Source organism: Pipistrellus kuhlii, unplaced genomic scaffold, assembly GCF_014108245.1.
Source record: "Pipistrellus kuhlii isolate mPipKuh1 unplaced genomic scaffold, mPipKuh1.p scaffold_m20_p_3, whole genome shotgun sequence".
In the NCBI taxonomy this organism is placed as follows: domain Eukaryota; kingdom Metazoa; phylum Chordata; class Mammalia; order Chiroptera; family Vespertilionidae; genus Pipistrellus; species Pipistrellus kuhlii.
In genome coordinates, this window is record NW_023425529.1 from 24,215,290 (window position 1) to 24,359,468 (window position 144,179).

The following is a 144,179-nucleotide window of genomic DNA, read 5'->3' on the forward strand; positions in this document are numbered from 1 at the left end:
CAGACTCTGGCTGCCCAGATATCCACCTGGACCATAGAAGGATAAAATAAAAAGATAATTTCTTCTTCTGCCTTTAGTCTTACCTCTTACAGAGCCAGAGGGGCCTGTGGATGAAAAAGGGATACTGTAATAAATAATAAATTCTTAATTTAAAAAAAATATATATTTTATTGATTTCAGAGAAGATGAGAGAGATAGAAACATCAATGATGAGAATCATTGATTGGCTGCCTTCTGTATGCCCCCTACTGGGGATCGAGCCCACATGCCAGGCATTTGTCCTTGACTAGAATCTAACCAAAGACCCTTGAGTCTACAGGCCGACATTCTTTTTTTAAAAAATATACTTTATTGATTTTTTTTACAGAGAGGAAGGGAGAGAGGTAGAGAGCTAGAAATGTAGATGAGAGAGAAACATCGACCAGCTGCCTCCTGCACACTCCCCACCAGAGATGTGCCTGCAACCAATGTACATGCCCCTGACTGGAATAGAACCTGGGACCTTTCAGTCCACAGACCGATGCTCTACCACTGAGCCAAACTGGCTTCGGCTACAGGCCGACATTCTATCCACTGAGCCAAACTGTGTGAGGCAATCATAAACTCTTTTTTAAAGAATATATTTTATTGATTTTTTTACAGAGAGGAAGGGAGAGAGAGGGAGTTAAAAACATCTAGAAGAGAGACACATGGATCAGTTGCCTCCTGCACACTCCCCATTGGGGATGTGCCCACAACCAAGGTACATTCCCCTGATCGGAATTGAACCTGGGACCTTTTAGTCCACAGGTCGACGCTCTATCCACTGAGCCAAACCGGTTTAGGGCCAAATCATAAATTCTTAACTGGGTAGGTCCTTATGTCCTATGACTTAATTTTTTTTAATCCTCACCCAAGGATATTTTTTCCATTGATTTTTTAGAGTGAGTGGAAGGGAGGGGCAGAGGAAGAGAGAGAAACATTGATGTGAGAGACATCTGTAGGCTGCCTTCTGCAGAAGCTTCGACCAGGGCCTAGCCCACAACTGAGATAAGTGCAGACTGCTCTATCCATGGAGCCAAATGTTTTAGTCAAAGGTTTATTTTTTTTTTTTTTTAATTTATTTTTTACAGAGAGGAAGGAAGAGGGATAGAGAGTTAGAAACATCCATCAGCTGCCTCCTGCACACACACACACACCCCACTGGGGATGTGCCCGCAACCAAGGTACATGCCCTTGGCTGGAATCGAACCTGGGATCTTTCAGTCCACAGGCCGATACTCTATCCACTGAGCCAAACCGGTTTCGGCAAAATGTTTATCTTAAGCAAGCCCTGTCCATTGTTTGTGTGCATCAAGGTCACACACTTTCCCCCCCCCAATATCATGGCATTATTTTACTTTTCAATTACAGTTGACATTCAATATTATCTTATATTCGTTTCAGGTATATATCTGTGGGCGAAAAGGGCCATGTGCTAACCTGACAAGTTCAGGGAAGGCCTGCTTGGCAGCATTTCAAATTCAGAGACTTAAAGTAACCACAAAGGATGGTCTGAAATTAAAACTTTTTAATTAAAAGCAGTTTATGGCAGGCAGTCAAGTCCTAAGCTAGTACCTCCCTTGACAAAAGTCCATCTTTACCTTAACTAAGCCCGTCTATTGTCTTTTGCATCTATGATAACATATCTTTGGAATGTCAGGGTGACTTCCCTTTTTCCAGACCTCTCAGGGAGCAGCCCATGCACCAGAGCAGAGCTACAAATCCTCTCATGTTATTTTTGTCCTATTCATTGTTTTTTTTTTTTTTTTTTAAACTTTATTGATTTTTACAGAGAGGAAGGGAGAAGGATAGAAAGCTAGAAACATCGATGAGAGAAACATTGATCAGCTGTCTCCTGCACATTCCCTATTGGGTTTGTGCCCACAACCAAGGTACATGCCCCTGACCGGAATCGAACCTGGTACCCTTCAGTCCACAAGTCGACGCTCTATCCACTGAGCCAAACCGGTTTCGGCTGTCCTATTATTCATTGTTGATGATTAACCATGCTGTATCCACCTATGCAAAAGATGCATCATTTTACTTTTTATCCAGTCCAGAGGTTTCCCACTTTGCTTTCTCCCGCCTTGCTAATCTATCACCAATGACTTGCATGTAACCCACTTACACATCTTTTTTCATTGTAATATATAAAATGAGGTGCAACCGAAGGACTTGTATACATGCATATAAGCACAACCAATGGATACAAAACTCTGGGAAGGGAGGGTATGTATGGGGGGGGGCAATGTTAAAATATGTACACAGGTAATAATTTAATAAAATAAATAAATAAATAAATAAATAAATAAATAAATAAAATGAGGTGCAAAGTTGCCATTCTCTGGAGAGTCATCTCAATGCGTTGAGAGTTTGCTTCCCAGCAATTGTCAACAGTTTGGCTCAAATAAATTCACAAAAATTCTTGACAGGTTAGGCCCTGTTGTTCAGTGGTTAAGCGTTGACCCAGAAGGTCATGGTTGAATTCCCGATCAATACACATGCCAGGGTTGTCAGCTCAATCCCTGGTGGTGGTGTGTGCGTGTGCGTGTGCGTGTGCATGTGCGTGTGTGTGTGTTTGTGTGTGTGTATAGGAGGCAGCAAACCAATTATTCTCTCTCATCATTTCATCATGTTTCTAACTTTCTCTCCCTCTCCTTCTTCTCTCTGAAATCAATAAAAACATATTTTAAAAAACTCTTTACAGGTTTGAATGTTTCATTTCATATCTATATCTATACATACATATATATATCTATATCTATACATATGTATATATATACATATACACATATACACACACACACACACTGAGTGGCCAGATTATTTTGATCTCTGAACGCATAATAATCTGGCCACTCACTGTACTTCTCTGGAGTACCTCATTTATTTGATATGAAAGCTACTATAAATCATGCACCTGATCAGTTTTCCCCTTTGTACTGGCTGATAGAAAGCTCAGGGCAAATAGGTGATTGATCTCCAGCAAAAGTCTAGAATTACTTTTGGTACCCATTTGAGATATAAATACACTGAGTGGCCAGATTATTATGCATTCAGAGATCATAATAATCTGGCCACTCAGTGTGTGTGTGTGTGTGTGTGTGTGTGTGTGTGTGTGTGTATGTATACACATTTTATATATAAAATGTACCATGTTAACAATTTTATTTTTTAAAATATATTTTTATTGATTTCAGAGAGGAAGGGAAAGGGAGAGAGAGAGATAGAAACATTAATGATGAGACAGAATCATTGATAGGCTGTCTCCTGCACGCCTCCTACTGGGGATCAAGCCTACACCCCAGGCATGTGCACTGACTGGGAATTGAACCGTGACTTCCTGGTTTATAGGTTGACGCTCAACCACTGAGCCATGACAGCTGGGTTGAATGTTTCTTATATTGACACAGCATAGTGGTTTGACAATTATATAATTTACAAAGTGATTCCCCCCAACAATTCTAGAACCTACCCGGCACCTTACCTAGTTATTACAATGTTATTGACTATATTTCCTATGCTGTACTTTACAGCCCTGGGGGAAGGTTAACACCTTGTCTTTTTAGTTTCCTGGAATCTGCTGGCTTGGATTTGAAAAACTCTACTTGACAAATGATCACGTGTGAGGGATCATAAGTCCCAGCTCTTCAGGCAGTGCACGTTCTGCACATGCCCAGGTCACTGCTGCCCTGCCTTTGCCCTCCACAGGGCTGCGTCTGTCCTCAGGAAGCGCCTTTTTGAAGTCACACACAGGTTTTCTATAGACTCTCCACAGACCTAGGAATCTTACATCTTGTGCCAAAGCTCAAGTCACCTATGTGCACTGTCATCAAGATTGCATGTTTCTTTTTCTTTCTTTCTTTTTTTTAAAGATTGCATGTTTCCATGATCAGTGTGGTTTAGTGGTTAGAGTGTTGGCTGTGCACCGAAAGGTCATGGTTCAGTTCCTGGTCAAGGGCACGTATCCGTATCGCAGTACCTGGGTTCCTGGTTCGATCCCCAGCCCTGGTCTGGATTTCTCTTTCTCTCTCTCTCTCCCTGTCCCTTCCTTCCTTCCACTCTCTAAAGATCAATGAAAAATCTCCTAGGGTGAAGATTAACAACAAAAGATAGCATGTTTTCATTTCCCAAGTTTTTATGATAAGGAATCTCAAACTGAGTGGGTTTTCGGGATGTGCTGAAATGGCACAGGTGAAGTGCCTGAGATTTTCAGGGAAAAGGGCAGAGACTGGGGTAAGTGAGAGAGATGCCTAGGACCAACATTTAGGGAAATGTCACTCTCACATGAACCAGAGAATGCTGCCTCCTTCTGTTTTCTGTTCCAGGCTTCTCACCTCACCCTCAATCTGGCCCTGCCCGTAAACATTGAATAGCTCAGGATATATGTGTGGATACAAAAGAGACGGTAGGAAAGTGGTTTGAAGCCAAGTCATAAAGAACCGTCAGAGTCATCCCTGAGAGTTTGTATGTGATATCATGGAGTTTCTCAAAGTGTGGTGTTGAAATCAGCTTTTTATTTTTATTTATTTTTTAACTTTAGATAGGACTTAACACCTGTGATATCACAATAAGATATGGAAAATGTCATTGCACTAAAGTAACAGTTATTAATATTGTCATCAGTATTAATTTCTAAAAGGATTAGAAAGGTCTTTTCTATATAGAGAATACATTAGCTTGGCTGAATCTTCTTCCTCTTTGCCTTCAGGAAAAGCATAAATAAGAATGCTGAAAATTTCTAGTAAAGCCATTGTGAGGTCTGGAATTTTCTTTAATATGTTGTAGCAAATACATTGTGAAGTTGTGTGTGTACCATTTGGATTAATCTATCCCCCAGATGCTGCCAGCATTTTAATCCAGAAGGGACAAGCCAGTAACAACTAAATGCAAGGCCAAATTCTTGTTGGGTCTGGTTTTTAAAAATTAACTGTGAAATCCACTTTGGGGACAAATGTGGAAATTTGAGCACAGGCTGAGCATTAGAGGATATTAGAGGATTACTAAGTGTGTACAGTGGTGCCTCACACAACGAACTTAATTCGTTCCAGGAGCAAGTTTGTTATGCGAAAAGTTCGTTATGTGAAACGCGTTTTCCCATAACAATACATGTTAAAAAAAATAATTCGTTCTGTAGCATAAAATATGCTAAGATGACATAAAAAAAGATAAATTTTTTGTTATTATTTTTATTTAGATACATCTAAAAACATATTTTTTAAAAAAAAACACACACATTTTTTTAATTTTAAGACAGACTAAGTAGAGTCTACCGAATCTTGCACATCTTCATCCATTTTCTGCTTTTTGGCCGATGGTTTCATGAAAAACCTGAAATCACCTTCCTGCTTTTTTTAGAAGCCATGATATAAAAAAAATATTGAGTTTAACTTAAAAGGACTACTGTCGTGATACGTGCGTGATTTAATTCGTAATGAAGAATGATTGCCGCGATACGTGCTTAAGTTAAGCGCAGTGACTAACGACTGCCTGCAGTGCCTGCGCGGAAGGATGCAATACATCGGCAGCGATCGTGGAAGCTCGGGCAAAGCGGTCGTGGAAGCTCGGGCGACTTCGTTATGTGAAACGAAGTTCGTTGTATGAATCATGAAATGAAGTTCATTGTGTGCAGTGTTCGCTGTGCGAGGCGTTCTTTATGCGAGGCACCACTGTAATGGTATTGTAATCATGGGGAAATGTACTTAGGTTGTGACAAGTGCATACTAAAGTATTTATGGGTGGCCTGACTGGCACAGTTCTGTGGTTGAGCATTGACCCATGAACCAGGAGGTTGATTCGCAGTTAGGCCACATATGTACCCGGGTTGTGGGCTCTGGGCTCATCTCCAGTGGTGGGCATGCAGGAGGCAGCCGATGGATGATTCTCTCATCATTGATGTTTCTATCTCTTTCTCTCTCTCCCTTCCTCTCTGAAATCAATAAGAATATGTTTAAAGTATTTAAGGATGAAAGGTGTCGAACTATCTAATATATGAGCAAATATGATCAAATATTAAGACATAAAGTCTTTGTGATGAGTGTATGGGTGTTCATTATACTATTGTACTATTTTTTCTTCATGTTTAAAATGTTCATAATGAAAGCTAAAGAAAGAAAACAAGAACACACAGTCCAGGAGTGGTGTTTTCTGACACTTAAGCCTTTACAAATGCTTCTGTTACCAGTATCTTGATCAACACTTAGACACTTTAATGTGCTTACTAAATGTGAGAAATGGGCTTTACTGGTAAAAAAAAAAAAAAAAAAAAAAAAAAAAAAAATGTGGCCTGTTTAACAACACAATGAATGCTAGAAATAAGTTTTTTTAAAAAAAATATATTTTATTGATTTTTCACAGAGAGGAAGAGAGAGGGATAGAGAGTTAGAAACATCGATGAGAGAGAATCATCGATCAGCTGCCTCTTGCACACCCTCCACCGGGGATGTGCCCGCAACCAAGGTATATGCCCTTGCCCGGAATCGAACCCGGGACCTTTCAGTCCGCAGGCCGACGCTCTATCCACTGAGCCAAACCAGTCCCGGCAGAAATAAGTTTTTTCCCCTAACAAAATGAAACATACAGAAGGTTTGTGATTATCTAAAAATATCCCAGAGACTGCCAGCTGTTGCATATGTGTGTAGGAATCCCCAGAGGCCCTTAGCAATGATGGCCTGGACTAAATCCTACAAGGGACCTCTGGCCAAGAACACTGGAAGCTCCTGGATGACTGACCCAATTCTCCCTCTAGATATGACCTTGGCTTTCAGTTAAAGTTAAATTTTTATTTTTGGCTACTTGTAGCTATCAAAAAGAACTAAAAGTTGTGCATATGGTACTCAAATTGGCTCAGGTTAGTTTGCAAGATAGGACTTACACACACTAGGTTCTCAATGTTTACATATTACTTCCATTCCCCAGTTTTACACTTTCTGTTGTAAATAATCTGATATATATGGTGTCTTCTTAGCTATCTTTTCAAAATAGCAATGTCCCACTACTCTCTTTCACTTACCGGACACTCCAGCTAAACTGATAATTCAATAGGGGGCTGGATCATCTAAACAATCCCCATACAATTTCCCTTTATTTGAAATGAAATATTGGACATAATGTAAACACTAATGAACACCATGATGTCCTTGAAGACACAGTCTGTTCATATTTCTCAGAAGTTGATGTCAAGGATGTATGCTTCATTTTCCTTGTTATTATATGTCTCTAGAAAAATCACATCGTGTTTTCCTTAAATCTCACACTCACAGTCCTTTTGACACCAGATGTGTGAACCAATTCTCCAACACCAGCTGAGTGTCTTACAGTTCAGTTCAGTTCTGACACAACCTATCTGGAATTAGAGTCAGATCCCACAAGGTAAGGGCTCAATCCCACAAGATTGTCCCTCCACTGCGCATGCCAATCATAGGAACTTCTAATCTATGGGCTGTAAACCAGAGTTCCCAAAACCCCTCATCAGGTTCAATAATTCACTAGAACAGCTCATAGAAAACAGAAGAATAATACTGGGTAGAGGTGTTAACCTATCTGGGAGCTTTCTAATCTCCATATTTATAGTTCTGGACTTTTACGGAGGCTTCATCACTTAGACCTGATCAATTATTTAATGACTCTTCAGCCCCTCTCTCCTCCCTGGAGGATGGGGGTGGGAGCAGAAAATTCCAAGCTTCTAATAATCATGGCTTGGCCCGGGACCGGTTTGGCTCAGTGGATAGAGCGTCGGCCTGCGGACTGGGAGGTCCTGGGTTCGATTCCAGGCAAGGGCACGTACCTGGTTGCGGGCACATCCCCAGTGGGGGGTGTGCAAGAGGCAGCTGATCAATGATTCTCTCTCATCGATGTTTCTGGCTCTCTATCCCACTCTTTTCCTCTCTGTGAATAAATCAATAAAATAAAAAATAAAAAATAAAAAGATTGCTGAATGTGAATTCTTAAAAAAAAAAATAAATAAATAAAATAATCATGGCTTGGTCTTTTGGCTCACCAGCCCCCATACTGAAGCTATCCAGGAGCCTACCCAGAGAGTCCCTTCCTTAAAACAAAAGATGCTTCTATCACTCAGGAAAATCCAAGTGATTTAGGAATTCTAAGGAACCAGGGTCAAAGACCATATAAAAAACAAAAGAAGTTCCTAGCATCTTTTTAAAAAAATATATTTTATTGCCAGGATCGGTTTGGCTCAATGGATAGAGCGTCGGCTTGGGGACTGAAGGGTCCCAGGTTCGATTCCAGTCAAGGGCATGTACTTTGGTTGCGGGCATATCCCCAGTAGGGGTTGTGCAGGAGGCAGCTGATCGATGACTCTCTCTCATCGATGTTTCTAACTCTGTATCTCTCTCCTTTCCTCTCTGTACAAAATCAATAAAATATATTAAAATATATATATATATTTTATTAATTTTTTCACAGAGAAGAAGGGAGAGGGATAGAGAGCTAGAAACATCGATGAGAGAGAAACATCGACCAGCTGCCTCCTGCACACCTCCCACTGGGGATGTGCCCGCAACCAATGCACATTCCCTAACCTGAATCGAACCTGGGACTGCTCAGTCCACAAAACGATGCTCCATCCACTGAGCCAAACCGGTTTCAGTTAGCATCTTTTTCCCCCCTTAAATATATTTCTATTGATTTCAGAGAGGAAGGGAGAAGGAGAGATAGAAACATCAGTGATGAGAGAGAATTATTTATAGACTGCCTCTTGCACATTCCACACTGGGGATTGAGCCCGAAACCCGGGCATGTGCCCCAACTGGGAATCTGATAGGTTGTCACTCAATTACTGATGTCAGCTGGGCCCTAGCATCTTTATTGCTTGGGAAATTATCAGGAACCAGGGATGAAAACCAAAATTTATATTTATTATATTATGATATCACAATAATATATGGAAAAACTTACCCTTCTGGAAACACCCTGATGGTGGAGCAATTCAGTATGCCTGTCACAGACTTCCACAGAAGGTCTGCAAGCATCTCCATCATCCCACCAAACGAGAGTGTAAAGGTCATGCAGCCTGGACAATGCCAATCAATTTTGGCATGAATTCCAGGCTAAGCTAGGACACTTATAATTCTATCCCCAAGTTATTTGGGGTAAGATTCAGAGAGTTTAGTCAGTTTCTTTAAGGCTGAAGATTTGAGCAAGAGCTGTATTCAAAATATTCAATGACTGGAATGGTATGGGCTCTGGCCATTCAGAATAATTGCAAAGCAAGTCACAGTACAAGGGGCCTGGAGGCACCTGATATGCCTTTAAAAATTTTTTAAAAAAAATATATATGTATTTATTGATTTCAGAGATAGAGAGAGAGACACAAACATCAATGATGAGAGAGATCATTGATTATCTGCCTCCTGCATACCCTTCACTGGGGATAGAACCTACAACCTTGGCATGTGCCCTGACCAGGAATCAAACCATGACCTCTTGGTTCATAGGTTGACACTCAACCACTGAGCCTCTCTGGCTGGGTCTGACATGCCTTCTGTTGTTCTGGTAGTTTCTAGATCATGGGGAGAACCAGCAGGACCAAAGGATTTGGTAACTTAGTTTTTTAAAATCTGTATGTGAAACTTGAGAGCTCTGGTCAGCCATACTCCCTGCCATATATGTATTGCATCTGTTATAAGTTACTTTAAAATACTTCCTTAAAAACCGTGTCATGTGCTTGTGTATAAATTAACTTTAATCTATACTCTCAGGAAGGTTAGTTATCATTACAGTTACCTATTAGGAATTCACACTCCAGGGGTGGTAGTTATAATTTGAAGTGCTCTAGTCAGAAATCCATGCTCCCCGGGTGGCTACTTAAGCATTTCAAAGATCTTCATTGAAATTTACACCAGGAGATCCATTAATTAGCATAAGGGATATTAGAAATACATTTTCATTAGTGAAATAAATGGTGTTCCAGATACATGGCTAGCTAAAAAGATTTCACAGCACTATCACTCTTGTGAAAAGAGGTCCAAGAATGCCTGACCAGAGTGTAAATTCTGTGAGAGAAGGGATTTTATTGGCTTTACTCATAACTATAGACCCAGTGCGAAGAACAGGGCCTGACACATCATAGACAGTAATATATCCTCTACATGACGGATAAGTTGCTGGAAAGCCCAGTAACCTCCTACTTCCTAGGCCTGTTTTATTTGATTCTGTGTTGTCCACCTCTCCCCATTACCTTCTGTTCCATCTACTGACAGACCGGACAGTTGGGCTGATTATGCTCTCAGAGTGAACCTCTCATACAAGATACCCGTAGGCATGCTTGAGGAGGAGGAGAGTGAGAATTTTCTGAAAAACGAGTAGGTTATACAACTTTCTGCTCACTTGCTAAAAAAAGTTTACATATTTGAAAAAGTTTGGACTCAGTTTTGTTTTCCTTGTAATCTACCATCTGATATTAATGTTGAAGGAAGGTATGCTTTTACCTAGTCTAATCAATGGATATTTCTGATATTTGCTAAAAGAATCTATCAGCTGGTGAAGGGCTAAATAGACTGAAGTCAATTTGCAATACATGGGAAAACTGTGAGAGGGAAACATAGGTTTTCCACGTTGATACCAGTATAAACTAAGGATCCTGTACATCAAGGAGGCTCAGTTTTCTCTGGCAATGTGATAGATGAATCGGAGAGCGATCAGGATCTGAATGGATGCTATTTACCAGGAAGATCTTAAAGAGCAAGAAGGCAGTTGGCTAAGAATATAGACTTGAAAAATAACATTAAAAAAACAGGGATATCAGGAAGAAAACATGAACAATCTAGATGAGTGTGGCATCACAGAAATAAGAGAGGACAAAACATAGCCAACCATGCAATGCAGAATTTGGTCTGAGACTTGCTTTTATTGTAATGTGATAGTAGGTTTGTAAAATTAAAACTGAGCGTCTTCTCCATTTGACAATTAATGATTTTATTGAAAATAATTGAAAAAATTATATCCAGGAGGGCTGGCTGTACTTTTGTAGTGAAGAGACAGTGTATGGGAAGTGAAAAAGTGGAAAAAACAAGTATAGTTCATATAGTTAGCAGGTTGGAGGAATATGGAATACATTTTTATTTATAAGGATGGAAAGAATTGATTATGTTCACGAACTGAAAAGGGGCCATTATACAGGGTGGGATAAAGACACAGAATAGGCCTTGCAATGCCGGGCTTCTTATCCCAGCATTAAGAAGGGTTCAGGAGGGTGGGGGAGAAGAAGAAGGGAAAAAAAAAAAGGCTGTGTGTAGATTAAGTAGGAGTCCAAAGACAAAAGGTAATTTTGAAAGGCATTAGGGGTCAGTGGAGCTTCAGCTAAAGGAGCTAAAGTTCCATTCTTAATTCTTAGTCCTTAGTTCCCCTTGTCTCAGGACCCCTGCTTTTTATTAACACAATTTGTCGTAAGGCAAGGTGGAGATAATACACTTCAAAGTGTAGGGTACAGAGGTATTGTCAGAATGGGGAATGGCCTATAGCTGTTCAGGTGTTTGGCCAACAGGAGGCAATAACATGTAGAGTAAGGTGCCCTGAGCTGTCTGGCAGTAAACCATCCTATTCAGGTTTGGCGGAGAGGATTTTTAGCAGTTCCAACAGGTAATTACATATGTGACTCAGCCCTTGTTGAGCCCCCAAATTTCATCAACCTTTTAATAAAACTCTTGTAATTATAATGTACTAGAAACTTCCGGCATGGCTCGAGTGAGCCTCAGCCTAGGAACAGGGAGGTCACAGTTCAGTTCCATTCCTGTTCAGGGCACATGCCTGGGTTGTGGGGTGTGCAGGAGGCATTGCAAAATGAGGTCATCTGGAGACCTAGGCTCCTTCTCTCTTGTGGCTCTGCCATCCTGTGATGTGATGTGATGCTGATATGCAGGCTCACCCTGGCCACCATGCTTGTACTGCTGCTGATGGACAGGGCACAGGAAGAATGAGAGAAATGAAGGCAAAACATTTCCTTAGGGCAGGGGTCGGCAACCTTTAAGACATAAAGAGCCACTTGGACCTGTTTTCGAAGGAAAAAAAACCACCTGGGAGCCACAAAACCATTGCAACATTTAAAACAAATATAACTCTGCATATATTGTTTCTTACCTTAATGCTATATACCGGATCGTGCAGAAAAAGGGTTTTTTCACTTAACAAAAAGAGCCGCATGTGGCTCCGGAGCCGCAGGTTGCCAACACCTGCCTTAGGGGGATGTGATCCCTTCTGCTTACAGGTCATTGTTCAGAACTTAGTCACATGGCCAAACCTAGCTATAAGTGATGCTGGGAGGACATATGCTCAGCAGATATATGGGAGTGAGAAGGGTGTAAGATTGACAGGTTCTGCAAAAAAAAAAAAACCAAAAAAAAAACCAAACCAAAACAAAACCCCAAACTAAACTAATAAAACTCTCACTTTATTTTTTAAAAAATATTTTTATTCATTTCAGAGAAGAAGGGAGAGGGAGAGAGAGAGATAGATACAACAATGATGAGAGAATTGTTGAATGGCTCCTCCTGCACGCCTCCTACAGGGGATTCAGTGCACAATCCAGGTATATGCCCTCATTAGGAATTGAACCTTGATCTCCCCATTCATAGGTCTCTGCACCACACCAGCGGGGTGAAACTCTCTCTCTTTAAAAAATAATTTGAGGTAATTTACCAACATGTATAAAGGACTACAAAGTTTATAAAAGCAAGTAATGAAATAAGGGAGGAAGGTAAGAGGAGGGCAAAAAGTGTATAGGTATGGTTAGTAGTTAAAAGAAAGATGGGTTCCCATTTCCTATTTTTGGATTAAAGTGAAGGTAATTGATCCAAACTGCTAATATTCATTTTAAAATATTTCACCCATAAATATTATGTTTAGATTCTTCCCTGACTTTTTAGAGATTTGATGAATAAAAAATATATATATATTAAAAAAATATATATATGTGTGTGTGTATATATATATATATATATATGTGTGTGTGTGTGTGTGTGTGTGTGTGTGTGTGTGTGTGTATATATATTTGCCCTAACCTGTTTGGCTCAGTGGATAGAGCGTTGGCCTGCAGACTCAAGGGTCCCAGGTTTGATTCCGATCAAGGGCATGTACCTTGGTTGCGGGCACATCCCCAGTAGGGGGTGTGCAGGAGACAGCTGATTGATGTTTCTCTCTCTTTGATGTTTCTAACTCTCTCTCCTCTCTTCCTCTCTGTAAAGAAATCAATAAAATATATTTTAAAATGTATATATATTTTTATTGATTTTTGAGAGGAAGAGAGAGATAGAAACACCAAACCAGTTAAGGCTGATGGATAAAATATTAACCGGTATTGTAATTTGTATGCTACAATAACTAATCCATCAAATTCAATTTTCATAATTGAGAATTTTAAACATTGAAAAAGTTTCTTGGTTAGCAAGTCAGATATAAAATACATGAAAAGATAAAAAATGTGGTGTGTGTGTGTTAGTCACCTTTCACATTTTACTTACCCTTTTATTGATAGCTTATAGGAAAATAATTTATTAAATTCAAAACAAGAAATTAGCCCTAGCTGGTTTTGCTTAGTGCATAGAACCTGTGGACTGAAGGGTCCTGGGTTTGATTCCAGTCTAGGGCATGTACCTTGGTTGCGGGCACTTCCCCAGTGGTTGATCAATGTTTCTCTCTCATCAATGTTTCTAACTCTCTCTCCCTCTCCCTTCCTCTCTGCAAAAAAACCCCAATAAAATATATTTAAAAATAAAAGTAAAATAAAATAGAATCATTATTCAATTGTGTTTTGGCTGAATTGCAATCTACCAACTGGGAAAGCTTTTATTGGATACCTAGTTCTTTCCAGCTTTCCACTCTTCCTGTAAGATGCTCTGTATTTTCATGCATATTTAAAAAATATATATATATATATTTTTTAAAAATATATATATATATATTTTTAAATATATATATATATATATATTTAAAATAATAATATATATATTATTTTTTACAGAGAGGAAGGGAGAGGGATAGTTAGAAATATCAATGAGAGAGAAACACAATTAGCTGCCTCCAGCACCCCCCTCCCCCCCCACTGGGGATGTGCCCGCAACCAAGGTACATGCCCTTGACCGGAATTGAACCTGGGACCCTTGAGTCCACAGGCTCTATCCACTGAGCCGAACTGGTTTTGGATCATGCATATTTTCTTTAGACTCCCAGTCAATCAGAGAATGAGGTTATTATGTTGCTATTGATCCTGCTCAATATGGCAGTATCAAAATGCAGAGTGAGGAACCTAAAATATAGGTGCAAAACGTGCTCTTGCTGCATATTTTAGAGACTTTTTCAGAAGAATCTCATGTGTAGTGTGAGGTGACTCACATGTGGCAGTAATCTCAGCTTGCGTCTAAATTGGGTCTATTGCTGGGATGCAAGCACGTCTGGGCACGTCTGGCAAAGTGGTGAGTCAGGACAGAAGTAAACTTGCTGACATGGGGGCTCAGACTACTTCCTACAACAGAACTCATTTTAATGGAAGAGAGATTTAGACAGAGAAGCCCTATAAGAAAGACTCAGTCATTGGATGGGGAGTAATAAATGCAGCGTGGGGTAGCTGTTACTCAAATCTGTCGCCAATCTAGGCCCATGAAAGCATGTCTGGGTCCCTAAGAGAAACAGAGCTCTGAGTAAAAGCATAAAGAGCCATTTCACTGGAAACTATATGATACTAGGTGCCAGCCGCCTGCTTCGGGGTTCCCCCAAAAAAGGTCATACACAGTGGTCTCCATTTCTTTAGCTTAGACCATGGCTTTGGCTGTTTGGCTTGTAGCACAGATCCTGACAGGAGCCTGCAGCACCTACCGTGTTTCCCCGAAAATAAGATATCCTCCGAAAATAAGACCTACTTACAGGTTTCCTTCTGAGTGAAATATAAGGCACCCCCTGAAAATAAGTCTTCCCTACCCCCAGGCTAAACATGAGAGATTTGGTCCACTGATTCTGAAAGAAATGGAGTCACAAGAAATTCACCAGGAAATTCAGGAGTTGGATTGTTAGGATGATGTTCCAGAAGATGATGACATGATTGTCATTGAATAAATGAGTAAATTCTTGATACTGTAGGACTCAGTTTGTCTGGTTTGTGTTGACAACCACCATACTACCGTACTGTATACAGGTAATAAATTTCCTTTATTTTCATTTAACAATAAATGTCAAACCGTATTCTTCTTCATGGAAAAATAAGACATCCCCTGAAAATAAGACCTAGCGCATCTTTGGGAGCAAAAATTAATATAAGACACTGTCTTATTTTCGGGGAAGCAGGGTAGTGGAGCAGAGCAGAAGGGCCACTGGGAGGGAGGAGGGTGTGAGCATATGAAAGACCCCACCCCAGGGGCTCCCAGAAAGCTGGAGGTGTCCTCACTAGGTTAGGAGCTTGATAGGGAGAACCACTGACAAAGAAATTGCTGTTGCTACATCTGACCCATTAGAGCTGTAGTCAATGAGTCTGAATGCTGTTCCTAGTCATATAGCTCTTATGCAATGGTGTGTTCTTGGAGAATTTATAATTACTAATTACCAAGCAAGAAGGAGGGGACTGTAGACACTGGTTCTCAATCTATGAAAGACCCGTTGTTGTTGTTTTTTAATTTCCAGTGGACTGATTTCTTTTTTCTTGAAATATATTTTATTGATTTTTACAGAGAGGAAGGGAAAGGGATAGAGAGTTAGAAACATCGATGAGAGAGAAATGTGGATCCGCTGCCTCCTGCAGGAAGTGCCACAACCAAGGTACATATGCCCCTGACAAGAATCGAACCTAGGACCCATTCCAATGAGCCAAACTGGTTAGGGCTGGACTGATATTTTTGCAAAATACGTAAAAGTGAGTTATCAGAATAATCAAATAAACAGATAAAAAAAAATAGAAGCCCTGTTTTTAAAAATATATATATATATTTTATTGATTTTTTACAGAGAGGAGGAGAGGGATAGAGTTAGAAACGTCGATGAGAGAGAATCATTGATCAGCTGCCTCTTGCACACCCCCTACTGGGGATGTGCCCGCAACCAAGGTACATGCCCTTGACTGGAATTGAACCTGGGACCTTTCAGTCCACAGGCTGATGCTCTATCCACTGAGCCAAACCGGTTTTGGCAAGCCCTGGTATTTTTTGTTTGTTTTTTAAAAAATATATTTTATTGATTTTTTTACAGAGAGGAGGAGAGAGGGACAGAGAGCTAGAAAAGTCGATGAGAGAGAAACATCGACCAGCTGTCCCGACGTTCTACCACTGAGCCAAACTGGTTTTGCCAAACCCTGTGTTTTTTTTTGTTTTTTTTAAATATTAGGTTCAACAGTGATAAAATTACTCTATCAAGTTGTGTAAAGGTTTTCAATACTTTTCTAACTGCAGACAGGTGATGACAGTTCGTGGACGGGCACTGGTCTGTAGAACTCGTTTCCCGGTTTTACGACGTTTTCACCTGATGCCACTTGAAGGGGCTCCATCACCTGGAGCTCCCACTTCTAGTCACACACATTGGTGAATGGGATAATGGTGCTGTGACACTGGCCATGTAGGAGAGTGCCCTTGTTCCAAATAGATGTATGCAGAGTAATGATGGAGAACACAGAAGGAGAGGAGATGCGGGAGAGGGGGTAAAGGAAGGTGAGTAAGAGGAGAAGGGAAGGGGGAGAGGGAGGAAAGAGACCAGAGAGAAGGAGAGGGAAGTCTCAGGACACAGCCTGCACATATTTGGCAAAATATTAGTAATTGATGTTAAGCAGGTGTTCAGGTGTTTATTATCCAGTTCTTTCAATTCATGAGAAGATTTGCAGTTAAAAAACAAAACAAAAAAACCCAACAACACTTTCTTAAAAAACACAGCTCTAGGCCGAAACAGGTTTGGCTCAGCGGTAGAGCGTAGGTCTGACTGAAAGGTCCCAGGTTCGATTCCGGTCAGGGGCATGTACATTGGTTGGCGGGCACATCCCCGGTAGGAGGTGTGCAAGAGGCAGCTGGTCGATGATTCTCTCTCATCAACGTTTCTAGCTCTCTATCTCTCTCCCTTCCTGTCTGTAAAAAATCAATAAAATATATTTAAAAATAAACAAAAAACAAAGAAAAAAACAAACACAGCTCTAGCCGGTTTGGCTCAGTGGATAGAGCATTGGCCTGTGGACTGAAGGGTCCCAGTTTGAATTCAGGTATGCAGGAGGCAGCCGATCAAGGATTCTCTCCCATCATTGATGTTACTATCTCTCTCTCCCTCTCCCTGCCTCTCAGTAAAGATATATTAAAACAACAACAACAAAACTTTCCAGTGAGCGCTAGCTGGTTTGGCTCAATGGATAGAGGTCAGCCTGCCACTGAAAGGTCCCAGGTTCAATTTCAGCCAAAAGCACATGCCTAGGTTTCGGGCCTGATCTTCAGTAGGGGGTGTGCAAGAGGCAGCCAATCAATGATTCTCATCATTTATGTTTCTATCCCTCTCACCTTCTCCCTTCCTTTCTAAAATCAATAAAGTATATTAAAACAAAACAAGACAAAAAAACAACTTTCCAGTTATAGGAAACACCCTTTTCTTCAAAAGCCCAGTTCCGAGATAGCTCATTTTACTCTTCAGTATATATATTGCAGCTCGAGCATTCATTTTTGGCTTTGATACCTGCCATGGCTACATCTCTAATCTCCTTTCACTTTTCACTCTTTTCAGAATATCTCCTATATGTTAGGTACCCTTTATGACATAACTTTAATCATATCACACCTTTAAAAAAATTTCACTATGTACCTGTTGTTCTTCAAAGTAGAATGTCTTATTCAAGATTTTCTGCAATCTAAATTTTAACTCTTGTTTTAGCCTTCTAGCTTTGCTTTCTCATGTTAACACCATCATGAAAAATTTTTATGCTTTTCCATGTTATTGTTTCACAGTTCTCAAAATTTCCCCCTACAAAGAATTCCATTCTATACACTCTTCAAGATCAGCTCAAATTAATTAATCTTAGATGTAGTTATATATCTTACTATACACACTGTTCAAATCCTACATCGTTTTCCTTGATTAACTCAGCCAAACAATAACCCCAGTCTCCAGGGCTTAATCCAGTCTGGCATATACACTTAGCACAGTATATACTTTTAACTTTTCTAATAGTTATTTTTGTTAAAGATTTTTAAAAAACATATTTTATTGATTTTTTTACAGAGAGGAAGGGAGAGAGATAGAGAGTAAGAAACATCAATGAGAGAGAATCATTGATCAGCTGCCTCTTGCACCCCCCCCACTGGAGGTGTGCCCGCAACCAAGGCACATGCCCTTTGACCGGAATCGAACCCAGGACCTTTCATTCCGCAGGCCAACGCTCTGTCCACTGAGCCAAACTGGTGAGGGCTTGTTAAAGATTTTTACAATTAATTTCTGAGAGAGGAAGGTTAAAGAGGGAGATGAATCAGCTGCCTCCTGCACGCCCCCTACTGAGGACCACGCCCCCTACTGGGCATGTGCCCCCACCTCCTGGTTCATGGGACAATGCTCAACCAACTGACCCTTACCAGCTGCGCTAGACTAGCTCTCAAATTACACCACAGGACGAAAATACATTGTCTATCTCAAAGAATGGCATGGCGGTTAAAATGTTTGAGGTCAGTATTTTGCATCGTACCCCTCTGAAAGTATCTGTCAATCATAATGCCTCTTACTATTTATTCTTTCTATTTTTGCTTTTCCTTGAGGCAACTTATGGAATATAAAAGCTGACCAAGGCCTAGGGGAGTGGACATAATACTGGGGTACTCAAAGCTATTTGAAGATTTTCCAAGATGTGCATGAGCAAGGAGAATATGTTTTCAAGTATTCAGTTCTCTGATCCTTACTTCCCATCCACAGCCATCCCCAAAACTATCTGCCTGAAAATGTGCCCCGGGGTCAGAGTGACAGCACCCTCCTTTCCTGTCTCCCTTATCCCAATTGCCCCTCCCCTACTTTACAAAAGAATGGCATAATTCTTTCCCAGCCCAAATCTTATAAAGTGTAATACCCAGGAGGGGGATGCAAAACCTTCCAGACAATAAAAAAGAAACAATGGACTGGAGAAACAGAATGTGTTAAAACTTCCTTTTGTAAATCAGGTGGTTTTCAGTTGCTTATTTCAACCAAGTTGAAAGAGAACCTAATCAGAGTTGTCAGCTGATAGATCATTAAACATATTTTCTCTTTGTTAGATCTTTATGCGGTTTCTGGGCATATAATTTGGAATGAGTTTCAATAAATGGCATTAGTATTACAAAAGTCCATTCTCATCTACTTATGTCTATGGACTAGTTTTCTCAATGCTTATGTTCATGGAATCGAAAACTTGGAATAGAATTAATGCTGAGTTCATTCTCATACTAGTAATACTCATCCACAGATAAAATAGGCTGGTTGAAAAAAACAATTCATCCAATTCCATTTCTGTAAGATGCATTCCCAACAAAATTTTACTTTTATGTTTATTTATAAATACTTTCAACTTGTTTTTTCAGTTGAAATTATAAGACTTAAGAGTTTTTATGATCAGAGAATTTATAAACTACCCTTACATTTCAATTTATATACACATTTTTATCAAAAGGAAATGTAAGATGATAAATAAAAGAGTTCAAACACAAAATATATTATGATAAAAACTCTGGAGAGGATGTGGAATGCCAAGATCAATTCCAGAAGATAAAGGATGAAAACTGTCCCAAGTATAAGAGACTGCATTTTTTAAAAAAAGTAAGGATTAGTTAGTGGTTAATAAATCTCGATGGCATTTCGAAGTTCATTCGCTGTATGTTAGGAAGCGTGACAGTTATAAAGCATTATTCCAAAGGGCTCAGGAACCAAAAAGTTGAAAGATTCCTCAACAGTCAGGCTGTCCTTGTTCTGAGACGGATTGAACCTCTTCCTCGAGGGATTCAAACGCAGGTTGGAGTAAAACCTGTGGCTCTAGGCCGGCGCTTAAGGATGCGGCACCTTGCACTGTGTTAATGTATGGTTATTCTTTTAAATCGCCTCTCCTCCTCAGATTGTAAGCTCTCCGAAGCCCAGGACTCTCTGTTCGATTTCTGGGGCACTGATTTCTGGGCTCAGTGCCCGTGCTCTTGGGGACACTCCCCAGACGCCCCTGGGATGGATGAATGAATGAATGAACGAACGAACGAATGAATGAATGACTGCCGTACTGCCGTGAGAACGCGCGAGGCTGTTAAAATCCCCGCGGGCACTCCAGTTTCTGTTCAGCGCGTCCCGCCCGCCCGCTGCGAGGCCCGGCCCGGGAAGGCGTGGGAAGGCCCGAGGGGAACTCTGCGCGCTCTGCGGCCGGGAGGGCGGGGCGGGGCCGGTGGGGGCGCGGGGCGCGGGGGGGGGGGAGGGGGGGGGAGGGCGGGGGAGGAGCCGCCGCGCAGGCGCGCCGCCGTCCCCGCGTGCGCGCTGTCCCCGCGCGGGCGCCGTAGCGCGTGTGCCGGCTGACGCAGCCCGAGGGCCCTCCTCTCGCTCGGCGGCGGCGGCGTCGGCGGAGTTTGGGGCGTTAGGGAGGAGGGGGCGCGGGAGGGAGCCGAGTCGCGAGAGGGAGGCGGCGGCGGCGGCGGCGGCGGGGAGGAGGGAGGAGCAGGCGCCGCCATGGCCGCCGCGCTCACCGACATGGCCGACCTGGAGGAGCTCTCCCGCCTGAGCCCTCTGCCCCCCGGCAGCCCCGGCTCGGCGGCGGCGGCGGCGGCGCGGGGCCGGGCGGAGCCCCTGGAGGAGGATGAGGACGAGGACGAGGAGGAAGCGGAGGCGGAGGCCCAGGCGGTGGCGGCGCTGCTGCTGAACGGCGGCGGCGGCGGCGGCGCCGGGGGCGCTGGGGGCGGCGGCGGCGGCGGGGGCGCCGGCGTGGGGGGCGGCGAGGCGGAGACCATGTCGGAGCCGAGCCCCGAGAGCGCCAGCCAGGCCGGCGAGGACGAGGACGAGGAGGAAGAGGAGGAGGAGGAGGAGGAGGAGGACGAGGGCAGCAGCAGCGGCGGCGGCGAGGAGGAGAGCAGCGCCGAGAGCCTGGTGGGCAGCAGCAGCGGCGGCAGCAGCGGCGACGAGACGCGCTCGCTAAGCCCGGGCGCGGCGAGCAGCAGCAGCGGCGATGGGGACGGCAAGGAGGGCCTGGAGGAGCCCAAGGGACCGCGGGGCGGCCAGGGCGGCGGCGGCGGCGGCGGGGGCGGCAGCAGCAGCAGCAGCGTCGTCTCCAGCGGCGGCGACGAGGGCTACGGCACCGGGGGCGGCGGAAGCAGCGCGACCTCCGGGGGCCGGCGCGGCAGTTTGGAGATGTCGTCGGACGGGGAACCCCTGAGCCGCATGGACTCGGAGGACAGGTGAGTGCGCGCCGGCAGCGTCCCCCTGGCTCCCGGTCCCTCTCTCCCTTCCCTCCTCCTCCTGCGCTCCCTGGCCGGGTTTTTTTTTTTGTTGGGGGGGGACGGGGACGGGAGGACTCTTGGGGGCTGAGAAGCCCCCCGTTTCCCCGCACCCAGGGCCCCTCCCCCAGGCGCTCCGCTCGGAAACCTCCCGGCCGCCCCGCCCCTCTGGCTGCGGATAGCGGCTCCCAACTCCCGGACCCCTCTGCCCCCCTCCGCGCGCGCCCCCCGGCTCGGACCCGAGGACAGCCCGCCCGGCCCGGAGCGCGCCCCCCGCGCAAGCCCCCGATCCTCCCCGCGGGAGCCGGAGCGAGGCCCCAGGAGCGCACCCCCCGGCCCACGAGGTTAGCGTCCGCCCGGAGCGCCCACACTTGTCACAACTGCAACTGACAAGTGTTTTCCAACATGGCTGGTCTCGCCTGGATTTTCGCAGAACTTCCTTGTTCGGGGGAGGAGACCCCTCTTCTTAGAAAAAGCAAAAAAGAGGAAAAAAAAAAAAAAGTTCTTTTCTGCGTAATCGCAGCTCCCCAAATGCCTCCCAGGCAGCCGTTAGCGCGGTCTCCAAAGGGATGTAAATAACTTGTATGGGTTGGTTCCGCGAACAAATCTGGGAGAAAGTTGAGAGCGAATCAATCTGTTGTCGAAAAAGAAAAGGTGAATGTTAACGGCTTTTCAGATATCTTGGCGGAACCGGAGGGAGTTGGAAGGGGGACGGACGGAATAGGCTCTCGAAGGTGCCCGCAGCATGGTAGGCGGTTTGATGTCTCTCTGAGTTTAGGTGGTGGTAGTTGTTGAAGTCCCGGGTTGGAGAGCTCTGCAGGAATTAGCGTTCTTCTAAGGAGAGTTCGTTGGGAGGAACTGGGGACTGACCAGAAATGCGCTTGCTTTTTTCCCCCGGGACGTTAAAACCATTGCAGTAGTAGGTTTCGATTGTTACTGTTATTTTTGGTCTCTTTGGGAAACTTCACATTTTAAGTGATTGGTTCTTAGTGTATACTTTTTAACAACAGCACGGCCTCATTCATGTTGTACTGCTTCTGAAGTGTATTAGCATTTATTTTTGACGGTCTGCTAATGTTTAGAGCAGTCTGTTTTTAAATAATCTGTATTCACTTGGATTTAGAAGTTTTAAGTGTTCTAAAATTCTAGGAGTAACGATTGGTAACTGATAAAAATGAATGTGATAAGGAATGTAAGGCCCTAAATATTTTGGAAATACAGTGTTAGGATCTGTTTGACACTTTGATATCGAGTTAAGACATCTTGGCTGGGGTAAAACAGACTGTGCAAACCTTAGAAAAATTGTACCAACTGTGTAGACATGGCAGGAAGGAGAATGTCTTAAAGAGAATTAGAAATTGATGTGAACTGCACAATGAAGAATGCGTTATTTATTGTTTTATTACTTGTGGATCCTTCATTGGTACCTGAAGATATTTGAAAGTTAGTAGTTTCCACAGTTCTTCTATTTGGTTATGGAGACACACACACACACACACACACACTTGTTTAGCACTGCACAATTTAAATGTTGCAGTCATTTCATTCACAGTTTGGTGCAAACTAGGTATTATTTTGGCTTCTATTTACCAGATGAAGAAGCAAGTTGAGTGTCTTCCTAAAAACAGTAAGTAGAATGGTAGTGGTGAAGCTGAACAAAGGTTCTTAAGTCCTTGCTGTTTCCATTTCACAAGAGTAAGAATATTGCACCTTAAATAAGAAGCTGTATGTGTCAGTTTTTGTTTGTTTCAGTTAATATCTTGTCCACTGCAATCCTTTTATTAGGAGACAATGAATTATTGGTCAAGTAGTATTTCAGGAAGTGGAGTTTTGGCCTCATTTTATATTTATTGCATATTTACTTGAGTATCTACTTCTAATATCATACTTCAGAGTAAGGAGTAAGATAATTGGTGCCACAAGTCCAAATAAGGTTAAAACTTGATAACTAAGCATACTTGCTTTTCTTAATGCTTAAGCATTGGAAACTACAAAATACTGTAATTTTACCATTTCAAGGTAGTAGATTGATTACTTCTATTGAAAAAGCCTTAAATTACTAGTGAAACTGGTTGTGGTCTTGATAATCTTAATTCTGTTGTCCTGTTGTCATTGAGTTAAAGAACTATTTTAAGATTGGAAAGGATTCATAATTCTTACAAATTGTCCTGCAGATTACACTAATCTGTGTGGATTTTGTAGATTGATTTCATGGTAGGAAGTCTTTATTTCTGTAACTGATGAAGGGATATTGTGGTTTTAAAGTGCTTTAAAAAAAACTTGAGGCAATTCTATCACAACGATTTTGTCATTAGAATTTACTGTCTCAGGATATTTTTTTCTAACACTTTGAAATTAGGTAGTGTCTTTGAATTTAACATATTTTAGAACTTGTTGAAATATCTTAAATACTTTTAACTGTAAGAGCTTCTTAAGAAAGAATATAAACACATAGATTTTTTGAAGCTTGTGATTCAAGGTGTCTCTTTATAATCATGTATTGAAAGTGTCGTGTGATGAAAACTAATTTATAAAATGATTAAATGACATTTGGTACAAAAAACATTGATTCTTTTCCCCAGGAGAAAGTTATTCAAAACCATGTAAGTGTATTATTGTGTTTCTTTTAGTAAGGTTGGCAAACTTAAAGTTGATGGTAATTTACTTTGGTTATAGAGATAATGAAATTTTCTTTTGGGGAGGGGATATTTAGCTGTGCGAGAACACTAAAAACTAGTTTTTCTTTTACTTTGAATCTAAGTTTAAGTATTTTTTAAAAAGTTACCACCTTCTAAGTTAATTTCAGAGGCTATCTTAAATACAATTTTAGAATTTAAAATGCCTCAAATTTCTTTTAGTTTACAAATTCGTTTTAGCTATTGAATCAGATTTTACTTACATTGAAAGTACTCTGAGCTACTTATCCTATATAAGTGAATTAATAATAATCTCTTTCATTCTGTGGTTGTCTCTTTTAAATTCTCTCTCCCTTTCCTCCAACACCAACTAGAGTATAAACCATGACTTATTTTTGAAAAAGCCAAGGCCTCTTTCAGCCACTTTTATTAGTCTTTATGGGTAAATCTAGGTATCAAATGAAAAGTGCCTGCATGAGGATAGGTAAAAGGGAAGGGCATGTAGAATGAAACTTATTTTAAATGTTGAGCAAAGGTCACAGGCCCTTACCATCTTGTGGATCAAAATTTGTCAATTTTGGGAGTTGTAAACAGGTATAATTAAGATTGCTTTGAACTGAACAAAAACTGTGCACCTATGGATGAGGACAATGGGGGATGGGGAAAGGACAGAGGGTGGGGTGGGAACCTGGTGAAGGAGAGCAATTGAGGGGGGGAAGAGGATCACATTTGTAATAATCTGAACAATAAAGATTTATTTAAAAAAAATAAGATTGCTTTGAAATTGGGAAAACAGACTTATGTTGCTCAATTTCCCTATAGTATGGTTCAGGAAATCCTTTTCTAAGATAGAGGCTAAATTTTAAAATCAGATTAATACTAGAAGGTTGATAAGGTTATTGTCAAGATTTATTAAGGATCTGTTTGTTTGAGGCAATAAAATACCTTTATGTAGAGTAATATTTTGCTCATAATGCATAATTAAACTCCTTTTCACTACCCCTTTCATCTCTGAAGCAGTCAGCTCTTCAGAGTTTCTAGAATTACCTCTTTTTCACCACCCTTTTATTTTGATTAAGAGAGAGGTAGAAGCATTAATGAAGAGAGAGAATAATTAATTGGTTGCCTCCTGCACACCCTGCACTGAGGATGGAACCCGCAACTTGGACATATGCCCTGACCAGGAATCGAACTGTGACCTCCCCTGGTCCCCATAGGTGGATGCTCAACCACTGAGCCATGTCATCAGATTTTTGATGACTTGAGACCACCTTTCAAAACCCATCAAAATACACAACAAACCCCTTTTCTGGTCTTTTAAAACTTGGCTTTAATTTCTTTTTCTATTTTTTTTCTCTTCTTTTATGGTGCTCTAGGTAGAGGGATGTGGTGTATTATAATAAAAAGAGCCTATAATCTGGAGTCAAAGGGAACAGTTCACATTTTAGTCTTGCCTGTATTATGATTTTAAGTAATATCTTTGAGCCTTAGTTCCTCAGCTGCAAAACAGGGTTAGCTTTTACCATGAAGGTGTTCTAAGGTCTAAGAGATTTTTTGTTAATGACTCCTGTGAACTGTTTTGAAGAATCCATGTTATTTTGATGCTTGTTTTATTCTTTTTGTTGTTCATTGGTATATTTTTGAGAGCAGGGATAGTTTAGCTGGTTTAGAACTTTGAATTTAACACAATGCCTTGGATATGGTGAGTACTCATTGATTAGAATTAAATTGAAAAACCAACAATAGAATTTATATAAATAAACGAGACTATAAACTGAGGGCCAAGATTAGATGTCCTTGATTGGATCATTATATTTGGTATTGATGAGTTTAAAGACAGCTTTGCCTGTGACATTGTATGCAAAATTTATAGATACTTTTCTCTGAGCAGAAACCAGCAACTTTTCTTTTTTCTTTTTAAAAAAAAATATATTTTATTGATTTTTTTTACAGAGAGGAAGAGAGAGGGATGAGAGAAACATCAATGAGAGAGAATCATCGATCAGCTGCCTGTTGCACACCCCCTACTGGGATGTGCCCACAACCAAGGTACATGCCCTTGACCGGAATCGAACCTGGAACCTTTCTGTCCGCAGGCTGACACTCTATCCACTGAGCCAAACAGGTTTTGGTGAAACCAGCAACTTTTCAAATGAGTTGGTCTAAGAATTACCTATTTAGAGGAGACCAGAGGTGCATAGTAAATGTTAAAAGATTTGACAACTCTGAAATGGAAAATTTCTATAAAAATGAGTGTGAGTATGGAAATCTGAAATGGATAGTTACTAGAGAGCTGCTTCTTTTTTTAAACACCACTGTTTAAAAGCATTTACTGTATAAAAATGCTTTAACATTTTATCAAAGTTAGTGAAAAACTTGAAATTAAGGGGAAGTATTGGGAGAGAAGTGAGTTATGAGTCAGAATGTTTGGAGTTGGAATTCACTTAAGGTGGTGACCATGGGACATTTATTTAAGTTATTTATTGAATTACTACTATTTTAGGTCTCTTATCTGCAAAAGGGGAATAATAATAAATTGTTGTGGGGATTACATATAGAATATATAGCACAATTTATTAAGCGTTTACTATGTGATAGGTATTTAACAAATACAGGGTGAGGCAAAAGTAGGCTTACAGCTGTGAGTATGGGAAATAGTTTATTCTTGCATTATATTATTTTCCATGAATAATTCCTGTGTGTTCCTGAGAATAGGAACCATGTCTCTTTTGACCATGCTGTATCCGCAGCACCTGACACAGTCCTTGACACTTACTTTATTAGTAAGTATTCTTAAATATATTTTGGATGAATGATGAAACTCCTGAAACAGGAAAATTAACTCTATGTGGTGAAAGAAGAGAAGGAGAGTTTGGAGCAGAGAGACCAATTAGGAGGTTAGAGGAATACTACAGGTGTGAAATGAAGAGGCTTGAGCTTGGATAGACATTTGGGAAAAAAAATCATGCTTGGGAAACTGAATCAAAGGAAAGAAAATCAAATTTTCTGAGTTGTCTCTAAGACAGATAAATTACTATTTCTGAGAAGGAATTTTTTCTTGGATTTAATTATAACAATAGCTTACCCTCCCCCTCTCTCCAGACATATCTATTGCTGAAATAAGTAAAGGAACATTGTGTAGTAAAAAAACATGAACCTTCTGTCAGAAAGACTTGGGTTATTTTAATTTAACCATCTCAGAAGTTGTTTACTTGTAAAATAGGAGAAACGTCTTAGTGTTATGAATAAGTGAAATAGAATATGTGAAACAGAAAAGGGCTTGTATTTAATTTATAGAGTCATTTACTCTCCCATTTCTCATGCACAGAGATGTGGAAAAAATACTCTAGTGGGAATAAGTAATCAATATTGTAGTATTGGTTTTACTAAATCCTGCCTACAGAAAATTTGGCAAATCATTTCATTTCTCTGAACTTAAGATTCTTTTTCTTTAAAGTGAGGGTTTTTGACCATAATATAATTTGGAGCTATCCTTTAGACCAGGGGTGAAGAACATCTGCCATGGCCTTCACAATCATTTGGTCTGGCCCTGCCAAGGCATTACAGGTGAGTTAGTTAAGTGTTACAGGTGAGTTAGTTAATTTTTAAATTGATAATTTTGTATGGCTCACAAATGATGTTATAAATATCCAAATGGCCTTTGGCAGAAAAAAGGTTCCCACCACTCCAGACAAACTGAGAATATTACAGGTGTGGCTTTGCTATATTCAGGATCTCAAAGATACTTTAGGTAGGTTCTTCTGAATTCAAATATCACCAGAATTCTTAATTTATTTTTATGGTGTTAATATTGAAATATCATTTTTGTTCGTCTTCTCTAGGCTTACATTTGTAAGATTAAAATTAGGTCCGATTTATCTTTTTACTTCAGCATATACCTACTTAGACTCATCTATTGCATTGCCTATATTCAGTAACTCAGTAGTTGGTTGAATTTGACTAAATATGGATACACCTAATACAGTGTTTTTCAACCTTTTTTGGGCAAAGGCACACTTGTTTCATGAAAAAAATCACGAGGCACACCACCATTAGAAAATGTTAAAAAATTTAACTCTGTGCCTATATTGACTATATATAAAGTAATTCTCTTGAATAGGAATCAAATAAACACAAAGAAAGTATTTTATTATTACTTTATTATGAAATATTAAGTAAACAAAATAGTGAAAAATTATAAAATTCTTGTCTGCACCTACGGCACACCAGGCAACATCTCGCGGCACACTAGTGTGCCGCGGAACAGCGGTTGAAAAACGCTGACCTAATAGATATTCTTTCTTTCTCACTGCCATTAGGTGTGGCTGCATGAAACAAGGAGAACCATTCTATGCCTTATATCTCCCCCACCCCCTTTTTAAATCCTTACCTGATGTTATGTTTATAAAGAGAGAGAAAGGTGGGGAGGGAGGGAGGGAGGGAGAGACAGAGACAGAGACAGAGAGAGAGAGAGAGAAAGAGAGAAAGAGAGAGAGAGAGAATATCTATCAGTTGCATCCAAAAGCGCCCCTACTGGTCACAGGGATGTGACCTGACTGAGAACTGAGTCAGCAATCTTTTTGTTGTATAGTACGACTCTTCAACCTACTGAGCCACCTTACCAGGGCCCAATTCTTTTTAATGGCATATGTGGAAAGACTATTTGGGGGGGGGGGGGGGAGGTGTGAATATTTGAATGATTTTGAAGAGCAGACTTTGCCAACAAAAAAATAAATTTGCATATTATTTTAAGAGAAAACTAGTACTATCTAGTTTGCTTAAGAGTCCAAGACTCTTGAGCTTATAGAAAGGATTTTAAGAAGTGCAGTTCAGCCCGACCAGTGTGGCTCAGTGGTTGAGCATTAACCTATGAACTGGAGGTCATAGTTCGATTTCCAGTCAGGGCATATGCCCGTGTTGTGAGCTCAATCCCCAGTGTGGGTGTGCAGGAGGCAACCGGTCAATTCTCTTTTATCATTGATGTTTCTATCTGCTCTCCCTCTCCCTTCTTCTCTGAAATCAATAAAAATATTTAAAAAAAAATAAAAGTACAATTCATTGTATCCTCACCAACAACCAATGAGGTGAGGAAGAGTTACAAGCTTCTTGAGAAGGCATAGTCCTAGTTTTAGACGTTTGGACTTAGCTGCTGTACTCTCTATATGTGTGTTTAAACAACCTTGACTAGAAATTTAATAAATTAAAATCGTATAAATAAATGACTTTAAATTTTCAACCTTTCTCTTTTGCAAAGAATTCATATACATTTCTGAACCTTCATTTGTAATATTTATATATGTACATAGATTATTTAGCCCAGGTTTATTTTAAGACTATGAAACATACAAGTTAATTTTTGTGTTGTGGTTATTCATTCTTATGGGGAATAGAAGCTCTTTATTGACATTTTATTTCTGTTAATACTTTTTTAAGTTCCTGATTTGCTTTTTGGTTTTCATTTATATTGAGTTTCTAGAAAGATGAAGTGTTACCAATTTGAGAAAACACGTTTTAGAAGGATATTAGTATTTCTCAGTAAATACATTTGCTAATGCATTTCTAAATTACAAAATTGTGCTGAGAGTGAATGAATTATAATAGTGAATATTTGTTAAAGTACTGAGAGTGAATGAATTAGCAGTAGACTTTTTAGTAGCTTTCAATTTATGATGGCAGCCATTTGCACATGTCTTTTGAGGTGTTGAGCACTAGTATAGTCATTTTCATTAGAAATATTTTTATGATTTAACACTAGCTTCAAACACTAAATATGTGGTTGCTTCTATATAAAATGGGTGGTGGTCCTCATAGCATATTTTTTAACATAACTTCTTGCCATATATAGTCATTTTTCTGTAAACAAGGTAAAAGATAACTCCTTATATTGTAATTGTGTTGAAGTAAAATGTTTCTAGTATTCTTTTTAAAAAAAACCATTTTATTGATTTTTTACAGAGAGGAAGAGAAGAGGTTTAGAGAGTTAGGAACATCGATGAGAAAGAATCATCGATCAGCTGCCTCTTACACACACCCCACTGGGGACGTGCCTGCAACCAAGGCACATGCCCCTGACTGGAATCGAACCCAGGACCTTTCAGTCCGCAGGCCGACGCTCTATCCACTGAGCCAAACTGGTTTTGGCTCTAGTATTCTTTTTGAAGATGGTTGCTTGCTGATCTCTTAAGCTGGATGATGAAAGATGTGGGTGGAGTATCTTAAAGGGTAATAGACTAGAGATGAGAAACAAATTTAAAATGTGCACAGTGCATAGTGGTGGTTGAAGAATGTAACCTACTTGCTTTCCATAGGCTGGATTTCATCATTGTTACATAAAGTCCCTTTTGGCCAATTTAGTGAGTGCTGCTGGGTCTTGGGGGGAAAATCTTTTGTCTTTATTCACAGAAATAATTGTGGGGACAGAGAATAGTCTTTTTCTTGATTAGAAAAATCCATTTTATCTTTTTAAATTATAGTAGTAGTAGATTGTAATTATAGTAATAATAGTAATAATACCTTGGTTTTAGCTAATGATTTGTAGTGTGCCTTCAATTAATTTTGATTATCATCTCATGTGACATCCACATATTTTACTTGCCTTAAAAATCATACTTTTAAAAAAAAGTCACACTTAAATTTGTTACTAAGAACTATTTGAACATCTTTAAGTTTAGGAGTTAACTGCAAATGAGATATTTATATGTGATTCTTAGTACAGATCAGATCATAAGAAAGCAGAATTCCTTCCATCTTAGTTGAGTAGGAAGGTTGGGGAAAATTGACTTGTGTATATGTAACACATGTAATAAAATAGGCTCTTCTCTTTACTTAAAAAAAAAATGTTTGCCATTTTAAAGATCTGAGATCCTATAGCACCATAGCAATTTGGGAGGCAAAATGAGTTGGCCATATAGAAATCTAACATGGTCTAAATTCCTTAATCCCATTTAAGTTCAATTTCATGTTTCTTTTGTTCTTGGTGAATAAAAACTAAAATGATTGTCCCTTTGTCTCTGGGATGAATTTTTGGAGTTGGATTTTATGTTGAGATTGTTAGGCTCAGATTTGTTTTAGCTCTAAATGTGGGACAAGTTCTACCTCAGGGTAACCCTGTTGCTTTATTTATTTATTTATTTATTTATTTAATTCTTTAATTGAATTTATTGGGGTGACATTGGTTAATAAAATTATGTAGGTTTCATATGCACAATTCTATAATACATCATCTGTATATTGTATGTTCAAATAGTGTTGTTTTCTATGATTGATCTTAAATTAATGTGTGTGTGTGTGTGTGTGTGTGTGTGTGTGTTAAAAAATGTTTTATTACTACCAGCATGAGCGGCCTGCATGGGGTGGCAGGTACACAGGACTCAGGGTGTGTGTGGTCTGTGAGAAAATGATGATGACTGGGAAGCTTGAAGGAAAGGGGCTGGGGCTGGAGGCCAGCTCCAAGGGTTCTTCAGACGCTTAAAGGTAAGCTAATGTCAAGCCACTGACAAGATTAAGAAATTCTTGGAAATCTAGCTGCCCATCAGAGTTGAGGTCTAGTTTCTTCATCATGTGGTGAAGGACACCGGGGTCCTTCTGGTTCTTTGTGAAGGCAGCCAGTTCTGTATTCATGACAGTTGGAAACTCTGTCTTAGAGAGTGTGAAGCTGTTACTGTCCTTTACAGCATGCCTCTGTTGTACTAGAGCGAGACGCAGAGGCTGTCAGTGGAGCAGCGTGCTTTGGGTTGAATTAATTAAAAAACAACAACATATCTTTATTGATTTCAGAGAGGAAGGGAGAGAGAAAAAGAGAAACATCAATGATGAGAGAGAATCAGTGATTGGCTGCCTCCTGCACAGTCCCCAACTGGGGATCAAGCCTTCATGTGCCCTTGACCAGAATTGAACCTGGGACCCTTCAGTCAACAGGCTGACATATGAAGCTAATTGACTTGTAGGAGTCATCCTCTTATGTAATAAAAGGCTGATATGCAAATTGTCCCCTCGGGAGTTCGACAGACCAGGAGTTCGATTGCTCACTATGACATCACTGATCACCAGGAGGCAGCGTGGAATGAAGGAAGGCCCTGGCTGGCAGCCAGCAGCCAGGGGAAAGAAGGCCCTGATAGGCCCTAATCGCCGCCCAGGCCTAGGGACCCTACTTGAGCACAAATTTTGTGCACCAGGCCTCTAGTCTATATATATAAAAGGCTAAGAGATGGCCTGGTAGCTATGACGCACACTGACCACCAGTGGGCGGCGCTTTACACAGAAGCTGCCGAGCTGCAGTGACTTGACAGCAGCAGTTCTTTTGGGTGATGCACCTCAGAACCAGAGAGGAGGGAGCCTAATTCCTTGAGGGGCCATGTGATTTCATCTTCGCTGTGGGTTATGTTGCTGGGGCACTGTCAGCCCTGAGTCTGGTTACTGCACACTTGAATTTTCATTTCACATCCTGTATGACAGCAACTTTGCAGAGTGCCCTCTCCTCGCACTGTGGGACCCCTTGGGGGATGTTGGAGAGAGCCAGTTTCAGCCTAATCCCTGCGGGCCAGGCCGAGAGACCCCACTCACTCCGTAGACGGACACCCTTTGAGCTGCGATGCCACCCCAGATGTGGCCAGCCAAAGAGGACCTTGGGAGGTTGTCTCCAGGGCGTGTCCATCCTGTCTTGCCCAGTCCTGCCCCACCGGCCACCTTCTAATTAATTTCCTTTCAATGTGCCCAAATCGCGCACCGGGCCATGGATTCTAGTATTTAATAGTTTATCTTGTTATTAAAACTATCTGCCCATATAAGTCAAATTGTATGTAAATAATATTTTGTTTGTGTGTGCCATAGATGTACCAAAGCAAAGAAACAACTTCTGGTGTGTGCATACCAGATGAAACTCGAGTGAGTTATTTTGATGTATAATATTGGCTCTATTTAATTATTTCTTTAATCAGTAATTCACCCAAATTAGTAAATGTGGCAATTAAATTTCTTTTGGCATTAATGAATGTTCTTATGTGACTTTGGGCAAGTCACATACTTTTGTGTCTCAGTCTTTCTAACCTGTAAAATGAGGATACTAATAGTGCTTACCTCATATGGTTATTGTAAGCATTAAATTAGTTAATACGTTTCAGTTACTGTAGCTACATGACAGTCAACTCAAACATTGAATGGTTTAAAACAAATATTTTGCTTACGAATCTTTGATCTGAGCAAGGTTTCACCTGGTTAGGTCATTCCACTTGGTGTCAACTTGGAGAATCATAAAGGCTGGAGACCGCAGTTTACAGAAAACTCATTCATGTATCTGTCATATATGTGGTGCCTGAGCTCAAAATACTCAAACAGCTGGGTGCTAAAACAACTGGGGCTCCCTGCATCTCTCTTTGAAATTTATCTTTATAGTTGAAAGTATTAGACCCTCCTTTTTCCCCATTGACTCCCTCCTCCTCACACCTGCCCCCTTGTCAGGCCTTTACTGTTTTTCTTTTTTAATTAAATTTAAATTTTTTTTATTGATTATGGTATTACATAATTGTCCTTATCCCCTCATTCCCATCCCAAACCCCTCCCCACATATGCCACCACCTCCTGTTGTCCATGGCCACTGGCTAGGCCCATAAGGCCTTTACTCTTCTATTGTCTATATCAGCGGTCACCAACCGGTGGTCTGTGAGGTCCGAAAGGTTGGTGACCTCTGGTTTATATCTATGGGTTATGCACATATGCATATAAATTCTTTGGTCTATGAACTTTCTTCGCAGGATCTCTTCTGCGTGGTGTCTTCAGAGCAGTCAGATTTCTTTACAGGGTAGTTCAGGGCTCCCAAGTTGTGGGTTCTGAGAGAGCGAGCGCTAAGCTGAAGCTGTACTGCCTTTATGACAGCCATAAGATGTCTGGTAGTATCATAACTTTTGCAGTAGTCTTTGTCCTACTTTAATTCAAGGGGAGATAATATAGATGACCCCCCCCCCCCAAAAAAAAAAAAAATAGAATCCCTCCACCTTTTTTTTTTTTTTTTTTAATGTATTTTTTATTGATTTCAGAGAGAGAGAGAAACATCAATGATGAGAGAGAATCATTGATTGGGCTGCCTCCTGCATGCCCCACACTGGGGATTAAGCCTGCTACCTAGGCATGTGCCCTTGACCGGAATCAAACTGTGACCTCCTGGTTCATAGGTTAAGGCTTAACCACTGAGCCACGCCAGCTGTTTCCCCCTTTCACCCCTCCATCTCTTGATGCCATGTTGTAATAGCATGTGAGAGGATGAATATCGGTGTAACCATATTTCAGTCTGACAACACGGCACATAGAACAAAAGCAGGATATACAGGAAATAGTAAGCTGTTATGATAAAGAATGGGAAGTCAGGTTTAAATAGTGTCATTATTTGTGATGTACATTTTGAGGTAGTGAATTACATAATCCTTCCTTACTTGAGAAAAAGTCATAAAATGTAACAGGCCAGGCAGTTTTTAATTTTCATGAAGTGCCTGTTCCTTTTCTGGTTCAGTTTAGCTTTTAGTCCCTTTGTCAATTCCTAGAATAAGGAGCAGGGCACAAAATAATTCTAACAAATGGGGGTGAGGAATGGTATGGATAACTCAGTGTTTTTACTCTTAAAGTTGTATAATATCAGTATACAACCTCAGACTTTTCAAAAACATAAAATCCTCTTAAATACTTTGAACTATTTTGAATTTTAACCTTTAATAATTTTGATTTTAAGTGCGAGAGAGACAGTAATCTGAGTAGATAGCGGCAAAAAAAATAATTTTTTTTTCGATAGATGAAACATTGCCTATTAGCTTACTCTGCTGTCTATACTAATAAAAGAGAAATATGCAAATTGACTGTACATTCGAAGTGTCTACCAGCCAATCAGAGTGTGTATGCAAATCAACCCAATAAAGCTGACATGCTAATTTGCATACAAGGACCTGAGCAGCTGGGGACAGGATGCCTGTGTCATCACGCCCCAGCCGCTCCAGGCCTCTGGGCAGCATGGGAAAGCAGAATGGCTGCTCCAGGCGGGAGTGAAGGCAGTGCTGGCAGCCAGGGGAAGGAAGGCCCATTCTTGCACCAATCTTCGTGCGTCAGGCCTCTATATGATTAGATTAGCACTCCTGTGTGTGGTTTTGTTTACCTACAATTTGATTAATACTTTGGAAAACTATACATAGTATATTTCTATCCAAAGCATGTTACCAATTACAAAGATAAACTAAGTTTATAATACTTGCTCTGACTCTGTTAAATATTCCTTAGACCAATGGAATTACTGTCACTTTTTTCATGCCACTTTTATTCATTCTGTGTGGAAGACCATGTTCCAGTCTTAATATAGAATATTTGTTTTAGAATAATTAAGATACAAATTAAGACTGAAGAATTTTTAAAAATACATATATATTTTACTAATTTTTTACAGAGAGGAACGGGAGGGAGAGAAAGTTAGAAACATCGATGAGAGAGAAACACTGATCAGCTGCCCTCTGCACACCCCCTACTGGGGATGTATCCACAACTAAGGTACATGGCCTTGACCATAATCGAACCCGAGACCCTTCAGTCCACAGGCTGACACTATATCCAATGAGCCAAACCGGTTTTGGCAGGACTGAAGACTTTTTAATGATTATCTTTTTTATTGATAGAACTAAAATAAAACAGCTTGGTCCATTAGAGATTAGGGAGGTACTTTTGTGGAACCTCATTCTTTAACTTCCAGATCCTGAAGAAAAGTGGTTAGATGCCTTACTCATTCTGTTTTCCTTGTTTATGGTACATTTTATACTTTCTGTCATTCTGTATATAAGATAGCTCAGTGGTTTTTAACTAGTTTGAAAGTACTTATCCATTTCATAATTAGTAATTTGACAATTTCGAGGTCTATGGTTGAGAAAGTAAACTAAAAACAATTTACAGACTTTGAGTAGTGGATGAAACTTTTTTCCAAATGAATATGGAACCCAATACAAAAGACATAATATAGTATTAGGATTTATTTAAAAGTTTTTATTGATTTCAGGGAGAGAGGAAGGAAGAGTGGGGGGAGAAAGGGAGAAACAAGATGTGAGAGACATCAGTTGGCTGCCTCCTGCACTCCCCACTGGGCATTGAGCCAAAACCCTGTTATGTGCCCTATAGGGGAATCCAACAGTGACGCTTTTGGTGCATGGGAGGATGCTCAACCAATGGAGCCACACTGGCCAGGGCAGTATTTATTTTTATAAGCTAAAAATTTTTTATAAAATCAACCAAAAACAGTAAAGCTTTTAGAAGAATTTAAATTTGAAGTAGGGTTTGTTTTATTCTGTTTTCTCAATTCTGTTTTGGCTGCTTAGTCATGAAATTTTGACTTGCAGATACGTACAGCTCCTCTTTCAGACTCTGTATATACTTTAGTTGTACTGATCCAGAGCTATAAAAGTATTTTTAGTATAGACATTTTGTTTGAAAGACACCATTACTTAATTATATCTTAATTATCTTTACTTCATATCACAAATGCAAAAGTGACCAGCCCTTCAAACTTATGCAACAAAACATAATATTGTTTCATGTTAGCTCTTTAATTTGGAACTAGCCACTTGGCTACTCCCCTAGGAGAGGAGAGCATGCAGCAAGTTAATTTGTGAGTCTTCTTGGAAGGTGTTTAATTGGGAAAAGCATAAGGCATGTGACTGCAGACTAATTTTATGAATAGATATGTATAGACCTAAATTAGGGTTGGGAAACGGGAGTGCAGAGTTGCAACTTTACTAATCAGTGTTTTCACAGGAATTGGACATTCTTATATTTTAATTTTTGTGTGTGACAAGAATACATTATATTTGATTTCAAATTATGTGCCCATATCCTCTTCCTCGTTCTCAACTCTTCTTTAAAGTTAGACATAAATTTTAGAAGCCTAGAAATCATTTCAGAGCAGGGGGGAAAAGAAGGACCTAAAGTTGCCAGAAAAATCGACAGCACAAATGAATTTCCTCACAGCTGAAAAGAAGACTACAAATAAAGATGTCCCTCTTCATGTGACCTCAGAATGAATTTTAAATTCAACAATTAACCTCAGAATAAAACAAAAATATTCCAGGTCACAAGCATACTCTTTCCATTCCAGAGACAGTTAAGCTTTCCTCCCTATATACCAGGGGTAGGAAACCTTATTTCTGCCAAGGGATATTTATAACACCATTCGAGGACCATACAAAATTATCAACTTAAAAATTAGTCTGCTATATTTGGTCAAATATTTAATTAACTCACCCCTAATGCCTTGGTAGGGTCAGATAAATTGATTATGCGGGCCTTATATGGCCCTTGGGCCGGACGTTCCCTACTCCTGATATATACTCTAGATCAGTGTTACCCAAACATTTGCTCTTAAGGACTCTTTTAGTTTCTTAAATATTAGGAATATGAATTATATATCAATAAAACTGTTAAAAAAGTTACTGAAGAATCCAAAGCTTTTATTTTTTGTTAATCCTCACCTGAGGATATTTTTCTGTTGATTTATTTTTTTAATTTTTTTATTTTTTAAGAGAGAATGGAAAGAAAGGGTTGGGGAGAGAGAAACATTGATGTGAGAGAGAGACACTGATTGACGGCCTCCTCCATGTGCCCCAGTTGGACCAGGGATCAAACCTGCAACACAGATACATGATCTTTTTTTTTTTTTTTTTTAATATATTTTATTGATTTTTTTACAGAGAGGAAGGGAGAGAGATAGAGAGCTAGATACGTCGATGAAAGAGAAACATCATCGACCAACTGCCTCCTGCACACCCCCCAGTGGGGATACGCCCGCAACCAATGTACATGCCCTTGACCGGAATGGAACCTGGGACCTTTCAGTCCGAAGACCGACGCTCTATCACTGAGCCAAACCGGTTTCGGCCAGATACATGATCTTGACCGGTAACAGGACCCTCCACCCTTTGGTATGCAGGCTCCATCCACTGAACCACACCAGACAGAGCCTAAAGAGTATTTTTTTTTTTTTTTATGTAAAATAACTTTCTCAGTTAAATAAAAGTGACAGTGTTTCATTTTTAATGTCTTAACAGCTAGGTCTTATCCGTGCCTCTTGCAATAAATTAGTTTGGTTGAACTATGTGATGAAAATCTAGTCTCATACAGATGCTCAGTGGGAAAGGAATGGCTATTTTTAAAAAAAATACATTTTATTTATTCAGAAAGGAAGGGAAAGAGAGATGCAACATCAATGATGAGAGAGAATTATTGATTGGCTGCCTCCTGCATGCTCTTACTGGGGATTGAGCCCCCAACCCAGGAATGTACCCTGCCTGGTAATTAATTGAACCTTGACCTCCTGGATCATAGATCAGTGCTCAACCACTGAGCCACACAGGCCAGGATAAGACTTTTTTTTGTAACTGAAGCATGGCACAAGAATGTTTTTGCTAGTTCTTGGGGTGCATTTATTGTTAGACACAAATCATTAAACTTAATAAATAGGTTCAAATTTAGTTTAATTATTAGGTATGAGCAAATAAGGTTGGAATGGAATTAGTAAATGTTTTTACTATTAGAAAAATGTGTGCTAGAATAATTATGGTTGAAATATGTTTGCAAATGATTGAGAAAAACAAATTACATATAGCCAGTATCAGATTGAGATACATTTTTTGTGTCTGAAATTTTCTGTAATAAAAACTTGGGGTAGGGAAGCATACCCATTAATGTAATACAATTTTTATAATTTACTGGTACAAAATTGCAAGTTGCTATTGATAGCTTTTGATGGGTTTAATCTGAAAACATTCTTTCCATTGACTGTTCTGAAATTTGAAGCTACTTGCACGCAGTTTTCCTGTTGGGAAGATATTTTTTTAAAAAGTGACTTGCTTTTAAAATGAAGGAGAAATTGTTTTATATTTCTTAAGATATAAAATTTTGAGTATTTAAAATTACTCAAATAAGCTGGAACCGGTTTGGCTCAGTGGATAGAGCGTCAGTCTGCGGACTGAACGGTCCCAGGTTTGATTCCAGTCAAGGGCATGTACCTTGGTTGTGGGCACATCCCCAGTACGGGGTGTGCAAGAGGCAACTGATCCATGATTCTCATCAATGCTTCTAGCTCTCTGTCCCTCTCTGTAAAAAATCAATAAAATATATTAAAAAAAATAAAATTACTCAAAAGTTTTGGTAAATAAAAAGGTTACTGACATGTCGTACTTTGTTTAGTAAATAAAAAATAAAGGGGATTGATTGACATTGTCAATTTTTTAGATTAGATTAAAAGACATTTTATTTGGACTTTGGATAAAATCAGAGAAATTTATTACACCCAGTTTTTTCTCTTCTGCTTTTTTTTTTAGAAGGGAAAATACAGACAAATTTCCCAACTTATTTGAGATGGAAAGAGGTAGGATGTGATAGCAGTTATAGTCTTAGATTAATAGGTCATCAAGTGATTTGCAAAATTGTAAAAATAATCTTTTGATTCTGGAAACTATTCCTCCATTTTGCTTAGAACTATGGAACTGATACAAAGTGGTGACCTGTATGCATATATATATATATGTGTATGTGTGTTTGGTTTGGTTTTTGTAGGGTATAGTATTGGGGAATTCATAGCTGCCAAAAGTTGCTTAACTTATCGCATATCTGATTTTGCAGTACTAGCATCTTTTTTTTTTTTTTTTTTTTTTTTTTTTACTTTGATTTGTACTTTATTGCCAACTACATAATTTGAAGGAAATTATTTGTTACTTTCTAATGGAAAATACAGGTAGTATGCCTTGTTTGAGGCAGAATATCAAATGTTAACCTTAATTAAATATTTATAAGATCATATTCTTGTTAGTGAATTTTTAGGAATAACACAGCCTTTTTTCTTCTTTTGTAGCATAAGCAGTACTATAATGGATGTAGACAGCACAATTTCCAGTGGGCGTTCAACTCCAGCAATGATGAATGGACAAGGAAGCACTACTTCTTCAAGCAAAAATATTGCCTATAATTGTTGTTGGGACCAGTGCCAGGCTTGCTTCAACTCTAGTCCAGATCTGGCAGATCACATCCGTTCCATACATGTAGATGGTCAGCGAGGAGGGGTTTGTTTTGTCATTTCTTTTTTTTCTCACTGTATTCATTAGTTTTATTGATTTATAATGGATAGTTAGGCTTTTTTCCCCTCCAAAGTAAAGGCTTTATTTTTATCAAATGTTTTTTTTCCACCTTTTATTTGCAAATTTCCACTTGATTCAATCAAGTTAAATAGAACATATGATGTGCTCTTTAATTTGCTCTTAGGTATATTGGACTATACAGTATAGTTGGAATATTACAAATGAATATAGTACATTCCAAAATTCTGATGTTTTCAGTTTGAAGACATTTAGAATTGGCACTGTTAGGGTGGTTCTAAATTATCTCTGAGGCTGAAATTAACTGGAAAGACCATTGGTATCATTTAATAAGTCCTATTAAATGAAAATCTGCATTTACTATTTGTGAGTGAAAACTGATCATCTTTTCCCAGGTCTTATCAGAGCTGAGTTAGATAAAACGTTCTAATTAGTCAGCTCTTGACTGGAATCCTTTCCAGGCCTAAGCTCTACCTACTGAACCAAACTGGCTAGGGCAGTTCTGATAGTTTTATTGGATAGTAAATAAAGGGCTGAACTAATTAGGTGAGTCAAAGTGGAATGGAGCAAAATATTTAGAATATTTTTTCTACTATTTATACTATTTTCAGGTTTATCTAGGTTTGTCTTAAATAATTGCCATATTTAGTACATTTTCTAAAATTAATTTTACATTGTAAATACAGATAGTTTATTAGGCCACACATTCTCCATCACCCTGCCATCACTGTTGAGATATACTAAAATGGTTAAAATCATTAGGGTTAAGTGAGTATGCAGCTGTTTCCAGGGTTGTATTGAAAATGAGGTTCTATTATTGATCTTTTACCAAAAAACATATAATCGTATAAGCACTCCTAACATATTTACCCGTGATATTACATTTAAAACTTCTTTTAAGAAGTATTTGCTGTTGTCACAATATATTGTAATGTGTTAGCAGTCTTTTTGAATATTCAAGTTGATGAGTAAACATTTGTCTTATTAGATTTAATATATATGGCGTCTGGGTAGATACTAGATGGTATACTACTGAACTGTGTTCATCCTATGGTTTTTCACTCTTTAACCATCTCAGTGGTTAGGCAACTTTGATAACAGGTTTCTCCACACTACACCTGCCCCTTCCCAATCAGGTTTTTGGTAAGAATTCTCTTAAAAAAAAAAGAATTTATATGTATATTAATTTCAGGGAAGAAGGGAGGGAGGGGGGAGAGAGAGAGAGAGAGAGAGAGAGATAGGGAGAGAGAGACCATTGATGAGAGAGAATCTTTGATTGATCTCCTCTTGCAAGCCCTAAACATGGAATCAAGCCCACAACCCAGGCATGTGCCTTGACCAGGAATCAAACCATGATATGGTTCATAGGTTGATGCTCAACCACGCTGGCCAGGCTGAGAATTTTCTTAACCAAGTTGATTTCCTACTCATTACTGAGTTGCCTTCTGTGACTTAGTGCTTGATGTCACTTGGTATATGTATATCACTACAGTAGTCTTTTGAGCCATGGCATGATACTTTTTAGTAACTTGACTTAGCAGCTATGTAAAGGATTCCGAGCCATGTAGAAGATCCCTGCTTTCTCTTAGTAAATGTGGAAGAATTTCACATTTCTAAGTTTTGGATTCTACAAGTTGAGCTGGCGCACAGTCTTATGAGAATTGTTTTCAGCTCTTTACAGATTTGTAGAAAAAATGTGACTTATAGATGGAATGTATCATGTAGTCACTGCAACTACATACACCTTATTTATTTTTTAATGTATATATCTTTATTAATTTCAGAAAGGGAGAGGGAAAGAGAGATAGAAACTTGAACGATGAGAGAGAATCATTAATTGGCTGCTTCCTGCATACCCCTTCCTGGGGATTGAGCTCACAACCTGGACATGTGCCCTTAGCGGGAATCAAACCTGCAACCTTTCATTCTGCAGGCTGATGCTTTATCCACTGAGCCAAACCAGCTAGGGATACATGCACCTTATTGATATTATAGACTTAGAAATGAAGTCTTGTTAATTTCTATAATAAGTATAAATTTGTTGAAATGAAAACTCCTATGTCATTTCTTGCATCCTTATTCATAAAATTACTTGGTTACAAATAATGATTCTTCTCTGGTTAATTTTAAGATACATACACACACACACACACACACAAATATGCATAGATTATATAAAACATCCTATATAATAAAAAGGCTAATATGTAATTGACCAAAAGGCAGAACGACCAGTCCCTGGGACGTGCACTGACCACCAAGGGGCAGATGCTCAATACAGGAGGTATCCCATTGTGGTCAGTGCACTCCCACAAGGGGAGTGCCACTCATCCAGAAGCTGAGCTCATGGCTGGCAGATGCAGCAGTGTTTGTGGGAGACTCTCCCACCTCCGTTGTAGTGCTAAGGATGTCTGACTGCTGGCTTAGGCCTACTCCCCATGGGAAATGGGATGGGAGATGGGCCTAAGCTGTCAGTTGGACATTACTCAAGGGCACTCAGACTGGGAAAGGGCCCAGGCCAGGCTGAGGGGAAACACCCCCACCCCCACCCCCATTCCCAGTGCATGAATTTCGTGAACTGGGCCTTTATATTAAGGTGTGTGTGTGTGTGTGTGTGTGTGTGTGTGTGTGTGTTTAATCCTCACCTGAGAATTGTTTCCTTTGATTTTTTCTTTTTTTCTTTTTTAGAGAGTGGAAGGGGGAGAGAGAGAAAGAGACAGAGACAGAGACAGACACATCAATTGGTTGCCTCTTGCATGAGCCCTAAGGTCAGAAATGGGGATCTAACCTGCAACTGAGGTACATGCCCTTGACCAGAATCCAGCATGTGGTCGGGACTGGTTTGGCTCAGTGGGTAGAGCGTCAGCCTGCAGACTGAGGTCCCGGGATCGATTCCGGTCAAGGGCATGTACCTTGGTTGCAGGCACATCCTCAATGGGGGGTGTGCGGGAGGCAGCTGATCGATGATTCTCTCTCATCGATGTTTCTGGCTTTCTGTCCCTCTCTCTTCCTCTCTGTGAAAAATCAATAAAATATATTAAAAAAAGAAAAAAAGAATCCAGCATGTGGATGCTCTATCCACTGAGAAAACTGGCCAGAGCAAGTTTTTGACCATAGAAAGGAGATCTCATTTTTTAGGAGATTTCAGTGAGGAAGAGAGAGGTAGAAACATTAATGATGAGAGAGAAACATTGATTGGCTGCCACCTGCACACCCCTCACCAGGAATTGTGTACCTTGACTGGGAATCGAACCATTACTTCCTGATTTATAGTTCGACACTCAATCACTGAGTGATGCTGGTCTGGCAGAAATCCTCTTTTTTTTTTTTTAATTAAAAACAAAAATATTTTATTGATTTTTTACAGAGAGGAAGGGAGAGAGATAGCTAGAAACGTCGATGAGAGAGAAACATTGACCTGCTGCCTCTTGCACACCCCCTACCGGGGATGTGCCTGCAACCAACGTACATGCCCTTGACTGGAATCGAACCCGAGACCTTTCAGTACGCAGACTGACGCTCTACCACTGAGCCAAACCGGTTTTGGCGGAATCCTCATTCTTGAAGGACATTAATTGCTGAACTACAAATGTATTGGAAAAATGTAGAAAATAAATCTGAATTATTTCTACAAACCAATCATTGGTGTATATACAGACTATGCTTTTAGAATGAAAATATGAATGAGAAGTTGAAAACATGTGAATCTTGGTCTGGTTTTATGCTTAAAAATAGAGTAGCTGTTGCCCTAGCTGGTTTTTCTCAGTGAATAGAGCACCAGTCTATGGACTAAAAGGGTCTCTGTTTCGATTCTTGTCAAAGTCACATGCCTAGATTTCAAGCTTGATCCCTAGTGGGGGCACCCCCTGCAGAAGGCGGCTAGCTGATCAATGATTCCCCCAGCATTGATGTTTATATCTCTCTCTCCCTCTCCCTCTCTCTGAAATCAGTAAAAGTATATTATTAAAAAATAGAGTAGCTGATGGTTGGGGTGTGTATGTGTCTGTGTGTGTGTGTGTGTGTGTATTTAAATGGCCTCTTTGAAATTTGGAACTTGAAAAAAATTTTTAAGTGTACACTTCAGTGGCATTAGTGCATTTACATTGTTGAACAACCATAATCACTGTCCATCTCCAGAACCTTTCATTATCCAAAACTGAAGTTTATACCCATTAAATAATAACTTCTTTAACTTCCCTTCCTCTAGTTCCCAGTAATTGCTGTTCTACTTTCTGTATATAGTAAGTGGAAAAGAGCAGATTTTGATGACATAATTTTTTTAAATTTCTTTTTTCTACATATGTATTAAACTATTACAATGGAATAGAAGCAAATGAGGAAAAAATTGGTAACTCTAGAGGACTTTGTGCTTTTAATTATTGAAAGATAATTTTACTGTAGCAGTGGGTTAGTAAGATTTAAATATTACATTAAATCCTTTTTTTTTCTCATCCTACTTTACTTTGGAAAAAAACAAAACTATCATGTAACAGCTTAAAAACTTCCTTATCCCCCTTTAAACTATTTACGTTGCTGTGCCACTTTATACTTATAGTCTGAAGCCAGATGGAGTTAAGTTTTCCTTTCCTTTTAATGTGGTTGGATACTTAACTCTATATTAAAAGTTATACTAACCATTTAAATAGCAAATTACAAATATACCCTTTTAAAAAAGAGTCATGAGATTGTTTTCTGTTGTTTAAAAAATAAAAATAGGTGCAAAAGATTAGTCTTTTTTGTTAAATGTAATAGAATTAGGTTCTTGTGTCCATACTTTCATTTCCAAAACGAGACAGCTGTTTTACTAATTACATTAAATTTCAAACCCCAGTGTTTTGATAGGTATGCAGTTTCATCTTGTAGGATTTCAGCGATCCATTAAGATCCATTCATCTTCTGTTCTTTCTGTTTTAACTATTTCTTACTTTAAATACAGTTGCTAGGAAGAAATATGTATACCTTTTATTAAGTTTGCAATTGTATTCATCCTTTGGTGTGTTTGAGGGGAGAGAACCAGAGGGCGATTGGGAGTCGGGTGGCAGTAGGATATTATTCAAAGACTTGAATGAGGCCAATTCCCTTTATGTTACATAAAATGACATTTGTAGACTCAGGGTTACATCAGATTTCTGCTAGGAGGTGAAATCCATGTTAGGAGGTCACTTTGCATTTTGTTTGTTTGTTTTTTTAATCCTCACCTGAGGATATGCTTTTATTGATTTTTTTTGTTCTTGAGAGGGAAAGAAAGGGAGAAGGAGAGAAACATCCATATGAAAGGGAAACATCCCCCAATTGGGGATCAAACCTGCAGTCCATATATGTTCCCTGACCAGGAATCAAATCCAAAACCTTTTGGTATATGGGACAACACTCCAACCAGCTGAGCCACCCAGCCAGAGATCACTTTGTCTTTTGATTGTCATTCTGATATCTCCTTAATACATGAGATTTGTCATTCTTTTGCAATACATGAAAAATATTTTAGGTTTTTAACTAAACATTTTTGTCCTCTGTTTTATTACTTTAACAGAAAATTGAAAATGTTAATACATTTACTATGGCTAAAAGTAATGATACAAAATTGTAGCTATCATTTTATTTATTATTATTATTTAAAAAATATATATTTTATCGATTTTTCACAGAGGAAGAGAGAGGGATAGAGAGTTAGAAACATCGATGAGAGAGAATCATCGACCAGCTGCCTTCCTGCACACCCCCCACTGGGTATGTGCCCGCAACCAAAGTACATGCCCTTGACCGGAATCGAACCCTGGACCTTTCAGTCCACAGGCCGACGCTCTATATAGCTATCATTTTAGACAGATCTTGTAAGAGCTAACTGGTTTGAGACAAAATAGGTATTAAAAAATATGTTTTGCTTTTGTATGTTCACATTTTGTAAATGAAAGTATTTTTCCCTGAGAAATATTAATACTTAAAGGAACCATAAAATCATCTGTCTAACCCCTTCCTGTTTTTGTTTTTTACTATTTTATTAAAACATATTTTATATATATATATATATATATAAAATATGTTTTTATTGATTTTAGAGAGGAAGGAAGAAGGAGATAGAAACATCAATGATGAAAGAATCACTGATCAGCTGCCTTCTGCACACACACCCTCCCCCATGGGGGATCGAGCCCACAATCCGGGCATGTGCCCTGGGCTGGAATCGAACCTGGGACCCTTCAGGCCGTATGCCGATGCTCTATCCATTGAGCCAAACCAGCTAGGGCTAAAAAATATTTTTATTGATTTCAGAGAGGAAGGGAGATGAGAGAAACATCAATGATGAAAGAATCATTGATCAGCTGCCTCCTACACGTGCCTCATACGGAAATTGAGCCTGCAACCCAGGCAATTGCCCTGACCAGAAATCAAACCATGACTTCCTGATTCATAGGTAGACACTAACCATTGAGAAGCACTGGTGGTGTGTGTATATTACATGAAAAAAGAAGCTTCTTTTTCATGCACAATTGCAGAAAAATCTGCAACTGGTGGTGTGTGTGTATTGCATGAAAAAAGCTTCTTTTACATGCACTATTACAGAAAAATCTGGTGGCAGTTATTTTGAGAAGGTATCTCCAAAGTCTAAACAGTTTTCCTGTTAACTAGTCTTATAGAAAATACATCATCATACATTTTTACCATGTTTTGGAGTTACCAAATGTGTGTTCGTAGTGTTTTTGATGAAAAAGCAAATAAGAGACTTAGATAAATGATTTCTTCCCAAAATTACATAGTTGTGAAGTATGAAAGCTTACTAGAATTTAGTCATTTACTTTTGTTCTATTTCTGTTACATGTAATTCAACCTAATATAACATATATCTGTCATCAGAGGGTGGACTATGAACCTTTGTGCCTCAGTGTTCTAATTAATATAGCTAAATCTTAATTCAATTTAAGATCGGATAGAGGAACCTTAAGAGGTTTTATTTTTGAACTTTCATATTTGGGTTTAATTCCTATGGTGTTTGGTTTTTAGAACTTTTACAATGAGAACATTTCTAAAAATAGGGTAAAAAATATTTTCAACAAACTGGCAGAAAAAAACTGAGGTTTGAATAAAGATTCTTATGTCAGATTTTGGACTACCTGTTTTATCCAAGGGATTTTCTAATATAAATTAGGAAAGGAAATTAGGTTTTAAAAATATTTGTGGATTCTTGATGTGGATTTTTAGTGCATTTTGTGTATCAAGACTGTCCTTGTGCAAGTTTATTGCTTCTTCCTCCTTGCCCCCTAATTATTTTTCAAATATTTCACAAGTATTTCATCCAAATATGGATAAACATACTTAGCTTTGGTCTCTTTACACTTAATTTCATTTCCTACAATACTCACTGTGTTAAATGTTATGGTTTTTCTTTGAATTTGAAGGTGTTGCCCTAATAGTGTTTGTTACTAGAATTTATTCCATCTCGAGTCTAGACCATACCTACTCACAATTAAGGCTATTATATGATGGAATTACAGGAACTGCCATTGCCCCTGTACTTAGGTTTATTCATAGGAAGGGAAAATTAGAAGTTAGAGATTTGTGGTTTCTCTCAAACGTAATGGTTGGTTAATATTAGATTAGGGCAGTGTTTGAATATTTTATAATTTTGTATCCAAACACTTGTTTTAAGGCAGTCCTGATTTTCGGGTATGATTTGTGAAAATTTTAAGCCAAGCTTTGATTAATGTTTATTACCTGGATTAAAAATTTAAGACATTAAGAGTCTAGTAAATCTTTAATCAGGAAATTGATAAATAGCATTATTATCTTATGTGATTATCAGATGTTATTGAATTAGTTTCCATAACATACAGGTGTAGCTTCACATTTTTCCCCTTTTTTTCTGAATTCATTTAAAAGTTAGCTTTTAATTTTGGGATCTTTAGCATTCATTTTATAAATATGTAGTAGGTTAGGAATTTTAAGTATGAAGGAGGAAATGTTAATGACATATCTTCTTAAAAAGACTTAAATCTTTTGTGGAATAAAGATATAAGATAACTTTCTGAACACTCACATCAAACAGTGTTGCCTAGTTAGACCTATCTGTTGTAAAATGGTTTTGATTTTGAGTAAAAATTGATCTGTTATTTTAATGACTGCTTCCTCAGTTCTGTGTGTCTTTTTTTTTTTTTTTTTAACCCAAACATATTTTATTGATCTTTTTACAACGAAAGAAACATTAGCTGCCTCGTGCACACCTTCTACTGGGGATGTGCCCCCAACCAAGGTACATGCCCTTGACTGGAATCGAACCTGGGACTCTTCAGTCTGCAGGCCGGCGCTCTATCCACTGAGCCAAACCAGTTTCGGCTGAAAATATTTTTAATGAATAGAACAATGTAAGAATAAGTAGTGTGCATGTGATAATAGAAATTTAGGAGCAGGGAATTTGTAATTTGATAGTTAAATTGTATTACTCATTCTTTGAAGATGCAACTATCAGTATCCACTAATGAACACTTTATTCTTGATTTTTATTTATTTTTGTTTATTTTTTATTTTTTATTTTTCTTTTATTGAGGTATTATATGTGTACATATCTTTCTATTGCTCCCCCCCCCCACACACACACACACTCCCATACATGCCCTCCCCCTTCAGAGTCTTTTGTCCATTCGTTTTGCTTATATGCATGCATTACAAGTCCTTTGGTTTATCTCTTATCTCCCCCATATCTCCCTATTATTCTTGATTTTTTTCATTGTTTATATCTGTTTCTTATTTTGGTTAATGCTTACCTAAGGATTTTTTTTTCCCCCATTCATTTTTAGAATGGGGTCAAAGGAAAATGGTGAGAGAGACAGAGAGAAAAACATTCATGAGAGAGAGAGAGAGAGAGAGAGAGAGAGAGAGAGAGAGGAGGGAGAGAGACAGACAGACAGACATTGATTGGTTGCCTACCGCACCCAAGTACTTCCTCTTGACTAGGAATCAAACACTCTACCCTTTGGTGTGTGGGCTGACACTAACCACTGAGAACCATGGGCCAGGGTTGTGTTTTCTTAATCATTACAGTTAATATTGTACATGCCTATTTCCTCATACAGCAAATACAAAATGGTTCATAGACCTAGTTCATAGACCTAGGATGTTTTGTTAATTTGTATATTTCCTTCTGAATGGTACTTTGGCATTATGTATTAGGTCCTTATTGAGGGAATGGACAACAGCTTTAAGGAGGAAGGAAGGGTTACAATTTCTTACACTGGAAGTTCAGTTTAACCTTAAGCATTTGATTGGCTCTTTTAGTCAATTGAAGGCTTATAACATGCTCATTTGAGCTTAGAAGGAATAAAACTGTTGAAATAAGTACTGAAAATTATTATTGCTCTTTTTTTTTTTTTTTTAAACAGGTATTTGTTTGCTTATGGAAAGGTTGCAAAGTATATAACACTCCTTCAACCAGTCAGAGTTGGTTACAGAGGCATATGCTGACGCACAGTGGAGACAAGCCTTTCAAGGTAAGTAAATGTAAATGTATGTGAGTTTTATTTTTTAAATTTCAACATTAATGGAGAAGATTCTTAATGGGCATACTTTTGCCCTTAATTTTTTTTTTTAAAAGAACCATTTGTTTTAACATGTTAGTAGATGTAATACTGGACAGATCAATGACTTGAATGCATGCATTTTTGTTCTGTTCTTTTTTTTTTTTTAAATCCTCACCTGAGGTTATTTTTCCAATGCTTTTTAGAAAGAGTGGAAGGGAAGGAGGAAAGAGTTTGGGGAGCGAGAGAAACATCAGTCAATGTAAGAGAGACACATCTATTGGTTGCTTCCCATTCTCGGATTTTGGGATTCTTGAAACTATCCTCTTGATCTTTTCTTTTTGTAATTGTGATTTTGATTCTTGTTAGTCATCTAATATTAAGCTTCATCATGGCTAAGTTGTTTCAACCCAATCTTGCTTACAAATATTTACTTAACTGGAAAAAAAATGTTGTATGTAGCATGTTTAGTGATTGTTTTGATTTTCTTTTTCTTTATTTCAATGTGGCTGTGGTTTGTTTGGATAAATTTGTATGTATATGTTTGAAACTGTTTCAGATGAGCTCACTTTTCTCCCATATTCTGATATTTCTGTTTACTTTGAACACAGTAGTTATAGATATTTAGTTGTCTTGGGTTCATTTATTTACTGTAATTTTTCTTTAGCAACTAGTCTTCTATAGCTCAACATGATGGCTTTCCTTTCATAACACTTATGAGTAACTTCTCATTGTGATAGAGTAATTATTAAAAAACAGCCTTTCTTTCAAGTCTGAATCGGCCAATCTTTTTAGGTATTTTGGAACTAAGAACCTAACCTAAAAGGTTGATGAAGAGTAAAGAAAATTTATCAAACCAGACTTAATCTATTATATACTCACTCTAAAGTGGCTTATAATTGGTGCATTCAAGCACATTCTGGTAATTTGTTTCCGGACTCAGTGGGTAATACTAACATTACATCATTCACTGTGATGAGTGATGAAATAATTTCTTCAGTTCCTTTATGATTTGCTCTATAGTGGTAGTGATACTACTCATGTTAAAATTTGGTTTTACTTCTTTCCAGCTTTAGTGAGGTAGAATTGACAAAATTGTAAGATAGTTACAGTACATTGTGACTTGATACGTGTATATAATTGTGAAAGGATTCCCTTCATTTACTTAATGCATGCATCACCTTACAACACACACATTGCAGAGAGATCTTTTGCTTTTCAAGACTTTATAATAATGCAAAGCTTTGAAAACCCTAATTTGCTATCTTTAATTTTTTGCCGTTTAGTATGTCTGTGTGTATCTGCATTTGAAGCTCCCATATTATATAGCCTTGGCAGCCAAGTTGTAGGAGGCTCCCACTCAGACAAAGATGGTGTCTATAATAATAAAAGCGTAATATGCTAATTAGACTGGTCAGCTGAACCGTCTGGACTTCTTTCTGGATGAAGCCAGGGCTGCGAAGGTTAAGCCCCTTGCATGAATTTTGTGCATTGGGTCTCTAGTTGAGTATAAATATAGCTGCAGTGATCATCAATGATACTAAACAATAAAAAAACCTCTCCTGCCCCATGTAAAAGAATTGGTCACCGTTGGAGAATGGTAGGAATCTCATTATTTGGAAAGCCATAAGAATAGAGAGGTTCTTCTTTTATTATGTGAACTGTGTCACTAGGTATCCAGATCCTAGTGTCTGAGTTGCACCCATGACCAATTAAATGTGATTCTCTGGGGCATGTTGCCAGGCATTGCTTTATTAAAAAAGATTCTTCAGGTAATTCTGATGTGCACCCACACATAAGAAATGCTGTTCTAGCCCTAGCCAGTTTGGCTCAGCGTCACCTGCCGACTGAAGGGTCCCGGGTTCGAGTCTGGTCAGGGGCGTGTGCCTTGGTTGCGGGCACATCCCCAGTGGGAGGTGTGCAGGAGACGGCTGATCCATGTTTCTCTCTCATCAATGTTTCTTACTATCTCTCTTCCTTCCTCTCCATCCACTAAACCAAACCAGCCAGGGATCACTCTAAATTTTTATAGATTTGTTTATGGTCCTTAATTGCTGAATGATCAAAATCAAAGAAAACAATTTTCTTTTAGAATTCTCATTATTGACTTTATTTTCAGAGCATTGAATCTTTGGTTTATTGTTGAGTAAAATAAACTTGTGGTATGTACTCTTAGATGTACCAGGGCCTGTTCTTTGCAATCTTGAAAGATCCCAGGAGAAAATGAATCTGCCAAATCTACTGGGTACCTTATAATTAAGGATAATAACAGTGGAATCATACCATAAAATACTGATTTTAAACCTGAGGGGTTGGATCTGAACTGTTACTATCATCTCTGCTTTTTAATTATAGTCAAGTTAGCTGTTCTAAAATTTGAAAATGCAGAGCTTTTTAATCAAATTTGTTTGACTAATATTAAATGGAGAACCCAGGGGCAAAGACTTTTTTATGTTATACTAGAGGCCTGGTGCACGAATTCTTACTTGGGTGGGGCCCCTGTGGATGGCCTGTGGGGATTGGGCCAAATCCCAGAATCCAGTGCAACCCACAGTCCCATGCTGCCTGCCACTTCCACTCATCCCAGCCCCACTGCACCTATCGTGGGCTCCCACCCAATCTATCCTTGTCAGGAGAGGCTCACACTGCTGTAACAGGGCTCACTAGCCTTGAGCCCTGCGTCCGGCGTCTTCCTGAGGGGAGTGGCCTGTGGGATCGGGCTGAAACCAGCTCTCTAACATTCCCCGAGGGGTCCTGATTGTGAGAGGGCACAGGCCAGGCCGAGGGACCCCACTAAGGCATGATTGGGCCAGGGAGGGACTATAGGAGGCCTCCAGGGCATGTCTGGCCCATCTCAGTCTTGGCTGGACCTCCGCAGCAAGCTAACCTACCAGTTGGAGCGTCTGCACCCTGGTGGTCAGTGCATGTCATAGCGAGCAGTTTAGTGGCCTTAGCATATCATTAGCATGTTGCACTTTGGTTGGTTGAATAGTCGACCATTCACTGGAATACCAGACACTTAGCATATTAGGCTTTTATTATATAGGACTCTTTGAAGTATCTTAACACATTGGCTACAAAAAATACTTTTTTAATGTATGTTTTTAGAATATATGTTAGGGAATATAGAGATGGTATCTCCTTGGAAAGTAAGGAAAATAAGTATGGCTTATTTTGTGGCAGTACTATGTAATAGAAATATGTTTAAACCGGATAGGTCATTAAAAATGTCCAGTGCCACATTAAAATAATTGAAACAGGTTAGAATAACTTAAATATCTTTGAAATAACTCATTGCATTATTTCAATATCGTGTAAGTGTACAAAATTAATGAAAAGTTTTACTTGATACAAAATCTCCCAAATTTGGTGTGTATTTTATAGCCACATTTCAAATGCTCAGTTAGCTATATTGAATTAGAGGGCCCTGTGCACCAGATTCATGCACTGGTGTGGAGGTGTGTGGCCTACGGGGATCAGCCCACTGGGGGCACCACTCATCCCAGTCAGCCAAGTGGCTGTGGACCTGCCCTCTAAGCAGTTGCTCCCTCTGTGGGAGCTCAGTGACCACCAGGGGGCAGATCCTGCATTGAGTGTCTGCCCCCTGGTGGTCAATGCATGTCATAGCGACTGGTAGAATGGTCATTCTGGTTAATTCACCATACGGTTGCTGGGCTTTTATTATATAGGATGGCTGAAATTTATTGGATAGTGCAAAATTAACCTATACTAGTAAGTGCAATTCCATTTAAAAAGCACTCTCAATTTAGATGCTAAACAGTTGGTCTATGTTTAGATATAAAATTTACAATTGCAGAGGGAGAGACACATACCCAAATTGTTCTAACATACTTAAAAGTCTTCAGGAGTTAAGTATTTGTTTTAAATAAAAAATCAAAATGGTTATTAAAAAAAATACAAATAAAATCCATAAAGGGCAAGAGCCGGTTTGGCTCAGTGGACAGAGCATCACTCTGCGACTGAAGGGTCCCAGGTTCAATTCCAGTCAAGGGCACATGTCTGGGTTGCGGGCTCCATCCCCAGTGTGGGGTGTGCAGGAGGCAGCCAGTCAGTGATTCTCTCTCATCATTAACATTTCTACCTGTCTTTCCCTTTCTCTTCGTCTCTAAAATCAATAATAATAAAATAACAAACAAATCATAAAGGCACTACTTCTTACTAGATGGTTTTAATAAAAGAAAAGAAAAAATTTGTTAAGGATATAGAGTTGATGGTTATACAGCATTGTTAATACACAACACTAAATTGTATTCTTTAACATAGTATGATATGTGAATTTCACCTCAATCAATAATAAAAACTAATTTAAATACAATTAAAAATTTAGTTTCTTAGTGATAGTAGCCTTATTTGGCTCCTGTAGTTGACAGGGTCATTCTATGGCAATATGGTAGTCTGCAGAAGATGGAAACTTTGAAAGGCATTTTCTTTCTTGGTACTCAAAGAATGTGTAGTAAATTTTTACATTCTAAAAATTCAGTAACCATTGGATACTGAACTTCCCATGGTCGGAGTCTATAGATGAGCATTCTTGTTGCAGACTATCTGCACTATTCATAGAGTCCTTGTAAGATGTAAATCCAATATTTTAAAGCATGGGATATGGTTGACTGCTTCTTTTCAGGATTCCCATAGCACTCTGTGCCTTATCCCTGATTATAGTCATTTGAAGTTACTTTATATGTATGTATTGGTGACCACATATAAGCACTTTCAGGGTAAATCTATTTCTCAGTCATCCTTACACTGACAGAATCTTGCATAGTACTGGACATAAAATAGACAATGATTTGAGTAAACCTTCAATCATTCCTCTACCTCTTAGTGAGCATCCTAGAATGGGTAAATATTTTTTTTAATGTTTTTTATTGATTTTTTTTTTTTTTTTTACAGAGAGGAAGAGAGAGGAATAGAGAGTTAGAAACATCCATCAGCTGCCTCCTGCACACCCCCCACTGGGGATGTGCCCGCAACCAAGGTACATGCCCTTGACCGGAATCGAACTTGGGACTTCAGTCCGCAGGCCGACGCTCTATCCACTGAGCCAAACCGGTTTCATCGAATATTTTTATTAGTAATGCCGAGTACCTTCAGAGCCAATATGTCTCCTGTATTTAAAATAAAAAAGTAATTATTAATGGCACTGTAAAAGGAGTTTTATTTTTCAGCTCTGCCACTACCAATGTATCTGACTTTGGGCAACTTATAAAGTAAAATGAAAGGGTTTTATTTTCTGGAATGAGTTCTATAACTTGCTGATTTACTTCTGAAAATGTACTTGTTTCCAATACAGCATCCCTGATATGCTTTTTTATTTTTATTTAGTGTGTTGTTGGTGGCTGCAATGCCAGCTTTGCTTCTCAGGGAGGGCTAGCTCGCCACGTACCCACACACTTCAGTCAGCAGAACTCTTCAAAAGTTTCTAGCCAGCCAAAGGCCAAAGAAGAATCTCCTTCTAAAGCTGGAATGAACAAAAGAAGGAAATTAAAGAACAAAAGACGACGCTCGTTACGTAAGTGTTTCACTGAAAATCTGTGTTGTTACATTGCTTTTTATATCTTGTTCTCATGAAAAACAGGTTTTACTGTTTCATCTACTTTTATTAACAGCAATAAACACATAGGATAACTGTGGGACAATGAGAATTCAATGACAGTTTTATCTGTAGTAGCTAACAGTGCAAGTATATATATGGCTTTAGCATACAAACTATATAGAATTATATTTTGAGGGCTACTTTTTGTTCTAAGTTAAGAAAATTTAAAATGTGGTGGCAGTATTGATGTTTCTAAGAGTTTTTCTAAAAAATTGAACATGTTAAAGGTAAAAGTACAAGTAAAAGTTAAGATATGGTTATACCTGCTCCAAAGTGATGTGTGTGAATAGCAAAACTATTTTTGTGTTTCAGCACTTCACAGTCTATTGTAACACACACATACAACTGTTATGTGCTTAATTTCTAGATTATGAAATATGTCCTGGGCATTTAGGGTAGAACACAATTAGATGACAAGACTTGTCAGTGTTGGGAGCAGGAATTGAGACCCCGGAGCTCTGCGTGGTTCTCAGTGTCAGCCAGCTAACTAAATGCATCTTGAATGAAGAAATAGGAGCGAAGCTGTCATTGAAACGGGATGCCACTTACTGCAAGGGTGAACTAGAAAGAAAAAATGATTACATCTTATTTTTTCTCTTGGGACTTTTGAGTAGAGGGTAGGATAAACTCCCGACACTAATCCAGACTCTAAAGCAGACAATTATCTCTAAAACATTGAATTTTTTTGTTACTACAAAGCTATAGTGGACAGATGAACAAACCACAAGTGAAAAATAAACCTCTTTAAACTCTTAACTTTCTTTTTCTTTTTCTTTAAAAAAAATGTTTTATTGATTTTTTTACAGAGAGGAAGAGAGAGGGACAGAGAATTAGAAACATCAATGAGAGAGAATCTTCGACCAGTTGCCTCTCGCATACCCCCCACCGGGGATGCGCCTACAACAAAGGTACATGCCCCTCACCAGAATCGAACCTGGGACCTTTCAGTCCGCAGGCCAACACTCTATCCACTGAGCCAAACCAGTTTTGGCAACTCTTAACTTTCTTATTGTTGAAATTAAACATTTAATTTTCAAAGTTCTACTGAATTTATTAGGTTATGGATCCAGTTACCTTTTGATTATGAGTCTCATCAGTTTAAAAAAAATGCTTGTGTACATAATTCTAACATATGTATATAGCATATACGGGTAATACTGCTAATTCACATCATAAAACAGTTACCAAGAAGGACTATTGAAAAGTAGTGAGTTGAAAATGTTATTTTCTTCTCTTACTCTAATGGATCATCACATTCACCTACTTTGGACACTGTTGTTGTTTTTTGTTGTTGTTGTTAGTGCTCACCTGAGAAAGTGAGAGTGGAGTAGAGAGAGGTGGGGTGGGGTAGAGAGAGAGAAACATAGATGTGAGAGAGACACATGGATTGGTTGCCTTCCACATGTGCCCTGACAGGCCAGGGATCAAACCTGGAACCCAGGTACATGCTCTCAACTGGGAATCAAACCTGTGACCAACATTAACCAGTGAGAACACTGGCTAGGTCAAGTTTAGTACTTTACTAATAGTGGACATAACTTGGTTAAGGTCTGAATAGAATAGAATCTTAAGTTTGAGGGCACCTTATAATTTTAATTCTAGTGCTACCTATGTTTGAATCTTGAATGAGGAGGGGTAGATTTGAATGAATAAGGGGAAGTTTTCTTTTTTAAACTTTATTGTTGACACTATTACAGATGTCCCCATTTCCCCGCCCACCTTCACCTATTCTTATTTTCTCTAAGTGCTTATCCTTCCCAGGAAAAAGCATATTTGGATAGCATGGAGAAAGTATGCTTTTTCCCCAGTAGTCACAGATCTAATGGGAAGCGGGTCTGTTTCTCAGCATTAAGTAAAATCATAACCTTTCCCCCTTCTAAATGTTAGATATTTTTTTCTTTTTGATTTCTCATCACTTCATTCTTAGTCTTATGGGTTCTGCTAGTTTGTAACTAGTTGGTTTTTGTTTATTTCTTTCTGAGAAAAATCCAACGACAACAGAGGTACCTAGGTTGCTTTGTGAATGCCAACTTGTAAAAAACCCCTGCTCCCCCCAAAGCTCTGGTGGATTAGTGTTCTGACAGCTCCATGAATGGTGGAAGTAAATCCACTACACATAGTACTAAATCAGAATAGTGTAGTAAATCAGCTACATGTAATTCAGAATATGCTGTACTTGGAAATCAAGCCATTTCTTCTGTTGTCGGTAAATTTTAATTTTTAATTACAGATCTTATAAAATTACATATATTAATTTGTAGTATTGGTGGGATGAAAATAAAACTTTTTAAAAACGTTTTTACCAAATTAAATCTTCAATGTATAAGTTGGTTGTGAACACACTAAAAGATTGCTTTATGTTATTTATAAACAAGAAATATTTACCCCAAACTCCTAAACAATATTACCATTGTTAAAATTGGAAAAATTTTAATTACAGATTAATGTAAAATGTTCTTGAAATGCATTCTATATGTATTTGATTGTGATGAATGAAATCGAAGTGTGTTACATAAATGGAGGTAGTCATCAGATTGTTGAAAATGCAAAGTGGTGCTGGAAGAGAGACTAGAATAAATACAAAATAACATGAAAAATATAGTAGCTGAAATGTGGAATCATAAGTTCTAAAGTTAGATCCTCACACACCAAGAGGCTGAATTTACTCATGTGCACTAATTAGTTGGGATTTTGCTTTTGTGACATCCTTATCTTGTCAGCTAGACTCTGTTTTTTGAAAGCAAAGAAAATTTTGGATTTAAATACTTAATTTATACTTCTTAGTTGTTTCTGTCTTAATTATTACATATTTATGTGGAAAATTGATTAGATGGCTGTTGAGCAGACTGTTGTATTTATGAACATATTCTTTATCTCTTTTGTATTGATTTTTAGCACGACCACATGATTTCTTCGATGCACAAACACTGGATGCGATAAGACATCGAGCCATATGCTTTAACCTCTCAGCTCATATAGAAAGTTTAGGAAAGGGACACAGTGTTGTTTTTCATAGTACTGTAAGTATTTGTTTCTGTGTTTTTCAAATTATTTGCATAGGTTTGTGAAAATGTGTATTTTGACTTTCATAATATGTCTAAATTGCTCAAATTTTACAAAGATACATTTTAACAAGAAAAATCAAAACTTTTTGCTTTACAAACATTAAAAATTTATTTTCCTATTATTGGTTATAAAACTTCATTGTCCACAAATTGACATCTTATTAGATTTTAGCCTTTAATTTGGGCCACTAGGCAGAGTTGGTGTCTTTTTATTTTTATTTATTTATTTTTTTTCATTTGTAAAATTAGAACATTAGACTTACCTTTTAAGCTCACATCTCTGTGTACTGCATGTTCCTCCCTCACATCCAAACACACATATAAAGTTAGTGTTGAACAGAAAATGGATAATGGCTATCAAATCAAAGCTTTGTGAAGGGAAGGGATTTTTGTTCTGTTTTGTTCCACTGATGAATTCCAACTTTCTTCATACTAGGTACTCACTATAATCACGGAGTTATTATGTTGCTCAACATAGAAAAAGAAAACTATCAAATTTGAAAAAGCAGTACTCAACGTATTTTTGGTTTTCTAAGAGTTAATCAAGTGTTCTCTCTTCCCATGCTATTTGCCATTTTATTGACTGGTCATATTTAAATTACTGTAGTATGGTGACAGTAAGTTAGTAGAAGTAAAATTTTTAGACCTGAGTCTTAGTTATTTGAATCCCTGGAAAAAGAGTTTATTTAATTTTGGCTGTTGAAATATAAAACACACTAAATTAAGGTTGTATTTTCATAGTTTAATTAAAATGCATGAGAATTTAAATACAAAATGTCAGTATTGATATCAGTGATTCCACTGGTTTGAATCTGTATTTTTCCATCTCTTATAATAAATTTCCAATTTGATTTTTATTTCTAAAATTAAAGGCAGGAAATTAAAAGATTAGACAAAAGAAATTGAAACACATGAGAGATGTGAGTTTGGGTTGAAGGAAAGGTATAGTATTCTTATACTCTTTTAAAAGAACATCTATATAAATAAAGATGGAAAGGTTGGAAGGAAAATTAGGTTTGAAGACAAAGTTAAAGTGCTTGCACTGGGAATTTTATTGTAATTCAACAAGATTAGGAGCTTGCTCAGCAGGGATTGTTAGCTATTCTTTGAAGTTTCATAATGTAGGTTTATTATTTGGCAGGTCTATAAATTGTTCAATAAGATGTGGTTCCCAGGCACATAGTATAGCAACTGGGATAATTTATTTGCTTAAATATTGAGCACCTACTGTGTGCCACATATTATTGATGTAGCAATGAACAAAACAGGTTAAAACAGAACAGTAAACCATGCATGCCAATACTCTAGTGGAAGAGACAGCATAAACTAATAAGTTAGTAAAAATGTAAGACTTTAAAGAAAGTGATGGTATGGGCTATTTAGTTAGATTCTGGATATCTTTTGGAAGTAGTACTACTGATAAGAATTATGGATGGATCACATGCCAGATGTGATAAAGAAAGGAAAGGTTGACTTCAGATTTAAAAAAAATTTTTTTTTTGCCTGGACAGCTGGCCAAAGGATGGAATTGCCATTTAAAACAGAGGGGGTAGTGGTGAGTGGATCAGGAAGAGAAAGGGGAATATTAAGAGCTCTAATTCCAGCACTTTCTGTAAAGTCATGTAATGGCCTGTGCCACTATTTAGGGAGATGGACACATATTTAAACTTAGAGGATAGAAATGGCTACAAATTAAAATAAGGAAGTCTTCAGCATAATTAGTGATATTTAAAGTTATCAAACTGGATGAGATCGCTAGGAACTCTTTAAGTATAAATAGAAAAGAGAAGAAATTTAGCTGACTCAGTGGATAGTGCATCGGCCTGTGGACTCAAAGGTCCCGGGTTCGATTCCGGTCAAGGGCATGTACCTTGGTTGTGGGCACATCTCTGGTAGGGAGTGTGCAAGAGGCAGCTGATCGATGACTCTCTCATTGATGTTTCTAACTCTCTATCCCTCTCTCTTCCTCTCTGTAAAATCAATAAAATATATTAAAAAAAAAAAAAAGAAATTTAAGGACCGAGGTTTGGGGCATTTAATAAAACAATAAAGCCGATGAAATATGGTCTAATAATGAGCAAGTGTTTCTGCATATTAGGGAATAAGGAGTGGTATAGAAGGTTGTATTTTAATAAGTGAAGCTCCCAACTTTTACTTGCTTTTCATTAGAGCAGCTCCTGCGATAAAATCCTTACGTTTACTGTGGAGAAATTGAGATGATCAAAAAGGAAAAAAATAAAGGAGCTAAAAATAGTGGTGATAATATAAGGAGTTTGGAAGAAATTTAAAAATTTACTGACAGTCAAAATAGTCTGTGACCTTGAAAATAAGTTTTTTAGCTGTAGAAAACACCTGAGAGGTTTTAAGAACATGAAACATGTTTGTCATAAGTTTAAGAAATAGTAATAAGAGTGACTTACTACCCCCAAGTGACACTGTGGAGGTATTTTAAGTTTCCTCCTTTTAAATTAACTTTTATAGGAAAAATCATACTGATAATGAAACCATTTGTAGGAAAATGTATCTATGAAGCTCTATGCTGTGCAGTTTACCTAATTTGTCTTCTTTAATTGAAACATTTTCTTTCGAGCCTTCTCCAGAAGAGGTCAGCAGATTTCTACAGTCAGCTTGCTGTGCTTTCTTGGTTTGCATTGTTTTCATATCTTTTTTTTTTTTTTTTTTTTTTGGTCGAGGTATTTCAGCTCTGTCTTTTGTGCTTTTTAATTAATCTCATGGTCAAGTCTAGAATTGGGGTATTGACTATAGGTTTCTCAGAATGGAGATTAGAAAGCGTTTCATTTTTGCATAAGAGTGCTGTTCTTAACTTAGTTCTATGTTTTGAGGATGACATAATTTTGTGTGGCTGTTTAGATTTTAAACTTGGTAAAAATCTTGAGATTTAGATTATTAAAACACTAACGTGCTAATTTTTGTTAATATGGAAATTGTAAGTTACAAAATACCATCTTGATCCATTTCTATTTAATTTAAATATTACCTTCATTTTCAGAATCTGGTAATGAATGGCAAGTATGTTGTTTTTCTTACCCTTTTATAGGACTTTTTGTTCAGGTTGATTCACCTTTTATATGGATTCCTTAAGATTGAACCTAAATACTGTGGCTGATGTTCATTTAAAATAAAACCAACCAACCAGGCAAACAAAAAATATCTCTGTTGTAAATTATAGACTTTTCCCCTTCCTAGAAGTATTTTTTCTTTACTGTTTGTTCTTTAAAAATATTCTAACCAGCTGAAACCGGTTTGGCTCAGCGGTAGAGCGTCGGACTGTGGACTGAGAGGTCCCAGGTTCGATTCCTGTCAAGGGCATGTACTTGGTTGCGGGCACATCCCCGGTGGGGGGGGGGGGGTGCTGGAGGCAGCTGGTCGGTGTTTCTCTCTCATCGACGTTTCCAGCTCTCTATCTCTCTCCCTTCCTCTCTGCAAAAAAAAATTAATAAAATATATTTTAAAATAATATTCTAACCAATGTAGAACCTTGGTATCATTCTAGCTAAGCCAAAGACTTAGGAGAGTAAATAGCATTTTCAGTCCCTTAATAAAGATAGTATGTTTTTCTTTTTAAATCTACTTTTATTGATTTCAGAAAGGAAGGGAGCGGGAGAGAGATAGAAACAACGATGATGAGAGAGAATCACTGATCGGCTGCCTCCTGCATGTTCCCTGCTCGAGATTCCTGTGCCCTGACCAGGAATCAAACTGTGATCTCCTGGTTCATAGGTTGATGCTCAACCAGTGAGCCACACTGGCTGGGCTGGTTTTCCTATTTGGCTATACACACCTTGTCTTCAGATCCTTTTTTCTCTTTCTTTTGAAAAAGTACATAATCAGAGGTAAAATTGGGGAAAAAAGGCAGAACAAGATGTGATGGTGGTGATATATAGTTCAGGATACAACTCTTAAAAGTTCTTTTTTTTTTTTTTTTTAAATATATTTTATTGATTTTACACAGAGAGGAATTGAGAGGGACAGAGAGTTAGAAACATCGATGAGAGAGAATCATCGATCAGCTGCCTCTTGCACACCCCCTACTGGGGATGTGCCCGCAACTGAGGTACATGCCCTTGACCGGAATCGAACCCGGGACCTTTCAGTCCGCAGGCCGACGCTCTATCCACTGAGCCAAACCGGTCCCGGCTCTTAAAAGTTCTTAATTAGAACTTAATTAATTAGTTCAACATTAAAAGTGCCTTTTAATGATATTAGAAAAATGTGTTACAAATCACTTTTATGATTTCTTATCATTATTAGGTAATAGCTAAGAGAAAAGAGGATTCTGGAAAGATAAAACTTTTGCTTCATTGGATGCCTGAAGATATGTAAGTATTTGGAATATTATGTGTAATTTATAGACTAATGTCTTTTATTAAATCTTATAATAGAATCATAGGTATGGAAGGGGAGTGAACTGACGATTCTATGGGAAAAGGGACGTGGGGGGTGCGGGAAGAGACTGAACAAAAACTGTGCACCTATGGATGAGGACAATGGGGGGTGGGGAAAGGCCAGAGGGTGAGGTGGAAACCTGGTGGAGTGGAGCAATGGAGGAAAAAAGAAAAAAAAAAATCTTATACTCGCTTGGTTGGTGTAGCTCAGTGGTTGAGCGTTAACCTATGAACCAGGAGGACATGGTTCATTCCTGCTCCAGATACATGCCCAGAGTGTGGGCTCAATCCCCACTGTGGGCGTGCAAGAAGCAGCCCATTGATGATTCTCTCTCATCATTGATGATTCTCTCTCTCTCTCCCTCTCCCTCTCCCTTACTCTTTGAACTCATAAAAATATATTTTAAAAATTCTTATACTCAAAAATTACTTAATATTGAATTCAAATGTAACAATTATAGAAAATAAACTATGAAATATTTTGAGGTCAGGATTAGAGAGATAATCTGTGAAATATTTTTAATTAGATGTCATTTTTAGAATTTTCAGTGACTCTCAAGTAGTATGCAAGCAGCCTTAGTTGGCCCTTTGTTTGAATAATTTATTTTAAAAAAAAATTCTTCCCGTAATTGGTTTGGCTCAGGGGATAGAGCATCTGCCTGTGGACTGAAGGGGTCCCAGGTTTGATTCCGGTCAAGGGCATGTTCCTTGGTTGTGGGCACATCCCCTGTAGGGGATGTGCAGGAGGCAGCTGATCGATGTTGTGCTCTCATCGATGTTTCTACTCTCTGTCCCTCTCTCTTCCTCTCTGTAAAAAAAAAATCAATAATATATATATATATATATATATATATATATATATATATGTCTTGTGACTATTAAGCTTCTTTCCCTTTTAGGTTTTATGGAAATTAAACTGTCGGGCATTTAAAAAGTAACAATTTAAAAAATATCTTTATTGTTGAAACTATTATAGATGTCTTCTTTCTTTCCTTATGGACCCTCTCCATCCAGTTCTCCCCTCCCCCAAGCCTTCATTGCACTATTGTCTGTGTCCATGGACTACGCATATATGGGTTATGTATATATGCATATAAGTTCTTTGGTTAATCTCTTTGCCTCCATTTTTTATTTAAATCTATACAATTCTTTAAGCATACATTCATCATCCTACTAATTCCACTCCTACTTAAAATGCATTTTTTGGAATATTTTTAAAAAACTGAATTTATTGGGGTGACATTGGTTAATAAAATTATGTAGGTTTCAGGTGTACAATTCTAGTGTACATCATCTCTATGTATATTATATTATGTGTTCACCACCCCAAGTCAAGTCCCCTTACATCACCATTTATCCCCTTTATACCCTCTCCCACTCACCCCTGGGAATTTCCATGCTGTTGTCTATATCTATGAGTGTTGTGTATATGTTTTAGTTTTTGCTTAATCTCTTCACCTTTTTGACCCAGCTTGGCAGCCCACCTCCTGACAGCTGTCAGTCTGTTTCTGTTTTGTTAATTTATTTTGTTAATTAGATTCCACATGAGTGAAATCATATGATACTTGCCTTTCTCTGACTGATGTAAGACATTGTTAAATGGTCCTGAAGCCCGGCTGGTGTGGCTCAGTGGATTGAGTGGTGTCCTGTGCACCAAGAGGTCACCAGTTCAATTCCTGGTTGGGGCATATGTCTGGGGCTCAGGCTTGATCACTAGTGTACATGTAGGAAGCCAGCCAGTCGATTGTTGTTTCTCTCCCACTTCCTTTATCTCTATCTAAAAATCAATAAAAATTTATTAAAAAAATAAATCCATGGCCCTGTAAAATTATTTAATGAGCTGTTTTTTTGCTGAACATTGAAGTTACCAATTTTTCTTTACTGTTAAATAAAAGATATTCTAAAGTCTACTAATATATAAACTATGCAAAATGTTAGTTTTTGCTGAGTATTGCTCTCCTGAGTTTTTAGCAATTTCTAATCCCATCTATTACATTAGAAAATGTTTTTCTCTTTATTATCAACACTAATACATTCCTACATTTTGCATTTTTTTGATTATAAGCAAAATCATTTTTATTTGTTGTTTGTTAATTCTCACCTGAGAGTATTTTCCCACTGATTTTTAGAAAGAGTGGAAAGAAGGAGGAGAGACAGAAACATCGATTTGAGAGAGGCACATCAGTTGGTTGCCTCCTGCACCAGGGCTGGGGCGCCAGCCTGCAACTGAGGTTCTTGACTAGAATCAAACTCAGGACCCTTCAGCTAGGGCAGTAAGATAATTTTTAAACTGTTTGTATTTCTGTAGTAAATTGATGGTTAGTGTGCTTTGTCTACCCTGTCCCTCGATCCCTAATGAATGTTCACCTCTTTCATACTAATTTGTAAGAGCTATTTTTATATATTAAGGTCATAAATTCACAGGGTAGGGCAAAAGTTGGTTTATATTATATTATTTTTCACATGAACAACTATAAACCTGCTTTTGCCAACCCTATAGTTTCTTTTAAAATACGTGTTTAAATGTCTGTATTCTCAGTTCTGGAAATTGATCAATCCAAATATCAAAATGCTTTCATTTGAATTTCCTTATAGGATTACATTTCTTTGATTTTGGAATTTTTTAAAAAGTGGAATTTGGTGGTTTTTTTTACTTCTTACTTCATGAAGAAACTCGGTGTCAAATTTCCATCATGTCAATCTCAAATGTGAATTTCACTCAGCAAGCTAAAGGACAGGCAGTGTATTCTAAGTTTGATATGACTTGGCCATCAAAAATTCCTAATGCATCCCAAATTTGTGCCTAAAATTTTACCTTGCTATTTCTCTTCATCTCACTACCTAGATTGTTGAGTTCACTTGGCTTATGAGAAGCTTGTTAACCTAGGCAGCCCTGTCAAACTAGCAGAAATGGCTGGGTTTATATGAAGGTAAAAGAGGGGTAAATTTAAAATTAATGTTATTTTATGTATGGCTTGTTTTTTAATTTATAGTCTGCCTGATGTGTGGGTGAATGAAAGTGAGCGACATCAATTGAAAACTAAAGTAGTTCATTTATCAAAGCTACCCAAAGATACTGCCTTGCTTTTGGACCCAAACATATACAGGTAATTTAATTGTTAATTTAATGTTACTTTCTGAATTATAATTTTTAAATCTTACTGATTATTGGGTGTAAGGTTAGGATTTATTTTTTAAGTACTGAATTCAGTACCAAGCATAATCTTGTTTTCTCTAGTTTTATATATGGCAGTTACATCACAAAGATTTATAAATTACACTGCAGGCGTCTTCAAACTACGGCCTGCGGGCAACATGTGGCCCGCAGAGGAGTCTGATCCGGCCCACCAGGTTTTTTGGGCAGTGAGCGCAGCCGAGGTGTTACAGTAGGAATTAGTAGTTCATATAGTCCGGCCCTCCAGCTCTCTGAGGGACCGTGATCTGGCCCCCACTTTAAAAAGTTTGAGGACCCCTGAATTACAGTATTGAGAAAGATAATATAGTACTGTTTGTTTTTAAGAGATAGCTCCCAGTGTTTACATTTCTAATAATTTTCTGATTTGACCTTTGTTTTAGTGTGCTGTGCTTATGAAATATGGGGTGGGTTAGAGGTGGGGAAAAGAGACCCAACATTTCTGACTATGTGCTGAGTCATTTTGCTAAGTGTTTTACATATATTAGGTCTAGTAATAATTAATGTCGTTTTCTAATACTTTTTTAAATCAAATTTATTTAAACAATACAACAAAATTTAATCAACAATATAGTTGCCGTTGTTTCCTACTACTTGTGCCCAACGCTCAGGAAGCATTTTAATCCCTCTGTTGTAAAATTCTTGTGATTTTGATGCAAAAAATTCGGTCAATGCATTTTTGAGGCATTCTTCATTATTAAATTTTTTCCCAAGAAGAAAGTTTTGCAAAGAACGAAACAAATGGTAATCGGAAGGGGCAGTATCAGGAGAATATGCAGGTTGAGGGAGAACTTCCCATTCCAACTGGCGCAGTTTTTCAGCAGTGATTCTTGCAGTATGCGGTCTTGCGTTATCTTATCGTGGTGAAGAATTACGCCCTTCCGATTAATCAGCGTGTGTTCATTTTCTCTTAAAGCTTGGGCTAACCTTTCCAATTGGGCACTATACACTGCACTTGTAATGGTTTGGTTAGATGGTAAAAGTTCATAATGAAGAATTCCTTTAAAATTCCACCAAACACACAACATCACTTTTTTCGCATGCAAGTCAGGTTTTGGCGTGGGCTGAGGAGCCTCATTTTTGTCCAACCATTGAGGCCGCCTTTTCAAATTAACATACAGCACCCATTCTTCATCTCCGGTAACAATTTGCTCTAAAAACGGCAAACGGTTTTGACAAGAGAGGAGCGAACTGCAAATTGTGACTCTTTGATTACGGTTGTTGTCGGTCAACTCATGAGGAACCCATTTTCCAAACTTTTGGACTTTGCCAAGTGCACACAATTGATTGGAAATTGTTTTCTGTGAACAATTTAAAGTTGTCGCAAGCTCTTGTTGGGTAATTTGAGGATTTTGCACCAAAAGAGCTTGAAGAGCTTCTTGATCAAAATTGGACACACGGCCTCGACCACTCTTGTCATCTAACGAAAAATTTCCCTCGCGAAATTTCTCAAACCAACGCTGGCATTTTCTGGCGCTAACTGCATCTTGACCAAGAGCACTACAGATGTTTTTTTTAGCCTCACTTGCTTTTCTTCCTAATTGGAACTCGTAAAGCATGCAGTGCCGAATATGCTCTTCATCCGCCATCTTCTTAGCCCTAGTTTTGCAACAAAAACCAAACCAATCACAAACTTTTTCAAGCAAAACTTGTTAATTGCACTTCACACGTTCTGTAGATACCACGTGTTTGAAGGTTATGTCAATACAAGTCAACGCCAAGCAAGATTTTAAACGAATGTTAAAAAACGACATTAATTATTACTAGACCCGATACTTTACTCACAAAGCAGCCCTTTGAAATAGGTGTCACTGTCTCTGTTTTACAGATTAGAAAACTGAAGCGCGAGGTTAAATACCTTGCCCAAAGTTACACAGATATTATGTGACTGAATTCAAAACTGCCTGTACCTGAATGACATACACTCGGGTAATTTCAAAAGTGGTGAGCCCTAGCCGGGTTTGACTCAGTGAATAGAGTATTGGCCTGTGGACTGAAAGGTCCTAGGTTCGATTCTGGTCAAGGGCATATGCCGAGGTTGTGGGCTCAATCCCCAATGGGGCATGCAGGAGACAGCCATTTAATGATTTTCATCATTGATGTTTCTTTTCTTTTTTCTTTCTTTCTTTTTTTTAAAATATATATTTTATTGATTTTTTACAGAGAGGAAGGGAGAGAGATAGAGAGTTAGAAACATCGATGAGAGAGAGTCATCGAGCAGCTGCCTCTTGCACACCCCCTATTAGGATATGCCCGCAACCAAGGTACATGCCCTTGACTGGAATCGAACCCGGGACCCTTCAGTCCCCAAGCTGATGCTCTATCCATTGAGCCAAACCGGTTTCGGCTCATCATTGATGTTTCTGTCTCTCCTTCCCTCTCCCTTTCTCTTAGAAATCAAAATATATTTTTAAAAAAAGTGATGAAAATGCTTTATAGTCACTTTTTAAAAAATATATTTTTAATTGATTTCAGAGAGGTAGAAGGAGAAAGATAGAAACCAGTAATGAGAGAGAATGATTAATCAGCTGCCTCCTGAATGTGTGTACACACACACACACTGGAGATTGAGCCTGTAACTCCAGTATGGCAATCGAACCAGGATGTCCTGGCATAGGTTGATGCTTAATCACTGAGCCACACTGACTTGGCTAAAGGCACTTTTAATGAATAAAATTTCTATTTTTTAAAATAAATTTTAATTTAACAAGTATTTTACAATAGGAATATATTGGATAAGAATAAGAGGACATATAAAAATTTAGAATAATCCCAAATTTTTAGCTATCAGAAGGAGTCTGTGCCAGATTTTGAAGTAATTAACACTTTGAAGGTTTGGTTATTCCATGACAATGCTTTCTGGAATGTTAGTCAATGCATTAGGATTTCTATAATTTGAGACATCTTCTGAGAATCAAATTCCAACATAATGGGCCTTGCCCTGTGGAAACACTGAGACTCAGTTTTTCCTACTCCAAAAATAAATTTTAAAATATCTTTTGGTGAAAGTGCTAAGTTCAGTAAAACCTTGTTTTTGTGGACCAATCTGGGTTGTCAAGAAATTAAATGATATAAAGAAAAATGAAATATCTCAAGGAAGAAGATTGAGGTAAATCCACCACAGAAAATACAGAAAAGTCACTATCTATACTAATAATCCTATATAATAAAGAGGTAATATGCAAATTGACCCTCACACACTTGCACAAGATGGCTTCCCCCATGTGGTCAAAGATGGCCGCCACAAGATGGCCAGCAGGGGAAGGTAGTTGTGGGCAATCAGGCCAGCAGGGGAGGTCAGTTAGGGGTGACGAGGCCACCAAGGTAGGGGAACAGTTGTAAAGGGGGAGGGGGTTGTCAGGCCAGCAGGGGGATCAGTGAGGGGCGACTAGGCAGGGGGGACAATTGGGGGAGACCAGGCTGGCAGATGGGGGCAGTGAGGGGAGACCAGGTCAGCAGAAGGGAGCAGTAAGGGGTGACCAGGCCAGTTGGTGGGGGGCCATTTGGGGCAACCATGCCAGTGTGGAGGCGGGGAGTTGGGAGTGACCACATCGGCAGGCAGGGGCCTTTGCGGGTGGCCGGGGTGGCACTTAAGGGCAATCATCCTAGCAGGCAGAGAGAGGTGATCAGCCTGGAGTGGGGGCGGGAGAGGACCGAGCAGCAGTTAGGGGCGGGCGGGCAGGCAGGCAGGCAGGCAGGCAGGCAGGTGAGTGGTTAGGAGCCAGCTATCCTGGACTGTGAAAGGGATGTTTGACTGACTGCTGGTTTAGGCCTGATCCTAAACCAGGTGTCGGACATCTTCCGAGGGGTCCCAGATTGGAGAGGGTGCAGGCTGGGCCGAGGGGACTCCCATTCCCCCTTGCCCCACCCCCACTCCCAGCATGAATTTCATGCACTGGGCCTCTAGTTTAAGAAATAATTCAGTATTGTTTATTTACTGTTACCCAATTTAAGTTATTTCTGCTTACTTTTTGAAGGGAGTAATTAAAATTAGCATTCTAAAAGAGTGATATTTTTGGAGAGCCACCCTGCTATTACAACTGGTTGTAAACTCTCTTAGGCAGAGTGTTGACAAAAGAGCAGGAATCTTAATTATATGATAAAGACTAACTTTAGTGTTTCTGTCCCGCCTTCTACTTCCCCCTCTCTAAGGGTTTCCTTTCTCTCAGAACCAGCTTTCCCCACCCCCATTCTTGTGCACTATAGGAAGCAATTTAGATATTATAGTGAAAATGACTTAAAAAAATCATTCACACTCAGAACCAATGATGTTATAAATGCATAGGAATTGCATATTCTCGTAATTCTATAGTACTTACTGATTTCATTTTTAAACTACCTTAATCTTAACATTTAATTTTGAGTCTGAACTGTCATATTCCTGCTATTTTGAAAGTTAGAATTGTTTACCCTAAAGTGGTTCAAAGTAATAAATTTATTGCGGTGTAGCATTAACAGTGTTTTGGATTTTGGTATGGAAAACTTGTGAAATTAAGTAAAAGGGGGAAAAGCAGTTATTCTAACTAGATTTATGAGAAATAATTTGTTTATGCACATTTCAAAATGAAAGCATAGCAAACCTAAAAATATCTTAAAGACTAAAAGGAACCTGTTTGAGATTTTAAACATTAGTTTCCATAGTACTAGTTGGTTAAAATGTATGTATTAGACATGAGATTTTTTTTTAGAAATAACACTAGCAGGCTACATAAAAAGGATTAATTAAAAGGCTATAGACTATGTAACTAAATTTGCATTCATTATGTGTGAATGCTTTGGAAGTAAATTTTAATGATGATTAATGATCATCACATTGCCTATATTTTATAAATATTTTTAATGTCTCTTGAATTACTTAATGTGTTTTTGATATAGTTGAATTAAAAGAATATTCCTTTTTTCTCTTTCTAGAACAATGCCGCAGAAGAGGTTGAAGAGGTAAAAAATAAATAAATACATAAAAAGCAAACAAGCGGGGACACCTGCAGTCTTAGTCACTGACAATGGGTTTAGTAAAAGTTGCACATTAGACTCAACCCCCTTCCTCTTTTTTAATCCAATATTTAGAATAATATTTATGCTTAGTGTAAACATTCTGTGAATGAAGTAGGCTCTTCTGTGGAATATATTAATATATTACTGTATGTCCACATTTTCATGGAATGGTACTGTGGGAGACTGAGCAAACACTCTTTTGGCAACTTAGTGGAACAGCTTCTTAAAGGCTTTGCATGCTTTCTGCTTTAAGCTGCTTTTTTCCCCCCTTTAGTGATTGCAGTAGTTTATATTGGAAAGAAAAACAGTTCCAGTGTGTGCTCATACAAATACCAAAAGCACTGTAAGGATATTTATCTTGACAGTGTCTATTGATTTGAAGTCATATTAGGACATAATAGGCAATGCAAATTATCAATTATAAATAGATGTGATTGGTTGCCATTTGTGTTCTTTTGCAGAACTCTGATAAGAAAAGTGTTCAATTTGTATTTAAGCAAACAGTGAACGACATTTGCAATCAACTAAATATTCGTCTTTCGAATTAGGGCTGCACATTTCTGTTAAAGAGTGTTGCCGTATGTCTGGTGGCTCCCTTTTCAGGACTAGGGTTTTCTCATGGAGTACAGTATGTTAATATTTACCTATATAACTAATCTGTTAACGGTTTTTGAAAAACCTTTATTTCAAATATTTTAATAATCCTTTATTTTCATTTTAACCTACATAAACCTCTAATTTTTTTTCCCCCTGAGGAAAGCATTTGGTTAATTAGTTTTTTCTTAACATAAGAAAAATTGTATTTTTTTTTAAGTGTTGTCAAACTGAATCCTTTATGCACCAAAGTTGGTTTTGAAAAAGAGAATAAAATCATTTTCTTGCTTTGTTAAGCAAGAAGCCATATGGATTTTTTTTTTAACTTACAGAAATGGAAATATGTGTAACTTGTTAGTATTGTATCAAACAAATGTTGCATAGAGATAATAGAACATTGCTTGTAAATAATTCAGCAGATTTGTAATATATTTTTATATTATGAAATGTACTGTAGATGTTTTTCTAGAGGCATGAAAGTTAAATGTATATATTATTGGTAGAAATAATATTGAAGGATATTGTAATTCACTAGTGCTGCCAGAGGAATTGTTAATAAAGCACCTTCTTTAACAATAAATGTCTTTTGCAGACTTAAAGGGACTATGTACTACTGTTAATATCTTTAAGAACAAAACACATTGAACATCCTTCCAGAAAGTCTTTGAGGGAGGACCTATACCCATAATAGAATTATGGCACTCATTTCTGACAGTGACTGTGAAATCAATCATTTCCTTACTGTTGGAAGGACATATTGTAAAGTATGTGGTTATATGCAGTCAAACTGCAGAAAATACTTCTGATTGAGGAGTTTTCACTTTACTACAATGATATAAAAACCAGCAGTTTTTACACTAAATTTTTAAAGAATAGACAAAAATATAGAACTAAGCCTTTGGTTCCAAAATGGGAAAGTTTCATGATACATAAGTCATATCTCCTTTACTTTAAAATATTTTAAAATAAAAGTTATGGGGACTTTATTCGTAAACAATGGGGTAAAGAGCTATATACATGAAATGAGTCATATAAAATGAAATGAAGTGCAAATAAAAGCACTGGTACTATAAGACATTCTGGAATGGTTGTTTAATAAGGGTATTATCCATATGATCTGTAGCAAATGTGATTTTATTTTTAAAAAGAAAAGAAAAGCAGTGTGTTTTCTTACCGTTTTTTATTTCTTTGCTTAAGCACTTCATTAATTGCTTTATTCTGTATCTGGAAGTAATCTGCAATCTTCTTTGTTCTTTTAAAATTTTGGTTTGTTAAAAAATTGCCAAATAGAAGTGTTTCAGATATATAGTTTGTACCTGTATGTTTTATTTTATTGCCTCATGTTCTTGTAAGTCATTCTTAATTGACCAATGATTGTAGACCTTGCTGAGTATTTTTTCTAATAAAACAAAAGCAAATCACATTTAGCTTCAAAATTGTAATAATTCAATTAAATTTTAAAACATCTACAATATACATCTAATATTTTCTTTAGGGATCCAGTAAATCAAAGTTTCTCATTTTATGGAAATTCAAAACCACATTTCATGGTTATTGATTAGCCTCCAAGTACTCACTCATGGTACTTTGTTGTTTATCTAAGTTTGGTCTGATTCTATTAACACCAAAAAATATGAAATGAAAATGAATTAAAGTGTATTTAATTTGTACGTAAACAATATTACCATCAATTGTGATTGGCAAGTAAATGTGAACATTTTCTTTTTAATCCTCACCCGAGGATATGCTTTTATTTATTTTTCATTTTTTTATTTTTTAAAATTTGTTATGCTATCACATAATTGTCCTCATCATCCTATTCCCATCGAAAACCCCTTTCCCATGTATGCTCCCACTCTCCTGTTGTCCATGATCACTGGTTAGGCTTATACAAGTCCTTTGGTTGATCTTTTCCCTTGAGGATATGCTTTTATTGATGTTTAGAGAGTGAGGAAGGGGGAAGGGAGTGAGGGGGAGAGAAACATCCATGAATCAAGCCCACAACCTTTTTGGTGCATGGGATGACACTCCAACCAACTGAGCCACTTGACTAGGGCCTACTTCTGAACATTTTAATTTTTGTTAATGACATCTATCTATATTGTACTTAACTTCCATATATGATGCTATCTAATAAAAGAGTAATATGCAAATTGACCATCACTCCAACACAAGATGACTGCCACAAGATGTGGACAGAAGAGGGCCGCCACAAGATGGCCAGCAGGGGAGGGCAGTTGAGAGGGACAGGCCTGCAAATTAGGGCAGTTGGGGGCGATCAAGCTGCAAGGGAAGGCAGTTAGGGGTGACCAGGCAGGCAGAGGAGGGAAATTGGGGGCGACTGGGCCTGCAGGGAAGGACAGTTGTGGGGGACCCAGGCCTGCAGGGAAGGGCAGTTAGGGATGATCAGACCTGCAGGGGTGTGGCAGTTGGGGATGACCAAGCCTGTAGGAGGCAGCAGTTAGGGTTGACCAAGCCTGCAGGGGAAGGCATTTAGGGGCAAACAGGCTGGCGGGGAGCAGTTAGGCATCAATCAGGCTGGCAGGGAGTGGCTAGGGGGTGATCAGGCTGGCAGGCAGACGTGGTTAGGGGCAATCAGAAGGGCAGGCAGGTGAGCAGTCCTGGATTATGAGAGTGATATCCAACTGCCCGTTGGATCGAGCCTAAACGGGCAGTCAGACATCCTTTGAGGGGTCCCAGATTGGAGAGGTTGCATGCTGGGCTGAGGGGGACACACCCCCGTGCTCGAATTTTGTGCACCGGCCTCTAGTATTTATAATTTGGTACCTGAAATATAATTAGTCTTATTCAAAATCCATTGTTTAGCCCAGAGTGGTCAAACTGCAGTCACAGGCACACTCATTCATTAATGAGGTGTCTGCCACTTGCTTTCCTCCTGTAGTGGCAGAGTTGAGCAATGAGACCATCTGGCCTGCAGACCTAAAATATTTACTCTCTGACCTTTTAAGGAAAAACTGCCAGTTCCTGGTTCAAATGATAAAAATTTTGGAAAAATAAACCTAGTCCACAGAGCCTATATTTTAATATACTAATAGTTTTAATCTTGGTAAAACGAACCAGTACTTTACATTTCAGTGCAAGCTGCTTAGTATACTTTAAAAGTGGCCATTTTCAGTGACCAGACACGGAGCAGCTGGTTGTGGAACGAACCAGAGCAACAGAGGCCAGGCCCGGAGCAGCCTGGCCCAAAACAGCTCGCTCCTCACCTGCCCCTGCCCCACGGCTGCCTCTCAGACATGGCTGGAAACTTTTGCGGGAACTTGAGGGTCTGCTGAATCAAGTGATGAAGGCTTATATCTGGATGTGTTGAGTTAGTATAGTGCTGGGGTGTTGATCTGTGAGTGCCTTGGGTGGGGCCTGGATGAGGCTGGTTGTCCTATTTGGAAATGTCTTTTGTGTGAAGTGTATCATTGGGCATGTGGAGGTATTATTGATATGAGAAAATGCTAAGTAACAGATTTGCTATCTGAAAAGGGATTTACTATCGGGGAAAGGGAGGGAGGAAGAGACTGAACATAAACTGTGCACCAATGGATGAGGATGAGGGGGCAGAGGGTGGGGTGGGAACCTGGTGGAGGGGGGAAGAAACGAGGAACCTGTGTAATAATATGAACAATAAAGATTGATTTAAAAAAAAAATAGAAAAAATGAAAAAAATAAATAAATAAAAGTGGCCATTTTAGGTAATTGCAACAAATGGTATATTTTGCTTTTTTTTTTGGTATTTTGTTTATACTTTCACATTGGATTTCTCAATAGTTATTAATATTTCACCTTTGTTTTTGTGTGTTTTGTTTTACTGAGTAGGACTAAAGGAAATTTTAGGTCTTGTTTAAACCACAAGGCACATAATGCTCTATCTGAAAGAATCTTGGAAGTGGAAAATACTGTAAAATTTAAAATTGTTTATTTTTTAAAAATAACTTTTTCATATATAAATCTTACCAAAAGTGGACACACATTGCTTCTGAGTTTCAGATGAAAGGAAATTAAGATGGGGAGTAATGAACTCTAAATGTGTATTTTAAGATTTGGTTTATTCTCTTTGAATATCAGTAAAGTGCTGTCTGTAAGATTATTTTTTTCATTTACACTTGAATACTTTAAATACTTTTAAAAGGATATAATTTGCAACAATTAAGTCATCTTTTATTTTTTGCTATTTGAAATTTTAATATAGTTAACAAAAGCTAGATACTTGAATAAAATATAAAAATGGGAAAATATGGTCAAAAGTGTCTAAAAGGCAAACAAATTCTTACGTTGTGAAACTGATATGCTTATCTGTATAACAAAGCCTAGGATTTTGAAGACAAGAATATTTTGGGGGATTTTAATGAAAAATATTTTTATTTTCTAAACGTGCAGAAAATAATTTCTTAAAAGGACCAATTTTTGTAAAAAAAAAAAAAAGTAACATTTTTGAATCCTTGTTTATAAATTGTTATTTTTTTATTGTCTTCAGAGAGGAAGGGAGAAGGAGAGAGGGGTAGAAACATCCATAATGAGGAGAAGCTCATAGATCACCTGGGCGGCGAGGGAATCTAACCGAGACCTCCTGGTTCACTGCTAAACTGCTGAGTCACACTGGTTGGGCTGAAAGAATCTTAATTAGGGCCAAGGAAATCTTAACCACATTTTGCTCATCTTTTTTCTTGTCTGATTCCAAACAATTTCCACTTCATACAATTTTTATAGCCTTCTAATTTATGACAACAAGGTAAATATACAAAACCATTTGAGTATCTTATCCTCATTTATTTATTCTCTAATGCTCTGTAATGAGAAAGGGGCCACATCTTAAACTTAACAAGCTTAGGTCCTACATACTCAGAAACCTATCCTATTCAGCCACATAGGATAGTCTGAATGCAAAACTTCCTAACCAAAAATGAGTCATCCTGAGTCATCCTGGAGCTCTAGTTTCCTTGACAAAAGGTCATTTACCTTAAGTGATCCTGTCTGTTGTCCTTTTTCATCTAAAATAACAGCCCCTTGCCATGTCAGAGTAAATAAACCCCGTTTTCGGGACCACTCCCCCCACCAGGACAGGGGAGACCACAGAACCCCTCGTCGTTAGCTTGTTCCCCACCTACCATCTCTGAGTTCTATAAATGTTAATTATCCTACACTCAAAAATCTAAAATAAGTGTCTGTTTTACTTTATATCTAATTCCAGAGATTTTGCTGTTTATTTTCTTCTGCTTCCCTAATCTACCCGCAATAGAGTTCATGTAACTCCCTGGCGTCTCCTCTTTTGATTCTGAAGTATCAAGTTGTAAAACTTCTATTCTTTGGAGCATTTTCTCAATCCGTTGAACATTTGCTTCCCAGCAAATGTCATCTTGACTGAAATGAAATCAGAGCTCTACGGATTTGGACGTTTCTTACACTGACCTATGTATCTTTTCCTTCTCTCTGAAATTATATTTCTTGCAAGGCAGATCTGGCAACAAATTTTCCCAGTTTTTGTCTGAGAAAGTCTTTATTTCTCCTTCACTTTTGAAGGATGGTTTCACAGGATAAAGAATTACTAGGTGTTTTTGTTTCAATACGTATTTCACTTTCTTCAATTGCGTGATTTATGAGGAAATGCCTGATGCTATTCTATCTTTGCTCCTCTGTAGATACGGTGTTTTTGCCCCCTTCTCTCAAGATTTTTTTCTTTTCTTTTTCTGCAATTTGAATATGATAGGCCTAGTTATACATTTCTTGGGGGTGAGGGGCATTTATCCTTATTCTGTGTTTAGTTGTCTGATGTTACTTTGTGGAAATTCTGTCATTACTGCTTTCAGTATTGCCTCTCTGGTTTATTGTTCCTTTCTCTCTTCTGGTATTCTCCTCACACATATGCTAAACCTTTGTTGTCCCGAGTTTGTGTCTATTCTGTTTCCCTTTTTCTTAGTTTTTAAGAAAATTTTTTGCTTTTCTGTTTTGGAAATTTATTTTGATATATTTCCAAGCTCACAGACACTTTCCTTAACTTTATCCAGTCTAATGAGCCCATCAGTCATTTTTTCATTATTTCTATTGTTTTTACTTCTAGGATTAATTTCTGTCTTTCTGCTTACATTGGCCATTGGTTCCTGAAAGTTGTCTACTTTTCCATTAGTATGTTGATATGTGTTATCTTAGCATATTGATCTAATTATTTTAAATTCCTAGCCTGATAATTCCTACCTGCCTGCTGTATCTGAGCTTGCTTTTTGTCTTTGAAATGTGTTTTTTGTATATTGTTTGTTGAAATGTATAGTAATTGTTTGTTGAAAGCCAGACATGATATGCCTGGTAAAGAACCACTCTCAATAGGCTTTTAGTGATGTGGGAAGGTGTGTGTGTGTGGGGGGGGGGGTAGGGTGGGGCAGGGCAGCAGCGGGGTGTGTGTGTGTGTGTGTGTGTGTGTGTGTGTGTGTGTGTGAGCCTTTGGCCCTGGGCTATGACCTTCACAAGGGCCTTTCAGGTTTTTGTGATTGTTTTTAACCAAAGGGGAGGTTTATGAAGGCGAAAGTAACAAAGCTCTCTGCTGGAGGAGTCCCAAAAAGGGTGGCCTGGCCTCTCAGTTTTTCCTTCCTTAGGTGGGGCAGGGCTGGAGGTGGCTGTAGTTGGGTATTTGCCCTTCTCCCACTTGGAAGACTTCTCCCAGGTCAGTTAGGCCCCAACATAACTTCAATAGTGTTAGGTTCTGGTGAAATATTCAATAGTTTCTCTAGAGGACGGGCCTCTTTAAGAACTGCAGAATGTCCGTCCCACTGGTGTGTCTCAGAGGTTGAGCAAGACCCTTGAACCAGGCGGTCATGGTTGGATTCAGGGCACATACCTGGGAGGTGGACCTGATCTCCAGTAGGGGGCATGCAGGAAGCAGCCAATCAATAATTCTCATCATTGACGTTTCTATCCTCCCCTTCCTCTTTCTGAAATCAATTAAACAAAAACTGCTGAATGTTTTGGGTCTTTTTGAAAATGGCTACTTTCCCCTCCTCCTGCTAAAAGCAGGAGGGGACTTTTCCCTGTCTTTGCTGTGAGAATGGTAGGACTCCTGGAGGTAAAACACAAATTGTGTGTGGGGCTGGGGGTGTGTGTGGGTGTGTGTGTGTATGACTGGGCCCCTTTGGAGTTTTTAACTTGACCATATCTACACCGAGCTTTCAGCAATTCGCCAACTACAGTTTAGGTTTTCCTACTCCTCTACTGATTCCCATGGATGATCTGCTCTGGTAGGTGGTGATTCATCATCTCCTCCTGTCTCGGTCTCTGATTTGGGGGCAGTGATTTGCCTTGTGACCTCTGTACTCTGATGGATCTAAGAAGAATTGTTGATAGACAATTCAACTTCTACCTGTTAGGGCAGATAACTTCCGAGCGCCTTACATTCCAGATTAGAAACCAGATTTTCAAACCATTATGAACAGTAATCTATTGAATCACTCATTTTCCTGGCTCCATTACTCTAAGTGAGGGTTAAGACTATACAAGGATCAGGGATGTGTCTTCAGATTGCACTGTAATTTATTTTTATTTTTTTTGTTAATCCTCACCTGAGAATATTTTTTCCATTAATTTTTTTTTTATTTTTTATTTTTTTATTTTTTATTTATTTATTTATTTTTTACAGTGGAAGGGATGAGGAGGAGGAGAGAGAGAAACATCGATGTAAGAAAAACCTCAATTGGTTGCCTCCTGCATGTACTGAACCAAGGCTGGGATCAAGCTTGCAACTGATGAACGTACCTTTGGGATTGAAACTGAAGCCCTTCAGTGGGCTACTGCTCTAATCCTAAGCAGATCAGCTAGAGCCTGCAGTGTAATTTATATCTTACATAAGGCAATTTCAGGCAAAATTGAAGGGTGAAAAAAAAAAAAGTACAAATTTCTGTTTTTTCTCAACTTCACTCGATTCAAAACAGGAACTCAAAAAGGAATCAAAGGAGCAATAAAGAAAGGATCAAGGAAATGTATTAATTCAGTACTTAATTCTATATTATGTTTAGTGTTTTCAGGGGGACACAGGAATGGATAAAGCAAAAGGCCCTGTTCTCATGGAACTTCTTTTCTAGTGGGAAGGGGAGGGATAAGACAATGAACTAAAAAATGAAGTCAGTGAAAAGGGCCATGAAGAAAAGCAGAGGAACTAGAGAAAGAAGGTAGGGTGCTGTTCAGTCAACACAGTTGGAAGTTCTCTGAGGTAATGATTGAGCAGAGACCTGGCAGGTGTGTGTGTGTGTGAGGAGTATGTTTGGGGCAGATGTGGTAAGTAAGAGGGTCTGAGGAGGGTAGGCTTGGCTTGCTGTATGAATAGAAAGCCACCAGTGTGGCTGGAACATGGGGTACAGGGGGAGAGGGGGTTTGGTTAGAGGCACATCAAGAACAGACTGGCACACTTTGTTCTGTAAAAATATAAATTAGATGAAATATTTTTTTAGTTTTCAATTATAGCTCACTTTCAACATTGCTTTGTTTTGATCTCAGGTATGCAGCACAGTAGCTAGACAATCATACGTTTCCAGAAAGTGCTTCCCCTGATATTCCCAGTACCCATCTGGCACCATACATACTTTCACAATATTATTCACTGTTCCCTATGCTGTACTTTACAGCCTGTGACTACTTTATAAATACCAATTTGTAGTTACCTCTTTTACCCAGTCCCCCAATCCCTCTGGCTATTACCAGTCTGCTCTGTGTCTGAGTGTTCCAATTTTTTTTTAAATTAAAAAATATTTTTTTTTTCTGAAAGTAAGGAGAGGGAGAGATAGAAACACCAATGATGAGAATGAATCATCGATCGGCTGCCTCCTGCATACCCCACACGGGGATGGAGCCAGCAACCCTGGCATATGCCCGACTGAGAATGGAAGGAACCCCTATCTCCTGGTTCATAGGTGGACGCCCAATAACAGCCACCCTGGCTGGGCTGAAGAAGTATTTAAGTGAATGAAAGGTGATGCTGTTATCAGGCTTGTAATGTTAGACTTTGTCTCTGGTGAATTCTTTTAAAATTTACAAATATCCTAAAACCATTATGGGCGTTAGTGATCAAGAATGGAGACAGAAGAGGAAACAGAAGAGGAGTAGGCTAAAGTTTCTGACAAATCTGATTTGCCTACTTGCTTTAAACAACAATTTTTACATACAGCCATCGTCTGTGCAAACTACTTTGGTTTTATGGTCATAAATTTTCACTCTGACTCCTGAGAAATTGCTGAATCAATATTTACTAGGTGCCATACAGCTGGCTGGGAAATGTTCCTTTGGCCGTGACTAGGAGGAGCAATTTGGGGATAGCTTTTGTTTTTCCCCAGGTCTGGCCAGATAGAAGTAAGGAGAAAACTTAGAACAATATTTAGAAAATTGGTGAAGAAACCTCTTACGTTGTTCCCAGTCTTACCTGCACAGAGTATTGAATAGAAGATTATTTCACTCCTAAAGCAATTGTTTCAGTCACAAGACCCAGCCAGACTGGTCAATCCTAGAGGAGTCTATCGATATATAGAATGTCTGAAGGAAGTGTTCCTTCTGGTCTATAGGAGTACCTAATTTATAAAATCTGAATTTAATTTGTATAGCAACCCCACCCCGTGTTTTTTTTTTTTTTTTTTTAGAAGACATACAAATTTCAGAAGAAACTATAGTACTCTCTAATAGTTAAATTGTTATTTAATAGATGGCTAACATACAAGGAAAAATGGTGACTTCATTTTTAGCATCAGCATTTTGTATTGCTCTTGAACCCTTTGGTAAAAGAAAAATAGTACTATGAGTAATTCTTGGTCAATATAGTATATTTTCTAAAAGTATCAAATAATTTCCTTGAAAATTTTCCAAATATGTGACATATATTTAATATAAAGATTTAGAAAGTTCATATAAAAATACTTAAACTAAAATTCAATCATTTTAAATATCACTATTAATATATTAGGTGTCAATGTATGAGGATTTTTTCTTCTATCCACACAGAAAAGAATCCTTTCCAGATTGGTTAATAATGTGTCATGTATATGCTGAGCATCTCTACATTGCTGGACTCCTAGTACAATGTAACATCCCATTGTATGTGTGTGTCATACATAATTTTGTTAGCTGGTCCCTTATTGTTGAGTATTTCAGTTTCCACTGCCTCACCAGTGTAAATAATGCTCGAACTGAATACTTGGAGCGTGTTTTGTTATTTGTATTCTACAAATGGTATGTGGCCTTGTGCCCTTGCATTCCTGGATACTATCATGAAAATTAAAAAGTATAAAGGACAGCTTACTGTTTTAATTTATATTTGTGACAATAAAGCCTGGATATATTCTTATGCTTATAGTTAGTCGATGATTTGACTTGGTCACTGTGACGCACACTGACCTGCAACGGCCAGACACTCAATGCAGGAGCTGGCTCCTGGTGGTCAGTGTGCTCCCCCAGCTGATGGAGGGGCGCCAGAGCTGTGGTGGTGTGAGCCTCTCCCACTTCCGCGTCAGTGCTAGTGAGCAGTGGCGGAGGCAGGTGCCTTGGGGATGAGCGGGAGTAGCGTGGTGTCCAGCAGGGGCTCAGGCTCCTCCCAGGCCCCCTGCTGCCTCATGCACTACTATATTCCCCCAACGGGGGATATCAGACTGCCAGTTTCAGCCTCATCCCCCGGGGATCAAGCTGAAACTGGCAATCCGATATCCCCCAAGGGGTCCTGGATTGTGAGAGGGTGCATTCCAGGCTGAGGGACCCCACTGGTGCATGAATCCATGCACCGGGCCTCTAGTGTAAAAATATTAATCGTTTTACATGTTGCAAACAATGTCCAACTTTTGTTATTCTTAATATATATTTTTAAATTAACTCTCGCAATCTTTTTCATTATGAATCTTTTCTTGATTAATGTGGAGAAATTCCTTTTCCTATTCAATGTCCAAGTAAGTTATTTTCTTCGGGTTATTAGGTGGTTTTATTTGCGAAAAACAAAATGAAACAATTATGTAAAATTTCAAGCTTATTTAAGAATACAGAGAGGAGCTTAGAGAACCTGCTTTAACAATTCATGGCCAATCTTGTTTCATCTATATCTGCCCCCTTGTGATATGTTGAAGTAAATTTCCAACATCTGAGGATCATTTAAGCTGTTGATACTTGGGATTGTGTCTCTAAAAGATAAGAATTTCACTTTTTAAACATAGCCACAGTATCATATCACATGTAAAAAATTTAACAGTGATCCCTAGTATCAATTATTCAACATTACTTTCCTGATTGACTTAACAATTGTTGTTTGTTTTTTATCTTTTATAGATTAGGTTTTATTGAAAAAATAATGCATGTACTTCATACAAAAAGTTTCAGAGTACAAAAGTGTATAACAATGAAAGCCAGCCTACTTCTGCACATACAAACATAAGTATATACATATTTTTATCAAAAAAGGCTGGATAACATATCCTTCATTGTGAATCTTTTTCTTTTTTTAAGGTATGAGAATTTACTTATTTTATTTTATTTTATTTTTTGTTTTAATCTTTATGATTGAGATTATTACAGATGTCTCTCTTCCCTGCCCCCCTTCCTCTCCTCCACCCAATTCCCACCTCACCCCAGGCCTTCACCACCCTATTATCTGTGTCCTTAGGTAATGCATTATATAGATATAAGATCTTTGCTTAATCTCTTCCCACCCCCGCCCCCCTTCCCTCTGAGAATCATCAGCCTGTTCCATTTCCATGCCTCTGATTCTATTTTATTCATTAGTTTATTCTGTTCATTAGATTTCTTGTTTATTTTTATTTTTATTTTTTAATAAATCTTTATTCATATTATTACAAATGTTCCTCATTTTTTTTTCTCCCTTCATTGCTCCCCTCCACCAGGTTCCCACCCCACTCTTTGCCCTTTCCCCACCCCCCATTGTCCTCATCCATAGGTGCACAGTTTATGTTCAGTCTCTTCCCGCACCCCCCACTCCCCTTTTCCCTGAGAATCGTCAGTTCACTCCCCTTCCATACCTCTGATTCTATTATATTCACCAGTTAATATTGTTCATCAAATTTTTTAAAATTCCCTTGGTTTTTAGATTCACTTGTTGATAGTTACGTATTTGTTGTTCATAATTTCTTACATTATCTTCAACTTTCTGGATTCTCTTGTCTTCTTGCTTCTGGCTCTTTATGTTCCAAATCTTTGACTTGATTCTTGTGATTTTCCATTCTGTTTTTAGAACTCTGTATAATATTTTTTTATTTCAGACAATGTAATCTTTATTTCTTGTTGATCCCTTTTCATATCCTCATAGGTCTCGTTTATTTTATCGGCCTTTTCTAGGAAATTCTTGTAAAACCTTATAAGCATGGTTTTGAATTCTATATCCAGTTGCTTTTTGTCCTCCATTTCTTTTGTTTGTGATCTGTTTCCTTGTCTCGGCATTTTCACAGCTTCCCTGAGTTGGTAGGTAGCCTTAAAAGTATCTGTGTTCAGCTTGGATGGGGCGGAGTTTCAGGGTGGAGCCTATAGCCTTGGCTTCCGTCAGCCACGCCCTATGAGGTTCCTGAGTCTTAGTATTTCTTGTTTATTTTTAGATTCAATTGTTGCTAGGTATGTATTTGTTGCCATTTTGTTCATTTTTTTTTTTTTAATCTTTTCTTCCTCTTCTTAAAAAATGCCCTTCAACATTTCATATATTACTTTTTTGGTGGTGATGAGCTCCTTTAGCTTTTTCTAGTATGTGAAGTTCCTTATCTGACCTTCAATTCTAAATGATAGCTTTGTTGGGTAGAGTAATCTTGGTTGTAGGTTCTTGCTATTCATCACTTTGAATATTTCTTGCCACTGCCTTCTGGTCTGCATAGTTTCTGTTGAGAAATCAGCTGACAGTTGTAGGGGCATTCTCTTGTAGGTATCTTGCTGCTTTTAAGATTCTCTTGGTGTGGTCCTCTTTGGGTTCCTCTTGTTTGGGACTATCTGTGCTTCCTGGACTTGTAAGTCTATTTCTTTCACCGGGTAGGGGAAGTTTTCTGTCATTATTTCTTCAAATAGGTTCAATATCTTACTCTCTGTCTTTTTCTTGCACCCCCATAAAGCAAATGTTGATACACTTGAAGTTGTCCCAGTGGCTCCTTACCATATCCTCACATTTTTTGGATTCTGTTTTTCTCTTTTGGTTGGGTGTTTTTTGCTTCCTTATATTTCATATTGTTGATTTGACTTTCAGAATCCTCTACTCCACATGTGTCAAACACAAGGCCCGCGGGCCAAATCCGTCCCGCCAGGCCTTGCAATGTGGCCCGCACTGCGCTGTCATCACTGCACTCTGCTGCGTTTCCATCACAATGACAGTTTATGACTGTTCAGTAAACCATTCGGCCCGCGATTTAGGCTGGATTTTAGATTTTGGCCCCTTCTCTGATTGAGTTCGACACCCCTACGTCTACTCTATTATTGAATTCCTGTATATTATTTTTTAATTCAGTCAGTGTATGCTTAATTTCTGAGTAATCCATCTCCATTTTTCTGGAGGTTTCTTAAAGATTCTTGAGTAACCTTATAACCATGGTTTTGAACTCTATAGCCACTAGTTTGCTTTCTTCAGTTTCTTTCATTTATGACATGTTTCTTTGTCTCCACATTTTGGCTGTTTCTTTGTTTCTATGTATTGGATAGAGATACTATGTCTCCTTGAGTTGGTAGAGTCGCCATGCATAGTAAGTATCCTATAGGGCCCAGGGGCTCAGCCTCCCCAGTCACCTGAGCTGGGAGGTCTAGGTGCACCGCTTTGTGGCCTGTGAGTGCTCTCTTATTGTGGTTGAGACTTGATTGCTGTTGGTGTCACTGCGAGGAATTGACCAGGCCAGTTGACTGTGAGGACCAGCTGCAACTACAGTGGGAGAGCTGCTGTGCAGGAGATACCCTTATGGAGCAGGACTTGCTTCTGCGGGCTTTTGGTACTTACTGAGTCTGCCCCTTGACTGTGTTGCTTACAGATGTGAGGAGTTGTAATCTGGTATGGTCTGACACTGACCACTGGGCACATTGGCTCCTGGTTCTCCAGGGAGGTGCAAAGTCAGCCACTGTCTGGGGCCACCAGGAGCTACAGAGAGATCTGCAGCTTCCTCTTTGTAGCGGGTTTGGAAGTGCCCAGATGAGGATCAGCTATGAAGTAAGGCACACTGATGCTGGTGCCAGGTCTTGGGCCTTTTATTGATAGGTTTGAGACTCCCTGACCCAACTGCAGCTTGTTTGAGAGATTTTAGCTTAAGCAAGGACAGGCAATTCATATGCAAAAGTCTGCACTCAGCTTGGGTGGGGTTATAAATTGGGTGAATTAGGGTCTTAGGGAATCACCATGGGAGAGCAAACAGAAATGGCTGCCAGTTAGCTCTGCAATCCAGGAGGTCCCAGCATAGGAGCAATGATCCCTGCAGACAGACACTTCTGTCTGTGAGAAAGCCATCCCTGAATTCCTGTCTGGATGCCAGACAATCCAGTTTCTCCTCATATGTGCCTATGTTCTTCACAGCCTCACTCCGACACTGAAACTCAGAGGAAGCAGGACCTTGCAAGTTCATTTCGTGATGCTGGCCTTTTAAGAGGAATAGCTGGATCTCCAGCAGCCTCTGTGTCACTGAGCCCCAGTCCTCACTGTTTTTTACAAACTGTAGTTCTTACTGCCCATAGGGACTTCTTTTTCCAGCTCTGGGACCTTGGGTTGGGGGCCTGCTGTGGAGCTGGGACCTTGTTATTGTTTAGAAGATAGGTGTGACCCAGCTCTTCTTAGGCTGAAATTTGATTCTTAGCTCATTATATGTGGTAAGTTCACTGATAACTTGAGCAAATATGATAATAACTGTTGAGAATCCATTATTGCTGTGGTGAGAAAAAAACAATTCTATCTAACTGATGTTTAATGTTTGTTTGGATAGAATATATTTATTTATTGGATGACATTGGTTAATAAAATTACATATGGTTCAGGTGTATAATTCATCATCTTTACATTGCTTTGTGTATTCACCACCCCAAGGCAAGTTTGTCATGTGAATATCTAAGAACTAGTCCATTCCTTGATAATGGCATTATCTAGGAATTTAGTCAAAGTCTCAGTATGGACCAGGAGCTTGTTAGAAATGCAGAATTTCAGACTTATTGATCTGGGATGTGCGTCTTAACAAGATTCCCAGGGGCCTAGTATGTCCCTTAAAGTTGGGCATGGCTTTAGCATATTAATTACATCACGGGCAACTGAAGGGGTCTGTGGAAAACCCCTTAAAATATTCCTCCACAAAACAGATATCTTTTAAGCATGTAACTTTTATTAGGCATTAATAGTATTGGCAATAATAACAACGACAAGAGTAATAAAATAAGCCAATCACTTTACATAATACATTGTTTCTAGTTCTAGAGGAAAGTGGCATTAGGGCCAGCTTACCAGGAAGTCTCTGGCGTTTGGGTAGCTTGCCATGGTAACTCAGCTAGGGTGTTGGGCCACGATCAGAGCCTAGCCCCATCTGACAAGTCCCCTGTATTTCTACCACTTCTGACCTAAAACCAGAGGGTGTAAGATCTTGTGTTTTGAGCAGACACAGAGCATTAAGATCTTGTGTTTTGATAATATTAAAACACAATATATATATTTGTTTGATAATATTTGTTTGATAATATTAAAGCTTGTTCTTGCTGTATAGGAAAAAAAAAAAAGGGAGATGTGATCTGGTTACTTGTGGTCAGTGCAGAATGCAGACAGAAGACAGCAGAGATTTCTAAATGAAAATGTTACCTCTCCGTCCATATCAGATCCAATAAATGGAATAACATACCTGCTTGCCTAACACTTTTAAAAAAATATATTTTTATTAATTTCAGAGAGGAAGGAGAGAGAGAGAGAGAAACATCAATGATGAGAGAAGCATCGATCGGCTGCCTCCTGCATGTCCCATTGGGGAGTGGGCCCACATTGGGGATTCCAGTCAAGGGCCCACATATGCCCTTGACTGGAATCGAACCTGGGACTCTTAGTCCGAAGGCTGACACTCTGTCCACCGAGCCAGACCAGCGAGGACCTAACACTTTTTTTGTGGAGGAGTAAAATAAATTTCAAAACACAGCCTGGAACACTGCATTTCTCAATATTTTGTATCAAATCTTTGGTTTGACCTCAAAAGTCTAATGACCATTTTGGGTGAAAAGCAGGAAAAAGGGAACTGGCAGCGTGGCTGTGTGCTGGCCCCAGTTTCTCAGGATCTCAGTGCACATCAGAAAGTGGGTGAAAGAAAGGGAGCTTCTGCTTTTCTGTGGAGGGGGCAAGGTCATTATTCCCATCAATCACAAATCGACTCACTTCTGGTCAAGAGTACGCTGCCCGAGGCCCTGCCATGTCTCCACCTTCTTGTTTATCTGGAAAGAGACTCCAGAGGCCGCCAATTGACGGGCAATTGATGTAATGAAAGGCCTTTGATTTCCACTCCAGAGTACTGGGGCATGCGTGTGCTGGGCAGCCAACATCATTTTCGGTGTCACAATCGTATTTCCCATTGCTGCAAGAAACAGTTTCTGATTTTAGCACCCAGAGTCAAAGGAAATTGTTTTCATATTAGCCAAACAAATTAAAAAAAAAAAATCACCATCACAAAATATTGGCCAATTCAGGCAAGGAACTGAAGATGTTTGGGGTAAGTATGCGTCAGGCTTCCTAACGCTGGGACCTGGGCTACCCAAACGTAGCTTGGTCCGGCTGGCCGCCGGCTCCAGGAGCTTGCGTTCTGTGTGTGGGAGGAGAACTTGCCCTTCGAGGCAATGTGGCGCGCACGCTCCTCATAGAACATGAAAGGAAAGGCGCTTCATGCCAAGAAATCACTCACGTGAGATGGAATTTTTTTTTTTTTTTTTTCTTCTTCAAATCTGCTGGCAAGCTTTTCCCTGAACGCTTCAGGGAAGAACAAAATAATCTGAAACTGTGTTCAGGGCAGTCACCATCAGTCTCTCATATGGGGTATGCAATGCTTGTCCAAAAGCACAAACTCAGCTTGCAGGTTTTTTGTTCTTTGTGTGTGGTTTTTTTTTTTTTTTTTTTTTTTTTTTTTTTTTTTTTTTTAAGAGTGAATTGGTGTGCAAAGGCTGCCTCTGGCTAACTGGATAGCTTCCAAGTAGTGGTGATGATTTTTAGATTTATGACAAGCTCTACGTCTGCCTAGAGACACAGCATGTTTGAAAAACAAGGTGTTAAGTACGTCCGGGTGAGGGTGGGGTTGGGGGTCTAAGGGTAATAATGTTCAAGTTCAGCACTGCACCAGCAGGCAGCTCAGCAATGAGGCAAACAAGCTCCTTTGGAGGATTTTACAATTAAATTTAAAAATGTTTCTTACAACCAAGGGCAACTTTTTCCTCCATCACAGTGGGCACCATAACTCTTTTTTTTTTTTTTTTTTTTTTAAAAAAAAACAACAACACATTTTATTGTTTTTTTACAGAGAGGAAGAGAGAGGGATAGAGAGTTAGAAACATCAATGAGAGAGAATCATCAATCAGCTGCCTCTTGCACACCCCCTACTGGGGATGTGCCTGCAACCAAGGTACATGCCCTTGACCGGAATTGAACCTGGGGACTTTCAATCTGCAGGACAACGCTCTATCCACTGAGCCAAACCGTTTTCTGCCGTAACTCTTTCTTCTTCTTCTTCTTCTTCTTCTTCTTCTTCTTCTTCTTCTTCTTCTTCTTCTTCTTCTTTTTTTAAATACATTTTATTGATTTTGTACAGAGAGGAAGGGAGAGAGATAGAGAGTTAGAAACATCAATGAGGGAGAGTCATCAATCAGCTGCCTCTTGCACACCCCCTACTGGGAATATGCCCACAACCAAGGTACATGCCCTTGACCGGAATTGAACCCGGGACCTCTCAGTCCCCAAGCCGACACTCTATCCACTGAGCCAAACCGGTTTCGGCGGCTGTAACTCTTTCTTGATGCTGCTGGGAGTTTAGGCACGTTCAGCCTTTAGTCTCTGAACGTGCCTAAAAGACTCCACCCATCTCTATAGTTGCTGGTTTCCCCAGCCTTTCCAATGGGAAAGACCCCCGTGTCCATCTCAGCCCTGCCTGCCTGACCTTCCACATCACCGGTGACCTGCAGAAATCAAAAGGCATCGCCGCCTCTGCATTCTTTTCACAATTTGAGGCTTTTCTCCCATTGGAGAGACGGGTTGCCTGTTGTTAGCAAGGCCCCTTTGACCTTTACCTTTGGAGAGAATTCAACAAAGGCAAGAACTCAGCCAAGAAATTAAATCAGATCAAACTTCTGAAGAGTGTCCAAAACACAATCCCGGGGCTTCTATCGCCCTCATCAGGACACAGATATCCCCTGGAAGTTACTGCCCTCAGCGACACAGCGTGATTGCAAGATGAGGATGTTACTATTTTAACATTTTAAAAAATATTTTGTTGGAATATTTTTATTGATTTTCCACAGAGAGGGAGAGGGTAGAAAGCTAGAAACGTCGATGAGAGAAAAACACCGACCAGCTGCCTCCTACACACCCCCTACCGGGGATGTGCCCACAACCAAGGTACATGCCCTTGACCGGAATCGAACCTGGGACCTTTCAGTCCGCAGACCGATGCTCTACCACTGAGCCAAACTGGTTTCGGCATATTTTAACTTTTTTTTAAATTTAAATTTACTGAATCTTTATTGTTCAGATTATTACAATTGTTTCTTTTTCCCCCCCATACTTCCCTCCATCTGGTTCCCACCCCACCCTCTGCCCTTACCACCCCCCCCCCACTGTCCTTATCCATAGATGTACAATTTTTGTCCAGTCTCTTCCCGCACCCCCAAACATCTCTTCTTAAGTAATATCCTAGAGTGAAAAAAAAGTAATTATTTTGTTCCTATTGGAAGTGGTGGCCATCATAAACCCCCTTGTTTTCTTACTTTTTTTTCCCCCCCCTGACTCAATAAAACAATCACATTCGAAGTTTATTTTTGCTGCCATCAAACACAAAATTTAGCTTTCTACCCAAATACCTGGAAACTGATTTTGGATTTATGACAAATCCTAGACTTGTCTCGGGTAAAGAATCTATATGTATTTAAATAAGAAAAGCAGTCTCTTGAGAGCATTGTGTGGGAACCATTCTATTTAAATATTCTTGTGCTGGAAAGGCTATCTTTTTCAAATCCTTTTTGGCATCTAGCCCTGGAGGATGCAGCCTCAGTCCAGAGGGACAGGGGAGAAATCCTGGGTTAAAAATGAAGATGTAGCTCTGGCCTGTGTTGCTCAGTGGTTAAAGTGTCAGCCCCCACACCAAAGGGTCTCCGGTTTGATTCCCAGTCAAAGGCACCGTTCCAGGGTTTCAGGTTCAATCCCAACCTCGGGTCAGGGAAAGTATTGGAGGCAACCAATCGATGTGTTTCTCTCATATTGATATCTCTCTCTGCCTGTCTGTCCCTCCTTCCTGTCCTTCTTCCTTTCCAATCTCTCTAAAAATCAATGGGAAAAATATAATTGGGTGCCCAGCCAATGTACTTAGTGGATGATCTTGACCTATGGAACCAGCTTCATTCCCAGTAGGGGGCGTGCAGGAGGCAGCCCATCAATGATTCTCATCATTGATTTTTCTATCTTTCCTTCCACCTTCCTCTCTGAAATCAATAAGGAGATACACACACACACACACACACACACACACACACACACACACCCTTGGGTGAGAATTAACAGCAAGAAAAAAAATCAAGAGACATAAAAGTCCTAGCTCTACTTCAAAAATGCTTTGTTATCTTGGCTGCATTACTTTTCTCTCCCTCTACATTTGAGTGAAATCATCAGTACCGTGATGGAGTTGAACTGAGGGTGAATGTAAACTTGCTTCTTTTATCCCCCCCCCCCCCCCCGCCCACTGCAGTGTCCTATCAAACGTAATTTCACATCACTCCTGTACACAATATAGATTATCACTCTATTTTGTTAGATACTTTATGAATTTTAAATCATCACCTTAATTAAAAAGTTAGGCAATGAGGACAGAAATTATTTGGGTATTCTTTTTTTAAAAATAATTTTTTTAAAAATTAATTCAGAGAGGAAGATAGAGAGCTAGAAACAACGATGAGAGAGAAACATCGATCAGCTGCCTCCTGCACACTCCCTACTGGGGATGTGCCCGCAACCAATGTACGTGCCCTTGACCGGAATCGAACCTGGGACCTTTCAGTCCGCAGGCCAATGCTCTATCCATTGGCCAAACCGGTTGCAGCCATTTGAGTATTCTTAAACAATTGCAATGGGAGTCAGTGTCAGTCTCCTAGGGTTGCTGTAGCAAATTACCACAGACTGGTGGCTTTAAACAACAGAAATTTATTCTCCACTGACTGGGAGGCTGGAAGCCCCACACCAAGGGGTTCCCAGATCTAAGGGAGAGGACGCCCTGCCTCTCCCAGGGGCTGGCAGCTCCAGGCATTCCTTGGCAGCACAACCCCAATCTCTGCCTCATTTTCTCATGGCTGTCTTCCCTCGGTGTTTGTGTGTCTGTATGTCTTCACACAGTCATAGCCTCTCCATCCATATCTCTCTCTGTCTCTGTCTCTCTCTCTGTGTCTCTCTCTCTCTGTCTCTCTCTCTCTGTCTCTCTCTCTCTCTCTCCTGCAAAAAGCTTTATGGTTTCATTTGGTCCGATGCATGGGGGAGGGCTTCAGGTGGTTAAAAGAATGGCTAGCAGTTTTGGGGAGAGACTCAGGTAAAGCCAGACACCAGGGGATGCAGAGGGGCCCCTCAAAGGCCTCTGGGCTCCAAAGGCTTCTAGTCACACTTGCGGGTGAGCCTTCGGAAGATACCCGCCCAGCCCAGCCTGGGGCCGGCCAGCCCACGGAGGTGAGTCAGGTGTCACCCATCTCCTAGATGAGTTTCACCCCCTCACCCCAGAAGTGGTTCTGCAGGAGCCACAGGATGAGAGCCTGTGTGGGCAGAACTCAGGGCTTGAAGCTCCCAAAGGGCCTGGTTCAGGCCCCTCTCCAAGGCCAGGGTGGCTTCCATGGCCCTGAGTTTGCCCTCTCATCCTGGGAGACCTCAGCACGTCCTGGGAGAGAAGGCCACGTTGAGAGCAGCTCAGCGCCCTTGAGCTTCTCGGAAGAAGCGGCCCTCGAGAGCCACATCAGGTGGAAATAGAAGCCTAGACAGAGGTAGGTGCATGGGGGCCACAGGTGCAGGTTGGCCAGGTGGGTGACAGCAGCCTCTACCTCGGTGGAATAATTCTGACGGATTTGGGAGCTCATGGCTGTTAGGCAATAAGGAGTTAAGGTAGAAAAAAACACACACAAAAAACAGTGTGTTAGCTGGTCCCGGACGTGGTTCTGAGGTGGTGACAGCATAAGACGCAGGAGAGTGGCCGGAGGCTGCAAGAAGGGGTGTTCCTGGGGCTGTTCGGTCCAAACACTGTTGAAGCAACAGACAGATCGGGGACTGCCAAGGGCACTGCCTGCTTTCTCTTTTTATAAGAACGTCAGTTATTTGGTTTAGGGCCCATCTCAATTCAGTACGGCCTCATCTTAACTTGAAGGTCTGTGTTTTTAAAATAAAATTGCATTTGTTTCTTTGTGTTTAGAACAAGAAACACCTGTATTACATGAGCTGAGAGAGGGGGGCCTTTCCGGGCTTGGACTTTCCTCACCTGGAGCTCCAGCATGTGCCCACGTGCGCAGCCACACGGGCCTGGTCGTGGAGCGTGGCCTGCCAGAAGCAGGCTTGATGCTCTCTGGCTACCAGGCTGCTGCCGCTGGCATTCTTTCTCTTTTCATCACATTTCTTCTGAATCTTCTTTCATTCTTCATTTTCGGTTTAAATTCTCTTCTTCCCAGGGCGGTGCCCACTGCTCGTCCGGTGTGTTGTCAGTGAGCACCACTCCTTTCTTTGCTAGGGTCTCGGTGGGCACCAGTTTGTTGTTGGGGGGCATTGTAGATCACATGAGTAATCCTTGTTTTGCGCCTACAACACTCCGAGCCCCAGGAGGAGCTGTTCACGTCCAGCCTCAAGGCTTGGTCTCTGTTGCCTTCCTGCACTTGCTCTGTGTATATGAGGCTGGGGCCAATCTTAGTGTTGGCAGCAGGGCGTCCCAGCTCAGATTATTGCTTCTTGCGATGGGGCTTTCTCTTGCCCCTCGTCTTGCAGCACATGTGCCAGTTGTTCCAAGAGATGCCCATGGCTCAGCGCCCTTTGGAAAGAGCTAAATAAGATCACACGTATAGGTACTCGGGTGTTAAGATTTCAACATATCATTTGGGGGATGTGATTCAACAGTAAGAGTTAGAGATGACATTTGCAGTGCCTCGTTAACATCAGTACTTATTTTATTTCTGTATTTTGTTTGGAGGCACAATATGAAGAGAAATCTTATAAGAAATCATCTATAATAATAAAAGCATAATATGCTAATTAGACTGGATAGCCTAACAACCTTTCGGACATCATTCCAGACATCCTTCTGGATGAAGCCGCTGTGGTGGGGGCCAAGGCAGTTATGGGCGATCAGGCAGGCAGGCAGGCAGGCAGGCAGTGGTTAGGGGCGATCAGGCAGGCAGGTTCTCAATTAGGAGCCAGTGGTCCCAAGAAATCCCAGATTGCAAGAGGGTGCAGGCCAGGCTGAGGGACCCTCCCCTCTTGTGCATGAATTTCATGCACTGGTACTCTAGTAAATTATAATTAAAAACTTTTTAGAACATGTCATCTTGCAATCTCAACCTCAACACCTTCCATAAACTGATCATGAGGTTTGAAAGAGCCACATTAGGAAATTAACTTTTTCATGTTAAATTACTGAGAATGTCCTAAAAAACAAACAAAAAATACTCTCCATCCTTACTAGAGAGTGTTTACTTAAAAAAAAAAAAAAAGTTTTTATTGATTTCAAGAGAGGTAGGGAGAGGGAAAGAGAGATAGAAACATCCATCTATGAGAGAGAAATATCTATTGGCTGCTTCCTACATGCCCCCTACTGGGGATCAAGCCTGAAACCCTGGGCATGTACTTTGGGAATCAAACTGCTACCTCTTGGTACATGGAGATGATGCTCAACCAATCAAGTCACACCAGCCAGGTGAGAGGATTCACTTTTTAAAATGCCTCCTGAAGAGCTTAAATCAGCATCATATTGGGCTGACAATGTGTTTTTAAATGTCACAACACTCTGAATTATTCAGTAGTGCCATTTGAAAACATCTTGTTAGTGGTGCATTCTGTTTGGCATTCCCTCAAAATTTCAAATGAGTTAAAATAGTGTTATTTTGTATTTGGGGTCTAAACTTGGTTTTAGTTTTATTGGTGGCACTTTCTTTGCTTTTCTGAGCAGTAACGTGGGGGACTGGGAACTGTCATAATGAGCCTTTTAAGCTGATTAGAAATAGCATGTAGCTACTCCAGCTGGTACAGCAAACTTACAGTTGAGAGATGTTTAATTAAGGGAGTTTTGTTAAAGAAAAAAAAAGTTATTTGTATTTTTATTTGACATATCTGTTCTAGGACCTTGTCTTGAAACTACTAAAAACTTCAATGTAAACGTGTACTTTCTGAAATGCACTGCCCTTATCATGAAAGTAACTGAAAAGTCCCCAGTTTAAAGACTAAGCCTTAATAAATTTGACAATTTTTATGACTTGATCCAACTTCTTTTGAAATGTTCCATTGATAACTATTTAACATAAGTATAATGACTACACACATATTTCAGCAACTGCTTTCATCAGAGCAGCTCTTTTCATATAATTAAAATAGACATGGTTATATCTTACACAAAGTTATTCAATGGCATGACTATAATCTACAAATTATTATTTTTTCTCCAGTTTTGTTTTATCTGATACTAGTAAATCTTCCCTTGGGGTCATTTGCATGATTCTGTAGGAAAACAAGCAAAACATAGATATCAGCAAATAGACATTTTCATTCAGCTGAATCATAAAACCTAAGCTTTAAAGGAATTTATATACATATATTTTAAATTCTCCCCCGAGGATTTTTTTCCATTGATCTTCAGAGAGAGTGGAAGAGAGGGAAGAAGGTGAGAAGAAGAATTGAACTGTGACCTTTTGGTTCATAGATCAGTGCTCAATGATAACCCTTTAAAGGCACAATGTCTTGGTTCAAGTTCAATGAATTTTTTTGAAGAGAAAAGGGACAGAGAGGGTTATCTAAGAAGATCTCACATGAAAAGAGATTATAAAATCTAGAAACCAAGAAATAGAAAAATTCTAGGAATTTACATAACTCAATGTGGTGGCTTGGTAATATGGCAATATGGTAGTGTTTTATACAACTATTAGAGCTTTGCCAGTTAAACACTACCACATAGGCTGAGCATATTTTCCTCTTTTATGTCTCATTTGTTCAACATAGAAAATGAAATCAAACTTTTGTTGTGAACTGTTTCTCATACAAAGGTTTTTGTGTGTGTGTGTGTGTGTGTGTGTGTGTGTTCTCTAACTGAGTAATTTCAAAGGTCCTATAATCTAATTCATATTATTTCTTCTGTTTCACCTATTCTTTAAAAAAATATATATATATTTTTATTGATTTCAGAGAGGAAGGGAGAGGGAGAGAGAGAGACAGAAACATCAATGATGAGAGAGAGCCCTAACTGGTTTGGCTCAGTGGATAGAGCGTTGGCCTGCAAACTCAAGGATCCCAGGTTCGATTCCAGTTAAGGGCATGTACCTTGGTTGTGGGCACATCCCCAGTAGGAGGTGTGCAGGAGGCAGCTGATCAATTTTCCCTCTCATCTATGTTTCTAACTCTCTATCCCTCTACCTTCCTCCCTGTAAAAAAATTAATAAAATATATATTTTTAAAAATGATGAGAGAGAATTTTCAATAGGCTGCCTCCTGCATGCCTCCTACTTGAATCAAGCCCGCGACTGGGACATGTGCCCTCATGGGAATGGGACCTGAGACCCTTCAGTCCCCAAGCCGAAGTTCTATCCACTGAGCCAAACCGGTCAGGGTTCCTCCAAAGTTTTCAATGTGTATTCATTTAAAAAGACAACAATTCAGTTGAAAAGTCTAGAAGTTCTTGGTCTATGGTCCCAAAGATAGGATGGTTGTCAGAAAAATCAAAGGTGAGGAGATGAAATCATGCTTGTAACCCTGCTTGAGAGTTAATCATTCAGAAGCATCCGAGGATGCCAAAACCGGTTTTGCTTAGTGGCTAGAGCCTCAGCCTGCGAACTGAAGGGTCCTGGGTTCGATTCCGGTCAAGGGCATGTGCCTTGGTTGCAGGCACATCCCCAGTGGGGGGCGTGCAGGAGGCAGCTGATCGATGATTCTCTCATCGATGTTTCTAGGTCTCTCTCTCTTCCTCTCTGTGGAAAATCAATTAAGTATATTACAAAAAAAAAAAGTTCTGAGGAGAAGAGCGCCTGCTGTTTCCCTTCAGAGGGTGAGAGAACGATTCTGTGGAGCCCTCCATTGGGGCAGTTTTAGTTTGACTTGCCGCTCGGTTCCTCATGCACATCCTCCTCCCCTAGAACAGCAGCATATGGTCTCCAGATCATGCCACCTGAAAAAGGGCTGTGAGCAACAGCCAGATCTTTCCTGTTCTTTACAGAAAAATTTTTTTTCGATGAACATTTGTTTCTCCTCCATTAACCTCTTCTCTTCTGAAGTTTTATATGAAGAGAGACATTCTCTAAATCATTCATCTGAATACATGTATCGTTTATAACACATACTCATGGAAATGTCTTCTCAGAAATGCTACATCGGCCTCTAAGAAGCTGCTGCCCTGCTTCTTTTCAAAAGAAGAAAATAGTTAATGAAACAAACCAGCAAAAGAACGACACAGGATTTTGTATTATGTTCCAGAGGAATTTTGAGAGGTGGCTGTGGAATGACCTTGCTTTAAGCCAGTCTCACCAGATTGATAAGGTAGGGGGGTGGGTTCTAGAATAGTCTCTTCACGAACTCACTGTGTAGCCTGCTTGTGCTCCCCTGAAGTGAAGAACACATTGATGATCCTTATGGTGTTTCTAGTCATGTGACCTAACTTCATTTTCTACATTATCATCAAATCTAAATTCCTATTCCTTGCCACCTGAGAATTATTTCAGGTATTTATTGCTGCATCACAAACCACCTCAAAAACCTAGTGATTTAAAAAAACAAACATTTTTGCCCTAGCTGATTTGGCTCAGTGGTTGGAGCATCGGCCTGCAGACTGAAGGGTCCTGGGTTCAATTCTGGTCAAGGGCACATGCCTGGGTTGTGGGCTCCATCCCCAAAAGGGATTGTGCAGAAGGCAACCAATCCATGATTCTCTCTTATGATTGATGTTTCTATCTTTCTCTCCCTCTTTCTTTCTCTCTGAAATCAATAAAAATATGTTGTTTTTTTTTAAAAAAAAAACCAAACAAACATTTTATTATCACTCATTTCTTTGGCTTGACTATGACAATCTGGATTCTTCTGCTCTATGTGATGTTGGTTGGGGCCGTTGGCATATAAAGGTTTCAATAGTCTAGAACAGTGGTGGGCAAACTCATTAGTCAACAGAGCCAAATACCAACAGTACGATTGAAATTTCTTTTGAGAGCCGAATTTTTTTAACTTAAACTTCTTCTAACACCACTTCTTCAAAATAGATTCTTCCAAGCAGTGGTATTTTGTGGAAGAACCACACTCAAGAGGCCAAAGAGCCACATGTGGTTCGTGAGCCGCAGTTTGCCAACCATGGGTCTAGAATATTTAAGGGATCTTCTTCATTGGTGCTAGCTGTTGGCCTGGGGTCAGCTGGATTGGTTGACTTTGATTCTCCTTAATTTGGTCTGTCCGGGTGGTTTGGGCTCCTGTGCTTCAAGTGGAAAAAAGGTCTGATTAGCCATTTCCTTTAAGGTTTGTAAATTCTGAGACATCACTGCTGCTATATTCTACTTGAAAATGGGCATGGATTGAGCTTAGATTCAAGGGGAGGGAGGGAAATTGAACTCTGCCTTTTGATGAGATGTGCTATATGCACACAGGGAGGGAAGAAATTGATGGTGGCCATATTTGAGATGATCTGCCACAGCCAATCCTCTAGAACAAAAATTCACATCCCTCCCACATACCGAGTACAATTAGTCCTCCCTCAAAAGTCTCATTTTATTACAGCCTGGGCTGAAATTTTAGAGTTTCTTTGACTGGGTTCAGGCATGCTATGGACTGAATGTGTGTCCCCAGCACTCCAAATTCCTATTTAGGAGTCTAATCCCCAATACTATGGTTTTGAGAGGTAATTAATCCATAAAGTGGAGCCCTCATGATCAGGAGTAGTGCCTCCATCAGATGAGACCAGAGAGCTGGCTCATTCCTTTCCTGCCTTGAAAGGGTACGAGGAGAAGTCAGCTGTCTACAAGCCAGAGGAGGGCTTTCCCTAAAACCTGACCACACTGGCACCAGGATTTTGAACTTCCTGCCTCTGGAACTGTGAGAAATGAATTTCTGTTGTTGGCCACTTGATTTATGGTATTTTGTTGTTGTCGTAGCCAAGTGAAGCCAAAGTGTGGCTGAGATTCTTGGGTGTGGTTCCTTCGGAGCAGAGCCGTGAAAACAAAAAACACAAGTTGTCTGGCACTCTTGTGTCCAGTGTATAATGATAAAAGAGGTTCTTAAGAATAAGATGGCCTCATCTGTACTCTTTTTGTTTTTTTAAAAAATATATATTTTATTGATTTTTTTACAGAGAGGAAAGGAGAAGGACAGAGAGTTAGAAACATCAATGAGAGAGAAACATTGATTCAGCTGCCTCTTGCACATCCCCCACTGGGGATGTGCCCGCAACCAAGGTACATGCCCTTGACCGGAATTGAACCTGGGACTCTTGAGTCCGCAGGCCAACGCTCTATCCACTGAGCTGAACCGGTTAGGGCTCATCTGTACTCTTGAGGAAACCAGAGGAGAACACCTGGTCTGGGGGGCGGGGTTAGGTGCTGCTTACAGGAGATCAGAGTTGGGGGCGGGAGATTCTCACCTGGGGAGGTCCAGGTGGAGATGAGCTTCCACATTAGGAGCATGATGAGTGTCACTGGGGTTATCTTGAAGCTTATAGATTGTTCATCATCCTTCAAGGGCGCATCACGTGCCCGTGTGGTTTGTACTTCAGCAGGTCAGCGGTCCAGACCCTGAGGCTTTGACAAGCTCTACTGAGAAGATCTCTTCTGTATGGCTCTCTCTATTTCCCCCCTCTTTTATCCAATAACACAGGGGGGAGGACTCTGAAGATCCAGAAGGATGAATTTTCCCCCTCATACAGTAAGAAGCAATCTATTCTTTTCCCGCTAATCAATTGATATCACCTAGAAGATTTACACATATAGTGGTCCTTTCTAAAATGGGCAGCCACCTTTTAGAATAAGAGGCTTTGCCGAAATTGGTTTGGCTCAGTGGATAGAGAGTCCCAGGTTCAATTCCTGTCAAGGGCATGTTCCTTGGTTGTGGGCACATCCCCGGTGGGAGGTGTGCAAGAGGCAGTTGATCAATGTTTCTCCCTCATCGATGTTTCTAACTCTCTATCCCTCTCTCTTCCTCTCTGTAAAAAACCAATAAAATATATTTAAAATAAAAATAGAAAATAAATAAGAGGTCTCAGACTTCCCCTTGTTTACCATGACGGCTGAAGGGTAGGGAGGGAGAAGCTGTGGAACATTTCACACTCTGTCCATGGCCTGAGGAGGGCAGGCAGCACTGACACTGCAAAACTCATCAGCTGAGCCTACCCGGGGTTTTAATATCTGGTGGATTGCTCAAATGGAACTTTGTAAACTTGGGTGGAGCAGACTGGAGGATCTGGCAAAGCTGCCCAGTTAAAAAAGAAAAACAAACTAGGAAAGAATGGGAACGGAGCAGATGGGTTACCTAGAAGTTTTTTGAATTTTCTGAGAACATTATGGGTTAAATGGGACTTTATGAACCTGCTGGGGAAGCTAAGGATTATTTCTGTGAGGAAATACAATTCAATTGTCAACTGAGGATATCTGGAACACACCTCCATTTATCACAACTCCAGAATGATTCCCAGGAATTTCAACTTCCCTTTACTCTGATCTCAGAGGTGGGAACTCTACCCTCTAAGCAGAAACTCCACAGACAGAAGCAGGAATAAGCCAACCCAAATTGCACATGGTGGATGGGAGCAGTGACTTTTATCTCCATGGGGAAAGGGAATTCCACAGCAAGGAGAGTAGGGTGTCTGTTGCCTGTGTCATATCCCTACATATCTTTTAAAAATATATATATTTTATTGATTTTTTACAGAGAGGAAGGGAGAGGGATAGAAACGTCGATGAGATAGAAACATCGATCAGTTGCCTCCTGTACACCCCCTACTGGGGATGTACCGGCAACCGAGGTACATGCCCTTGACCGGAATTGAACCTGGGACCCTTCAGTCCGCAGGCTGATGCTCTGTCCACTGAGCAAGACCGGCTAGGGCTCCATACATATCTTTAGGAAAAGTAAAAAAGCTTGGAGAACGTGAAGACAGAACTCAGAGCACAGGATTTGACGGGAACACAGGCTAGAGCTCCCTTCCTACATGTACAGTAAGTCCTTACTTGTTCGTGTGTTGGTCAGGGTGCAAGAGGCTGGTAATGTCACCAAATCCCAGGCTAACCTGTGAGCCTGCCTAGCACACAATGTCATATTGATGGAATAGCTCCTTTCCTTTTTGTTCTAAGGGCAGATAGGATGGACTTGCTTGGGTATATCCTGTGAAATCATGGAATTGAACAGGGCTAAGCTTGACCAGCACGTGTGACAGGTTTTGCTAGTGGGAGTAGTGACCATTGTTTCTCACTTACTTAACAGTTAAGAACATAAGATGAAGATAGCATTTGATCTGTCTCACACAGACTTGGTTCAGAAAAACCTTAAAAATATAATGAGCCCTGACCGGTTTTGGCTCAGTGGATAGAGCATTGGCCTGCGGACTGAAGGGTTTCAGGTTCGAATCCAGTAGGGGGTGTGCAAGAGGTAGCTGGTTGATGTTTCTAACTCTATCCCTCTCCCTTCCTCTCTGTAAAAAGAAAAAAAAATCATCAATAAAATATATTTAAAATATATAATGAAAGTGACTAACATTTTCTCTACTCTGTTTCCTAGATGCGATAATTTTGTGTTGGAAAAAATATTATCAATATTTAAACACAGAAATAGAAGTATTTAGTGCTATGGAAAACAGATGGATAACCTCTCTCTGTGTCCATCCCAAACCCCTTCTCTCTCTCTCTCTTTTTTTTTTTCTTCCCCCATTTTCTCCTTTTTAAAAGTTAATTTGATGAATAGATTAAGGACATCTTTAAATGACTATAAAAAAAGAAGGTTCATGTTTAGACAATTTTCCCAGCTGGAATGCTCTGCTTAAATGACTCTGTTTTCATGGCCTGCACTGTTTATTTTATATCCAGAGATGTGGGCACGTGGGAACCATTTGCAGAAAATATCTTTGTTTGCTTCTTCGATTGATATAATACAGAAGCAGAGGGTAGAAGTTCAACAGGCTGCCTTTCTAAAGCCAGATGTACAGTCTTTCTTTTTATTACTACTGGCAAGTATATTTATAAGGAAAAAAAGATGGGAGTTATGCAAAATAATGAAGAGATAAATCCATTCTGTCTCTGAAGGTGTACATAACGCCCGGGATTTATAGAAACATGAAAGTTCTCAGTGATAATTTGTAGTTGAATTCTGGTGGAAATGCTCGGAATCATTTCACCTACTTGTGTTGAAAAATAATAATCAGTGATAAAAGTGTGGTGCCTTCGTTGAGGCCCTCAGCACATCTACTACCAATGATTGATTGCAAGAGCCTTCAAACAGATCTCTAATATTCAATTTCAATCCTCCCCTCCCCCAGTAAATCCATTCTGAATAACCTTTAAAACTTCAGGTTTGGCTATGGCTCCTCTTTTCCTTACAATGTTATAATGGTTGCTTCTAGAAGAGGTGAAAACCTGTGGTCCCTTGGCTAGAGCTAGCTTTCAAGCATGTATATAATGTTCATTTGACCACATACTGTGTGAGACTGAGAAAAACACACATGGAATAGTTGCCAACATTTAAAAATTGGAGAATTTGACAGAATAATCTGGGCATTCTGCTATTATTAAAAAACTGGAAGCCCTGGAAACACTAACCTTACATTTTGTATGAAAATAATCGGACTGTTCCATTAGGAAGGGCATGATTTCCCCAGTTTCTCACAGGGTCCTCCACTTCCTGCCTTTCTTCTCATTTACACGATCTCATTTTGCTCATTGACATGATCTGTTTGGCATTTACAGGCACTTAACTTTTCAACTACTGGACTGTGGGCTCAAGTCCAGCTCCTCACCTTCGCATACAAGGACCATCTGACTCTTGTTAACTTTTTAGGTCCATTTCTCACATTTTCTCCTCTTGAACTTTACAATTCTAAAATACAGTTTCCCTTAATACACTGTGACTTTTACCATTTCCAGGCCTTTCCATCTATCTGAAGAGCTTTCCCCTCTTACCAAACAACAGTATTTTATTCCTTCTAGAAAATGTTTTCCTAATATCCTTAGCATCAACCATTCCTTCTTTGTGATCTTTTTCTTTTTGTTTTTCTTTTCTGAACATTGATTATATGCTTCCATGATTGCTTTATGTCATTCTACAGTTTACTAATTTGTGTAAAATAAGAGAAACTTTCTCTTATGAGCAACAAGCATATAATTCCTTGTGGGGAGGTGCAAGTCCTCGAAGAGGGGTCAGGTCGCTTGGACAAGCTAGCACAGGAGCTGAGCTCCAGGGCTAAGCAGAGTTGTCCCAGGACTCACAGGTCCTCTTAGGGAACAGACAGGAGTCTGTGGTGGGGCTGGAAGGCAACATTGAGAAGATGGAGAGAAGACATGTGAAAGGAGAAGAGACATTTCAAATGGGGGGAGAACTATATTTTCTTTTTCTTTTTAAAAAAATATATTTTATTGATTTTTCAGAGAGGAAGAGAGAGGGATAGAGAGTCAGACACATCGAGGAGAGAGAATCATCGATCAGCTGCCTCTTGCATACCCCCCACTGGGGATGTGCCCACAACCAAGGTACATGCCCTTGCCCGGAATCGAACCCGGGACCTTTCAGACCACAGACCTATGCACTATCCACTGAGCCAAACCAGTCCCGGCGAGAATTATATTTTCTAAGGGTGATCAAGACTATATCTTCTCTCTCACATAACTTTAAAAAAATTTATTATGGAAAGAAGACACCATGGAATCTATCCTCTCAACAAATGTTTAAGTGTACAATATACTGTTGTTGACTATAGGTGCAATGTTCTACAGCAGATCTCTGGGGCTTATTCATCTTGCTTGCCTGAAAATGTAGGCCTGATGCTTAATAACTTCTCATTTCCTTTTCCCCGTGGTCCCTGGCAACACCATTACAATTTTTGATTCTATGAATTTAACTACTTTCCACACTCCATATAAGTGGAATCATAGAGTGTTTATCTTCCCGTGACAAGCATATTTCATTTAGCATTTTTTTTCAAGTCATAATTTTAAGAAACTTGCCATTCTCCTATCAGGAGGAAGTCTTTGTCCCCTCCTCTTGAAACTCGAAGGGCTTTTTTTCATTTGGGAAGGATTGGGGAGGACCACTTTAAAAAAATTTCTTTTATCACTGAAATTTTCATCTGGGATCGAGGCAAGGCTGTCTCACACACCTATGTCGTGAACAATTTGATCATGCAATCGTGCTCAGATACCAACAGGTGTATTATGATTTTATAGCTGAGGAAATAAGTAATGTAGTTAGTGTGTCACCAAAGCACAATTCTCGACAAGTTCAGACTTGAGCCTGCCTCCCACCCATCCAAGCATCTGGGGTCGCAGCAAGCTCTTTAGCCTCCTCCCAACTGGTGCCTCCAGAAGCCAGAGCCAGATGCTGGGATCGGGGAGAGTCACCTAAGCTTTGCAGCAGGGGCCTCTGGCTGTCAGCAGTGTAATTACTTTGGAAATTTAGATGTGGCCCAGAGAACTGTCACAAACTGGGAAGTTCTAACGTGGATTCTGCGAATTAAAGTGATGGACCTCTGGCCTAAGCCTGGCTGCTCCCTCCTTTCCCCTCTCAGAACGGACTTGCAGAGTCAGCGGCACTCATTGACTGTGATGTCCCTTGAGCCACAGAGTAAGAATGGGCTCCCTCCATTGGGGTGATGCTAAACAAGTAGGTACAAGAACAGAGAACACAATACCCAATACAATCTTACAGACACACCTTAGGGGCTTAATAAATGTTTGCTTGTTTACTTCCTAAAGCTGAATAAGCTCAACAAATTATCCCGGAGTAAAGATATTCTGGCAGGCACAATACAAGGAGTAGGACATTATCAGCAACAGAGAAGCCTCCCCTGAGGCCCCTGGAGTCCCTGCCTCCTTTTCTCCCCAAAGGGAAATGTTATCCTAATTCCTGACATAACAATTTATTCAGTGGATAGCCGTGACATCTCACACCTGGGGAACAATAAAATATTCTACCACCGTTAGATTTGCCCATTTTGGAACTTTAATGTAAATGCAATTCTACAGTACTATGTATGTTTTCAAAGTTCAATCAGGTTGAGGCATGTAGTTGTAGTTGAGTCACTCAATTGCATGCCTAAATCATGATACATACTAGTATACCTTTTCTACTGTTAAAATATTTTGATGGTTCTCAACTATGGGCTATTACAAATAATGCAGCAATTAGCATTCTCTGGCATGTCTTTTGGGGTATATATATGCATATATTCCTATTGGGTACATATCTACAGTGAATTGCTAGATCATGAGTATATGTACATTTTTTCTTTTCCCCCTTTAATTGAGATATATTTGACATATAAAATTGGTTTACAATATGACTTGGTACACATAAATATTGCAAGGTGATTACCACAATAGGACTGGTTAACACCTCCATAACCTCATATAATTACCTTTTTTTTTGTGTGTGTGTGTGTAGTGAGAACACTTAAGACCTACTCTCTTAGCAACTATCAAGTATATAACACAGTATTATTAGCCCTAGCTACCAATACTGCACATTAGGTACATTAGATTCCCAGAATTTATTCATCTTATAACTTAAAGCTTGTATTCTTTGGCTAACTTCTCCCCATATCTCCCATTCTCAGCCCCTGATAATCACTATTCTACTTTCTGTTTCTATAAATTCAGCTTTTTTTTTTTTTTTTTTTTTTTAGATTTCACGTATGAGATGGTATGGTATTTAGTCTTTCTCTGCCTGACTTATTTCACTTAGCACAATGCCCTCAAGGTTTATCCATGTTGTCACTTATGTCAAAATTCTATTCTCTCTCATGGCTGAATAATATTTCATTGTATGGATATATAACAAATCTTTTTTTTAAAAAAATATTTGCTTACAGAGAGAAGAAGGGAGAGGGAGAGAGAGAGAAAGAAACATCAATAATGATAGAGAAACAACTATTGGCTGCCTCTTGCGTGCCCCCACCTGGGGATTGATCCTGTAACCTGGGCATGTGCCCTGACAGGGAATTGAACCAGTGACCTTTTGGTGCATGGGTTGATACTCAACCACTGAGCCACACAAATCATGCTACACCAAACTTCTGTTTATCCCTGCATCCATTGACAAGCACTTAGGTCCTCTCCCCTCGGCCCATAGCTTGAATATTGTAAGTGATGCAGATAACCCTCTGAAATCTGGGCCCCTCAATTGGGCCCTGATGACATTTCCTATGGACCACTGCAATTATTTCCTCATTGGTCTCCCAGCTACCATCTTATCTTTCTGTTCATTCTTTTGGTGACCAGATTGATTAAAAAAAAAAAAAATACACATCTTACCAGATCAATGTCAAGGTTGTATCCTTCCGTGGGTAAAGGTGTTAGTGGCGCATTATTTTTCAAGACCAGTCTGCATTGAGGAGGGGGAGAGCAGTGCTCAGCAAGTGCCAGTGACTGACAGGTGATAGAAAGAAACGAGGGTCGAGCATGCCTATGAACATGTTTGAAATGACCGAATTCCTGTCTTGTGCAAGGGTTGGAGGGGGGTATGAAAAAGCAGGAAAAAAAGATTGATCTTGAGGCTTAAAAATGAAAAAGGTGAGATGAAAGGAACATGAGGTAAAGGTTGGAAAGAGAATAGAGAAAAATCAAATTGGAATCATAACTTCTGCTTCTATTGAGTTGGGAAGTAACAGAATTTTTACATTAATGTGAAGGAAATTATTGTATAAATGCCAGAAGTGTCTGTAACAATTCCCTAAAAAGATGTAAAGAAAGAGAGGCCAGTAGATATGGTAAAGGAGGGGGGAAATGTAAATCAGGAAATGAAATTGTGATTCCTTTTTGAAGTTCAGGAGAAGACGAAACAAAGTTACAAAAAAATTTTGCAGGGTAGCTTTTTTCTTCTCTCCTGTGGGTTTAATATCCCCATTTTCATGAGTCTGGAGGGCAGCTTCTGACATCTGTTAAGTGATCTTGAAACAAGAACAGTGCGGGCCTGGCATGATATAAAGTGCAGTTTATAGATTAAGCTTGCCTTTTAAATGTTAATTCTGGTATATTTGCCATTTGAAATGAGAATTAACAGTAAAATAAAAATTATGGAAAATTGACAGCTGATAAAAGACAATGTGCTCACATCTTTATTAGAAATAGCTATGGGTTGACTTGCAAAAAAACAAACCAAAACAAAACAAAACACAAAAACAAAATAGAGGCAAAGCAGGGAAATTTACCTGTCCAAGCAAGATGGACAAGAGGTGGCAAATCTGTTCAGAGTTGCCTTGCCCAGTGCTGTAAACATTTGAAGACGGTAGTGATAGAAAACATAAGGCAGTAGCTATCATAAAAATCGCTATTTCATTGAGATATGGATGTGTGTGGCTGCCATCAAAAGCTACCCCGATAATGCTTTGAGTTGAAATACGTTACCAAAGGTTAAAAACAAAAATCAGAAAAAGAGTTTTTATAGCATAAAAATGGGTTAGAATTAGTAAACGAAACCCCATGTAATTGAATGACAAAATCGAAAGGAATTCGTGAACTTCAGTTTACGGATGAGTTACACCAAATCACACTGTATGGACGCCCACTGTGTGCATGGATGATTAGGGGGGAATGCGCTTTACACAGACTCACCTGGCCAAGGTGGCCTGCACTAAGGGGGCTGCCCTGGCCAGGAGGAAGGAGGTCTCTTCTCATTTATTTACTCAGAGGAAATTACTTTTTGTGACTCCTCCACCAAGAGGGGGCACACTTTCCTAATTCATTAAATGTCTTGTGCAGAACAAAAAAAGTCTTGTGTAGCGTTAGTATAACAAATCAAGAGCAGGAGGAGTGCTTGGGTAGATGTGATGGAACATTGGTCTGGAACAGTGGTCGGCAAACCGCGGCTCTCGAGCTGCAGTTTGCCGCTCTGTGGATTCATGAGTTTGCCGACCACTGGTCTGGAATTTTGTAGGCCTAAGGGCAAGTCCTTCCTGCATCACTGACCATGAATGTAGTCTTTGTTTCTCTAAGTCTTGATTTCCTCATTGCAAAATCACCTAGCCTACCTCACAGTGCTGCTGTGAGCTTTCAAGGTGATAGCATATATAAAAGTGCTCTGTAAACTGTAAAACACAGTTTAGTCTTCATTTAGTAACAGTTTTGAGTACATACTGTGTGCCGGGCACTTTGTTAAGCTCTGCAGGTATGAGTCTGGAAAAGAGCACAGTCCCACAGTCCTTATCCTCAGAGAGCTAACCATCTATGGAAGTGGCAGATGAATCCATAGTTATAATGCACTGTGATCTAGAACATAAAAAATGCTCTGGACTTGGCTTAGTTGGTTGAGCATTGACCCATGAACCAGAAGGTCACGGTTCGATTCCCAGTCAGGGCACATGCCCGGGTTGTTCCATCCCCAGTGTGGAGCGTGCAGGAGGCAGCCAATCTGTGATTTTCATCATTGATGTTTCTATCTATCTCTCCCTTTCTCTTCCTCTCTGAACTCAATTATATTATCAGGTTGCTTTAAGTGGGAGTCTGGGTGCATAGTGCCAAAATCAATAATCCTATTATTTGAGACTCTTACTGCCTTTCTTTAGAATATTGCTCTCTGAGGATGTGCCTTATTTTATTTTTGTTAATCCTCACCTGAGAATATTTTTTTCCATTGATTTTTCTTTTTTTTTCTTTATTGATCAAGGTATTACATATGTGTCTTTATCCCCTCCATTGATTTTTAGAGAAAGTGGAAGGGAGGGAGGAAGGGGAAAGAGAGAGAGACATTGATGTGGGAGAGACACATCAATTGGTTACCTCCCCAACATGTCCCGACTGGGGCCAGCAATCAAACCTGCAACCCTTGCCAGTGCAGGCCAATGCTCCAACCACAGAGCAACACCTGCCAGGGCATAAAATGCTCATAGCAGCTCTAAAAAATTTTAAAACTTGATTTTAGAGAGGAAGGGAGAGAGAAACATCTAGTCTGAAACCTGGGCATGTGCCCTGACTCAGAATCGAATCAGCAGCCATTTGATTTATGGAATGATGCTCAACCAACTGAGCCATACTGGCCAGGGCCCCAGAATATGTTTTAGAGACAGGAAGGGTTAGAGAGAGAAACAGCAATGAGGGAGAGAAACATTGATCTGTTGCCTCCTGTCCTCGCCCTGATGGGGGATTAAACCTGTAACCTAGGTATTTGTCCTGTCCGGGAATTGATCCTGAAGCTTTTTGGCATATGGGATGATGCTCCAACCAGCTGAGCAACCCGGCCAGGATGCTCAGTTTGCTCCCTCTTATGTAAGCATCTTCTAAGACATTGCTGCCCAATGGATTTTTCTGTGATGATGTAAATATTCTATGTCTGTATTGTTCAAAAGGGTAGCCATTAGCCACATGTAGCTATTAAGGGCTTGGAATGTGGCTAGTAAAACAGAAATTGAATTTTAAGTTTAATTTTTTATGATTTAACAACTATATGAGGCTACTGGCTATTCTTTTACTATGTGGGGTGGTGTAGCTCTGTGGCATTGAGATTGAGCCTGTGGATTATTTCACTGGTTTATTCCACAAGGGGAAGCAATCTTTCCTTTGTTTGCCAAGTACTTCCTGGAATTAAGATATTATAATTAACTCAGACCACCAAGATAGACTGAAATATGGGCATTCAACTGCAGCCCTAGACGGCTGATAATTCTATTGTTTATGTTCCCAATACCCCTGTGCAACCAAGGAGATTCCAAACCTCTCTTCCTGATGCAGTCAGGAGAGATGAAAAGACTTGGGAAAAGCTTCCTTGGCCAATGAGAACATATGAAGAGAGCGCCTTTAATTGTTCATGACCACCTAGTGGTGTGGAAAGTCATTTGAAAGTTCTTTTTTGCCAGAGAGAGAGAGAGAGAGAAAGAGAGAGAGAGAGAGAGAGAGAGAGAGACAGAGAGAGAGAGAGAGAGAGAGAGAGAGAGAGAGGAAGGCTAGGAAGATCTATGACATCTTTCGGAGGATGTCACCAAAGAAAAGAGCCAATACCAAACTAAAATAATAACAATAACAAAAATAACAAAGCCAGGATGAGATCTATCTCAGAGGGTGCCAGTGGAAGGCAGAGTATGACAGTGGACGGGAAGTCTTCTAGCCATACAAAATGATGACCCCCTGCGCTAGCCAGTTTGGCTTAGTGGATAGAGCATCGGCCCACAGACTGTAGGGTCCCAGGTTCGATTCCAGTCGAGGGCACGTACCTCAGTTGCAGTCTCCTGCCTGGCCTGGGAGGCAACCAATCGATGTGTTTATCTCACATCGATAGTTCTCTCTGTATTTCCTTAAAAATCAATGGAAAAATATTGTTGGGTGAGGATTAAAAAAAAAATGACCTCCTTAAGTTTATTCAAGTTTCCAGAGCTAAATTAATTAACTACCTTAAAAACAATGTCAGAAATTATCATACCAATTGGTTGCTCAAGAAGAGATGAATGGGATGAGGTGCTGGGCATACCTGATTATCTTCTTACCTAGTTGGGTAGACTACAGATAAAAATTTATGTCATTAGTATGCAGATGTCTATGTTTGATCTTAAAACAGGTCTTAAAACTTCTCTTGCTACTTAAAATTTTTTTTATTGATTTTTTACAGAGAGAAAGGGAGGAGAGGGAAATTAGAAACATCAATGAGAAAGAAATATCGATTCAGTTGCCTCCTGCATACTCCCCACTGGGGATGTGCCCGCAACCAAGGTACATGTCCTTGACCGGAATTGAACCTGAAACCCTACAGTCGGCAGGCCAACACTCTATCCACTGAGCCAAACTGGTCAGGGCATCCCATCACTTCTTGTAATAAATAATAAATTTCCCAGTCGTCACCTCTGCCTTTTCTTTATCACCATGTTGAGAAGAGAGTAGCATGTTAGAATGGCATTAATTTGGAGTTCTATCTTTTTTTCATTTTTCCCATTTTTGCAATGACTTCAGTGGACAAAGGAGTGAATGGAACGCCTGTCTCCATCCATTTTCTATATAATGAGAGTGCCTTAGCATTACTGCAGCTGTGGCTACCACAGTAAGCTGGGTTACAGATGTTTTCCACTGTGCTATAAAAACACACAGCCAAACTCCCCAGATGACACTGGATACCCTTTATTATGAATAAAAACTATCCCCCTACTGTTCAAGTGAGATGTTTTATCCTTGCTTCATTGCTCTCATTTACTTCCTTCTTAGGATGGCATTAATTTGGACCATTTTTACAATGACTTCAGTAGATGGTGCTAGACATCAGAGTGTGTGGGGATAATGGTTTGCTATCCAGAAAGCACAATAAAAAGTTATCAATAGCATACATGGGACCAAATCACACACTTGGAAAAGAGATGCAAGCTTGTTTTGAGAAAGAATTAAATCACACATATTCTTATGTGATTTAATTCTGATTCACAACAGAAAAACCTTATGGGCATTCAACCATCTAGCTCTCTGCTTTATTTCCTGATGAAGAGGCCCAGAAAGCATATCTTTTGTGACTTTATACTTTTCCTCAGGTTTGTTTATTTCAGTAACTAAAGATGAAAAGGAGTATTTTTGATAGAATCTAGATAGCATTTTATAGTATTTAGATAGTATTTTTTGATAGTATCTAGATATCATTTTTTAAATATCTGGGATAATTAAATATCACCAAAATGTATCTAAATTACGATGCATATTTATCATGCTGAGGGCCATTCAAAGCAATGTAAGTTGGCATGCTGCTCAGTAGACCTTCCCAATTATGCTCTGTGTCAGAAGCCTGCATTTTACTGTTTAGGAGTATGAATAACTTTCTCTAGCTCGAAAAGGCTAAGAATTGAAAATTACACCTCTAGAGGAAAACAGTACTTGGATAATTCTGCAGACTGGCTCAACTTTCCATCCCACTTATTCAGTTATTACTGAGTGTCTAATTTGCACCAGTCATAGCGATTGTGAAGGCAATGAACTAATAATAGACTCTTCTTTGGAACGCTTCATTAAGGCTCCAGTTCAGTTGGTTTCCTGTGTCACGATGTTTATCATCATTGACTTTCTATTCAGGCTTCCTGATCCCCAGGACTACATATGCTTTTGTCCATAGTTGTCAATCTGAAGTGATTTTCTTTTCATAGGAAACGCCAGATCACTGTCTGGGGAGCAGTAAACAACTTTATGGTTATTGTATTACAAAAGTGTTTTTAGGCAAGGAAATGACCTAAAAGTGGTCACCTCGTCTTATTTTGTTTGGCGTGTTTATCATTTGTCTTAATCTTGAAACCAAGAAATCTCCATATCCATCTTAGTGTGTGGTCTCTGGTTTAAAAGAAATGACCTGGCAGGACTTATACTAGAAAGATTAAGCATCTCTTTGGATCACTTACCTACTCAACATAATGGAAAAATGACAGCAAATCCTCTCTGAAATTGCAGCTAATTTATAAGAATAACAAAGAGGAATCTACCAGGAAAGAGCATCTCACCACTTGAAGATAATTTAGCTTTTAAAAATGATGTTAAAAATTAAATCACTAACCACAGCAATGCAGCAGTATTTTTTTTTTTTTTTTTTTTTTTTTTACCAAGACAGACATTTCTGATTAATTCCTTGGCCATTAAACCCTACAGGTCAATTCACATGAGCAATAAAAATGTAGTGAGAGAGAAGTAATGGAGAAAGTTTTACTTTTTTGACTGTCAGCATTACCGGTAATATTTTTTTTTCACTCTTCTGAGTAGTAAACTATGGACTGCCAAAATGGCTAGGGAGAGATTTTAAAGTATTAAATACTCTCTCCATGGCTATTAAAATAAAAACTCCATCTGTATGTTATAGAATTAAGTGATTCTAAGGAAAATATTAGCTCTTAATATTCTTTCAGTAGTGTTTTGTTGCATTAACTTCCCAGAAGGAGGACTTAATGAGTTTCCGAGCTTGGCTAGAAAGGAGAAACATGGCTCTAACTTTCTTTCCAGGAGATGATGATTTTGGAATGGGAACATTTATTTTTCTTTTGAATTGTGTACACAGTTGCTTCTCCAAGAATACCGAAACGGAATATTTTTCATCCCTATTTTCCTTCCACTTTCAGGGCATACAATAGTTTCCCTTCCATAATTACAGATGGATAGAAGCCCTTTTCTTTCCCTTCCTAATCCTCCTTGAATTCCTAGCTTGGATTAATCTTCAACTGAATTTGAAAAGGGATTCACTGTTTTGCAGCTGGTGGCTAACAAAGCTGCAGTTTCTGCTGCTTTCCACATTCAGTGGTGCCAGAAAAGACTGGCGCTGGGGATCAGTGGCTTCCATGGCACAGATAGGAAACATCCAGGACTGCACTGGCTCCAGGCCTGCCCAAGGCAAGGGCTCTCGTGAGGGCTTAACAATAAAAGCGAGGGCCTCGCCGAAACCGGTTTGGCTCAGAGGTAGAGCTTCGGTCTGCGGATTGAAAGGTCCCAGGTGTGATTCCGGTCAGGGGCATGTACATTGGTTGCGGGCACATCCCCGGTGGGGGTTGTGCAAGAGGCAGCTGGTTGATGTTTCTCTCTCATGGACGTTTCTAGCTCTCTATCTCTCTCCCTTCCTCTCTGTAAAAAAATCAATAAAATATATTAAAAAAGAAAAAAAAAAGCGAGGGCCTAACTTTTGTAAGTTCTTTATTGTAGCTTAGAAGGCATATTCACATACGTTATGTGTTTGCATCTTGACAACCCTTTGAGGTAGGCATGATAGGATTACTGCGTTCTTTCAGGGATGAAGAATTTGCGGTTTGGAGAGGTTGAAATACTTTCTGAGGTCGTTCATCTAGTAAGTGGTGGCAGGCCCTGAAGCCTCTTGGGTTTTCTCTCCCCCATGGAACCTCGTGAGCTCCATGCTGCATTGCCCCAGGGCTGCAGTGGAGTTTTCAGAGACCCAGAAAGATGGTGCTTAGCGTAAACTAGCAGTTCCACAAAGGATTTGGGATGAGAAGATGTGGCTCAAGGTGCAGCTCTCCTACTTGACCTTACAGTCAAGAGAATCTGCTTCTCTCCAAGGTGAGTGTTCTCCTCCATTCCCCAGACAACATCAACAACCCCTTTTCCCGCCCCCCTACCCTGCCCAACCCCAAAGTGTAACATTCCAGAGCAGTGGTTCTCAACCTTTCTAATGCCGCGACCCTTTCATACAGTTCCTCATGTTGTGGTGACCCCCAACCGTAAAATTATTTTCATTGCTACTTCATAACTGTAATTTTGCTGCTGTTATGCATTATACTGTAAATATCTGTGTTGAGAACCGCTGCTGTAGAGCCTAAGACAATCGGAAAACACAGATATTTACATTATAATTTATAACAGTAGCAAAATTACAGTTATGAAGTAGCAATGAAAATAATTTTATGTTTGGGAGTCACCACAACATGAGGAACTGTATTAAAGGATCGTGGCATTAGAAAGGTTGAGAACCACTGCTCCAGAGTTTCACGAGCATTTTTAAAATTTTTTATTTGTGGGTTGGAAAACCTGACCAATTCATCTTTGTTATTCTCATGAAGGGTGTGTATGTATGTGTGTGTGTGTGTGTGTATATATATATATATATATATATGAAAGGAGAGTGAGACATAGAAACATCAGTGATAAGAGAGAATCAGTGTTCAGCTGCCTCCTGCACATTCCTCACTGGGGATCGAGCCCATAACCCGGGCATGTGCCCTGATCGTGAATCGAACTGTGACCTTCTGGTTCATAGGTCTATGCTCAGCCACTGAGCCACTGCGGCTGGACAACATGAAGGATTCTTGATAGAAAATACTGGCCACTCTTAGTCAAAAAAATCATGACTCTAGTTTTAAACACTTACTGTCTAATGAATGGAATGATTCTTTACTATATTTGAAATCCTTTCGACCCTGTAGTTTGGTTATTATGATAGCTTCATTTTATGAATCAAGAAACAAAAATGCTTATGACTTTTAAATGTGCTAAAGTTCATAACAGTAGCTTCTAAACTTTTTTGATTAATATGTACTGTACTAATATATTATTAGTGTTACATACAGAAATGGAAATTCCAAAGAATGAGGAAAAAACATAAACAGCATTTTCATGTTTTCTTTCTCAAGTAGATTAAGTTAGCTTATTCTTGGGAGTATGTGCAACCCAGATTGGAAATTGCTGTTCTAAAGAATGAAAAAAAAAATATATCAGTAGCAAACTACTACATTGATCAAGAATATATGGAATCTTGTCACATGCTTTGTGAATCATTCAAATCAAATGTTGATTTCCAAATGCACATGTTAAGAACTAGAGCCCTTGGACACGTTTCACTTTTAAAAGACGATATAATGGGAGGAGCTTGAGAAGGTTAAAGGTACTAATACTAAACAATCGTAAGTTACTGTAACATGCAGCATAGAGGCAAAGTCCCTATGGATAGACTCTCACAACAACAGATGTGTCTAAACCTTTCTCTCAGGAATTGTTTTAATGACTTTCATAAATCAATGTGAAAGAAAGCACCCAGGAGAACATGGAGAAAATTAAAATTTTGTGGAGAGAAAAGTGAGCTCAGGTATAATTTCTAATCCCATTCATAGGATATTTATTCATGTTAATGTTCATATTCATATATAATTACATGGAGTATTCAGCCAAAACCTTGCATAACGGTAAGAAATATTAACCGTGTTTTATAAAGAAAAATGCTTTTTTTTTCTTTTTTCAAATTCTAGATAGAAATGCTAGTTATTTGAAAGAGTACATTAAAGAAGTTTAATTATCTGTACAGATATGAAGGAAGAAGAGATGGAACTGGTGACAGTTTTTTTTTTAAAGATAATTGCTCTCTTTGAATGGGGTGTAATTCTTTTAAAAAAATATATTTTATTGATTTTTTACAGAGAGGAAGAGAGAGGGATAGAGAGTTAGAAACATGGATGAGAATCATCAATCAGCTGCCTCTTGCACACCCCCTACTGGGGATGTGCCTGCAACTAAGGTACATGCCCTTGACCGGAATCGAACCTGGGACCTTTCAGTCTGCAGGCCAACACTCTATCCACTTAGCCAAACCGGTTTTGGCTGAATGGGGTGTAAATCAAAGAAATATATATATCAGTAGGAGCCCTTAACATTTTTAAACTCAACTGTTAATCCTGTAAAATGGGACTTACCCATATAACTTGGACTTTTCTTTTCTGTTGCTCATTTATTTATTTTCTTTTATCTCCATGTTCCACTCTCATTTTCCTCATCCATGAACACCCACTCTGAAATAGCCTTCAGTTTTATATGTTCTTTATTATTATTATTTTCTAATAAAAACTTAATTTTATCTCTAATAATTCCCTCCTGTATTTTACCTTAGTATTTTTTAAAGTTATATGTTTAATTTCTTAACATTTAGTACTTGTTCTGAATTTTAACTAATATTAAGACATTTAATGGTATAATTTTGGCTTTGAGTATGCCTTTATCTATGGCCCACAGTTTGGGCATCAAGTCATCTCCTTCTTGTTACTTTTGAGACAATTTACAATTATAATTTTGAAACAAACAGGCTCCTCTGGAGTAATGATTTATGACTTAAAGAGTGGCACCAAATATTTTCTTTTTTTTTTTTTTTAAAAATCAATCTTTATTGTTCATATTATTACAAAGGTTCCTCATTTCTTCCCCCCTCCACCAGGTTCCCACCCCACCCTCCGCCCCCTCCCCAGCCCCATTGTCCTCATCCATAGGTGCAGTTTATGTTCAGTCTCTTCCTCCCTCCCTTTCCCAGATAGTAAATCCCTTTTCAGATAGTAAATCAGTTACTTAGCATTTTCTCATATCAATAATACCTCCACATGCCCAATGATACACTTCACACAAAAGACATTTCCAAATAGGACAACCAGCCTCATCCAGGCCCCACCCAAGGCACCCCCAGCGCTATACTAACTCAACACATCCAGATCTAAGCCTTCATCACTTGATTCAGCAGACCCTCAAGTTCCCGCAAAAGTTTCCAGCCATGTCTGAGAGGCAGCCGTGGGGGAGGGGCAGGTGAGGAGCGAGCTGTTCCGGGCCTGGCTGCTCTGGGCCTGGCCTCTGTTTGCTCTAGTTCGTTCCACAACCAGCTGCTCCGGGTCTGGTCACTGCCGCTCCCGACATAGTTGCTCTGGACTTGTCTGCTGCTGCTCCAGGCCTGGCCGCACCTGGCCTGGCCGCACCCAACCCGGCTGCTCTGGGCCCGGCTGCTCCAGGCCCGGTCGCTCTGGGCCTAGCCACTCCCAGCCTGGCAGCTGCTGCTCCGGGCCTGGCCGCACAAGACCTGGCTGCTCTGGGCCCGGCTGCTCCGGGCCTGGCCGCTCCCAGCCTGGCAGCTACTGCTCTGGGCCTGGCCTCACCCGACCCGGCTGCTCTGGGCCCGGCTGCCCCGGGCCCGGCTGCTCCGAGCCTGGCCGCTCCTGGCCTGGATGCTCCGGGCTTGGCTACTGCTGTTCTGGGCCTGGCTGCTCCCAACCCAGCTGCTCTGGGCCCGGCTTCTCCGGGCCCAGCCACTCCAGGTCTGGGTGTTCCTGGACTGGCCACCCTGGACTTGGCTGCCTCCGCCTCAGGCCTGGCTGCCACTGCCCCAGGTCTGGCTGCTCTAGTGCTGGCTGTTGATGCTCTGATTCTGGCTGTTGCTGCTCTGGGGCCTGGCCGTTGCTGCTCTGGGCCCGGCTGCCACTGCCTTGTGCCTGGCCACTCTAGGCCTGGCCGCCGCTGTTCCAACATTCTGTCCTTTTTTTTTTTTTTTTTTTTTTTAAAAAAAAACACACAACAAAACAAAACGCATTTATGTTGCAATGTTGGCTGGTGAGTTGAGTTCTGACTTAGTCTTTGATTCTTTCAAGATCTTCTTTGTATTCTTCCTTAAGTAATTTTACTATCTTTTGCTCTCACTTGATTTCTTCACATTGAGAACTTCTTTGGTTTCTTCCTCCTTGTCCTGGAATCTCAGCAGGTTGGCCTGTGGCACCCCTTTGTTCTCCGTGGGCTCTCGCGCTACTTCAGCCTGTTGCCGGGGTCGGCGCCGCCCAGGAAGCAGCCCCCGGCCTTGGCTCCGTTGCCTGCGCTCAGCGGTCGAAGGCTCAGGGGCACCCCCCCCACCCCGGGGGCCCCGTCGCCCGGCTCCTTGCTGGTGCCTGGCTGGCCAGTGTCTGGCAGGGGCTCCTGCTCCTTGTCGTGTTCCTCCAGTCTGGAGCTTTTTTTCTCCTTCCCGCTAGGGGACTCTAGGATCAGAGTCAACAGACTGTCCTCTGCGTGCAGTGTGCGCGACTCTGGGGGCTCTGCTTTTCGCCGCACCCCCAGGACTCCACCTCACAGCCCCGTCTCCCTCTGCTTGAGCCTGGGTCCCCAGGGATTGGCCTAGAACTGAGGTTCAGAGCAGTCCGGACTGAGGCTCAGCGCTGCCGGAGGCTTTGTTTCTTCACGCTAGGGTAATCCAGCATCAGAGTCAACATTCAGTCCTCTGCACGCAATGTGCGCGCGACTCCGGGGGTCCTGGTTTTTGCTGCTCCCCTGGAATTCCACCTCACAGCTCCGTCTCCCCCTGCCGGAGCCTGGGTCCCCAGGGTCTGGCCCATAACTGGGGCTCAGTGCTGCTGGTTCGGGGGTTCAGCCCAGGCTGGGGGTTTTATTTCCTTCCTGCTAGGGAACGCCAGGCAGACCCAGCCCTCTCCTCCTCTCTGGCTGCGACCTCTCCGCGCGCGCGCAGCATGTCTCCGTACCTTAGGCTATTTTTCAGCTCCTCTGATTTTCCTTCTGGTTTTCTCTTTCCTTCTTGTTGTAGAATTTTCAGTCAGTCAACTACCTGTAGCTCTGGGCAATGTCCACTCTAATTTTGGTTGTATTCCATTCAAATTGTTGTGTGCTGCTGCGGTTAAATGTCTACCCGAGCAGCCATCTTGGATCCTCTTCCCCAAATAATTTCTTAAGAGAAATTTGGATATATTTTTAGGTCTTTCTGAGACTCTTGAGTCAAACTTTTCCCTCAGAATCATTCTAAAAATAATTTATAATAAATATAATTCTTAATTGATTTGTTTTTGGACAGAGAAAGGAAGGGAGAAGGAGAGAGGAACATTGATAGTCTCCCTCCTGCATGCTGACCAGGTAGTGAGACTGCAACCTAGTCATGTGCCTTGATCGGGGTTCAAAACAGTGACTTTAGTGTATGGTACTGTGCTCAGCCAACTGAGCCACACTGGCCAGGGATAATAATTTAAAAAAAGTACTTGACATAACCCTAATCCAATTCTGGGTCAGTAGACATAGCAAGTCAAGCTGTCACTGACCTTTGAGCAAATGATCACTTTGGGTCTCCATATTCAGGATAATTGACTCTGTTATATTGAGCTCAGTGTTCTAACCCACAACTGTTTTCATCCTGTAGAAATATATTTTGACCCCTTATACACGAATATACACATTTTTGTCAGACTTATGCAGACATTGAGACCTTTTATTATAAAATAGTTTTTGGAGCAAACTCTATTAAAAATATTAAATTTTTATCCATCTTAGCCTTACTGCTTATTATTATATGTTTAGCAAGTTAATCCTGTCTCTTGTGATTAAGTGACTCTGTTGGCTTCTTTCTCTTTAGGATCTCACAATCATATTTTTAATCTTCACCTGAGGATATTTTATCCATTGATCTTTAGAAAGAGAGAGTGGAAGGGAGGAGAAAGGAAAGGGAGAGAGGGAGAAACATTGATGTAAGAGACACATCGACTGGTTGCCTTGCACATGTGCCTCCAGAGGGCCAGGGATCAAGGCTGCAATCCTGGTTCATGCCCTTGACCAGGAATCAGAACCAAAGACTCTTCCGTCCACTAGCCAATACTATAACCACTGAGCCAAACTGGCTAGGGTGATCCCACAATCTTTGTTGAAATAATAGAACACATTACAAAGGCAGCTTTCCCGCTTATCTTGATCCACAGAGTTCAATCATTATAATAGTGCTTTTCAAAGACCTCAACATTTAAATACTTTTCATTGCTGTGGGCCTTCATGGGAGACTTAATTGCGGTTAGAAAATAAGTTATATATAATATTTTAGTTTATTATTCCTTTTCCTCTCTATTTTTTTCTACTACATTATTTAATCTAGTATCATTAGTCTCTTTTAGTATAGACCAGCACTGAGTTGAGATTTTAGTTAAGCAACCAAGAAAACAGGTGAAAGCAACCTGGGTTACCTAGAACTAATATATTGGATCCAGTATTTTTGGAATTTGTTTCCATATGTATAACTTCATTAAATCTAAAAAATAAAATAAAATAATGTTCTTCTCCCTTTAATTAAGCATCATCAGAAACAATTTTCACATTTATCCTTCAGATTTCCCATAATAAAAATAGATCAATTCATAATTTTTCTTGTGTGCTCATGGTTTAACTTATATGCTCAGTCTTGCCAACACCCTCAGAATCCATTTTCACATTTATTCTTTAGATTTCCCATAGTAGAAATAGACCAATTCATAATTTTTCTTGTATGCTCATGATTTGACTTGTATGCTCATGGTTTGACTTATATGCGCAGTCTTGCCAACATCCTCAGAATCCATTTTCACATTTATTCTTCAGATTTCCCATAGTAGAAATGGACCAATTCAAAATTTTTTCTTGTTCGAACCTGCATTTCTTGTAGTAACCTGCATTCCAGGCTACTACAAGTAAATATGTAAGTAACAGATTTTACCTCATGCACAGTGAACTACCAATGCTTTACTGCCTTCAAATCACACTGGGGAAGAGAATCAGTCAACGATCCCTGTTTCTCTGAGAGTCTACTGACTGCAGATGCTTTGGCACCAGTTACTCTGTGACTCTATGTTTGGATCATCTCTTGATCATTATAACAAAAAGGACTTTATTAAAGGGCATTAGGTAGCTTATAGAATCTCTAAGATGGCCAGATAATCAGGCCTCGACATTAGAAACACAAATAAATTTCAAGTTGTACCAATTACATTTAAAGTAAACCCAGCCTGTCCTACTTCAGGGCCCCAATGTAATTTTCTTTTATCCTGAAGATAGTTTTGCAGAAATATGTATCCAGTGATTTTTTAAAAAAAATCCCTTTGGCTCATATTACCAGTATGAGAGTCAGCAAAGATATTAAAACAGAAAGGTAAATCCTATACTCACTTTTAATTGGCAAGGAAACACTGCACTAAATGTTTTATAAACACTGTGCTGTAACAAGGCCAGCAATTTATGCATTTGTTCTTTCTTTTGCCTAAAAAGACCAGCAATTGACTCTGATTTACCTTTGGGTGAACTCTTATTTTTGAAAGTAAGCAGATTTTTTTCCCCCCTCTCAGTTTGAAAAGTTGATGTTTCCACTTTTGCTTTTTAAAACAAATAATTACCATAAGTGCCTTTTGATTTTCTGACTCTGTTAGTTGTTAATAGAAAGGTAGAAACCATTTCTGTTTTATTAAAGCAAAAGAACATTTTTCAGTAAATGAAATTTGACAAAGAAGTGTTTTCTATTCTCTTTGTCCTTTGGGTCCCAAGCATAGCATTTTGGAATAAAGAAAAAAAAAAAATGCCTAGGCAATTGATGATTTTAGGTTAAGTGACCAGGGTCCCAGTATTCAAATCGTTCAAGCAAAGTAATTTTGCTTTTATATTAAAAATCCTTTGTTTTTATTTTTTTATATGTTTTTATTGATTTTAGAGAGAGAGAAAGGGAGAGGGATAGAGAGAAACATCAATCAGCTACTTCCTGCACACCCTCTATTGGGAATCGAGTCCAATGCCAGGCACATGCCTGATCGGTAATTGAACTGGTGACCTCTTGGTTAAAGGGTCAGTGTTCAACTATTGAACCACACTGGCCAGGCTAAAAATCCTTTAATACAGCAATAGGCAACACAAAGGAAAGGAAGACCTAACTATATTGGCTATTTATTCTGTTTATGTCCTTTAGATAACTGTTTATTTCTCTTCTTTCCTTGTAGTTTGCTGATACTTAGTGCCTCAATAGCTTTTAGTTCTCTTAGTAGCAGACCACCATAGGAAAAAAATGTACACAGTTCAGGAAATGTAAACTCACGCAAAATATTCACTTAATCTGTCTTGAGTTTAATATCCTATCATCTTGCATCTTCATCCAGGAAGTCTTTCAAGAGACTAATCTCAAATAGCTATTTATATGCCCGTTGATGACCTCAGTTAAAAATTCCTAGTGGTGAATTTTTGATTATTAGTGGATTAGTCTGAAATTTGAGTGTATGTGAGAGTAAAGTGAGGAAGAAAGTTCTAAATAGCAGTATAGCGCTGACCGGTTTGGCTCAGTGGCTAGAGTGTCAGCCTGCAAACTCAAGGGTCCCGAGTTCGATGCTGGTCAAGGGAATGTACCTTGGTTGTGGGCACATCCCCAGTGGGGGTTGTGCAGGAGGCAGCTGATCAATGTTTCTCTCTCATCGATATTTCTGACTTTCTGTCCCTCTCCCTTCCTCTCTGTAAAAATCAATAAAATATTAAAAAAATAAATAAATAGCAGTGCACTCTATTAGGTCTAGGCTTCATCACCAAGTATTGGTGAGAATCCCTTGAATATACAGAAGTAAAGGCTCTCCCAGCTCAGGCCAAGGTTCTGAGAATAGACTTTAGACTCTGAGATTTCCAAATAGGAGGTTTATTGGATGATTTTTCTTATAACTAATACCTGCACAGAGGTGAAGAAAGCAGGATTAGGTAGAGGGAGGAGTTCAATTTTGATAGAGTTTTAGCAGTGCCCTCGGTGATCTCATTGGGATCTGTGGATGGAGAATGGCCAGTTTTTGCATGTAGTGTCCTTTTGTTCCAGATGAGGAACTCTAAGGAAACTCAGAGCTTAGGAAATCCCAAGATTGCACAGCATAATGCAAGCAAATCTGTTCAAATTTTACCCTAAACAGACAAACACAGGTATTTCTGAAATGATTTATTATTAGTGCATGGTTTTTATTATTTACTAGAGGCCCGGTGCATGGATTCATGTACTGGTGGGGTCCCCCAGCCTGGCTTTTGGGGACCAGGCTGAAACAGGCTCTCCCATACCCCTAAGGGCTCTTGGATTGTGAGAGGGCGGTTCTCTGGTGACATACGCCAAAATCAGGCTCCCTCTCTGGTTCCAGGTGTGCCACCCAAGAACCACAGCAGCCAAGTCACAGCAGCTTGGCAACTCCTGCATTGAGCATCTGTCCCCTGCTGGTCAGTGCGTGTCATAGCTACCGGTCGGAGCGTCTGCCCCCAGATGGTTATTGCACATCACAGCTACCAGTCAGATAGTCGACCAGTCACTTAGGCTTTTATGTAATAGTTTGGGCTCATAAATTCTTAGGATGAGATATCAGAAGCTTGAGCAAGTCTTTGCATTGCTTTATTAGTTAAAGTAAAGGTAGATGCAAGGGAGGTGAGGTTTGGGAGACATTATGCAGCTGTAATTGCATTACTGATGGGGGCGGCTGTTCTGGTTTTCGGCCCCCACAATCTCCCTTTAGCTCTCTTCTGGCCAGGGCTGAGGGCTGGTCACAAGACATCCAGTTTTGATCTCCACCATTGTTGTGATCTCTAGGTAAAATCTTCATGACAGAAACATCAGTTTGGAGTAGGACCTGGCTATGACCTTGTCTCTTTTGTTGGACCTTCTGTCTTGTCAGTGGCTATGCAGTAAGCACTCAAGACTCCTCACTTGGCAGCCGCAATGGCCAGGAAGACTACAAGCATCAAACTTGAAAGCCATGATTCCGTATTAGCAAACCTAGATAAGGAAAACTGTCCAGGCCGACTTGGGTTTGTCTTGGAAAGCCAGACAGCTATCTCCTTCTGTTCAGAGACCAGTTGTTATGCCTGAGCAGATGTACCATGAAGTCTTGGCAATGACATGGACATCACCTTTTCTAGTGAATGGAAAGTTTAAAGCTAATGGCAGTTGATTGTCACTTGAGCCAAACAGTTTTGACTTGAGCCTTAAAAGCAATTGAATAAAAGAATATGAATTTCTGAGTACTATTTCTAACATGTTAGGATGTTGTGCATAAAAAGTGAGTCAGTGATTCCTTAGATTAATTTTCCAAGTTAGTCTATTGTGGCCTCATTTTGTAAGCTCCTGGGTAAAGGCTTCAATGAGAAATAATAATGGCTACAGGAGATTCTAACACCTGAAAGTTTGTGTTTGGTAAATTAGGAAAAGCTGAGTGTGCACATAAAAACGAGTATTTTCTAGATAGAGAAACTGATGGTTAGCAAAGTTAGATCACTTTACCAAGGTCATATAACCAATAAGTGAGATAGTTGAGATTTGAATGCAGCCCCAATTCCAAAGCCTTGTTTTGAACCACCAAAGTGGAACCGCTGCCCTTGTGCATTGAGATTGTTTCCTGTCCTAAGAGGCTGCACTTTGAGAGAATTAGTGGCAATGACTGAACTATTGTTGCTATCATTTTTGAAAATGACCCTTTCACAAATCTTGGGAAAGTTCTGTAGAAACTCAAGGTGGATCACCCCTCAATTCACTAGTTGTAAGTAGAAATTGTTTCCTTGAAAAGATTCTGAAACCCTTACAGCTTAGAACTTAAGTTAATTTTTACTCATCACATAAATATGTTCAAGTCACTGTGTTAGGCTGTTTGGAAACAAAATTATTTATTGCTTAGGTAAACTTGGTATGAGCAAGTGAAAAAATAAACAGCTGACTAGGGGAAGATTCACCCTTTCTTTGAAGATTATCAGACTACAGCAAAACAACTCCTTAAGAGTTTGATTAGCAAAAGTATGCAATTACCCATGTTGTATTCTGGACATACAGGCACTCAATTCCCCAGACTTTGTAATCTTTTGTGAAATTTGACGATTAGAGATTCATTCCATTGAGATGTAATAGCTTTTTAGATTTCAAGTTCAAGACTTTAAAATGGCATATACCTAGTATGTGAACACCCAGGGTGGATACATGAAAGCCTTTGATGATACCTAAGGCAGGAGAATCAGCAGCTAGCTAAGAACAACATCCTAAATATTGTGATCAACTAGGCAGTAGGTTCTCTGGGGTAGATGGGGACTGACTTTCCAGCTTGGCACCATTAGCCCTTTCCTTCCTAAATGTGTCTCACACAAGCACCAAATTTCACTTCAGAACATATTGCTTGCTTTTCACATTTTTTTCTATATTGCTGTATAATTTCACCCTAGCTCTATTGGAAAACATGTCTTTGTTTTCGACATGCACACATAAACCCACCCGAAACCCCACAGCTAATGCAAGAATAGGAGTAACTGGCTGGTGTGGCTCAGCAGTTGAGTGTTGACCCATGAACCAACAGGTAGCCGGTTGGATTCTGGGTAGGGCACATGCCTGGGTTGTGGGCTTGATCCTCAGTAGGGAGCATGCAGGAGGCAGCCAATCAACGTTTCTAACTATCCCCTTTCCTCTTTCTCTAAAAACAATTAAAAAAAAATTGTGTGTGTGTGTGTGTGTGTGTGTGTGTGTGTGTGTTTATAGAAGAGAGGTGATCTCTTGGAGTTCAGTGTGTAGTGTGGTAATGGTTAGAGATCATGGTTTAGAATAAATGAGTTTTGTGTCCTTTCTTGAAGTATAACTTAACATGGTGAAGAGAGTAAGTAACTTGGTGAATGATGTGTGATTAAGAAGGGTCAGTGTTAAGGGTTTGGTCTCTACATCCAGCCCTGAGTTCCATACCCAAGAGACTTTCTGTTTCATTAAAAGGAAGGAGACAAAAATATCAGGGCGAGGGAGGTTAGCTTTTCCTTTCTCATTATTCATCTTATCTTGTCCCTAGTGCGTAATAAAACTAAGCCTTTATTTCCTTCAGGATATCCTAATCTCTGATTTTTCCTGGAACTCTGGAGGGAGAACATTCCAATTGCCTAAAATTTTTCTTCCTTCAAAATCTCTATCCATTCTTGGACCAGTAGGATTGGGTGGCACTGTGTCAGAAAGACTGAACATTCTTGTCTAGCTTCTTAGCCTTCTGAGGGGTTGCTATTCTTTATTAATTGAAGCTACTGCAGAGGAATCCCTGAGACATGGGCTTAAATTTGCTTTCGTTATTATGTGTGACTTTCATTTGGTTCGTAAGACTGAGCTGTAGAATAATTTTCCATTTTATTTGAAGTCAGTTCCCTTTTGTAATCAGTTGACGTTCTTGTTTGAGGAAAGAAATTATTTAATACTTCATTCGTTATGTTGCAGCAGTAACTGTGTAGAAATGTCAGGCTGGTACAGTTTTTATGTTTAGTATACTGTTCTTCCTGTGAGTATGTTATCCGGTTCATTCACAGCAATGATTTAGGGGCACCCAAGATCTAAGTTTCTTTGCTTCTCTGCCTTCTCTGATTCATTCTATTCTTTCTCTCCACTGTCCTTTTTGCTACTCATTGAGTCTTTAGGCTGAAGGTGGAGTCATACTGGTTAACGTCTTTCTGCAAATGGATTGTGACTGCATTTCACAGTGAAATTTCCAGTGAAATTGAATCCAAGGGTTTCATAGTCTGTTTAATCTACAGCCGCTCTTGACTCTTACTATCAAAATGAACATTAGAAATATTGGTCAACTATATGATGTGAATTCAAGATTGCCATCCTGCTGAGGTTCAGTGAGCCTTAAAAATTACCTTCCTTGCTAAAACAGTCTCTACTTGATTACCAGAAAATACCATAGAGCTTTGGGTCATTTGTTAATTTTATATTAAAACATCAATCGTCACACTCTCTGATTTTATTGAAGTCTATAAGACTTCCATCTCCATGACTGTGGCTTGAATTCCAGGCAAATTTCTGTGCTTTTTCTGGTTTTTTTTTTTTTTTTTTTCCCCTGCTTTTTTCACAGATATATTTTAAAATCATTGTGGTCTAAATGTTTAATTCTGGAAGAACCAAAATGATAAAGAGCTAGCATGGCTTTCTATCCCACCATCTGTTTTACCATTTGTCTTTTGTAATGAGAACATTAAGTTGAGTTTCCCTACCTATTTCTCTTTAAGTCTCTGATTTAGTACCTTCCAGGAAGAGATGAACCATGTTTAGGTTTTTCCAGCCAGTAAGGGTTAGTTGCCAAATCTTTTTTGATGGTTTTCTAATGAGCAATAAGTTATATAGGAGGGCAATTCATTTATCTTTATTTCCAATTTGTGTACAAACTATGTTAAAACATTTGTGAGCACCCTGCGGTAAGATGAGGTTACCTATTGTATAGGTACAGGGTTATATTTGACAGGGATTTCCCTCTGATTATTTGAGGTATTATCAAGCTGGTTAATGTTTTAAAACTACTTTAGAAGAGAAACAAGGGGAAATTTAGAGAAGTTTGATTAAAAATATATTTTTAATGATTTCAGAGTGGAAGGAAGATGAGAGAGAGAAGAGAGAGAGAGAGAGAGAGAGAGAGAGAGAGAGAGAGAGAGAGAGAGAGAGAGATAAATAGTGAGAGAGAATCAGCCTCCTGCACACTCCAGGGAATTGAAACATGATCTCATGGTTCATAGATCAAACTTCAACCACTGAGCCACTCTGGCCAGGCAGAAAAGTTTAATTTTTAAGCCTCTTACTTTACTAGAGGCATTCAGCAGGCTACAAATTTTGACTCTAGGCATGTGAACACTAAAAGACGACAGCTGCTAGATGCTATAAAACAGTTAAATCCTCCATCTGGTTTGCAATATGGGTGAAGATTGGCTGCAAATATGGATTGCATGTCTTGCCCAGTTGGTTTACAAATATGGTGGGTCTTTTAGTTATAGAACATGAAGTATGGTCCCGAATGCCAAAAAAATAAACTCTTACAAGTATTCAGCAAAAATGCAATAAAGATAGAAGCAATATCATTAAAAATTTTGCTCTACTTAATTTCTAAAAGCATTTTTTAATTTTTTTTTTTACATTTTCAAGAGTCTGACAAAGAATAGAAAAATCTTAGACCTAATTTAAGTTTGGGATGACAGTGAAGTGAAAGGAAGAACAAAGATATTTGTGTTATAATTGAAATTGCCTGATGAAGATAACACTTTGAATATGGTATTTCTTCTTTTGAGAAAGTTATTTTTCTTAACAAAACCAACCACCTTTCTATTTTAAAAATCTAAATTTATTTTTAAATTGAGATATAATGACATTGTATTATTTTCAGGTGTATAATATAATAATTCAATATTTGCATATATTGTGAAATGATCAATTTTGATCACCACACCTAGTTACAATTTTATTTTGCTTCCTCTCCTCTCCTCTCCTCTCCTTTCCTTTTTTTGCTGGTAATCCTCACCTAAGGAGATTTTTCCATTGACTTTTTTTTTTCCTTTTTTTTCCTTTTTAGAGAGAGTAGAAGAGAGGGGGAATATATTTTAAAATATATTCCCCCTCTCTTCTACTTTTTTCACACACAGAGAAAAGCATCGATGTGAAAGAGACACATCAATTGGCTGCCTTCTACATGCACTCCTACTGGGGCCAAGGTTCAAGCCTGCAACCGAAGTATGTGCCCTTGACTGGAATTAAATCTTGGATCCTTCTCAAGTGCACATGGGTAATTTTCAAAGATAAAGCACATATTGGGACACAGGCAAAGTCTCTTCAAATTCAAGAAGATAGGAATATATCAAGCATTTTCTCAGATCACAATGGCATAAAACTAGAAATCAACTACAATAAAAAACAAACAAAATACCTGGAGGCTAAATAGCATGCTATTAAACAATAACTGGGTTACCAAAGAGATCAATGAAGAAATAAAAAGCATCATGACAACAAATGACAATGAAAACACAACAATCCAAAATCTATGGGACACAGTGAAAACAGTCTTGAGAGGGAAGTTCATAGCTCTACAGGCCTACCTGAGAAAAACAAGAAATAATGGTAATAAATTATTTAACCCTACAACTTAAAGAGTTAGAAAGAGAGGAACAAGAGAATCCCAACATAAGCAGAAGGAAATAATAAAGATTAGAACAGAGATTAAACGACATCGAGACAAAAAACTAAAAAACAAAACAAACAAAACAAAAAGTCAACAAAATTAAAAGCTGGTTCTTTAAAAGGATAAACAAGATTGATGAACCTCTAGCCATGCTCACCAAGAAGCAAAGAGAGAGGACCCAAATAAGCAAAATCAGAAACTAAAGAGGTGAAGTAACCAATCCCACAGAAATACAAATTATTATGAAAAAATACTATGAACAACTCTATTCCAACAAAATGGACAACCCAGATGAAATGGACATATTCTTAGAAAAATACAAGCTCTTAAAACTCAATCAAGAAGAATAAAAAAACCTGAAATTGAAGCAGCGATAAAAAATCTTCCAGCAAATAAAAGCCCTGTTCCAGATGGCTTTATAGGGTAGTTCTACCAAGCATTCAAAGAAGAACTAAAACCTATCCTCCTCAGACTATTCAAAAAAATTCAAGAGGAAGGTACACTTCCTAGCTCTTTCTGTGAAGCTAGCATTACCCTAATCCCAAAACCAGATAAAAATACCACACAAAAAAAAGAGAACTATAGGCCAATATCCTTGATGAACATAGATGCTAAATTCCTCAACAAAATTCTAGCAAATTGGATTCCGCATTACATTAGAAAAATCATACTTCATGACCATGTGGGATTTATTCCAGGGATGCAAGGATGGTACAATATCTACAAATCAATAAAAAAGAAACCATCAACAAAACAACAAGAAAGCCCTCTGCATGGGAGAACATATTTGCCAATGATATTTCCGATAAGGGTTTAATCTCCAACATTTACAGGGAACTCATACAACTTAACAAAAGGAAGATAAATGATCCAATAAAAAAAAAAAATGGGCAAAGAATGTAAATAGATACTTTTCAAAATGTACTTACAGAAGGCCCAGAGACATATGAAAACATGCTCACATTCACTATTCATCTAAGAGATGGAAATCAAAACAACAACGAGATACAATCTCACACCTGTCAGAATGGTTATTATCAACAGGTGCTTGAGAGGATATGGAGAAAAAGTGTACGGCTGGTGGTAATGCAGACTGGTGCAGCCACTATGGAAGATAGTATGGAGTTTCCTCAAAAAATTAAAAATGCCATTTGACCCAGTGATCGCTCTTCTAGGACTATATCCCAAGAAACCAGAAATACCAGTCAGAAAGGATGTATGCACCCCTATGTTCATGGCAGCACAATTCACCATAGCTAAGATTTGGAAACAACCTAAGTGCCCATCAGCAGATGAGTGGATTAAAAATGGTGGTACAAATACACAATGGAAAATATGCCACTACAAAAAAGAAGGAACTTTTACCATTTGCAACAGCATGGATAAACTGGAGAGCATTATGCTAAGTGAAATAAGCCAGTTGGAGAAAGATAAATATCACAGGATCTCACTCATATGTGGAATATAATAATCAACATAATTTGATGAACAAGAATAGATCCAGAGACAAATGGCAGTGGAGGGAGGTTAGAGAGCAACCAAAGGACTTGTATGCATGCATATTAGCATAACGAATAGACACAGACACTGGGGCGGTGGGAGCTTGCCTGGGGTGGGAATGATTTGGGAGGTGTCAACTGGGGAAAAAGAAGACATAAGTAAAACTTTAGACAATTAAAAAGAAATCAGGGACCCTTCAGTCTACAGGACGATGCTCTAGCCACTGAGCCAAACCAGCTAGGGCTAATTTTTTTTTCTTGTGGTGAAAACTTTGTAAGATTGTAGCTTTCACATATACTATATAATAGTATTAGCTATAGTCAGCATGCTTTATAATACAGCCCCAGGACTTATTTTATAACTACAAGTTGTATCTTCTGACCACTTTCATCCATTTTACTTCTCCCCTCAGTCTGTTCTTTGTATCTAGAAGTTCAGGGTTTGTTTTTCGTTTTTTAAATTTTATTTCAGATTTTACATGTAAGTGAGATGATACAGTATTTGTCTTTATTTTTCTGAGTTATTTTATTTACCATGCCTTTGAGGTCCATCCATGTTTTCACAGATGACAAGATTTTTTAATGGCTGAATAATATTCCAGTGTGTGTGTGTGTGTGTGTGTGTGCACGTGCATCACATTTTCTTTATACATCTGTCCATCGATGGACACTTACGGTGCTTCCATATCTTGGTTCTTGCCAGTAATGCTGCAATGAACATGGGGCACATATATATTTTTAGGATTATGTTTTTATTTTCTTTGGATATATCCAGAAGTGAGATTGCTGGATAATATGGTAGTTCTATTTTTTTTTTTTTTGAGGAATATTCCTCTTGTTCTCCATGGTGGCAGTATCGATTTACATTCTCACTAATAGTGCACAAGGGATTAATTTTCTCCACATTCTTACCAGAATGTGTTACCTCTTGTCCTTTTTTTGAGTTTACTTTTTCTATATTTTTATTGATTCCAGAGAAGAAATAGAAACATCAATGATAAGAGAATCATTGATTAGATGCATCCTGCACACCCCTTACTGGGGATCAAGCCCTTAACACAGGCATGTATCCTGACCTGGAATCAAACTGTGACCACCTGGTTTATAGGTTTATGCTTAACCACTGAGCCACGCCTGCTGAGCCATACTTCCTCCTCTTTACTAGCAGGAAGGTACTTCATGGAAACTGTCTCCCTACTCTCCTGGTTGGTGTGAAAAACCAGGTACTGTGTCAGTACAGAAGTTCACCGTCTCCCTTCTTCCTGCAACCCTGGTGAGTCTTGGGGCCTGCAGGGAAGAAAGAACTATTTCTGAGTACTAACTTAAAGTAGGCAGCTGTAGTGCTGTTTTCTTTTGATAACTAGCAGAAGGGCCCATGCCATTCAGTCATGTTGCAACTTCTTGCAAGTCTGTCCAAAGCCTTGAGGGTGGTATGTGGGCCAATAAATGATGTCCTAGTAATTGAGTTTCTTCCGTCGTATGCTTATAGTCATTTATGTAGTATTTTGATGTATCTGACAATAATAAAAACTCGTGGGCTTTGATCACTAAGAACACTCATTATTATACCATGGAATCTGGAGGCAGAACATAGATTCAGGAAACATTTATGGTGTACTTATCATGTGGCAAACAACTGACAGTGTTTGTCCCTGCCAAGTCCCCTTCCTGCACCTTCTGACCTTCGTCCCCTACTCAACCTTGAGTTTCTGTCTGTAGTGCAAGCAGTGTCCAGTCAGATACCACTTGCATAAGAAGGTCGACATAGGAAAGGAGTACATTTAGTTCCTTCACTGTGAACACCGGAGAGAAATTTCCTCATCTGGAATTGATAGACCCAGACTGCACATGTAAAATGTTACAAATTTATGCTCAGAATAAAGAAGTTGCTTCGTTGTATTGAATATTCCTCTGAAATGACATTTGTGTCTCTAGTGCAACTGCCCTTCGTGTTTATTATTTCCCCCCCAAAGTGACAGAATGGGTATAAATACCGTGCGTGGAGCAGTGCCTTACGTTCCTTTCAAAGCAGGTGTTCATCATTTGCCCGTTAGCAGGACTCATTGAAACCCCCCACTTTTAGTCAAGGCCCCACTTTTCCTGGTTACCCTTTGAGCAGAGGAAAGGTACATGTGGCCGTGCAACAATGTGCACATCATCTGTTCTCTTCCTTCAGTCAGGTTGGAATGTGCTGACCTCGCCTCTGTCTGTGGAGGCTCATGAAGCATCTCCCGGGGTTTCCGAGGCCAGACAAGAAAACCTCTGAAGGCAGATGAAAGGGAAGTCTGTTCACGGGGCTCCAGCGCAAGCCACAGGGAAATTTTCTGTATCTAAATGCAATCTGTTGGGTTCTTTTATTTATTTATTTATTTATTTATTTATTTATTTATTTATTTATTTGCTTTTGGACAAAGTTCTGAGCAGAAGGGGAGGTGCATGATGCCTTCCGGATGGAAAGGGCCAGGGTGTCAAAGTCTTGTTGGATGAGCTCTCCCCAGCCACGAGAAAAGAAAGGGGTGACATAGTCTTCTGAGTTGGAACCTTTTACTTCTAAAATACCTTCATTTTTAGCCTGACTGGTGTGGCTCAGTGTTTGGGTGTCAACCCATGAACCAAGAGGTTGTTGGTTTGATTTCCGGTAAGAGCACATGCCTGGGTTGCAGGTTCTATTCCTGGCGGGGGCCGCGTAGGAGAGCAGCCAATTGATGTTTCCCTCCCATGGATGTTTCTCTCTCTCTCTCTTCCTCTTCTTTCTCTTAAAAGCAATACAAACATATTAAAAAAAATAAAACACCTTCACCTTTTAAGATGTGTTTTATCCAGAAATCAACTGTTATGATACTACAGTTTTTTTTTTGAGAGAGAGATATGATACTATAGTTTTAAATACTCAGTTTATATCAAATATGAAATTTGAAAGGTAGAAAATTGACTAGGATGATTATGAAAAGAACCACTTAAATATCCTATGTAATAAAGATGTAATATACAAATGGTTGTTACGCAGTGAAGCATAACAACAGACTGAGTAATGCCCGGATCACACATCAGCAGGAGGGTGGGGCAACAAGCTATTGTACAAGCGGGCAGCAGAGAGCTACAGGAGGGGCTGGGCAGCAAGCTATGGAGGGGGGCAGGTGGAGGGAGCGTCAGGAGGGCAGGGCAGCTGGTGGAGAGCTACTGCAGGGCAGTAGTGAGCTACCGGAGAGCTACTGTGTGCATGGATTCATGCGCAGGGCTACTAGTTATGAGTAAAACAAAATGCCTGCTTTGAGTTCAGTAAACACAACTGGAGACTTTTCAGGGCTGGCTAATGAGCCTACCTAGATGAATAAGTCCCTTCCCTGATGGAGCCTTCAGATCCACGCAGTGGTCACACCGCCCAGTACAGTCAGTGTGCAGAGTAGACGAGAGCATGTACAACATGCCACAGGAAGGCAGGGGTCAATGAGGAAGACTGGAAAAGTGTCCGCTGGGTGATGCCATTGCTGATGATGTCTTGCATGTGTCCTAGGTGCAGGAGAGGGGAAAGGACATTGTAAGCACAGGGGTGGATATGTGTAAGGGCAGTGAGACATGTGCCACTGACCAGTGCCAGAACCCTAGGGAGGTTTGGGTGGTGAGAGCTTTGTGGTGGGTGTGGCATGGGATGAGTCTAAGATGTGCTGGGGTTAGATGGAGATGGGAGGTTGAGAGCATAGACATAGGGTGAGGGTTACTGTGGTATTCCTAAATTGGAAGTGGGAGAACCGAGCACAGGTGTCAAATGCCACCTAAAAATAGCTTCTCTGTAGAAGATGCAAAATCTGTAAAATGTCAGTAAAACACAGATTTATTCTTGCCTCCTACTGAGGTATAATTTATTCCCTGGGGTCCAATAGCCTTGCCTCAGGTTGAGAACTCTAGCAGACCTATGACTTTTCTGCTTGCTCTTAGTAAACCCACAGTCCTACTTTCGGTTGCATACACACAGCCCCAAGCCTGTGTTTACAAGTGTTCAGCTCAGCATATTAATTAACATTTCAATTTTCATTCAAAGATAAGAGTCTTCCCCATCCATCCTGTAGCTAGGGTCTCCTATGAGCTCCTTTCTCCACTGTAGCTTGGTCTGGAGCCGGTGGGAGGGAACCAGTGGTCTCAAAAGGAGAAGCAAGTTCAGGTACAGGTTCTGTTACTCTCCATCTCCCCACACTCTAGCTGCAATTTTGACCTCATTAGAGGGTAAGAGGCTTTTGTGACTGGATGGCATAACTCTCTCCAAGCCTGATGGATGTTTAAAGCTGGCTCTCTTCCTCTTGGGAAACCAGATCTGAGACTGCATTTGTAAATTTTGGATGTAATTACATGGCACTTTTCTTTGAAGTTTTACAATGGTTACTCCTTGAGCTCTCAGTGGAAATTTAAATATCCCAATAAGTGTATATTAATTTTAATATCCTGATAAGTGTATGCAGTATGGAAAATTGGCTTGGAGATACATGGGGAAAAGGAAGAGATGACACAGGGAGGTAAAATAAAAAACAAACATTTATTTAGAATTTATAATGTGTTAGGCACTGTTTTAAACGTGTAATGCTTTACATCATCATGATTTTGTGAAATAGGTACTCATATTTTCTCCATGTTATAGACGTGGAAATAGGAGGAATGAGAGGTTAAACGATTTGCCCAAGATCATACAGTCGGTGGCATTGCCAGCTTCCAGCCTGGGTAGTCTCCACAGACTGCTCTTCATCATCATGCTGTCTTGGCTGCTACAACATGCCTGCAGTCTTGCTAACTGCTTTACATAGATGCTCTCATTAAACACTTTTACCCTATTGCGGAAATGAGGATACTGAATCTCCGAGAGGTTAATTAATTTGCTGAAGGTCACACAAGTAGCGCAGCTGTGATGTTAACCAGTTTGGATTGATTCCCAATTGTTTTGCTCTTAGCTGCTGCATCGCTGGCTTCCTCACAGAGAATGCATCCCGGCAGCTCACAGAGGTACGATCTTTCGTGGACAGCACCGCGGCTCAGAGTGCGGATGCTGGACCCAGACCTCCTGGGACCAGGTCACGGCCCTTACTTACCAGCTGGGAGACATTGAATGTACTCTTAACTGCCCACTTGTAGAGTTCCTACCCTGTGCCTTATTCAACCTCACGTGCAAAAGTGAATAGTCTTCTTTCTCCTACCAAAAGCTCACCGGACATTGATGACCAGGATAAATAAGGTCTTGGCTTAAGTTCATTATATGAGTCCAGTCTCTTTTGACTTCCATGGACTTGTTTATTCAGAAACAAATTATTGAGTGCTTCCAATGTGTTTGGCCCAATTCTGGATACTGGGGATAGAGCAGGAACAAAGCAGACAAAAATACCTGCCTTCAGGGAGCTTACACTCTAGCGAGTGAGAAAGACAATAGATAAATAAGTAAAGTTTATAGTTAGTCAGGCAGCAATAAGATAATAGAGAGGAATAAATCAGGAAAAGGGAGAACTTGCTGGGGTTTTTAATTTTAAATATGGTCTCAGATGTAGGTGTGATGATATAATTGTAACTTTGTTAAAAAAAATATCTTTTACCATTTAGAGTGATATTCAGATGAATTATGGTAAAGTACACAGAGCTATTATAGTGAATAAAATGTCTGAAATTTGCGTTAAACAAATCCAGAATTGGGCCAAGGGCCTGAGGAAGGAGTTGTAGCTGAAACAAAGAGGCTAGGTGTTAAGTGTTGAAGCAAAGTGACAAGTATGTGGGGGTTCATTCACCTCTTTGCTTTACTTTTGGGTGTATTTGAAAGCATCCACAGTAAAAAGTTAAAAAATAATTCTGTCATCACAAACATGCACAAATTAAAACAACTGGATGACATTACAAAACATAGAAAAACCTAAATCCACAGAGTTACAGAAATAATCAATAAAACAGTTACTTAAATTATTAAATGTATATAAACAGAGTCATATTTATATGAATTGTATATGATTTGTGTGCAATTATTAAATTAAGAGCTAACAGAATAACTCAGTGTCAAGGATGGCTTTGTTGAGCAGGTGCAGCCTAAGTGGAGCCCTGGTGGGGGAGTCGGGTGGGGAGGCTGCGTGTGTTGAAGGCTGCGGTGGGGGGAGAGGGGGATGAGGCAATGAGCCCTGGGGAATTCTGCCAAAAAGCCTTTGAACTGAACAAAAGTGAGTGATCCAGACTGTGAATCAAATTCCATGACTGTTGCAGGGGAGGGCATTACCCTAGTATGGGGCACATGGTCTATGACATTGGTCGGCAAACCGCAGCTCGCTAGCCACATGTGACTCTTTGGCCCCTGGAGTGGGCCTGGGTGAGTTTATTTTGAAGGAGTGGCATTAGAAGAAGTTTAAGTTTAAAAAAAAAATTGGCTCTCAAAAGAAATTTTAATCGTTGTACTGTTGATATTTGGCTCTGTTGACTAATGAGTTTGCCGACCACTGGCTATGATGATGTCCTTTGTGTGTATGGTGCTTTGCAGTTTAGGAAGCTCTTTGCAGACCTGCAAGGTGGGCTCATGTTAGACTCATCATTGCTCCCCAGAGCCTCGCAGATATCCTGTGCTGTTTGAGTGTTGAACATTCATTTTCTCATATCTTCTCCTATGACAAACCTGTAGGGTAGACAGGGAAGGAATCTCTATTCCCACGTAGTACAAACAAGGTATCATTTAATATCATTAGGAGGCTAAATTACAGCCTTGCTGTATGGTGAAGCAATTTGATTTCAAGTCCTGTGGGTCTTTTCCCTCACTCGCTCCCTGATCTGTTAAGAGACTCTATTTCTTGGTAGAGGAGGAATGCTAGGTGATTAATGTGTGTGTGTGTGTGTGTGTGTGTGTGTGTGTGTGTGTGGAGGGGCGGTGGAGAAGTACAGTTTGAGAGGTAAATAAGAGCACTAGTACTCATGCTTTTAAACTCTTAAGGCCAAATTAGGTTTCCTCAAACTGTGTGTGGCCAGAGAAAGTAAGAATTCTTATTTCTAAACCCATGAAACTGAGACTCGGTATCACTTAACATTGGAAAAAGGAAAGCTGGACGAGACCCACAAAGGCATTTTACATGCTGCTTAAAGTTAAACACCCAGGAAATTATGTGCATGTGTCTACGTGCACATATACTGTGTTTCAGATTCCCTGGTCTTAAACTTTCTTTCCATATGTAGAATTTTTATAACCAGCAAATAGATGGGACTTTGGGGTTTAATGAAAAGATGTGTATGGATAACATATGTTTCCCTTTATAAAAAATAATCCTCAGACTATTGAAAATGCCTGAGTTTTTAATGGAATAAATTTATTTGAGTTTTAAATCATGCCCACCCCCTCCTTTAAAAAGTGTACCCTGTTTTCTTTCTAAGGGTCTTATTTTTAATTCTGGAGGATGTTCAGAATAAGAACAAGAAATATTTTTGTATCCTCAGTTGATTCTACATGGATATATCTTCTACAGATGTTTCTATATTTTATGTGTTGGGAGGTACATGGAGGGTATATTTAGAATTTTAACTTCATATTCTTTGCTTCATCTTTGGGGGACAGATTTAATTAACAGCCTAAATGAGTTTCTTTGCTCTTAGAAGAGCATGCTTTAGGGAAATTATCTTGGAGTAAGTGAGAGGCAAATCGGCAATTTTCTTGAACTTAATTGTCATTTGGGAAAAATGGTGTGGGTTAGTATATAGTTACTCAACTTGGGGATTCATTGTCTTTTGAACATACGCTTAAAAGAGGTCATAAATTTGTAATAGAACTTACCAGAGGGTCTAATTTTATATTTTAGGTTCATCCTGGATGCGTCCTAAACTCTGTCATAATATGTCCCCTGTAGGCTGTTCTAAGGGGTCAGCTGTTTGAGATTTCTATGGAAAGCAAATTAATTTTAGCAGAAGTAATTAGACCAGGGGAACAACTATAGCTGGCCATGATATTTCTTTGTAAGTAGTAAGTAATGTTAAAAAGTTTGTGTAAAAATTGGCCCTAGCTGGTTTGGTTCAGTGGATAGATCATCAGCCTGCGGAATGAAGGGTCCTGAGTCCAATTCCAGTCAAGGGCACATGCCCGGGTTGCGGGCACATTATCACTACCTGACAGTTATTTGGGTGAATGCTTTTAAATTGAAAAGTCTTTTAAATCTATACTTTAGCTAATAATGTCTACTTTTATTATATTATGGTTAACAATTGTGGCCTGGATATATTTTTTTTTTTTTTTGCATTTTGGAATTTGTGAGATTTTGTTTTCACTACTTTGTAGTTGAATTTTGTAGTTTCTTCTTGATGACCTGAAAAAATGGAATATTATATGTTTTTAATAAATATAGTCATATTTGCTGTGTGTGTAATACTGTATGTGTGTATTTCTAGGAATTTCTTATGCTAGATTAACATTTATATAAATTGTGACTTTGATAAAAATATGAAGACCTTTTATTTAACCAATATATTGATTGATTTTAGAGAGAGGTATGGAGAAAGAGAAAAAAGAGAGAGGAAAAAAAAATTAAGATCAATTTGTTTTTCCACTTATTTAAGCATTCATTGGTTGTCTCTTGTATGTGCCCTGACTAGAGATCAAACCCACAACCTTGGTGTATCAGGAAGATGCTTCAACCAATTGAGCTACCTAGCCAGGGCAAAATAAAAAAAACTTTTAAAAATTAGTAATGTATTTATGTTGGTAAAATGTCACCTTAATATCCTATATAATAGAACCCTAATATGCAAATCAACTAAATGGCAAATGATTGGCAGAAAAACAGGTTGCTATGATGTGCACTGACTACCAAGGTGAAGACACTCAATGCAGGTGCTGGCCCCCCCCCCCCCCCCCCCCCCCAATCAGGGCAGCTCCTGCATTGAGCGTCTGCCCCCTCCCCCTGAGAGGGAGGTGACCAACAGTGATGATTGGGGGGTGGGGCTGGCGAGTGGGTGGGGCCAGGCCAGTGGGGGGACCAGTGGGGGTGGGTGCCAGTGGGGACCTCCCTGCCCCACCCACTGGTCACCCCACAGATGGCCCTGTTCACCAGCTAGGCCTAAAGACCTTACCCAATATATTGGGAACAGTCTCTTAGATTTAAAAATTAAAACCTGGCAAGACTACTCTAAAATGAAAAAACAGAATGATGCAGAAATAACATGCATGGACTCTGGCTTGCACATTTTGTGATCATCCCTGATTCTGACACTTACAACTGTGTAACAAAACCAATTAACTTCTCTCTGCTTCAGTTTTTCCACCCATAAGATGGGGGAAATGATACTACTGCCTCAGAAGGATCATGCTATGTACTACTTTTTATAATCAAGGCAAAAAAAAAATGTAGATGCCTTTCACCTGTATGAAAAGTATGGTCACTGGTATGGAATGCAGTGTCCCGGATTTCGAGAGGGATGTCCCGCTGCTGGTTTAGGCCCGACATCCCTCTAGGGGGTCCCAGATTGCAAGAGAGTGCAGGCTGGGCTGAGGTACCTCCTGTGCATGAATTTCAGGCCTCTAATAGCAATATAATATTCTCTCTCTCTCTCAAAATATGTGATAGCATGCCCCAACTCCTTAGCATCAGATTATATTTCTTAAAGAAGTGGTGTTCAGCAATCTCATTGAGGGGGGTGGGGGGAAGCTATAGTTGGGGTGTGATGTGGTCTATCATCCTCTGCAAATTATGAAAGCTTTTGAGTCTTCTATAGGTGGGGGAAAGGGGAGGGAGTCTTTCAAAGGAGAGATGATTTGTGTTATGGGAGGAGACATCAGGTTCCAAATTCCATGTGAACTTCTGACATTCAGGGGCAGCTGACATGTGAAAGGAGCTAAAAGAATTCAACAAGAGAAACGCTCTTTGTTGTTAAAGTTATGGGCTCAGGAGTCAAGGTTGTACTACCAGAGAGCATCTCCTGCTATCCCCAGGGCAAGTCATTGGTGCTGCAGAATGGGTCCTTGGAATAAGAGGACAGAGGGGAGGATCTCAGGCAGGCTTTTTGCCCAGAGTCTGCTGGCAGAGGAGGGGCATTCTCCTGCGTAAAGTGAGTTTCGTCCTGGGATTGTCACCACTTTGGAGGAATAGGACTACTCACCACACTGACATGGAGAAAACATGTAAATGTAGGTAATTTGGGTCTTCTATAAATATTTGCTGTTTTTTTTTCTTCTAACAACGTATATTTTTTCATACATACTGGTAACTGTGGTCAATATTTGGGGGAATGATATTGTATTAGAGCCATCCAATGATAAAATTTTTCATGATTTCTAAGAGGGCTTCCTCAGGCAAGTAAAATATGAAACCTCCTTAAAATAAAATCACTTTTGCCTTTTTGACAGACTAGCCATCCTGTTCTTGATATATATATATATATATATATTTATTTTTATTTATTTATTTTTTTTCAGTGCTGACATTTTCCTAGTCTCTGAAGTCCAAAATTCTCTTTGTACGTAGGTATAGAATGGCATACCTGCCATCTAAAGAATGCAACCTGTGGGTGTCCCCACAGCATTTAAGATTTAGGGCTCTCAGATTAATCTAGCTTTGTTTAAACCTGACCAAATAGGTATTGGAAATCTTAATGAATGGAAGCTTCATGTTATGGCTTATTTCCCACATTATTGAGTTTCTGTCTCAGTTGCCTGAACAATGTTCCATGACTTCATTTACTTTCTGGAGGACATGTGGCAAAGAAATATAGATAGAAACAGGAAGAACTTACTGCTAAACAGAAGCATGTAGAAAATTAGGATGTTGAATGGGAAACCGGAAATAATTATGCAGAAATTCTGATCAGACACTACAAAAAGTTTGAGTCCTCTGATAAACTTACTTGAAATTATAAATACTTAAAAAAAAAATAGGTTGAAGAAAAGGTGATTTCACGACCTTGGTCTTCTATAGAAGAAAAGAATGCCATTGAAGAACTAGAGGGCAGGAAGGGAGAGAGAGAGAGAGAGAGAGAGAGAGAGAGAGAGAGAGAGAGAGAGAGACAGACAGACATGTGGATTGGTTGCATGTGCCCAGATGGGGCTGGGGATTGAACCTACAATCCAGGTACATGCCCTTGACTGGGAATCAAACCTGAGACCTTTCGGTGCTTGGGCCCATGCTCTCACCACTGAACAACACTGGCCAGGACTGGTTTGCATTTTAAAATGTCACCCTCCCCATTTCACCTTTAATGTACTGTTAGCTGCATGGCCTCTGAAACCAAGCTGCTTGGATTCCAATCTGAAAGTGACCACTCCCTACTTGTGTGACCTTAGGCTGATTCTGGAATCTTTTCACGGAACTGATATGCTGATGATAGCCTACCATATACGTTGATTATGAGAATGAAATTAGTAAATATATGCCAGTATTTGAAATGCTTATGGTAGAAGAATATCTACAAAACAGTAATTGCTCAGTAAATGTTAGAAATGATAATTTGTGAGTAATTTAATTTCTCTAGATCTCAGTTTTCTCATTTGTATAAGAATACACATTTTCCTCCTGAACTTCTTGCTATAGGTAGTAATTAAATCATGTGTCTGAAGAAATTTTCTTTCTACAAGGAGAGGTATATATATTCAAATGCCAAAAGGCCCAAGGCAAAATAAATAAAAGAGTTCACTTTGGGTCTGAAAGGATAATGGAAGGATTCCTGGCAAAATTGTTATGCATAAAAGTTGCCAGATTTGGGAATATTAGAAAGTGTCAACATCTAGAAAACAACATTAGAAGCAAATGCATATGCCAAACTTAAATACTGCCAAATAATGGGAAGGGGGAGAGGAACTCCTCTGCCATGTAATACCACTATTATTTTATTCAGGAAGGCACTGGAAGAGAAAAGGAGTTATCTCAGCTCAAGGACAGTGCTTTAAATCCACTTACTTGCTTTTATGGAATCTTACTCTGTTGTCATTTCCCCAGATTTAGGGATAATCCCATCATAAACCAGGCAATTTACATGCTAGTGTTTGGAAAGTACTACCTTTAAGTATGAGAGGATTTCTTTCTTTCTTTCTTTGTTTTAAAAAATATATATTTTATTGATTTTTTACAGAGAGGAAGAGAGAGGGATAGAGTTAGAAACATCGATGAGAGAGAATCATCAATCAACTGCCTCTTGTACACCCCCTACTGGGGACGTGCCGTCAACCAAGGTACATGCCCTTGACAGGAATCGAACCTTTCAGTCTGCAGGCTGACGCTCTATCCTCTGAGCCAAACTGGTTTCGGCAGAATGAGAGAATTTCAATAACTAGAAATTTAGATGGAAAGAGGACAGAAGGATTTTAGCAAAGGCATCTGTAGAAAGAAAGGCACATGGCTGGAGCACTGGGATAATGAATGCTAGCTGTTATATTAGACAAAGTCCAAATCCTAAGGACATAAGTTATGTATTTTTTCTCACTCACATAACATCTGATATGGCTTGGGCAGTCTTCCTTCATCTTGCCTTTTGGGACATGTCTCCTCCAAGATGACTGGCAGGGGCATGTTTAGAAGAATGTCTGCAAAATAGTAAATGCTCAGTAAACGTTAGAAATTATAATTTACAAGGAATTTAATTTCTCTAGATCTCAGTTTTCTCATTTGTATAAGAATACATTCATTCATCTTCAAATGAATAAAATCGGAGAAAGGAAAGGAGGCACTTGGCTCTCACCTGCCTCAGTCTAGAAGGGACACCTTTCACTAGTCTTACTGCAGGGGGGCTGGGGAACAGAGATGCTCCCCTTTATATCGGTAAGGGCCTGAATGTTACAGATGTGTGTGTGGGGGGCGAAGAGTAAGATTAAGCACTGCTCAGAGTTTGGCATCATATAAAGAATGGGTGGGAGAATGGGGCAGTAAGAGCTAGAAAAATCTGTGATGAGTTGAGGCAGAATATGAATTCTGGGCTTTGTTAGGGATGCATTAAATTTTTGAGTAGGGAGTAATATCAGACCCTTCGTAAATCTACTATTTTCTACAGTAACTAAAGAAAATGATAGTTCCTATAGAAAATAGTAGATTTAGGAAGAAACAACAGCTTAAATGAGGGCAGTGGTTCCGAAGTTAAATTTGAAAGACAGTGTGAAAATAGAACTGATAGGAAGTCTTGGCAACTGCTTTCAATATAGGGAAAGAAAACTAAGAAGAGAAAGGCATTGAATGCAACCCTAAGGCCTCTCTCTTGTCTTGGAGATTACGTGGATAATATAGTGAAATAGAACGTTTTATGAAGAGCAGGCTTGGTGGAGCCCAGTAGCTCTTGCTGAGTTGTAGGAGGCAGTGGAAGCCAGGGGGAGCTGTTCAGCTGTCCAAGAGACAAGTATTTCAGTCTGTGCTTCTCGGTCTGTACTTACTTCTCTCTGAGGCTCTTCCCTCCACCTGTGCAAAGACTTTCCTCCTCACTTGGTTCTGCTTCTGCAATCATCTCTCCTTCTCTCTCCTGAGTGATCTCTGTAAGTGTGCTGAAATATCTCCCATCTTTAAAAGCTCTTCCTAGTCGAAACCGGTTTGGCTCAGCGGTAGAGCGTCGGTCTGCGGACTGAAAGGTCGATGTTTCTCTCTCATCGATGCTTCTGGCTCTCTGTCCCTCTCCCTTCCTCTCTGTAAGAAAAATCAATAATATATATATATATATATATATATATATATATATATATATATATATAATAGCAGAAATAAAAATTCAATAGAAATTAAAAAAAATAAAATAAATAAAAGCTCTTCCTAGAAGCTCCC

At 39.6% G+C, this 144,179-nt stretch overlaps 1 protein-coding gene and 2 long non-coding RNA genes across 8 annotated transcripts; 2 read left to right on the forward strand and 1 right to left on the reverse strand.

Moving 5' to 3' along the window:
* Positions 1-20,100: 20,100 nt before the first annotated feature.
* Positions 20,101-31,758, reverse strand: LOC123653160. The gene is made up of 3 exons (XR_006742800.1): positions 31,506-31,758; positions 29,217-29,219; positions 20,101-20,110 (listed from the first exon to the last, which is right to left on the reverse strand). It is a non-coding gene; the product is annotated as an uncharacterized LOC123653160 (long non-coding RNA).
* AEBP2 (AE binding protein 2) lies at positions 20,449-79,575 on the forward strand. 6 transcript variants are annotated; one of them, XM_036455671.2, is made up of 9 exons: positions 20,449-21,365; positions 39,906-40,113; positions 49,518-49,625; positions 54,999-55,185; positions 58,165-58,289; positions 62,607-62,674; positions 65,734-65,847; positions 70,845-70,871; positions 71,390-72,945. In XM_036455671.2, the coding sequence occupies exons 1-9, from the start codon at positions 20,644-20,646 to the stop codon at positions 71,433-71,435; spliced, it is 1,605 nt and encodes a 534-aa protein (XP_036311564.1). In that variant the 5' UTR covers positions 20,449-20,643; the 3' UTR covers positions 71,436-72,945. The 6 variants fall into 6 exon arrangements, with proteins under 6 accessions (XP_036311564.1, XP_045443772.1, XP_045443771.1 ...); XM_036455669.2 differs by lacking the exon at positions 71,390-72,945 and adding an exon at positions 79,446-79,575 and having other exon boundaries at positions 20,486-21,365; XM_045587816.1 differs by lacking the exon at positions 65,734-65,847.
* LOC118728808 lies at positions 74,295-75,477 on the forward strand. The gene is made up of 2 exons (XR_004991009.2): positions 74,295-74,644; positions 75,215-75,477. It is a non-coding gene; the product is annotated as an uncharacterized LOC118728808 (long non-coding RNA).
* Positions 79,576-144,179: the final 64,604 nt, after the last annotated feature.

What these genes read in the sequence shown, in the direction of transcription:
- AEBP2 (XM_036455669.2), top strand. Translation starts at nt 20,644, where the DNA reads ATGGCCGCCGCGCTCACCGACATGGCCGACCTGGAGGAGCTCTCCCGC. An exon ending in CAAAAGACGACGCTCGTTAC is followed by an intron (nt 55,186 to 58,164) that starts GTAAGTGTTTCA and finishes ATTGATTTTTAG; the next exon opens with CACGACCACATGATTTCTTC. An exon ending in CCGCAGAAGAGGTTGAAGAG is followed by an intron (nt 70,872 to 79,445) that starts GTAAAAAATAAA and finishes TCGATTCAAAAC; the next exon opens with AGGAACTCAAAAAGGAATCA.